The 130,178-nt window shown below is 42.6% G+C and overlaps 5 protein-coding genes and 1 non-coding gene across 17 annotated transcripts; 3 read left to right on the top strand and 3 right to left on the bottom strand.

The window, feature by feature from the left end:
* Positions 1-10,951: 10,951 nt before the first annotated feature.
* On the bottom strand, positions 10,952-11,879 carry LOC124089661 (actin-related protein 2/3 complex subunit 5). Its single transcript, XM_046439858.2, has one exon. The coding sequence runs from the start codon at positions 11,777-11,779 to the stop codon at positions 11,351-11,353; it is 429 nt and encodes a 142-aa protein (XP_046295814.1). The 5' UTR covers positions 11,780-11,879; the 3' UTR covers positions 10,952-11,350.
* A 7,366-nt stretch (positions 11,880-19,245) lies between these two features.
* Positions 19,246-24,288, bottom strand: Retreg2 (reticulophagy regulator family member 2). Its single transcript, XM_046439637.2, has 9 exons — positions 23,832-24,288; positions 23,436-23,542; positions 22,799-22,829; positions 22,290-22,425; positions 21,957-22,041; positions 21,504-21,647; positions 21,257-21,351; positions 20,971-21,106; positions 19,246-20,733 (listed from the first exon to the last, which is right to left on the bottom strand). The coding sequence occupies exons 1-9, from the start codon at positions 24,098-24,100 to the stop codon at positions 20,102-20,104; spliced, it is 1,635 nt and encodes a 544-aa protein (XP_046295593.1). The 5' UTR covers positions 24,101-24,288; the 3' UTR covers positions 19,246-20,101.
* A 54-nt stretch (positions 24,289-24,342) lies between these two features.
* Cnppd1 (cyclin Pas1/PHO80 domain containing 1) lies at positions 24,343-29,966 on the top strand. Of its 3 annotated transcripts, none has more exons than XM_046439641.2 (9): positions 24,343-24,470; positions 25,493-25,579; positions 26,018-26,126; positions 26,836-26,917; positions 27,075-27,195; positions 27,280-27,408; positions 27,967-28,028; positions 28,404-28,521; positions 28,742-29,966. In XM_046439641.2, exons 2-9 carry the CDS (start codon positions 25,511-25,513, stop codon positions 29,285-29,287), a joined length of 1,236 nt encoding a protein of 411 aa, XP_046295597.1. In that variant the 5' UTR covers positions 24,343-24,470; positions 25,493-25,510; the 3' UTR covers positions 29,288-29,966. The 3 variants fall into 3 exon arrangements, with proteins under 3 accessions (XP_046295597.1, XP_046295596.1, XP_046295595.1); XM_046439640.2 differs by lacking the exon at positions 24,343-24,470 and adding an exon at positions 24,569-24,703; XM_046439639.2 differs by lacking the exon at positions 24,343-24,470 and adding an exon at positions 25,131-25,262.
* A 136-nt stretch (positions 29,967-30,102) lies between these two features.
* Positions 30,103-38,128, top strand: Slc23a3 (solute carrier family 23 member 3). Of its 7 annotated transcripts, none has more exons than XM_058577504.1 (12): positions 30,103-31,867; positions 31,993-32,150; positions 32,264-32,361; positions 32,571-32,644; positions 32,842-33,023; positions 33,372-33,420; positions 33,620-33,734; positions 35,107-35,360; positions 35,837-35,957; positions 36,204-36,371; positions 37,388-37,483; positions 37,585-38,128. In XM_058577504.1, the coding sequence occupies exons 1-12, from the start codon at positions 31,700-31,702 to the stop codon at positions 37,875-37,877; spliced, it is 1,776 nt and encodes a 591-aa protein (XP_058433487.1). In that variant the 5' UTR covers positions 30,103-31,699; the 3' UTR covers positions 37,878-38,128. The 7 variants fall into 7 exon arrangements, with proteins under 7 accessions (XP_058433487.1, XP_046295586.1, XP_058433486.1 ...); XM_046439630.2 differs by having other exon boundaries at positions 33,372-33,495; positions 35,852-35,957; XM_058577503.1 differs by having other exon boundaries at positions 33,372-33,495.
* Positions 38,129-39,141: 1,013 nt separating this feature from the next.
* On the top strand, positions 39,142-126,473 carry Nhej1 (non-homologous end joining factor 1). 4 transcript variants are annotated; one of them, XM_058577508.1, is made up of 9 exons: positions 39,143-39,285; positions 42,087-42,263; positions 42,991-43,203; positions 51,258-51,396; positions 52,003-52,061; positions 85,277-85,351; positions 117,820-117,937; positions 118,639-118,763; positions 119,218-126,473. In XM_058577508.1, exons 2-9 carry the CDS (start codon positions 42,087-42,089, stop codon positions 119,290-119,292), a joined length of 981 nt encoding a protein of 326 aa, XP_058433491.1. In that variant the 5' UTR covers positions 39,143-39,285; the 3' UTR covers positions 119,293-126,473. The 4 variants fall into 4 exon arrangements, with proteins under 4 accessions (XP_058433493.1, XP_058433491.1, XP_046295614.1 ...); XM_058577509.1 differs by lacking the exon at positions 39,143-39,285 and adding an exon at positions 39,691-40,376; XM_058577510.1 differs by lacking the exon at positions 42,991-43,203 and having other exon boundaries at positions 39,142-39,285.
* LOC124089779 (U6 spliceosomal RNA) lies at positions 64,853-64,956 on the bottom strand. The gene has a single exon (XR_006850865.1). It is a non-coding gene; the product is annotated as a U6 spliceosomal RNA (small nuclear RNA).
* Positions 126,474-130,178: the final 3,705 nt, after the last annotated feature.

Below are 130,178 nucleotides of genomic sequence, written 5' to 3'. Positions count from 1 at the left end.
TCTGTCACTGACCTACATCCCCAGCCCTCAGTTGTCCTTTAAAGAAGTGCCTCTGCTTAAGTATAAAGGAGGAAACCAGGGTTTGAGGTAAGTCTACTATGAAAGAGATCAAAGTCAAGAAATAGGGGCTGGAGTTGTGGTTCATAGGTAGAGTTCTTGCCTGGCATGTGTGAGGCCTGGGTTTGAGTCTCAGTACCACATATAAATAAAGAAAACAAAAAAATCCATTTCAACTAAAAAATATATTTTAAAAAAGTCAACAAACAAATGGGGGAGGGGACCAGCAAAATGCAGGAAATGCTAAAATATAACTATTATAATAATGATGATAAATATAACATTAATAATTAACATAATATCTTCAGAGAGCAGATTTTTCACCTAACACCCAGGATCAAGAAACTATAAAAAGGGATACTCAGAAGATAAGGAAAGCTCTTATCAATGAAAAATTCAGAAGAATGGTTGCAATGTAAATTTTATGTTAAATAATTTTTTAGTTGTAGAGGGACACAATACCTTTATTTTATTTATTTATTTTTATATGGTGCTGAGGATCAAACCCAGTGCTTCACAGGTGCTAGACAAGTGCTCTACCACTGAGCCACAACCCCGGTCCCTGCAATGTAAATCTGAGAAAATATTTTAGAAAACAGAACAAAAATACAAAGAAATGGGAAAATATATATCAGAAAACTAGATTATTGGTCCAGGGATTTCAAAATTTTGTCAATAGTAATGGCAGAAAGAAAATGGATGAGAGGGCTGGGGATATGGCTCAAGCGGTAGCGCGCTCGCCTGGCATGCGTGCGGCCCGGGGTTCGATCCTCAGCACCACATACAAACAAAAAAGATGTTGTGTCTGCCGAGAACTAAAAAATAAATATTAAAAATAAATTCTCTCTCTCTCTCCTTAAAAAAAAAATTAAAAAAAAAAATGGATGAGAGAGAAATTAAAAAAAAAAAAAAACAAGAGTCTAGAAAACCATAAGGAGAGCTACTAACAGAAGAGAGAAGTCCTGCAGTGAGGGACATCCAGACATTTTTTTCTTTAATTTTTCCTCCCAGTACTGGGTATTGGATCCAAGGGTACTCTACCTCTGAGCTATATTTCCAACCTTTTAAAAATATTTTATTATATTTATTTTTATTTGGTTTTTTTAGATATACATAACAATAGCATTATGTTGAATGTTATATTATAAATGCATGGAATATAACTTATTCTAATTAGAATTTACTTTATTTTATTTTGAAACAGGGTCTTGCTCAATTGCCCAGGCTGGTCTTGAATTTGAGATTCTCCTTTTCAGCTTCCCGGAACAATGGGATTACGGAGGTGTGCCACCACTGCACCTGGCTTGGATTTTTTATGTTCTGTGACATGAAACTTTAATATCTGAGTATTCCCACCTGTATGGTCCTTGCTTAGCATCTAGATTGCCATCTTAAGTGACAGCCACCATTTTAAGAAAAATTTCGCTTTCCTACCCAAGGGCATTCTGAGAAAGGCTCACTACTCCCTCATGCTTACCCAACCCTTCACCTCCCGCATTGGGACCCGCCCAGCTCTAATCTCTGAGCCTGCCCCCTGAAAGTCCTGAATCCCAAGCCTGTTTGGTCTCTTTCTGTCTATGGAGAGATGTGCCTTTATTTGTCTGACAAATAATATCTTGTGTGTATCTCTGCCTGATTTCCGTCTTTCATTTGTTGCTCGCCCATCTCCCGGTTCTTTGCTTTCTTTTCACAACCTTCTCCCTCCAAGAAGATGAGGCATTGTGTTTCTGGCAGCTTCAGGCCTTGTACTGATCAGAGCCCCAGTGGGTTGATCTGGGAATCTGAGAAAGCAGAGCTAGAATCATATAAATTGGAAAGGACTGATTTAAATATGAAAGTGAAGGACGGATTTGGAAGACTGGGATACAGCTTAGTGTAGAGCACTTTGCTTGCCCAGGATGCTTAAGACCATGAGTTCCATACCCCAGCAAAGCAACCAGGTGCAAGTGCGCGCGCATGCGCGCGCGCGCGCACACACACACTTTGGAAGATTGCAGAAGAAAGGGTTGACTTGGAGAAGGGAGACAAACAGATGAAATTTGGAGACTTTCTGGGAGACAAAAAATGGAGGAATGGTATTGTGTTGCTTGAGGCAGTGGGAGAAAAATGGGGGGAAAGAATGGGGAGAAATTCAGTGTTTCAGGCTTTTTGCATGATTTTGTTAAAGTGTGTCAGTGCTTTTCAGTGTTCCAGGACTATTAGATTGTAAGACTATGTTGAACCTGGCTTCCAGGAAGCTTGTTTGCAACTTCAAGTAGGTTGCAGGAAATGGGGGCATGGCTTGTCCTGGATGGTTCCCTTGTTTTCACTGGATGAATAGGCCAGGGTGCAGTCTTTCACTCAAACCCCACACTGTCTGAAAGGTCTCCTATTAAGAGAAGCAAAGCTACCTGGACCCTCTTTCCAATACACTCCCTATCGTTCATTGGGAATCTGTCTTCAAGGAGTTCAAGTCTTCCTTGCATTCTACCCAGGTCCCCAAACCTTGTTTTCACATGTCAAATGCATGCTCCACTTCCCAGTCTTACCTCCTGAAAGGCTTATTGGTTGCTTCTGTTTTCCCTTATCCAGGATTAGCCTCATCCTTAATTAAGCTGAGGTGGTCCCTGGACATGCAATCCATCTGGACTCCTTCCCCTGCCTTGGGGCTAGACACCTGTACTTTCCAGGGGCCTGCTATTAGCTTCCCTGACCTTGGTCTTGAAGAGTGAGTCAAGAGTTGGCCAGGTGGTGGGGCTGGGGATGTGGCTCAAGCGGTAGCGCGCTCACCTGGCATGCATGCGGGCCGGGTTCGATCCTCAGCACCACATACAAACAAAGATGTTGTGTCCGCCGAAAAAAACTAAAAAGAGTTGGCCAGGTGGAAAGTAAAGTGCAAATGCCAAAGAGGAAGAATAAGAATTACTATAGTTGCTCTGTGGTTCAAATATATAATTAGGGGAGGAAATGGGGAAAGACATTAATAGATATGGAAAATGAAGAATCCCCAAAATAATGTGGCTGAGAAAAGGGGAGTAAAAAAGAAAGCCATGCACTGACAGCTTTCATCTCCCAAGACAAATGTTTCCCTGGTGCTAATTGCAGGCAGGAAGGAGATGTTAATTGCAGGCAGGAAGGAGAAGTCTCATCACACTAAGGTGATAGCCTCTGAGGGGCATTGACCTTTCTTGGAGTAAATTCTCTCCAGATGTAAAGCATAGACCCCTGACCCAAGAACTCAAATTACTAAGCACTCAAACTGACCCCTTCACTAATTGATAGAACAAGCCCAAATTCCTGAGTGCCCAAGAAAACTGATATGCTCACTAGACTACTTCTCAGGATAACCTATATAAGCCCAGTCCCTTCCTTTGTTCAATGGCTCATTTTCCACCATTCCCATAGGTGTCATCCCATTCCTGAATAAAGGCTGAAATGATCTGTGAAGTTTGCGTCCAGCCTGGTCTCATTGTGCCTGGTCTCATTGTTCTAACAAGCTGATCATCTAGGTAATTTTCATATTATTTTGAAATGTATGTTTATAAACATCTGTTTACAGGTGGCACAACAAGGCTTCAGATGCACCTCTTGATTCCAAGTTTAGTGGTCTTTCTATATAGTTTGATTTAGATCAGTAGTTCTTAACCAAGGGCAATTTTGCCTCCAGTGAACATTTGGCTGTCACAATAAGAGCACCGGCTAGAGGGTGCTACCAGCTTCTACTGGGTGGCAATCTGTCAAAGATGTGGATAAGTATTCTATAATGAAAAGGAAAGCTGCCACCACTACCACCAAAGAATTATCTGTCTCAAAACATAATAGAATTGATGCATTAAAGCCCTGATTTAGATGAAGTTTAAATCTAGAACTATTCTAGCTGGTATTCTATAGGTGGTAACACCTGTAGTTCCACCTACTCGGGAGGCTGAGCAGGTAGGATCCCTTGGGCTCCCAAGTAGGACACCAGCCTGGGCCACATAGCTGAGACCTCTAAAACAAAACAAAACAAAAACTATAGCTAATCTGAGTTCAAATCCCAGTGCCAATAATTCCTAGCTGCCTGAGATTAAAACTCAGAACACAATGACTTTACTGGCATCTCAGTATTTATTTTACATAAAACAGCTACTTATTTATTTTGAAAAATTTTTTTGGTATCAGGAATCCAAGGTTTATTGCATGCTAAGCAAGTACTCTACTACTGAGCTACATCCCCAGCCCAGTAATTTCATTTTAAAGCAAAATATTCTGCACTTTGAAAAGTAAAATTGGTATAACTCTGCTTTGTGTACAACCAGAGACATGAAAAAAATGTACTCTATATGTGTACTATTCTTCTGTATAATATTATAGAATAAATAAGTAAATAAAAATAAATAAGGTAAATAATAGTAATACCTTTGAAAACAAACCTAAAAATGTAGATTTAAAAATATAAACATTAAATATACATTATTTTAGTTGGGTACAGTGGCACACGCCTGTTAATCCCAACGACTTGGGAGATTGAGGCAAGAGAATCCCAAATTGAAGGCCAGCTTCAGAAATTTATTGAGGCCCTAAGCAACTTAAGGAGACCCTGTCTCAAAATAAAAAAATAAAAAACTGCTGGGAATGTGGCTCAGTGGTAGAGAGCTCCTGGGTTTACTCTCCAATATCAAAAACCTCATGTTATTTTTAAATGAATTATTAGCATATAAAAGTAATATTATTTTATTATGATATTAACACACATAATTTACTGCACAGAATAATGGAATTCACTGTGATATTTCCATCCATGCATATATTGTGCATTGATCCTGTGCATTCACTCCTCTTCTGCCCTTTTTCCTTCAGTACTCTTCCCAGTACCTAGTAAACTCTCTCCTACTTTCAGGGCATTGCCGGGTTTCTATTCTCAGGGGTCACTCCAGTTGAACTGGGCTGACTGGGCTGCACGAAATAACCACACAAGAGACACAAATACCTTTTTCTTTGGGGTCGCTGTGACAGCTCCTCTGACCTTAAGGGTGGGCAGGAAGAGAGAGAGCGTGAGAGCACTAGCTGACCCCTTTTATTGAGGAGAAGCTATTCAAATGAGGCAAGGGGTCAGGTTTCAGGGGGCTGAGTCTATCTTCATGATGTCCACTGTCAGCAGGTTGACTGACATCTGGATAGGCCACACCCAAGGGCACAGTAAGAGAAGGGGACACACACAAGGCACTTTCATGGAAGATTCTATCCTAAACAGGGCAAGGGGTTATATTACAAAGGAACAGGTGAGCATAGCTCCACCCATGGGGCTGTAGCAAGACACACCCATGCATGAGACACCGACCCTGGAACCGAAGAAGGGTGGGGAAAGCTCTGCCACATTTCTGTGACTGAGTGCCTCAGCACCCAGCCGGGGAGTGTTACTCAGTCACGTGCAATGTTGGTCTCCCACAGAGCATCTTTCATTTTTTCGTTTCTACAAATGAGAGAGAACATGCAATAACTGTCTTTCTGTGTCTGGCTTATTTTGCTTAACATGATGTCCACAAGTTCCATCCATTTTGCTGCAAATGACAGTATTTCTTTTTCTTTTTTTAAACCAAGAATTGAACCCAGGGGTGCTTAACCCCTGAGCCACATCCCAAGCCCCTGTCCCCTCTTATTTTTTAAGACAGGGTCTTGCTAAGTTACTTAGGGCCTCACTAAGTTGCTAAGGATGGCTTTGAACTTGCAATCCTTCTGCCTCAGCCTCCCAAGCCACTGGAATTACAGGCATATGGCATCATGCCTAGCCAGGATTTCATTCTTTATGGCTGAATAAATGTGTGTGTGTGTGTGTGTGTATCTCATATTTTATCTCTTCATCTGTTGATGAGTAATTAGGCTGATTCCCATATCTTAGCTATTATGAAGAGTGACACGATAAATGTGAGCATGCAGATATCTCTTTTGTATACTGACTTTATTTTCTTGGAAGTATACCCAGGCATGGGATAGCTGGATCTTATAGTAGTTTTGTTTTAATTTTGTTTTGTTTTTGCAGTACTGAGGATTGAATGCAGGGCTTGTGCAAACTAGGCAAATGCTGTACCACTGAGCTATGTCCCCAGCGCTACTTTTTTGTGAGGAAACTCCATACTATTTTCCACAGTGGCTGTTAATTAATTTACATTCCCACCAATAGTATATAAGGGTTCCTGTTTCTCTACATTCTCTCCAGCTTTTGTTATTTCTTGGTTTTGATAACAGACATTTTAAGTGGTTTAAGATGGTATCTCATTGCAGTTTTGATTTGCATTTCCATGATGGCTAATGATATTGAACATTTTCCACCTTAGGACTAGGAATTGAACCCAGGGGTGTTATACCACTGAGCTACATCCCCTGCTCTTTTTGTTTTTGATTTTGAGACAGGGTCTCACTAAATTGCCCAGGCTGGCCTTGAACTTGCAGAGGCTGGTTGGGATTATAGGCATGCACTGGGATTACAGGTGTGCACCACTAATTTGAGCATTTTTTCCATATGTTTTATTGACAGATTTTTGTTTTTAATTTAATTTATTTATTTGGCACCAGGAATTGAAACCAGGGATGCCTAAATACTAAGCCACATCCCCAACCCTTTTTTGTATTTTATTTAGAGACAAGGTCTCACTGAGTTGCTGAGCCTGGCTTTGAATTCAAGATCCTCCTATCTCGGCCTCCCCCACTGCTGGGATTATAGGTGCACACCAGTGCACCGGCCTTATATTTCTTTTTTTTTTAATATTTATTTTTTAGTTTTCAGCGGACACAACATTTTTGTTTGTATGTGGTGCTGAGGATCGAACCTGGGCCGCACCCATGCCAGGCAAGCACGCTACCGCTTGAGCCACATCCCCAGCCCCTTATATTTCTTTTTTGAGAGAAGTGTTTATTCAGATCATTTGCCCATTTTTTAAGTGGATACTTGGTTCTTGTTGTTAAGTTTTTGGAGTTCTTTATATATTGTAGACCTTAACCCTTTGTCAAATGAATCACTGACAAATATTTCCTCCCATTCTGTAGATTGTCTCTTCACTCTGTTGTTTCCTTTGCTGTACAAAAGCTTTTTAATTTGATATAATCCCATTTGTCATTATTTTGCCTTTGTTTTCTTTTGGATCCTATCCAGAAAACCATCACCTATACCAATATATTGAGGTGTTTCCCCAATGTTTTCGTTTAGTAGTTTTATAGTTTTAGATCTTACATTTAGTCTTTAATCCATTTTGAGTTGTATAGGGTGAGAGATAGGGGTTAAGTTTTAATTTTCTACATGTAGATATCCAGTTTTCCCAGCAACATTTGTTAAAGAAGCTGTCCTTTCTCTATGTTTTTGGCACCTTTATGTAGAATCAGTGGGCTGTAGATATCTGAATTTGTTTCTGGGTTCTCTATTCTGTACCATTGGTCTGTGTGTCCGTTTTCATGCCAGTGCCATGTTGTTCTTGTTACTATGGCTCTTCAGTATGTCTTGAAATCAGGGATTGTGATGCCCTCAGTTTTGCTCTTTTTGCTCTAGATTGCTTTGGCTATTCTGGGTCTTTTGTGCTACCAAATTAATTTTAGGAGTTTTTCTAATTCTGTGAAGAATAATATTGTTATTTTGATGAGGATTGCACTGAATCTGTAGATCACTTTGGATAGTGTGACAGTCCATTTTCCATCACTGTAACAAAAATATATGATTAGAACAACTTAGAGAAGAAAAAGTTTATTTTGGCTCATGGTTTCAGAGATCATTCCATGGTCCTCAGACCCCATTGCTCTGGGCTCCAGGTTAGGTTGAGCATTGTGGCAGAAGGGCTGTGGAAAGGAAAATCCTCATATCATGGTAGCCGGGAAGGAGAGAGAGAGAGAGAGAGAGAGAGAGAGAGAGAGAGAGAGAGAGAGAGAGAGAGAGAGGAGAGAACAAGAACAAGAGCCAAGGACAAAATACATAATCCTCAAACCACATCCCCAGTGACCCACTTCCTTCAGCCATGCCCCATCTGCCTACAGTTCTCACTCAATAATACATTCAAATTATTACTCCATCAAATGAATTAATCCATGGATTAGTTTATGGCTCTCATAACCTAATCATTTTGCACCCTATGTTAACACAGGAGTTTTTTGGGACCTCATATCCAAACCATAACATGTAGTATGGACATTTTAACAATATTAATTCTTTCAATCCGTGAACATGGGAAGTCAAATTCTTTCTTCAGCATTTTGTAATTTTCATCATAGAATTCTTTCACTTCCTCCTTTAAGTTTATTCTGGGTATTTTATTTATTTATGATTATGCTATAGGGATTGTTTTCATGATTTATAAGCCAATTAATTTTACTGTATAGAAAGTTTCTGATTTTTGTATGTTGGTTTTGTGTCTTGTTACTTTACCATAGATATTTATCAGTTCTAACAGTATTTTCACTGGATTCTTTGGTTTTTTTTGTGTGTAGAATCATATCATCTGCAAACAGGGAACATTAAACATTTTCCTTTCCTATTTGTATGCCTCTTATTTTTCTCTCTCTTATCTAATTGTTCTGGCTAAAATCCCTAGTACTATATTGAATCAGCTGTGAAAGTGGAGGGGCTTGTCTTGTTCCTGATCTTAGAGGAAATGCTTTCAGTTTTCCCCCATCCAACATGATGTTGACTATGGGTTTGTCATATGTTGAGGTATGATCCTTTATGCCTAATTTGTTCAGGTATTTTATCATGAAAGGAATGGTGAATTTTATCAAATGCTTTTCTGTATCTGTTGCAGTGATTATATAATTTTTCCTTGATCCTCTTTATGTGCTGTGTTATGTTTATTGATTTGTATATGTTGAGCAATTCTTTCATCCCTGAAATGAAACCAACTTGATCATGGTAGCATGATCTTTTGCTGTTCTGTTGAATTTGATTTGTAAGTATTTCATTTAGAATTTTTCCATTGATCTTAATAAAATAGATTGGTCTATTTTCTTTTTTCATTGTGTCCTTCTCGGGTTTTGATAACAGGGTAATGCTTACCTCACAAAATGAGTTTGGAAGCGTTCCCTCCCTTTCAGCCCTGTGGAGAAGCATTGTTGTTAGTTTTTCATTAAGACTTAGATAAAATTCAAGTTTGGTGCAGTGCCTCATGCCTGTAATCCCAAGTGACAAAGGAGGCTGAGGCAGGAGGATCACAGATTTGAGGCTAGCGTGGGAAATTTCATTGGGTGCTGTCTCAAAAAATTAAAAGGCTTGGAGATGTAGCTCATTGGTAGAACACCCCTGGGCTCAATCCTTAGTACCACCCTCAAAATAAGAAGTTTGGTAAAATTCAGCAGTAAAGCCATCTGTTCTTTGGCTTTTCTTTGGTGGGAGACACTTATTACTGATTGATTCTTATTGTTATTGGTCTATTCCATTTTTTAATATCTTCTTGGTTCAATTTTTGAAGGTCAAATGTTTCCAGAATTTGTCTGTTTCTTCTAGATCATCTAATTTTTTATCATGTAGTTTTTCAAAATATTCCCTAATGATTCTTTGACTTTCTGTAGTAATGTTTGTAACCTCTGCTTCTTAAAAAATATTTTTATACAATTGTATAAAATATATATTTTAAAGTGTGTACACACACACATATACATATACATATACATATACATATGTATATATATATATATATTTGGTACTGTGGATTTAACTCAGGGGCACTAGACCACTGAGCCACATCCCCAGCCATCTGCTTTTTATCTCTCTCATTAGTCTAACTAAAGGTTTGTCAACTTTGTGTATTTTTTCAAAGAACAAGCTCTTTGTTTCATCGATCCTTTGTATTGTTCTTTTAAGCTCTTCTACTTATTTCTGCTCTGACCTTTTTTCTTTACTAATTTTGGTTATGGTTTGTTTTCCAAGACATTGAAATGCATCATTAGGTTATTTTATTTTTTTATTCAACACTGACATTTTATTTTCTGAAGTTTTATCATTTTTACAAAACAAAACAAAAAGCAGGTATCAAAAACAGCAGAGTTTATAGAATTTCTGCACCAGTTTTCATATAAGTCAGTGATTATGAAACTGGTAGCCAATGTAAATACTAAACACAGGCTAATTTCCCTCTTGGTCATATGCTTTCAGGTGGTTTTTTTGGAGCTACTCTGAAATAATAGCTTTTTATAAGCACCGGCCACTTTTTGAGAACCGATTTGGTTTGTCCAACAAAGTAAACAATTTTTTGCTGTGTGACTTTTTTTTAAGAAATACTGAGCTGAACACAGAATATGTTATTTGTTTGGATCTGAACCAAATCTTTTGAGATCCCAATTACCCTGAAGAACACTGAGGACATTTATAGGGCATACTAAATGGTATAATAAATATTCATACATGTCATCATAATGTCTAAGGCAGCTACTATTTTTCTAAAGAAACAGTATTTCATTCAGAGACTGCCCAGAATTTGAACTACATCATAGTTTCTTCATCCTTTCTGATTTGGAGTAGTTTCCCCAAAGGGAGCCACATTATTGACACACCAAAGCTTTAATATCAAGCCAAACAGGCTCTGATATTTTATAGATACACCTGTATAGAACAAGACTCCTTGTTCAGGACCCTGGGTGACCACAAAGAAATCAAGAGGCCATGATAACTGAATGTTGAAAGGAAGTAGCGTTCTTAAAACTCACAGCATAATCTGGAGACAAGGAGAAATAAAATTGGAAATTAGTAATGGTTTTCACCCACCACTTGTTCCAGAAACACATTTTGCTTAAATAAGGGAAGTATGGTTCAGTTTTGCAATGTTAATAGCTGCCAGTTTCTAAAAAAAAAAAAAAAAATATATATATATATATATATATATATATATATATATATATATATATATTTAATAAAGATCACTTCCTGACTAGCAATGAGTTAGGAAACTGGCCTCAAATTCTGATCAGATCCCTCGTATTAGTCGGGGTGGTGGTGGGGGGAAACAAACCAACAACACAGTAACCAGCTGATAGGGGTTTAAGATTGCACAATTAAATTTGAATGTACATGGTACTCTGCACAGACTGGTATAAACATCATTGAAATGGTTACCAGAGGATGAAACAATCCTGCTGAAACCAAATTTCCTCCACATTATCCCAATTTTCATGAAAGGAAAACTGGCATGTAATTTTCTTCTTTATAGATATGAAAAAGGAAGCAAGAAGGCAAAGCTGAGAAAAACAGATGCCACCCACAGGGCAGCCGTGGCATTTGGTTGTTTTGGTCTTTGTACCAGCAACTCCCACTCCTGCTGTAGATCCAGTTCCTGCTGGACTACACCGTTTTCCTTGCAGTCAGGACTCAAACAATGGACCCTACTCCTCCAGCAGCGAGTGCCTTTTCATGCCACTGTAGTAACATAGCACTGCTATTGTCAGATGGGCTCTCAAAGCCCTTATAAATATACTTCATTAGGAGATCCACAGCATTCTTGTCCAGAGATTGAACAGCCTTTTCGATATCATTAGCTTTAAAAGAGACGAGCACCTTCAAGACAATGCTGCCTGCCCGATCCTTCACCGCCTGACTCTTGGTGTTGATAGGGGGATTTTTCAGAGCTGCCTGGAGAGCAGCTGTCATGTTTCCTTGCCGCAGGCAGGAGTCCACCTCGCCCTCGTCGGGCCCGGCCTGCCCGTCGCCCCCGTCTTCCTCGTCCACGAACTTGTTCTCGTCGCACTCGTCCACGTCCACCTTCCGGAAGCGGGCCGACGACACCGTGTTCTTCGACATCCCGGATCCAGACCCGTGGCCAAGGCCTCCTTTCGCTGCTGCCTCTAGATCAGCAAGCCCAGCCTGGCAGAAATCCACTCCATTAGGTTATTTTAAATCTTTCAATTTTTAAAAATTGTAGGCACTCATCACTAAATAGTAGGCACTCATCACTAAAAACTTCCCTCTCAGTTGTTGCTATTGCTGTATCTCACAGGTTTTGATATGTTGTTTCCATTTTCACATGCTTTAAGGGATTTTTAAATTTCCTTCTGATTTCATCAATAACCTAATGTTGGGGGCTGGGGATGTGGCTCAGGCGGTAGCGCGCTCGCCTGGCATGCGTGCGGCCCGGGTTCGATCCTCAGCACCACATACAAACAAAGATGTTGTGTCCGCCAAATACTAAAAAATAAATATTAAAAAATTCTCTCTCTCTCTACCTCTATCTCTCTCACTCTCTCTTTAAAAAAAAAAAAATAACCTAATGTTCATTCAAAAGTATGTTGTTCAGTCTCCACTTATTTGTATAATTTCTAAAGTTTCTCTTGCAGTGGTTTCTAATTTCATTCCACTGTGATTAGAAAAGATACAAGATATGATTTCAATATTTTTTAATTTGTTGACTTGTTTCATGGCCTAATATATGGTCTATATCAGAGAAAGTTCCATTTGCTGATGAATTTGTATTCTGGAGCTGTTGGATGGAGTGCTCTGGAGATGTTTATTAAGACTGAACTATAGCTGGGGATGTGGCTCAAGTGGTAACGCGATCGCCTGGCATGCGCGGGGCACAGGGTTCAATCCTCAGCACCACAAGAAAAAAAAAAAAAGACTGAACTATAGTGTACTTTGAGTTTGTTGATTTTTCTTTTTGGGTCTGTATGATCCATTGGTGATAGTGGGGCACTGAATCCCCACTATTACTGTATTGGAGCCTATCTTTTCCTCTTAGGTCTAAATGATGTTTGTTTTATAAAATTGGGTGCTCTGTTATTAAGTGCATATAGATTTATAATCATTATATTTTCTTGATGAATTGATCCCTTGATTTTTTTTTTTAAGAGAGAGTGGGGGAGAGAGAGAGAATTTTAGTATTTATTTATTTATTTTTAGTTTTCGGTGGACACAACATCTTTGTACGTGGTGCTGAGGATTGAACCTGGGCGGCTCGCATGCGAGGCGAGCGCGCTACCTCTTGAGCCACATCCCCAGCCCCAAAATTAGGTTTTTTTTTTTTTTTTTTGTGGTGCTGGGGATTGAACCCAGGGCTCTGTGCATGAAAGGCAAGCACTCTACCAACTGAGCTATATCCCCAGCCCTGATTTTTTTTTTTTTTAGTTGTTGATGGACCTTTATTTATTTGTATGTGGTGTTGAGAATCAAACCTGGTACGTCATGCATGCTAGGCAAGCATGCTACCACTGAGCCACAACCCCAGCCTGGATCCCTTGACTCTTATATAGTGACCATCTTTTTCTCTTCATACTGCTTTTGTCTTACCTATAAATATAGCTATTCCTGATTGTTTTTAAGATTCCATTTGCTTAGACCCCATCCTTTCACTTATCTTTATTGGTGAGATGAGTTTCATGTAGGCAGCATATTTTTGAGTCTTGTTTTTAATTCAGCCACTTTAAGTCTTAAAAACATTTATTTTTAGACAAGTTCTAAATTGTCCAGGTTGTCTTTGAATTTGTGATCCTCCTGCCTCAGCATCCTGAGTAACTGGGATTAGAGACATGTGCCTCCATGTCTGGCCAGTCTGTGTCTTTTAAATGAATAATTAAGGCCATTTATATTCAGAGTTATTAACGAAAGGTGTGGACTTGTGCCTATCATTTTGTTGATTTGCTTCTAGTTGAATAGTCTTTGTTCAGTTCTTCCACTCTTATTCATCTTTATGATTTGATGGGTTTTCTGTGTTGATAATGATTGATCCTTTTCTATTTCTCATTTATGTGTCTGCTCTTCTAGTGGTAAAGCACTTGCCCAGCATTTGCAAGGCCCTAGATTGGATACCCAGCACAAAAAAAGAAAAAGAAAAAAAAAAAAAAAGATTACTGAATTCCAGAAGACCCCTTCACTCATTTCCCTCCACATCCAACGGTGGCCACTAACTTGCCTTCTACCAGTATAACTTCATTTTATATAAATGGAATCATATATATCATTTTGTATTTATTCTTTTGCTTAATATTTTGTTTATAAAATTCACCTATTTTGTGTCTACTTCTAGTTTGTTCATTCTATTTAGTTATCTAAATATATCACATGTATTTATCCAATGAATAGGAAACTTCTAGTTATATTTATCTATGTATTCCTTCACAATCAGTAGTTATATTTGCTTTATCATTTTCTATCTTTCTACACATATACACATGTACACACACACCCCATATATTATTAATTTAAACTATTTGATAAAATTTACAGAGAACTGTACATATAAATTCTTCAGTATCCTAAACATAAGGATATCCACTCATATAACTATACCACAATTATTAAATTAATGAAATTTGACCTGGATACAATCTGTGTGTGCAAGTATTGTGGTGATTGATTCCAGGGCTTCATATATGCTAGGCAAGGGCTTTAGCAATGAGCTATAAAGCTCAACATACTCTTTTGTATGATATACATATTCAGATTTTACCAACTGTCTCAGTAGTGTCCTTTGTAGCAGCTCTTTTCCCTCCACCTAGCATCCAATTCAAGATCACATTTAGTATTTGTCAGTCTCTTTGGTTTTGTTTGTTTGCTTGTTTTTGGTACTGGAGATTGAACCCAGGGATACTTTATCACTGAGCTACAATTCCAGACCTTTTTATTTTGAGGTAGGATCTTGCTAAGTAATTTAGGGCTTTGTTTAGTTGCTGAGCCTGGCCTTGAACTTAAAATCCTCCTACCTCAGCCTCCTGAGTTGCTGGATGTGTGCCACTGCACCCAGCTTTTATATATATTTTTTAGTTGTAGATGGACACAATACCTTTATTTTATTTATTTATTTTTTATATGGTGCTGAAGATTAAACCCAGTACCTCACATGAACTAGGAAAGCACTGTACCACTGAGCATTGCAAACAACAAAACAATCAACTTCTTTAATCTTATTTCTACTGAGTAGCAGCTCAATTTTTTAATATTTAGTTTTTAATTTTAGGTGGACACAATATCTTTATTTTATTTCTGTGTGGTGCTGAAGATTGAACCCAGTACCTCAGGCATGCTAGGCAAGCACTCTACCAATAAGCCACAATCCTAACCTGCAGCTCAATTTTTTAAAGTAAGTCCTACTACATATGATTATTGTTATTTTTTTTGTGGTGGGGAGTGAACCAAGGGACATTTAACCACTGAGCCATATCCCCAGTCCTTTTTTGAATTTTATTTAGAGACAGGGTCTCACTGAGTTGCTTAGGGTCTCATTTAAGTTGCTAAGGCTAGATGTGAACTTGTGATCTTCCTGCTTCAGCCTCCCAAGTTGCTGGGATTACAGACTTGCACCACAATGCCCAGACATGACTAGATTGAATGATTAAAATATCTGAGTCTAAATATTTTAGCCAAAATTATTTTCCAAATAATATAATATTTTGATGCAGTCATAATGGTTCAAGCTAATTGGGCAATCTTACTTTAAACTCAGAAAATCTTTAGCTCCAAAACCAGCAAATATAATTCTCCAGATCTAGATAATTTTCATTGCCTTTAACCTAATGCAGAAACAAAGAACTCACAAGTCTATCTGTGGATTATTTTAATTTAGCTATTATCAACTCTGGAACAATAACAAAATATTTACCTTCAACAGATAAACCCACCACCAAACTCTATTTATATTGTCTGCTTCAAAAGTTGGAACTAGTTATTACAGTGCACTTTAGTCCAATATACATTTATTGAGCATTTATTATGTGTCAGGCACTGTGGTAGATTTTGGGAATATTCAGGTGAATTGACAGTCTCTGCCTTCAAGAATGAACATTTAAAGTTATGGATACATATACATACAGAGAACATATGAAAATTCTATGTAATAGGTGGAAAGAAGTATGCCTAAGATACCATAGGAACACTAGAAGAGCAGGACTGATATGGGAATGGGTATGATATGGAATATCAGGGCAGGTTTGTTGATATAGTGTGACCTGAAGATATCTTAAATGTAAAGGGCCAGGTTGGGGACATAGTTTAGTTGGTACAGTGCTTGCCTCGCATGCATAAGGCCCTGGGTTCAATTCTCAGCATCTCTCACACACACAGACACACATACACCAAAAAAAAAAAAAAAAAAAAAAAGTAAAGGGGCCAGGTGCAGTGTTACATGCCTATCATCTCAGCAACTCAGGATACTGAGGCAGGAGGATCACAGGTTTGAGGCCAACCTCAGCAACTTAGTGAAATTCTCAGCAAATTATCAAGACCCTGTCTTAAAGTACAGAAAGGGCTGGGGATGTAACTCAGTGGTAGAGTGCCCCTGGGTTCAATCCCAAGTATAAAAAAAAAAAAAGTGAGAGGCTGGGGATGTAGCTCAGTGGCAGAGTACTTGCCTAGCATGCATGAGGACCTCGGTTTGATCCTCAGCACTGGAGGGGTAGGGTGGGGGATGCCATAGCTGAGATGCTGCACTGTGCAGGCATGAAAATAAGTATATGCATGTGGAGCAAGTGAGCAGCACAGCTGAGCAGTGGGGAAGGGGCGCTTTACCACTGAGCTATGTCCCCAGTCCTTTTTTTCATTTTGAGATAGGGTCTAATTTGCTGAGGGTTTTTGCTAAATCACTGAGGCAATCGTGCGTTTGTGATCATCCTGCCTCAGCCTCTGGACCTGCTTGGAATAGAGGCAAGAGCCACTGTACCCAGCTTCAGACTTCCTAACCCTTTCAAGGAGCTTGAATTTATAACCTTGTAGATAAGCCTTTGGTTAATAAATATTAAATACAGAAAGCTCATCAAATCTATTATTTGTAAATACTCTATTGACTGGGAATGTAGCTCAGTAGTAGAGTACAGGCTTACTATGCTTGAGGCTCTAGGTTGAGTCCCTGACACCAAAAATTAATAATAATTCAGGCATTTTATTAAGTAAGGGTTTGTGGTCAGGGACAAGACTGTGGGCAGGAAAACTGTCCAGAGACGAGGAGAATGTGCAACAGAACTGTGATGGAGGTAGCCTTCAAAAAGTGATTAGAAAACCAAATTGGCAGCAACTGGAGATACACTGGGTGTGGGATGAGGGAGAAGTAGGCTATCATACTTAATGGTGCCAACAAACAAGATGAAAAGTTCAGAAGAATGTTGTGTTTGAGGGAGGTGGGGAGTAGAGTGCAGAATGGAAAGAAAATTAGTTGGTTTTGATCTGTTGAGCAGAAGGCACCTGTGGCACATTCAAGTGGAGATGTCTAGTTGGAAATTCTGGGAAAGGAGCTAAGGTTTAGATATTATTAGCAAATAAGTAGGAACCAATAGGTAAATATGTGAAATTGCCTAGGATGAATGAGCAGAGTGCAATGCCAACTATTGACACCCAACAATATACCAACATTTAAGGAAACAGGTGGAGGGAGAGAAGTTTGAGCAGACTTTAGATAGATACTAAAAGAAAAACGACATGGTGATGTAGTGTTCTTCCACAAGATTATTGTTAGAATCTCTGTCCTTGACCATTGTGTTTTAAAGATCATTTGTTGGCTGGGGTACTTGTAGCTCAGTGTACAGTGCTTCCATGGGTTCAATCCCCAGATCCACAAAAAGAAAAAAATAAATCTGTTTTGTAGTATCCCTTGTCTAGAAAACTAAACTCTATTATCAATCTACTCAAAAGACTTTAATTTCTGCCTTCTGAAACCCTACAAATCATCACAATCTGAAGGCAGCTAACATGACCAACTCAAGTCTCTTCTTAAAACATTTCCCAATTCTTTCAACTGGGCACACTGCATAGCAAACCCTCCTCTGGCAGTATTTTCACTTGTGTGCTGTACAGAAGTTACTACTTTCCTTGTTCTGAAGACTAAAATTGTATTAAGGCAGACTAAAGCTAAATTAATTTATGAGCAGCCAAGTTACACCATTAGCTGTTTGGATACATAGTTAGGAATACTGCTTCCTACCCCAACATAAACACGAAGCCAACCCTTCTTCTCCAAGCCTGTACTTCCATGGTTGATTTTTGTTTAGCCTAATGATAGGTTTCACACTTTCATTCATAGGAAAAGTTGTCTTCTTGTGCTTTTCATCATGGTACACAAAATGGCCAGGACACCTGATAATGGAAAAAATAGACAATATGTAGCAACCATCAGGCCAGGGTGAACATCAATAATGGACCCTTAAGGAACTCCAGACCTAGAGATGTTTTGATCTAGTTACAGGCTTCTGGTTCCAGTCTCGAACTCCAAGATTAATAAGGAAAAAGGTTAAGGTGGAGCATTAGGTAATGACTTTGGTTAATTCTAATCTGGAATTGCCTGTTGATTAGAACTGATTTCCATTTTCTTCTGAAATCTATAGATAACGATGAGTTTATTTCTTCAGTGACATAGGACAAGGTCTCAAGTCAACCCTGAAAGATGGTAAATACCAAACAAATGGAAAATTCTCACAGAAGAGATGAGGCATAGAAGTCAACCTCAAAAAAACAGCATTGCCATATGGTGCCTGCAGCTGAAGGCTAAGGACATGAACTCATATAGAGACCAGCTGCTCAGTTTGTTTCCCAAAGGAGGGGGGATTGTCACGAGTCTAACCTTTGTAAAGCCAAGGTATCAGATTTACGCTATAGTTCCCTCATCTTTGAGCATCTTCCTATTTGTATCTTGTTGATAGAGAGGGGCTGACTATTCAACTGTATCTGCTGGAGCCAAAATATGTGGGTTTGGATCTCGGTTCCACCATTTGTTGGGCCTTGTTACTTTCAGCAAAGTTAACCTATCCATAAAATGGGAGTAATAACAGGATATATCTCAAGAGTTGTGAGGAAAAAAACACGTCAACATATATAAATCATTAAAAATTGTAAGATATTATTTCTTTAGTATTCCTTGGCCTTCAGTCAGTTGCTATGGTATGTATAAGTCCACTATTGTTTGGCCTGCCCAGTATACATATATCAGGACTGAGCAAGCTGTTAGCATGTAGATGACTTCTTAAGAGGATAGTGTTAAGGATGTAAGCAACATGGAAAAAAACAAGTTTTATGGCTCCAAATTTCTACTAATTGGGAAGACAAGGCAATTTCCTCCTGCATACACTTTATTCACGCATGCTAAGTCTCACTAAACATATCACACGGTGGTCAGGAAAATGGCTGACGGGCAGTTAGGGTGTCAGGGTAATCCTCATTTCTGGCCTTGTTTTGCACCGAGATGAATGAACAGCCAGAAGCAAGACTAGAGTAAAGGGTGTAAGGGTGAGGAGGGGAAAACACGCAGTGTGGGAGGCAGCTCACAGTGAGGCAGGCAGGCAAGCAGGCAGCAGTTCTAGCCAATCAACACTTTATTTTTCCAAATGACACCTGCACAGATGTTACTATCTACCTCCTGACCCCAATGGGGTCCCATCCATGGCCCAGAGGAGCAGGTTTCCTTCTTCCTCCCTAGGACAGCAAGGAAGCCTCTTATCTCAATAAGACAAGAGCACATGCTTACCACCCAGCACTGACACCCGTGCTGTGGGACCCTGCTCTCCTGCATCATGAAAAGGCTGAACTAGGGCAAGGGTACAGTGGAGCTTTTAGAGACTGCAGCAACCTAAATGCAGAACTACTGGCCTTTCCCATCACTCCACGATTACTCTTTACCTCCCAGACCAGGAGCCACACTAAAGCTTGGCCAGTACCTGTGGGAAGGAGATGTCAAAGGGTTGCACTGCTAAGGACAGGACACAGCAAGGAAACAAGGCTGAGGGGAATGCAGGACAGGAGAGAAAAATCATAAAGTGCCTGAACTAAACAACCAAGTGGGACATGAGGGCACAGCAGCACAGGTCCCTGAGGATAGGAGGAAAAAAGGGCTAGACCACCAGGGCTTGGGACATAGTGGAATGAAAATAGAAATGAGGCAGGGAGGCAAGTGCAGGCTGTGGGAAGGACTTCCCTAGCCCTGTTCACATCCACTAACCCAAATGAAAAATTATTTACAGACTTAAAATCCGTCCCAGGCACAGGTGCTGCACCAAGCCTAGGACAGCAGGCAGGCAGGCAGAAGGTAGGCTGGCTACCAACTGATAGCCAGCTTCCCCGCACACTGCCCCACCCTAGAGTGGTAGGGAAAGGAGAAAAGAGGAACACCTCAAGCCAGGAAGCCCACTGTGCCTGCAGCTCTTTCCCCATGGCTCATGGCTCTACCATGGCCTGTGCCTCTTGGTCTGACTGTACCAAAGAATGGGTATCTGGCCCCAAAGAAGGAGGGGGTGGAGCATCAGGGGGCTCTGGGTGTATCTCTGGCCCCAAGCCCAGCTCTGCATTCAGTTGCTCCAACTCCCCCTGATCCAGCAATTCAAAGTCCTCAGTGGCAAGTGCCTCCTCTTCCTCAGGGGCAGACAGGGGTTGGGGTGAGTCCTGGGGAAGAGGAGGGAGCATGGAGGGGGAAGGGAAGGGGATTGGGTCACTTTCAACAAGGCAAAGTGGGGGTGACAGGGTGCTGGGTGGAGCCATGAGGTCACCACTCACTGCCTCTGGGCTCAGCGTCTCCACTGGTCCTCCAGGGGAGCACTTCACTTCATCCTGGGGGGACCCTGCCCCATTGAAGTGCGTGTTCACAAAGTGAAGAGGGGATGACAGCCGAAGCAAGGTTTCCTTGGCTGCTACATCTTCCTCCCCTTCCTCCAAGTCCAGGGCTTGCCTTAAGGGAGCTGGTGGGGTACCTAGCAGATCTTCAGGAGGGGCCAGCTCTGCCTCCTCTCCTTCCCCCAGCTCCCGGCTCAGGGCCTCCTCTGGCTCACTCGGCAGGCTCTGCTGGTCCAAGTCTGAGCAGAGAAAAAGTTAGAAATGGGGCTGATACTCTGACCACAATAGTCAAAAGTTCAAGGACACAAACTTAAAAAATGGATGCTAGGCCAGGGATTATGTTAAGATCTTTCGGGACCTTAAATCAGAGGGTCCGTTCCCCAGAGGAAATATGATTTGTGGGAAGCCAGAGAGCACAACCAGCACCCCATGGAATGAAAAAAGGAAGATTGAGAGAGGCAAAAGGCTTCCCATACCTTCAGAGACATCTGTCAACTGTGGAGTTGTGGCCCGTGATACAGAGAAGCCACCACTCTCCAAGATAGAGGCCTCCTCATCTGACAGCTCTGAATCTGTAATGGCCAAGGCCAGTGCTGTTTTCTTCACATCCACCTGCAGGAGAACCAGGATGAACACAACAATGGGATAAGAGCACCGTGCTCCCAAACTGTAGGGTTCCCACCTCCTTGAGAGGTGGCAGTTCTAAAGCATACAGATTTCCCCAGCCTTCTATTTGACATCCCCATCTCCCCTGGACCTCACCACTGGGGAGAAGCCAGCCAGCTCTGCCTCGCTTTCACTCTCTGTTTCTGCCAGTGGCTCATCACCTCCTGGGGGTGCGTTCTTCCCTTGCCGCTCTAGAGAAGAGCAATAAGGCAGTGTCCAAGCAAGGACAATAGTGGGGGACAAACATGGCCAAGGAACTGGAGATGATCTAAATTCCAGGGCATTTCAAGCCATAATCCAGGTCCTCCCCCCTTCACCCTCCTGGATTGAGAGAGTCCCTTACTCCTCTTGTCATGTTTGTGATGCAGGGCATCAGCTTCCGCCTTCATGCTGTAGTCCAGCTGCATGAGCAAGGGCTCCAGGCGAGTGTACATCCTCTGGATCAGCTCATGATAAACCACCAGGGGCCACAGCAGGATACTCAGCACTATGGGTTAGAAAGTTCACTCAGAGTTCTCTAGGCCAACTTCCTAGACAGCCTTCATTCAGCTGGTCTCTAAGTAAGAAGAGCTGAAGAAATCCTGGTCCTTTCCCAAGTAGTGCTACCCTTTTTGCCCGAAATCTACTGTCTTCCTCCTTAAACGACTCTTCTACTATAAACAGGAATGCTCTATAGCATCCCTGGAAACCTCCACAGATGGGGAACTGAACAAAGAAAACATAGTCCTCCCCCTAGGTTGGTCTGTGGAAAGAAAAGAGGAGGGCTATGGGAAGGGCAGGGCTGGCCCTTACTCACAGACAATGTAGGAAATCATAATCCCTGGGACATAGTGTCCCAGTACAGCCAGCACAGCACAGCCAGAGCAGACTCGCGCACAGAACTGCAGAGAAGAATACAAGGTCTGTGAAGATGAGTTTGCTGAGCTTTGTGCCCAACTCATGTAGGTTAACAAACTACTGCTCAGCTGTGACAGAATGGGTATTTCCACTAGAAGTTCAGTGATCCAGTCTAGTCAACAGGATGCCCATGACAATCAATTCAGGAGGTTTGCAACAGATAGCTCACAACACTTCTGCTCTACCCTACCCTCACCTTCAAAAAACCATTACAGGGTGTGGGGAAAGTTACCTGAGCTGGATTCTGCCTCTTATACTGCAGCAGCTCTTGCAGGTGAATCTGGAAGGTGAGCCAGCTCTCAGCCAGGTATCTGCATAACTCGGGCACACTCAGCAGGTGCGGCCGGGCGCCTGACCCCGCACCCTCACTGGAGAGACATGACATGACCCCTAGAGGCCTCAGACACCAGTTTCCTAGGCATTCAATTCCCTCTAAGACTGCTGATGAGATCTTCAGTCTAACGAAGTTAAAAAAAAAACCCAAAAAACCAAAACCCACCTCCGGAAGGGGGACTGTCCCAGTCCTGGGTATAAGCAAAACCCAGGGTACCCAACCCTCTGCGTCAAAAGCAGCAGTTGTACAAACACCAACACAGGAGCCTAGGACCAAGAAAACTCCGGCCTATTGTCAGTCCCTTCACTTGGCTGGGGCTGTGCCTGTAGAAGCTGCAGCACTGTTCTTCTTTGTGGTGACATCAGCACCAAGAAGCAGACTGTCTTCAGGAGATGGTCTGTACTCACCTGTCAGAGTGTGGTTCCTCAGGGGATGATGCTATGGAGAAAGAAAGGTAACAAATTATTAAGTGGTAGAGGCACTGGCAGACACTCCCCAGGCAGAAATAGTTATCCTCCTCTGCAATCCCAGAAAACTTTCTTCAAATACTAACTGCAGTAGGTATTACACATTGCTCTATATCCTTTTTTAAACTTTACCCTGTAAACACAGACACCACATCTTATTGTTCATATCCCACACAATTCACACAGCCTGACACCTCTTGCTCCAAAATGCACATTAAATATAAAAAAAACAACCCAACAAACTAGTACAAATACTGTAAGTTAAACACTACCATAATCATGCATCATGTGTTGACTCATTTAATCCTTATCTTGTTACGATGTTAAATTCTATCATCCCTACTTCAGAGATAAGAAAACTGAGACAGAAATTGAGACTATTTATAAGGTTATACACACGTAAGTGCTACTGAGTTGGGCATGAAACCCAGGCAAGCTGGCTGCAAAATCCACTCTTAACCACTACATCCACAGACACATCAATTTTGGGAAATGCCTGCTATATGTTACCTTCATCCCCATCCAGGAGATCAAGCACAAAAATAAACAGGTGCTTGCCCAATGAAGAACCACTCACCTGAAACATCAGGGAGGAAGCGAGGTTGCCAGAGATCCAGCAGAAAGTAGGCCAAAAGTGAGATGCTGAGTAGGAAGAAAGGCCGGAGGGACGATGAGGACAGCAACCTTTGAGAGAGAGAACCACCCCACGGGGAGTGGGTGAGAGTGGCTCCTGCGTTCATCGCTAAAGGCGGAAAAGCGCCCACAGATTCGGGTACAGCACTTGCAGGCCTAACTCGCCACCCAGAGACAGAGGAATGCAGCAACCCAGGCGGACGTCAGCCTTCAAAACCTGGGGGATGGATCATTTCCCCAGGCCAAGTGACAACCCAGAAAGGAGAAAGGTGCTCCTGGTCCCTTCCGCCCCCGCTCTCCCGCGCAGCCCGGCCCCGCCCCCCTCCTCCGCGGCCGTTACCAGAAGAGGCCGTTGAGCGCGGCCGCCGTGACCAGGCTGTGCAGCGGCTTTTCCCACACCAGCAGCCGCTGCGCCGCCGCCAGCACTGCCTCCCAGCCGCGGAGACGCAGCCACAGTGTCGTGGCCAGGCGTCCCACCGCCTCGGCCGTGGCCGCCTCCTCCTCCGCCTCGCAGGTGGCCTCACCCATGCCGAGGCTCAGACCTAGGCCCAGGCCCAGCCCCGGGCCCCCACCTGCGCCGGTGTTACCACCGCCTCCGCCGCTCGCCATAACCCAGCCGCAGCCGCCGCCCGAGCCCACTAGGAGCCAGGGCTGCGCGGCCGCCGCCAGGGGCGCGTCAGGCGGAAGGGGGCGCAAGCCGAGGAGAGCAAAGGCTGCGGACGGGCGTCACGTGACGCGGCTCAACCGCCCGGATGGGCGACCCGCGCGTGCGCGCAGGCGGCTGCGTTGACCCGGCACCTACGCAGGTGCGTAGTTCTTCCTGTGGTATTCGTGACCGTAGGTCGGGGTCCGTTCCGCACAGTTCGCGTTCTTGTCTCAGTGTCCGCAGGGAGACTGAGGCGCCTAGAGCTGATCTTATCACAGGTGTGACCCCGATTGGAGGTGCAGAAAGTGGGCTTCCGGGCGCCCAGTATCCCGGGTAGGACCTGTTGCTGCTGCTGCTCGGGAAGGGCGGCGGCCGTCTCAGTACTCAACTCCCTACGTACTAGTGGCCCTCCCAGGTCCCTCCCCTCAGCGGGTAAACAAACACTAGCGCGTGACTCGACAGACTCGAAAACAAGTTGCTTTTTCCCCTTTCCGTAAACTTCTTTCTTGACTCCACGTTTTGGCGCTCCTTGCTCCCCCATCGCCTTGCGTGACTGAGGGCGGTAGGTGAGTTTAAAAATAAAACCAGAGATGCAGCTGTTGGTGGGGAGACATACAAACATCACTGTTTGCAGTAACCCAGCAAAACTACTTATTCATTTAGGCTTAAAATGTCAAGCTATACTGGAAGGTATACAGTGAAAAGCTAAAGTGTCCCTTTCACCTGCCCGTAGTGCTCCCACAGGAAGTTTCTGTGTGCTTTCGCAGCCGCCTTTTGTGTGCATTATTGACTGAGTTCATCTCTTCTAAACAAGTGGGGCAGCTCGGTGCTGCCTGCTTTATTCACATTAACACAGGGACACGGAAAGGTCCGCCTGGCTGGTTCGCCCTCGGCGGCGTGGTCTCCTAAGAACTGTCCCCATTTCTGAGACGAAGGTCCTCGTGGCTCAGCTCTGCCCCTTGGCCCGGCTCCGTGAGCTCTGCGGGGCTCGTCTCCCCGGCAGGCGGGGCGGCATTTCCTGCCGGCCTCTGACTCGCCGGCGTCGCGCGCGCGGCTTCTAGACGCGGGGCGGACGCGGCACGGCGGAGTAGGCGTTGGGCTGCGGGGTCGTCTCTTAACTGCGAGGTGAGCGCCGCGCCAGGCACCCGGCCGTGGAGCTCCGCCGCGCCGCGCTCGAGGCGGAACAGGAAGAAGCGCGGGTCTGCCCGGGCTCCGCCTGCCGCTGCCGCCGCGAGGGGAGGGGGCTGGCGGGCGAGGGCTGCGGCCCGCTCGGGGAGACAGGCGGGCAGGTGAATCGGCGGCGAGGACGGCTCTGCGGGCCCTTTACAACTCCTTTCTTTCTCCACCTTGGCAAGGCGGCGGCTGGCGGTGCGATGGACCTGGCCGGGCTCCTGCTGGACGAAGAAGGCACCTTCTCTCTCTCCGGCTTTCAAGATTTCACGGTGAGCGCGCAGGCCGCCCTCTTCTCCAGCCCCCTTCTCCAGCAACGCCTTTTATGCTGGGCATTCCCCTCAGGCCTCCAGTGGACCGAAAGCTCACCGTCTTTCGGTGCCCGGGACTGGGCGGCAGCCGCTGGAGTAGTGTTTACTCGAGGCCCGGCCTCTTGGGCCCTGAGGCAGAGCCGCGGGGCAAGAAGGGGGGGGGTGGCTGGACTAGGGGCCCATTTTGGAGACTGTCACCGGGGAGCTCTCAATAGGGCTTTGTGTTTTCCTCCCCTGTGGCACAGACTGCCATTTGCAGACAGTCCAAAGAACTAGGAACTGAGTGGGGCATAAGGCCCCTAGCAGCAAAGCGGACCCTTACCACCTAAGGAGAGCCAGGATCTTCATTATACTCTTCTCTACAGTTCACTCTCCACCCCCTCCTGCCCTGTTTTTTAGTTCCTCCCAGGACACCAGAAGCTGAATGCTCGGATCCGAAGGAGACTGTACTATGGCTGGGACTGGGAGACTGACTGCAACCTGGAGGAGCTCTCTAGCCCTGTAGCAGGTTAGGCAATGACTGGGCAAATGATGAGGGTAAGAGAGGGGCTGTCAGCAGTCACCCAGATACCTCCAGTTTACTCCCAGAGCTGTATACTGTCTCATCAAAGCTAGCTCATTGGTACTTGGTTCAAGAATGCAGGTTATAGCTCATGTTCTTCTAGCCCCTGAGAATAAACAACATTTCACAGCCAGTGTTTTGTTTTTGTTTTTGAGATGGGGCCCTTTTTTTTTTGTTCTTCAGGCTGGTCTCCAGTTTATGAGCCCAAGTCATCCTCCTGCCTCAGCCTCCCAAGTATCTGGGACTTGTAATAGGCACCCAGGCCTGCTCTTTTTGTGTGTGTAGTATTGGGGATTGAATCCAGAGCCTTACACATGCTAGGCACATATTCTACCACTGAGCTACACCACCCTGGTATTTCTTTGCATTCATATATCAGAAACTTAGTTTTCTAGGGATTTCCCTTGGGTATGTCTATTTCTTAGACAAACATCAGCAAAAGACAGATATGATCCATTTGAATTGACAGGGAATTAGCCTTCCTGCTGGAAAGATCTGAAATTCAAACTTAGGGCTTTTTGTCTCATCTTGAGACCATTTGCTCTCTATTTTGTACCCAAGGCCTCAGATAACATAGACCTGGGTTTTTACTGATAGCAGTGGGGCCTGGTGTGGGAGTCATTTGTTCACTTTGTCTTCCTTCTTCCCTTTACAGACATTGCAGTAGAACTGCTCCAGAAAGCAGCCCCCAGTCCTATTCGCCGACTCCAGAAGAAATATGTAGCTCATGTGTCACGGTGAGCCAGGAACTGAGGATCAACTAGGATGAGAGTTTTTGGGCCCTATAAAGGGGAGAATATTGTCTCTAAAGAGAAGATGTAGAGATGGGTGTTGTAAGAATTGTGAGAGCCGAATGACCCTTGGCTTTAGTTACTGATTCTTTCCACCTCCTAGGGAGGCGTGCATTTCCCCGTGTGCCATGATGCTAGCTCTGGTATACATTGAGCGGCTCCGGCACCGAAACCCGGACTACCTGCAGCATGTGTCATCCTCGGACTTGTTCTTGATCTCCATGGTGAGGTGCCCCTCTCCTTCATCTCTCTGGTGAGCCAGGAACCTGGCACAAGCTCTATTGATGCCACTTCTGGTTCCTATGCAGATGGTGGCCAGTAAGTACCTCTATGATGAAGGGGAGGAAGAGGAGGTTTTCAGTGATGAATGGGGAGCTGCTGGAGGTGTGGCTGTGCCCACTCTCAACGCCTTGGAGAGGAGCTTCCTACGTGCCATGGCAAGTAGCTATTCTGTCTCTCACTTTTTTCCCCTGGTCCGTCTGTTCCTTCCTTTCGTTCTTTGTTCTCTCTCAGTTTTCTGCTGTTTTTTTCATTTCTCTTTTTGCCTGTCCTCTTTGTGCCTTTTTGTTAATTGTTTTACCTTCTTATCCTTTCAGGATTAACCTTTAGGAAGTTCCTGGAGTGGTGAGGCCAGAAGTAGAGTACTTCCTTCCCTCCTTTATTCTTCTAGGACCCCACAGGGCACACTGAGTCAGACCTGTCATGTTGGGCTCTGACTGTTTGCTTCCAAACTTATTCTGCCTCTACACTCTAAGCTCTGTGGACATGGACCATTCTCTGGGTTATTTTCTGTCTTTGCCCTTAATATAGGGTATAATGTGAAAGTAGGTATTTTGTGTATTATATCAGCTTATGTAAAAGCTCTTGAGACAGTAATGTAAATACAGAGTAAATGTCAGCTATGTAGAGTTTGTAGTTTCTGCCATGGCTCATGTTCTCAGATGACTGTGGCTCACATCCAAGTCAGGTTTGATGCTCTTCCCTCTTGCCCACAGGACTGGAGTCTGTACACTGACCCGAGGGAGATCTTTGAGGTGCTGAGCTGGCTGGAGAGTTGGTATGTTCTATGAATCAAAAAGAAAGGCTTGAGGGATTGAGAAGCTAAGGCCTAAGCCATAGAATCTAGAAATGAGGGTCTGTGTGACTTGGGGTAGGAAGGAAACAAATAAGAGAGTTGCCCAAGGTGGTGATTCCTAAACCTGCCTGCTCTCTTTTAGGAGGCTGAGAGTAGATTATTGGAAATATGTACCTTTCCAGCACTGCAAAAATAAAAATAAAATACAGATTTTGGTCTTTTTCTTTGCTTCTGGAATCTGAGCACTTAAATTTGAGTTCTGCAGTGCTTTCTGGTGGGTCCTGAGGGGTAAGAAGGTGTCCCTAGTATAGCTGCAGCAGAGTTGAAGACTCTGTTTCTCTTCTTCTCTCCCACCAGTGTGGCTGAGCAGCAAGGTCGACGGCGGGGCTGGTATACCTACACAGATTTGTGTGTGCTGCTGGAGCAACCAACCTGGCAGCTGGCTCTGGGCTCCCTCTGCCAGAGGCTGGTTAAGGTGAGGAGGGGTTAGAAAGGAGAGGGATCTTGAATGGGCTGATGTGTAGGTGTTGTAAAGCAAAACACTGAAAGGCTTAGGAAATGGGGTTTGGGAGTAGATGAGTGAGGGGAAGTTAGAGGAGCTTTGGAGAGCTCTGATTTGAAAAAATATTTTTATAGAAGATGGGTGTGTGTGTTAAAATAAGCAAACTGGTGCTTTCTTGCCTTCTCTCCTGCAGTTCTCCTGTCTGTTAGCCATGGCATACGTGAGCAGTGTGGCCTTGGCTGTGGCATCAGTGGCTGTAATACACCAGTCCTTGGGGCTGTCTTGCAGTCCCCCACCTGGCCCTCCTGACCTTGGACTGACCTCCAAGGGCCTCTTGGAGCCCTGTTTACCAACTTCTGTGCCACAGTGCCTGCCGTCTTCTGTTAACATCTCCACCTGCATGGAAGGCGACATAGGGCTACGTTCACTCTGGGGCAGTCTTTTGGCCTCACTGACCCCCCCAACACTACCTCCTCCAGATCCCCCTGCCCCACCCACACTTCTCCATAACTGCCGCCTTTGCCAGAATGTCCAGAGAGATCCTCCAACGTGCCGTGCCTGCCACCACCCCAATCGCACGGTGTCTGCTGGGCCTCCCAGCCCCTGGTACCACACCCATGGCCTGGCTCCACCTTGGCCCTGGAGCCCAATGGCTTCTCCGCTCACCCATCCCCAGCAGTGTTCCCTTTTCAGTGTCATGGAGCTGGCTCGTCTCAAGTCTTTCATTTTCCCAGGCTAGGTAGAGCTCTGAGGAGTGCATTAAGAGGATTTGGGAGTCCCTGAGAACCTGGGAGAGGGAAGTTTGACTTAAATCCTCGCTACCTCTCTGGGTCTTTGGCTGATCCCCTGTCCTCCTGGGTAAAAGCTTAGGGGATTGAGGGGCAGAAAGGCTATAAAAGGTCATTCACTCTCCCAGACCTTAATGGCTGGCTGCTTGGCCCAGGGCAGTGATGGTGTCAGGGAAAACTTCAGCTTGGTGACCACGGGCATGTCACAAATGGCAGAGGAGAAGCCCCCATTTTGGGTCCCTGGGGCTCTTCTAGGCTTTTGCTTTTGAGTTTCCTTGGGTGAAAAAGAAAAGGTCGGGAGATGGGGGAACTAGGGCGAGGGGAGAAAGGAAATGTCCACATGGGCTTGTGTGATGTCCCAGAGACAGAAGAGCCAGGGACTGATGGGACCAAGGTGAAATCTGCTTAGGGAAAGATGGGTGAGTCAGGAAAGCCTTTCTACACCCATAGACTGCTGGGACCTTCAACTTTGACCTTCTGTCTCCAACCTCTTAGTACCCTGCTCCGTAACTCCCTCTCTTCCAGTTTCTCTCCAGGTGTTCTCTTCACAGGCCTTTCCGGCTATTGCTTTGTATCTGGGTTTTTCATGCTTTTATAGAACTGAGATTTCAATAAACAGTTTCAGTTGCATGGCCTGGACTTTTCCTTCTGCGGCAGCCTTGAAGATCTTTCCTCCTGTGTTTGCCTTCCAAGCCTCCCTATTTTCTGATTCCATCATCTTGCAGCTGTTTTCCTTGAACCCCACCCAGTTTACTTAATGTATCATTTGCGAGTCATAGGTTCCCATTTCAAACTTCTCTTTGACCCTGCTTCCAGCACCCTAGGGCCCTAGCCCTGCTTTACTTGGGGTGCCGTGGGACACAAATGATGGCTGTCCCATGTCCAGGGTTGGCCTTGTCTGTGGCATGTGAGCACTACCCTTGTGAGACCAAGTATCTAGCAGTCCCCTAAGCTTCATGAGGGCAACTCCAAGGATACCTTTCTGTGCTGGTGCTGACGGCCTCTTCACTTGGCTGACATGGTGAAAGGTGTTGCTAAAAGAATGCTGAAGCTAGGTTGTCATTGGAAGAACAGATTGGGTGGTGGCCCAGCAGGTTAGGCTGCTGAAGATCATGAACAACATGGTGGCACTGCCCTCTATGGGCCATTTTGGCAATATCAGTTATTTTTTGGTTGTCAAGAATTTAAGGGGGGATGTATGGGGCATTTAGTCGGTCTGGGCAGGATGCTAGACATTCTCAGATACTCAAGACATCTCTTGCTAGGAAGAATTCCCAAGACAAATTTTGGATGACTTAGATGGTTATTGTGCATGTTGAAGTCCTTATTGAGCCTGGAACTATCTTTTTATGTATAAACATGAATTTGTACATTTTGAAGAAGACTTGATTTGTCAGGTATGAACTTCTATGAAAATTAAAACAGATTTGTCATGTTCATTGCTTTACCAAGAGTTTGTCGGCCATTTTGCGACATCAAGTCACCACTTGATCAAGTACTGAAGGTAGCATCTGAGTTACTCAGTTGCCAGTTAAGTCCCATTATTAGCTGCCACAGTAGCTGTCACATCCTCAAAGATTCTACATATGGGTGTGGGACTTGGAATGCTCCGTTGTCTTCTGGTTTATCCATGTCCAAGCTTTTAGGCATTAAAATACATGTTGTTATAAATGTATTTCTTACAGAGAATATATAACATGGAGTTTGGGTCATAGTTGTGTGTGATTTGGGGCATATTATCCATGAGGTTTTTGCCATTCCCCGCCCCCCCAGTACTGGGGATTGGACCCTGAGGCCTTTTAACCCTGAGCTACATCCCCAGTTTTTTTTTGAGACAGGGTCTCCCTAACTTGCCCCCAGGCTGGCCTCTAACTTGTGATCCTCCTTCCTCAGCCTCTGAAGTTGTTGGAATTACAGCTGTGCTCCACTGCATCCAGCTCATATGAGTTTCATTTTGAGATGATCCAGGGACCTGTCCTGATATGGTTGAAAAGTGTGGATCTAATAGGGATGGTTATAAATGGTTGTGGGAGGAAATAGTCTGCAAAACCTTTCCAGGCTATTTTGATAGTTGTCCATGTTCTCCTACCTTCCAGAGCCTGGTCTAGGAGCAGGGAATGAAGATTCTTGGGGGAGGGGTCCAGAACTCAGCTCCCCAGTTAATGGCTGATGGAATTTGCACAAGAACTGGGCAAAGGTGAAAGGGCCGCGTCCAGCCCCAAAACCCTCATCCCTTTGCTCCGCTTCATTGAAACCCCCACCCCCTCCCCACTTCTGGCAACTAACCTCACCCAAACTCCTACCTCTTACTCTGTACTTAACTCTGGCTCAGGGCAGCCAAGATACCACAAAGGCAGGGCAGCATGAGCCGATCACACCTTCATCCCATTCCACTCCACTCTGTGGGCTCCCAGGATGCCCCAGTTTCCCTACCACGGCCACTGGCTGTTCCCCAGAATTCCTCTTCCCACACTTGGGCCTCTCCATGTGGGCCTCCCACCTGGGGCCTCAGCTGTCTTCTGGCTCTGCAGGTAGGAAGTAGAGGTACAGAAGTTGGTGCTAGCTGAAGGGGGTGCTTGGGGAGAATCATGTGGCATGAAAGCCCTCTAGAAATAGGAATTTCGAAGACTGTCCCTCCCCATTCCTCCACCTGCAGCATTTCCTGGTCCTGGCTTCTCTGCTCTGTGCCTCCCACCTGCTCCTGCTTCGTAGTCTTCCCCCAGGAGGACTCTCTTACCCGCCTGCTCAGCTCCTGGCCTCCAGTTTCTTTTCATGTGGTGTGTCTACAGTCCTACAAACTGGGATGGGCAGCAGGTGAGGGAACCCCTTGGAGACAGGGTGATGGCTCCAGTGGGAGGAGAGGCATAGGGGGGAGTACTATTGGCTGCCACATGTTTCCAGAGCTGCTAGGGCTGCTGTTCCTACAGGCTGCCTCTTGTCCAGGCTCCATCCTTAGAGTTCCTTATCCCTGCTCTGGTGCTGACCAGCCAGAAGCTACCTCTGGCCATCCAGACACCTGGAAATAGTGAGTACAGAGCAAGGGTGATGGTGCAGGGGAGTTGAGAGCTCATCTGAGCATACATGGAGAGTTGGGCCCAGGATTGAGGTTGGGCAGTAGTGGGACTTCTGGGCGCTTAGGGTCTTGGAGTTGTGCCAGGCACCAGTGAGGACTGGAGAGCCATGGGTTTCCATCCCATTTACTTTTCTCCTTTTCATGCCATAAACTATTCCCAGGCTCCGTTGTGTTGCACCTGTGTAGGAGGCCTGGCTGCCACAGCCGGGAGCTCTGGAACACTTCTCTTCGAGAGGTGAGTGCCTAGGGATGGGAAGCAGGAGGGTTAAGGTGGCCCAGGCCTGGGAGGTTCTCATTTCCATTATGCAGATACTCTGAGATACTCTGGGGAAAGAAGTTGGGGCAGGGTCCCGTCCCTGAGGTTAGCAAATCCAGGCTGAGGTTAACTTTACTGAGCAGAAAGTTTTTTCTTCATCTTCTCTTTTCTACCAGGTTTCAGGGGCAGTGGTGGTATCTGGGCTGCTGCAAGGCATGCTGGGGCTGCTAGGGGCCCCTGGACGCCTGTTCCTACACTGTGGGCCCCTGGTGCTGGCCCCCAGCCTGGTTGTGGCAGGGCTCTCTGCCCACAGGGAGGTGGCCCAATTCTGCTCTGCTCACTGGGGCCTGGCCTTGCTGTACGTGAGTCCTGAGGCACAGGATAGTGCCTAGTGGGGTGTGCGGGACTGGGGGAGGACAGAGCTGCTGGCCCTATCAGAATCAGCAACAGTCTGGGCAGGGAAACCACCTTTTAGACTTCAAATCCAAGGTTTTTTCTTGATTCATCCAGTCTCCTTGAGAGTCTTACTGTCTCTTCATGTCCCCCATGTACCTCTCTACCCCTTTCATGGAATTTTCTTTGCTAGGACCCCCTTTATTTTTGTGGTGCTAGGACCCTTTTTATGATATTCTTCTCACTCCCACCTTCATTGCCATCCCTCAGGATTCTGCTGCCTCTTGTCCCTAAAGCTGCTTCTCTCTTCTAGGCTTATCCTGCTCATGGTGGTCTGTTCTCAGCACCTGGGCTCCTTCCAGGTACCCCCATGTCCCTGGAGGCCAACTTCAACCTTTTCAACTCATATTCATGTCCCTGCCTTTCGGTTCCTCTCGGTATGTGGGGGCTGGGTAGTCGAGGCTAGAAGGGCTGGCACAGAATGCTCCCTGGCCCCCGAGTTTTGGGCTTCTGTCTACCCAATCAAAGCTGGTTCACAAGGTTCTCAGTCTTGCCCCTCAGGTGCTGATCCCTGTGGCCTGTGTGTGGCTCATTTCTGCCCTCCTGGGTCTCAGCATCATCCCCCTGCAGCTGTCTGCCCCCACCCAGGCACCATGGTTTTGGCTGCCTCACCCAGGTAGGTTCTTTCCTAGGCCCTTGTCCTCTTACTCAAATCAAGGTATCTATTTCTTTGAACTTAGATTTGGTGGATTTCACTTCTTGTGTTTCTTAAAACACACAGGAAAGAGAAATTGCCAGCCTGAGGGGCAATCCAGCCCCTCCCTGCAGCATTTTATTGGGGTTGGTGTTGAGACAGACATATATAGCTCCACCGCTCACTCCTTACCCAACTTACACATTTACATTACTGAGCTCCAAGGGCTTTTCAGCTGGTGATCTATGTAGAAAGATTATTTTTGAGGCATAGTATGCAAAATGTCCTCATTCATCTATTTACCTATTGTACTGTTAGGGATCAAACCCGGCCCATCAATTAATAAGGCTCTTTTGAGTGCTGATTGTGTGCTAGGCATGTGGCAGGGGACATAGTGATGAATATGACATAGTATCTGCCTTCATGAGACTGGCAGTCAATTGGGGAATATAGATACTAATTAAATAGGGACCTGAGTAAATGTGGAATTGCAATTGTGGTAAGTATACTCAAGAGGAATTACACTAGCCAGGCATGGTGGTACATGCCTATAATCCTAGTGACCCAGGAGGCTGCAGTAGGAGGATCACAAGTTAGAGGCCAGCCTGAGCTGCTCAGGGAGGCCCTGTCTCAAAATAAAAAATTAAAAAGAGGGGCTAGCGACTGGGGTTGTGGCTCAATGGGGGAGTGCTTGCCACATATGTGTCAGGCACTGGGTTTGATCCTTAGTACCACATAAAATAAATAAAGTAAAGGTATTGTGTCCATCTACAACTAAAAAAAAGAAATATTTTTAAAAAGGGGGTGAGGGGATGTGTAGCTCAGTAGTAGAGATTCCATCTCTACTATTGGATTCCATCCCAGTATTGAGAGGGAAAAAAAGGAGCTACATTGCATGGTGAGAGCTAATAATGGGAGATTTGACATCATCAGGAAAGTCTGGAAAGGTGTTCTTCCAGTGGTCATTGAGCAGAGATCTGAGAAATGAGTAGGAGCTAACTGTCAAGAGGCAGGAGAGAATATTGTGGATGAAGAGAATAGCATGTACAAAGACACTGTGGTGGCAGGGAGCACTGCAAGTCCAGGGCCTAAAGCAAAGGTAGTGTGTCTAGGGTGAGGAAACTGAGGTGAAGTTTGGCAGATGAGGCTAGAGAGAGAGTGCTAAGGGTCAAACCAAAGAAAGTCTTGTAGACCACAGTAAAGAGATGGGTCTTTCTCCTTAGAGTTCAGGGGTTTTGTCCCAAGATATCTTCAAAGACAATGGCTTCTAGCATTCTTATGGCACAGGCTGTTGTAGGTAGAGGGGTGTTCCAGAATTGAGTCTGGCCTTAAGGTGGCTCCTTTCCCTCCTCAGGAGAATGGGACTGGCCCTTGTTGACACCCAGGGCTCTAACTGCAGGCATCTCTATGGCCCTGGCAGCCTCCACCAGTTCCCTGGGCTGCTATGCTCTGTGTGGCCAGCTGCTGCACTTGCCTCCTCCACCTCCACATGCTTGCAATCGAGGGCTGAGCCTGGAGGGGCTGGGCAGTGTGCTGGCTGGGCTGCTGGGGAGCCCCATGGGCACAGCATCCAGCTTCCCTAATGTGGGCACAGTGAGTCTTTTCCAGGTATGGGAACCTGGGACAGGGGTGGGGAACTGGAGGTTCAGTAGAAAGTAGAGAACACATTGACTGTTTGCCAGCTGTGCCCAGCACTTAGGCAGTTCACATTAATGACTTCACTTAGGGCTGTACCTAGAAGTGGTAAGAGGCTAGCAATGAGGCCAAGACAACAAATTACCACATCAGAGACAGCTGGCACTCTACCAAGGCTGGGGTTCCAGTGAAGAACAAGTCAGATAAAGTCATACTCTCTTGGGGACTTCCTCAGGAGAAGAAAATAAAGTAAATAAGGTAATTTCAGAGAGTGATAGTGCTATTAAGAAAACAAAGTTGTGGAATAGTGGCTGAGCAGAGAAGTCATCTTTAGACAGAGAGTGGTTACAATGCTACTTGGATGGTAACATTAAAGTTGAGATCTAAATGATGAGAAGGAGTCAGCCAGGCAAGGATCTGGGACAGTCCAAGGAAGTGGCTGTTTCTAGTATCTCTTCCTGCAGGCTGGATCTCAGAGAGTGACCCACATAGTGGGGCTGCTCTGCATGGGGCTTGGGCTCTCCCCTAGGCTGGCTCAGTTCCTCACTACAATCCCGCTGCCTGTGCTTGGTGAGTGGATGTATTGTCAGGCATCCTTTCTCTCTAAATAGCCTTCCTGGATGGGTGGATATGAACATGTGTCAGCTGCCCTCATTGTTTTGACCCAACATCTTGGTTTCTTGAATGGACTTTTGGGACTCCTGAAAAATCTGAAAAAGGCCTTTTGGTAGTCCCCCCATTATAATCCGCCTGCCCACGATACACTGTGTCTTCTCCCTCTCTCAACCCTCTTGATTTTTTTTCTATATGAGACAGGTGGGGTACTAGGGGTGACCCAGGCTGTGGTTCTGTCTGCTGGATTCTCCAGTTTCCACCTAGCTGACATTGACTCTGGACGGAATGTCTTCATTGTGGGCTTTTCCATCTTTATGGCCCTGTTGCTGCCAAGATGGCTTCGGGAAGCCCCAGTCCCATTTAACACAGGTAGGTGGAGAGGGAAAGAGGAGTTCGTTCAGTAGTGGAAAAGTACTGTTTGGACTCCTGGCCCCACAATCTTCTCTGGGCTTTGGAATAAATAATTTATCCATTTGTTGAACACCACGCTAGCAACTTGGGATACAAAGGAATTCTAGATGTTATAGTCTAGTAAAAGACATGAGGTATGCAGGAAAATAACAAGAAAGATTTAGATAAAGAGCTGTGGCTCAATGGTGATCCAGTAACATTAAGCTGGTCTTGAAGGATGGTAAACATATTTGGTAAAAAGATCATTTTTGATGATAAACAAAGACTTAGAAGTAGGAGAGCAGCCAATAGCTTAGCTTATCTAGAGCAATGGTTTTCAACTGGGGGTGATTTTTCCCCTATGGGGAACATTTAGCAATGTTGGGGAAAACACTTTTGACTACTGCAAATGAGGGAAGGGAGTATTGTTACTAGCAATTAGTACAGGGAGAGATGTTGCTATATTTCCTGGGCAACTTGTGAGACCCTGTCTCAAAATGAAAAAAGAGGGTCCTGGGAATGTAGTTCAGTGGTAGAGCACCTGAGTTCAATCCCCAGTACCCGCCCCCCCCCAAAAAAAAAAAAAAAGAATCCTTCAATGCATAGGACAGTCCCTCATCTGGCTCAAAAAGCCAATAGTACAGAGGTTGGGAGACTTAAGATAAAATATAGCAGGTATAAGGAATAGGAGATAAGGTTGGGGATTTTAATATCAAAATCCCAGAGAAATGAAGCCTGGAACAATCAAAGCATATCTAAGCATATGTGAAGGTTGTATGGATGCTCAGGAGATAGGGTGTTGAGCAAGGAACCTTGAGAAAGGGCCTCAGTGAGGAAAATGGAGAGTAGAGGGCTAAAAGATAAGGGAGGTATAATGACAATTTAGAAAGGTCTGTCTTTAGTCCAAGACTTAGGTTTAAGTCTGGAAGGATAAGACTCCTTGGCTCTGAATAAGTATTAGAGTTCCCTTCCTGACTGGTCCTAACCCTTTGTAGGCTGGAGCCCCTTGGATGTGTTACTGTGCTCTCTGCTGGCAGAGCCCATCTTTCTGGCTGGACTCTTGGGCTTTCTTCTGGAGAACACTATTTCTGGTAAGTTGACATCAGGCCCTAGCTGCCTGGGGCATGGCCAGGAAGTTATCACTCCCTGGTTTGAGCACAACCTGACAAACTTTTTTTTTTCCCCCCCACAGGTACAAGGCTTGAGCGGGGCCTCAGTCAGGGGCTGCTATCTTCTTTTGTTGCCCAAGAGACTCAAATGTCTCAGAAGTCCAGGGAGAAGGCTGCTCAAGAATATGGGCTTCCTTTCCCCATTCAAGACATGTGTCCCTGCATTCCCCAGCCCCTTCATTTCCTCTGTCCAATGCCTGAAGACCTTGGGGATGAGGAAGGAGGGCCATCTGAGCCAGGAGAGACCGCAGACTTGTTGCCTGGCTGTGGGGAGTCATGCCCTGCATCTAGCAGAGAAGGATTTAGGTCAAAGTAATTATCAAGACTCCTCTTTCTGCTTTCATTGAGAATCAGCTCCCAGGCTCAGAGGGACTGTGTATGTGTCATGGGCCCACCTAGAGGTCTCATTTCCCAGTAGGATGGGTTGCCTTTTCTTCTCTTAATTAGGCCTATTATAGAGCAGGGGCCATGGTTTAGTGGATCATGATGAATGAATGAGATTTTTCCTATAAACTATTAATGTCATCTGAACCCTAGCATTCACTTAATAAATATTAATGCTTCTCATGTGCTAGGTTCTGAAACTAAAATATGAATATGATGGGGTCCTTGTCCTCTCCGGGTATTTAAGGTTTAAAAAGATATATGTAATTTCTTATTAAAATGCAAAGCAGAAGGCAATCTGTAATAAAAATAATACCATGGGAGCAGAGGAAGAAGTAGTTCATTCTGGGAATAAGGCTTTATGAAAGCAGCAGTGCTGAGGGTGACCTTGACAAGCAAGGATTCCGGTTTTGGAAAACAGATGAGAAATTTTCAGGCTCAGGAATCCAGCGTGAACAAAGGCATGAGTTGTACAAAGTACTGATGAGGGGTTTCAAGTCTTCAGTGGTTGCAGCAGTCTGGCTGCAGCAAAATAACCGGGGGGTGACGAACAACTTGTGTAGATTGATACAGCAGGAGTAGGAGCCTTTTATTGCAGGACAGGAGCAGTATTTATACATTCCACACAGCTTATCTAATTACATCAGTCAACCAATCAGGAATCTCCACACTTAATGGCTCGCTTTTGTTACTTCTCAAACCTCTCCCTCTGGCATTTTGCCAGGCACCATCCAGACTTGTTTATGAACTCTAACATTCCCCTGGCAAAATGCCAGGTGTTATTTTGACTTGTTTATAGACTCTAACAAGTGGTGATAGGTTATGAGTATGGGGGTGCATAAAGGGTGAGATGATGCAGAGGAGGTAAAGGATGAAATCAGAATTTATGCCTAGGAGCCTCCTCTCTTCGACTGCTCTATTAGCGGCCAAGACTCCAGAGATGATATGGTGAAATCCAATTCTTTCATTTTATTAAAAAAGGAAAAGTCTGGACAGTATGGGTGGGAACAGAAGTAATCTGGGTTTGACAAATTCAAACCCACATCCTACTCGCCTACATTTCTTCTGGTATTCTTTCTCCGCTGCTGATCTGACTCCTAGAAGGACCACTACCCCTCAACCTCCCTAGTAAGGGCTGCCGTGACCCTCCAGTCCTTCCGCGCTCCTACAAGTTGCTCAGTGAACCCGAAGCCCCGCCCCCGCCAGGCCTGGACACCGCCTCCGCCTCCGCGTGGAAGACCCGCCTCCGTGGGGGGTATCGGTCTCTACCCTACGCCTTTCAGTTTCCGCGGGCAGACGGGCCTGCCGTGAGGAGGGTGTGAGTTCTAGAGGAGCTGACGGTAGGTGGTATCGAGCTCAAGTCAGGCCAGGGTCTGGACCGGTTCGGGCGCCGTGGAGCTGCGCGGATTCTGCGGGTTGGGCCCCGCACGGACGCTTTTTCCCAGAATGGACAGCGAGCAGCCGGGGATTTGGGCAGGCCTCCAAGAGTAGGCGGGGCTGTGCGTGCGCAGCGCGCTCCGACCGCACTTCGGCGTTTTGGGGGCGTGAGTGAGGCTTTTCCTAGGCCTGCTACTTGGTGTAGCCGGGCTACGAACCGGAGGTGTTCACTGTGTTACCCGCTGAGGTGTTCTGACTATGCCTTGGTGCAGCCGGTGCTATAGAAATGGAAAGGCGGACCGCGGAGTCTCTTCTGGGGGGGGGGGGGAGATGGAAACTGGACGCTAGGCGGGGTTCCTGGGGTGGGCTGTGGTTTGGGACTCAAGGTTCGCCCTCTCCCAGGGGACGAGGAGTGGCCCGGCTTGAATCTCTTTAGGGCTTACTGCCCCCTGCAGGGTAGTGGAGGAACTGCCCTGAGAGGGGTCTGCTGGCCGAGGGGCGGAACCCTCGCACCCCCCTTCTTCAGACAAGAGTACTAAACGGATGAATACAGTTAACATGAATGTTAAAGGCGGCCTTGAAGAAAACAGAGGAATGAAATTTAGAGGCCTCAGTCTCGAATGGGCCTGGCTAGTGAGAGAAGCCAACGTGGGTCTGTTGCAGAAATATTCCGACGTTTTTACAGGGCCTGTTGACCCTAGCCACATTTTAAACTACACACTTTCATCAAACAAAAACCATCATTTTGAGGGTTCTGAGGTTCTTGGCTTTCAGAAGGACGGACTAGAATGATTAGCCGCATTTTGGTGACTCTTTAAAAAAAAGTGAACACTGGGGAATTTCTATAAGGGAAATTGAAGGGTTTGGCAACTTAATTTGCATTTGTGATCTTTGGCGGTAGGTGGTATGGAGCTCATTGGAACTCTGTCCAATGAGGACTAGCTTAATCATTCCAAGGTCATTTTTGCCCTGTAGGAACAGCAGTGAGTGATGTGACTGGACACATCATCTCCCAACAACGCCTTGGCTGCTGCAGATAAGTCACCATATAGTAGTAAGTCATGCAGTCATGGGTCATTAAGATTGATACATTTTGAGATACAGTATTAGGTGATTTCATCGTGGTGCAAACACCATAGAGTGTATGAAAATGCAAACTAAAGTGCCTGCAATGTTACTAGCAGTATACTGTTATGGAACTACTGTCATATACATATGGTCTGTCATTGACTGAAATGTTATTATGTGGCATGACTCTTTAGTTACAGTGCAAATTAAATAATGTCACAAGGTCACTCTTTGAAAACTAGGTTATGGTTGAAAGAATGATGATTTAGACTAAGTTGGAAATGACTATGTTAATGAAATGTAACAGGAATTTTATTATTTTCTTTATATTCTAAGTTTTCACCTCCTGGTACTTCTCTTCATTTTGTATTTATAGACTGGAATAATGGAGGAAACTATATTATTCCCCCCACACACAGGAAAAATAAGCTCTGTTAAGCAGTCATTTTTACTGAATATCTACTAGGTTAAGGCTACATAGAAAAGTTGATTTCCAAACTTTTCCAAGAGTTCCAAGCTGTGCAAAGAGTATGATGTCATTGGTGGCTGTGCCTTGGAGTCGGGATATGAGTTAAGTGGAAGTTAATTATCTCTTCTTCTGTGGTGTGCTGTGGTTTATATTCATGACCTCCTGGTCATTTGTAAAAGTGGATTTGGGTCTTTTCTGTTGCTCCTGGTCACAGAGCTTATTAGCTCCTTTCTATGTTTGTGCTGTTAATCTCTAAGAATTCGACCACAGCTAGGCACAGTGGCATATGCTTGTTGTCCCAGCGACTCATGAGGCTGAGGCAGGAGGATCAAAAGTTCAAGGCCAGCTTCAGCAACTTAATAAGACATATCTCAAAATAAAAGTGCAGGAGGGTGATGGATCACACTATGCATTATTGTGCATACAGAACTGAGCTACGTGTGAATGTTCCTTGGTTTAATCAAAAATTTGAATTTGACTATAGAGATGGACTGCTTCTGTATGCACATATATGCATAACTTTTTCATATAATTCTAGAAGATTTGGGTGTATAAGCTCTACATTAGGAAGCTCTGTTTTAGAGATTAAAAAAAATTCCTGAGAGCTTCTAGAGTTTTGTTTTTAGATGATGATGAAATAATTTGTATATCCTGCCCCTGACAAGACTTGATGATGTTTTACAATACAAGAACTATCTTTCTCTTCTAAAAGTTCTGGGAAATGATAGCATTGACATTTATTAGGATTTCTAATGTGGTAAAGGTGCAACAAGAATGGTTTGGGTTTCACATTAAATTATGAGAGAGTAGAAACATACCAATTGGCTGAGGCTTAAATATTATGGAAGAAAGTACTATTCTCTACCTTCTAGGAACTTTATGTGGAAAAAGATTCTAACTAGATTTTTAAAAAACAGATACAACACTTTTTTTATACATTTATTCTATTTATTTATTTTTATGTGGTGCTGAGGATTGAACCCAGTGCCTCGCACATGCTAGGCAAGCGCTCTGCCATTGAGCCACAACCACAGCCCCTCTAACTAGATTTTAAGTGGTAGTAAGGTTGGTGCTCAGCTGGTTCAATAATAATAAGAAGAATGTAAATCCATGTTTCCTATTTTGTCAGGATTTTCACAGGATTGTAGTTGATGCATAGTTGTCTGAGCACCCTCCTAGGCCTACATTACTCTGGAGATACTTTGCTAAATTGGGCCTTTTCTGCAGATGGAGGAATTGGAGCAAGGCCTGTTGATGCAGCCATGGGCTTGGCTACAGCTTGCTGAGAACTCCCTCCTGGCCAAGGCTTATATCACCAAACAGGGCTATACCTTGCTTGTTTCGGATCTTCACCAGGTGTGGCATGAACAGGTGGATACTAGTGTGGTCAGCCAGCGAGCCAAGGTAAGTGTAAAGAGAAGTTCCATTGTGGGGATGTGTTCTTTCCTAGTGAAGGTCAGGGGATGTTAACGTCAACCAGCTTGACCACTTGTATGTTGGCAAGGAAGATTGAAATGAGTTGATACAATTCCAGTTTCAGGTTGAGCATCCCTCATCTAAAAATCCAAAATTCAAAATAATCTAAAATATGAAACTTTCTGAGCATAGGGCACTTATAAAGTTTCACATTTCAGAGCATTTTAGATTTTGAAATTTGGGTTGCTCAACCGGTAAACTCTTATACATACATTCCAAAATCCAAAACTCTGAAATATGGAACACTTCTTCTTCCAAGGAATGTTCAACCAGTTATGTCCTACACTTCTATCTGTAGCTGTGGGATCTTTCTGGGATGAGGGGAGAAGGGAGGAAGGGGAGAGAGAAGGAAGGTATAGTATATGTGTTTCTGTAGCATGATAATGCATAATGTGACCTATGTTGTCTAATCCATACAGGTCTTCTGTAAATTGATCTTGCCTAACACAGAACTTTGAAGTAGGCCAGTTGATTTCTGTGACTCTTGTTACTCTTGTTTTTGTTTTCTTCTTTCCTGTTGTGATGTTTTTCTCTTCCTTTCCCTTCCTCTCATGCCCATTGTCTTCACATTAACCAGGACTTTCCTTTGCTACTGCTCAAGAGGGAGTTAATTTCCTTTTAGCACCCTCAGTGTGTAAAACTACTGTTTCTTCAGGAGCTGAACAAGCGTCTGACTGCTCCCCCTGCGGCTTTTCTCTGTCACTTGGATAATCTGCTTCGCCCATTGTTGAAGGACATTGCTCACCCTAGTGAAGCGACCTTCTCTTGTGATCGTGTGGCAGAGGCATTGATTCTACGGGTGCGGAGTGAGCTTTCTGGTCTCCCGTTCTATTGGAACTTCCACTGCATTCTAGCTAGTCCTTCCCTGGTAAGTTCAAGTCAGATTTGGGGTGGACGTCAGGATGCCAGCTGCTTGAGATGCAGCTTTAGGAGTCTTTATATTTTTGTAAACCCTGTTTGAAATTCTTCTCCAATCAGAAAACTTTCCTTGACCAGACAGTGGCAAATAAGAAAGATTTTTTGACTGGTATAAGCAGGGGTCAGACCTACATACTTTATTCAGGGACTTTATTCATTAGTTTATTTATTGAACTACCTATGTGCTGCTAATTACTGAGTATCCCAAAACGTGTGTGTGTGTGTGTGTGTGTGTATACATATGTATATGGCTTCCTCCTGGAGTTTATACTAATGAGGAGACAGAAAGGAAATTATGATAAAGTGTGTTAAGTTCTGTCACTGAGACAGGCCCCAAATGGCTTGAGGATTAGAGAAAACCTCTTTGGAAAGTGAATTTCTGAGTTGTTTTGATGATGATTTGGGATAAAATAAAGAGAAAAATCATTCTCAGCAAACAGGTATGGAGATGTGTAAGTGTGGACCGAGTTCAGGAACTTTATAACCGTAGTATAGATAGGAAGGCATGAGAAATGGGGTGGATTTAAAATAGGGGTTTTTACATGGTTCTACTTGTGTTTTATCAGGACTGCTCATAACGGTGGACTAAGTGCTGATGTTAGTTATTTTCTGAACATTGTCTGATCTTTTAATCCTAATGACGGTCCAGCAAAATATGTATTACTGTCCTCATTTTCCAGAGCAGGAAACTGAGATTGAAGGTAACTTGTCCAAAGTCATCCAGGTTATAAATGAGTGAGTTAGAAATTGAACTCCAGATCAGTCAAGTCTGAAGGCCCACTTTAGGGACTAGGAGAGTCATTATCTTCTGCTCACTTGTAGCTTTCGTGCTCTAAGAGCTTTTATTAGAAATTAAGCATTGAACATTGAGAACTAGTTTTCATGAATAACAAACAGGGCTTATTTTAGTAGCACTAGAGGTCAGGGTGTTCTCTGTGGGAGGACTAGGGGACAAGTTTCTCAACAGAGGGATCTGCAGAAAGTAAGCATCATTTCCCAGCCTATGTGTTTAGTCTCCCACAGGTGGAATGATGCTCTAGCATCCCTATATGACTATGAATGGAACAAAAGACATTTTTATAAACTGTTCACTGATGTTTATTCATGAACTGGAACCCAGTAAAACTTGACTTGAGTGCTAAGAGAACTACTTCTCACTCATTTCTGTATTTCTAAGGCCAATATATTGCCTAGCATGTAGTCAGTCAAATTTGTGGATTTTAATTGAACTTCTTGTGAAATTTTCCATCCTGTTTTAGATATAGAATTTACCTGTATCATTTAAATCCCTCATGACTTTTTCTAAGTGACACCAGGTGGCACTGTTCCCTCAAGAATGAACCCAAATATTTCCACAGCCTTTGGGAATCTTAAGTGATATTTAATTTCACTTTGCTTTATATGGTTCTACACACAGGATAGTGTGACTTTGGAGGCAGCTCTTCTTGGAGGCTGATGGACTCCAACAGTTTCTTCTTTCCAAAGAATATAGTGGGCTTGGGATATAACTCAATGGTAAAGCATTTGCTTAGCATGTTCCAGGCCCTGGGTTTGATCCTCTGCACCACAAAAATAAATAAATAATTTTTAAAAGGATACAATAAAAGAGCACTTGTTTAATATTATTATAAGTAAAGAAATATGTGGAGAAAAACTAGTACACTATTCTAATTGAGGAGCTATAGTAAGAGAAGAAACCAAAAAAAAAAAAAAATGTGTTAGGTGGGTGAGCCTTGATTGGCTATGGGCAGAAATTTGCTTTGAACAATTGATTAACAATTGTATTTTAAGTGAAAATAAAATACTCATCATTAAAAAAAGAGGAATGTCATTCCAGGGAAACCCCCGAGCCTGGGGAACTATAGGGAAGAGTCATAGCCGCAGGCGCTGGCAAGGGTGTAGGCAGATGCTATTTCAGGCTTCTGTGTGTGTGTCTGTGAGGTCATGCGGTTATAATTTTTGTTTATTACTCATTCTTGTGATAGTTTTCACTTTTTTTTTTTGAATGGGTAATTCATCCAAAGTCAAACATTTCAAACAGCATTTAAAGGTTTACAGTGAGAAAACAGTCTCCTTTCTGCCCCTCTTCAGTCCCTCATTTTCCTTCCTTTTTTTGTTGGGGGGTTACTAGGGATTGAACTCAGGGGCATTCAACCACTGAGCCACATCCCCAGCCCTATTTTGTATTTTATTTATTTATTCTAATTTGTTATTCATGACAGCAGAATGCATTTCAATTTATAGTACGCATATAGAGCGCAATTTTTCATGTCGTGTTATCTATAAAGTAGAGTCACACCATTCGTGTCTTCATTCGTGTACTTAGGGTAATGGTGTTCATCTCATTCCACCATCTTTCCTACCTCCATGCCCCCTTCCTTCCCCTCCCTCCCCTTTGCCCTATCTAAAGTTCCTCCATTCCTCCCATGCTCGCCCCCATCCCCATTATGGATCAGCATCCACATATCAGAGAAAACATTTGGCCTTTGTTTTTTGGGATTAGCTTACTTCACTTAGCATAATATTCTCCAGCTCCATCCATTTACCTGCAAATGCCATGATCTTATTTTATTTAGAGACAGGGTCTCACTGAGTTGCTTAGCATCTGGGTTCTCCTGCCTCAGCATCCTCAACCGCTGGGATTACAGGCGTGATTGCACCACTGCACCCAGCTTCATTTACCTTCTTTAAAGCAACTGCTGATATTCCTTTATTAGCTTCTTGTAAATTCTTTAAAAAAGCTCTATGTAGTGTGTGTGTTTTATGTACATACACAGTCAAATACATATTTACAAATACATGTATAGTTTTACAAATGGCATCATGCTGTACACTGCTCAATGTGTTGACTTTTTCACTTAATTATATAGAGATCATTCATGTCAATATGTTTAGAAAACCTGTATAATATTTTTAAATGGCAACTTAGTATTTTATAGTTTTATCAATATGTATTTAATTGATCTGCTATTAGTAGACATTTTTTATTTCTAGTGTTTTGTTATATACTGTGAATATCCTTACATTTATTTATTCATTCATTTTTTTGTGGTGGTGGGGATTGAATCCAGGGCCTTTTGCATGCAAGGCAAGCACTTGTATCACTAACCCTATATTTACTTTTTCTGTGTATAAATGCATAAGTAAATTTCTGAATGTGGAACAGCCAGGGCAAGGAGTATTTTTATCTTTAATTTTGCTAAACCAATGCCAGAGTATTCTCCAGAGACCTTCAGTCCTACCAGCCATAGAAAGAGTAGGAGAATACCTAATTACCTACAGCCTCTACCACATAATGTGTGCATAATAACAACTCAATGGTTCTTAAGTTGCTGCAGGATATTGTGGAACATATGAGGTTTGGGGTCTCTGCTTTATAACTTTGAGCTGGTCTCTACTTGTGATGAACTTCTCATCTCTTTTCCTCCTTCCTACTGTATGCTCTTTGTAGTATGTAATATAATTCTTAATATTCTATATTTTTCCTTTCAAATTTGTCACCCCTTTGACCATTTTATGATCCCAGGAGTCATTTCTCAAGGTTTTTAGTGGTAGAAAGCATAGGCTTTGGAACCAGCTGACTTGATTTTGTAATTAATCCCAGCACTTTCATATTTCACCATTTATGTTTTTTTTCTTTAGCTATAAAATGGAGATACCAATTACAATCTTTTTACAGACTTGTAAGGATTAAATGAAAATATGTGTAACATTGCTCGACTTTAAGTATTATATTGTATCTGTGAGAGCAAACAGTTAACTCCATAATTTTTCTTTTTGAAAAAGACAAGGACCATGAAAGTAGTTGAAGTCAAGACATTTTCATATTGAAGTTATGTGAGAGTCAGGACTGGAATCTAGGTCTCCTGCTCTCTAGTCTGTTACCCATTTCACTGTGTCACCTGATATGATTCATCTGGAGTTGAAAACTGCTATTCTGTCTCCTGCCTTGTGAGCATTTCTGTGGGAAATCAGAAGACGTTGGGGGAAATTCTAAATGGTTGAAGATTGGCAACTTCTGCTCTGTATCTACCGCACTTCCTAACCTCTCTAACTGTTGGGCGTTCTTGGAGAGCAGAGGTCCCAGAGCACATGTTAGGTTCCTGGTAAGTATTGGTTGAATTGATTTGTGACCTGCATCTCTTTATCCTTTGCTGTCTGTAAGTGAAGGGGAGTATCCTGACCTCCTAAAGCACATCAGGATTTTTCCTTGTAATGTCTGTGCATTTGCTTTGATCTGTTTACACATTTGCGCCATTCTTCCTTTTTTTTTCTTTTACTTTTTAGTTTTAGATGGACACAATATCTTTATTTTACATTTATGTGGTGCTGAGGATCGAACCCAGTGCCTCATGCATGCCAGGTGAGCACTCTACCACTGAGCCACAACTCCAGCCTCTGCACCATTCTTTCTTATGACCATTGATACATATTTTCAAGATTTCTATCCAGAACAGAGCAAAGCTATCTGGTTTAAGGGAAATCATTTTAGTGTTCATTTAACTTTGAAAGTAATTATACCTCAGTAATTCAGAAGGTATAACACAATCCTATGAAATTATTACTATTTATTTATTTCCTGAGGGTTGAACCTTGGTTCTTGCACATGCTAGGAAAGCACTCTACCACTGAGTTACATCCCCAACCATTTTTAAATTTTTTATTTTGAGACAGGATGTCACTAAGTTGCCTAGGCTGGCCTCAAACTCACAATCCTCCTGTCTCAGCCTCCTGAGTTGCTAGGATTATAGGTGTATACCCTATGAAATTATTCGAGCAGATGAAAAGATGAAATATGTACTGATTAAACTGTTGCTGTTGCTGCTATATAGACATTAGGGTCTGATAGATCTTTTGAGTAGCCTGGTATATTATTATCATATTTAATTAGACATAACATTGATTAAAACTTACCATATTTCATGATATATTCTGCACCACTCGGAGAGATTGCTATTAAGGTGTCCCTTTACTCCCTGAGAGAGGCTAATTATTAACTTTAGGAGTACCTGTTATTTGAGTGGTGCCACCAAATGCATGGTGTGGTTGCTTGAGCAGTGATAATTATTTTCAACCCAACTCACCAAACCTAGCCTGGCATTTAACAAATATTCAACTTTTTATCCCTCCCGATCTACTTTAACCAGGACCAAACTTAACAAAACTATTTCTAGGAAAGAGAATTGGGTCTAGAGCATAAAAATCTCCCCCAAACTGCACTTCCGCCACATTCTGAGCAGTACTTCTTGGAGACCTAAATGTCCTGAAGACCCGAGTTAGGAGGCAGTGCCAGGTTGGGGTGTGCTGTGTGATAGAAAGAAATAACGAACATCTAGAGTTTGACTTGGCTTCTGACCTTCCACCCTATGCCAGCACCACTCTCTCTCTGCCCACTTCCCCACATCCAGTCTTTCCTAATTGATTATTAGAGAAATGTGGAAAAAAAGTATTTTCCATATAATTTGAGTCACAACACAAGTAGAAGTTTTAGTGGTAACTTTTACCTAGAAAAATTAATGGAAAATGAAAACACAAGAGTCTGAAGAGCTCAGACTTCTGGTCCTGATTCAGATTAATCTGGCTTGCACATCCTATGAGAATCTCTGGTACCTTTTCTTCATTTCAAGCCTGTGTTGGGGTATCCTGTCTAAAGTCTTCCTTCCTGTTTATTTATTGTATTTTGTTTTCAGTGCTTAGGATTGAACCTGGAACCTCATGTATGCTAGGCAAGTGCTCTGCCACCAAGCTGCACCTCTAGTCTTAAATTGCTCCCTTTTAGGACTAAGACAGGGGTTGGTATACTGTGGCCAGCAGGCCAAATCTAGCTTATTGCCTCTTTTTGGAAAGTTATATTGGAACACAGCCATCTCCTTTGTTTACATATTGTCTGGGGTTGCTTTAGTGTGCCACAGCAGCAAAGTTGAGTAGTTGTGTCAGAGACTGTATGGTCTACAGAGTGGAAAATATTGACTATCTGGCTTTTTCCATAAAAAATCTTCTTGACCCCTTTCTGGAGTACCACTTCTTAGTTCCTTCTTTAATTTGTGTCCTTCAGGGGAAAAAGAAAGGAACTCTGGTAGCATCCCCAAGCCACAAATAGGTGATTGACTTAGTTATTTTCTTTATTTATTTTTTAATATTTATTTTTTTAGGTTTAGATGGACACAACAAATGCCTTCATTTTTATGTGGTGCTGAGGATCAAACCTGGGTCCCGCCCATGCTAGGCGAGCACTCTACTGCTGAGCCACAATCCCAGCCCCTAGTTATTTTCTTTGAGAGGCTAATGGACACCTTGCAGGGGTGAATTAAATGATTATTCTGTACAGCTCTACATTATCATATGAGAGCATCATTATAGCTGCACTATAGTATGGCTCTGCTAGCATCCTTCTTTTTTATTAATTTTATTTTATTTTTACACAAATGGAGCACAACTTTTCATTTCTCTGGTTGTACATGATGCAGAGTCACACCATTCATACAATCATACCCATACATAAGGGTGATAATGTTTGTCTCATTCCACCACCTCCCACCGCCATACCGTCCCCTTCCCTCTCCCCACTCTGCTCATTCCAAAGTTCCTCCATTCTTCCCTTGCCACCTGCTCCCCTCATTATGTTAGTATTCACTTATCAGAGAAAAGATTTGGCCTTTGTTTTTTTGGGATTGGCTTACTTGCTTAGCATGATATTCTCCAACTTCGTCTATTTACCCGTAAATGCCATAATTTCATTTTTCTTTATGGCTGAGTAATATTCCATTGTGTATTTATACCACAGTTTCTTTATCCATTCATCTATTGAAGGGTATATAATCTGTTTCTATAGTTTATGTATTGTGAATCAAGCTACCATAAACATTGAAGTAGCTGCATCACTGTAGCATGATGATTTTAAGTCCTTTGGGTATAGACTGAGGAGTGGGATAGGTGGTCAAATGGTGGTTCCATTCCAAGTTTTCTAAGGAATTTCCATACTGTGCTAGCATCCTTCTTACTTCTTGTTAAAAGCAAGGTATATTTGGGTGGGTATTTTATTTATTTCTTGGCTAGTCTTTTAGAAATTGACGTGCTTTTATTATAACAACAACCTGAGACTCTGCTGCATTTGTGGAAACAGATTGAAATTCTGGGCTATCATCAGCCCTGAAATGGCACTTGATAAATGATCTAACTTGAACTTCAGAGCTCTCAACTTTCTGTTGAATTTTTGTTTTCTGTTATACTCCAGCTGGTGTACTCTGTTTTAGCCACTAGCCATACCTTCTTTGTTTCTTTTTTTTGGTTCCAGGTGTTGAGCCCACAGGTGCTTAACCACTGAACCATATCCCAGGCCCTATTTGCTATTTTTAAATTTTGAAGTACAGTCTTACTAAGTTGCTTAGGACCTTGCTAAGTTACTGAAGCTGGCCTTGAACTTTCGATCCTCCTGCCTCAGCCTTCCAAGTTGTTGGGATTATAGGCATGTGCTACCATGTCTGTCTACCACACTTACTCTCTTGAGGGCTACTTGAATATTCTGCTTTTATTTCTTAACCTCTGCTGAGAGTTGAGCAAATACTTTCCCTTTCTCAACTGTATCACATCATTGTCTCTAAATCACAACTCTTAAGTTAATCTATCCATATTCTATCTGGGTCATAAAGGCAATCCTTGAGCCTCTTTAATAAATTTATTTAATTATTACGTTTGTATTTATGCTTATCTAAATGGATTGCTTGGGGCTGGAGATGTGGCTCAAGTGGTAGTGCGCTCGCCTGGCATGCGTGCGGCCCGGGTTCGATCCTCAGCACCACATACAAACAAAGATGTTGTGTCCGCCGAAAACTGAAAAATAAATGTTAAAAAATTCTCTCTCTAAAAAAAAAAAATAAATGGATTGTTTGCCTTTGAAACTATAAATTCTTGTGAAAATATTCTTTGGTGTTTTCTTCTAGTACCTAATGCAGAGAGTACTCTGGAAGCATCTGTTGGCTAACTGATATCTCTTTTCCATCAAAGGTCTCCCAACATTTGATTCGTCCTTTGATGGGCATGAGTCTGGCCTTGCAGGGCCACGTGAAGGAGTTGTCAACATTGCTTCGGATGAAAGATCTAGAGATCCAGGACTACCAGGAGAGTGGGGCTATGCTGAGCCGAGGTGAGAGGACATTCTTTGAGGAATTGGGTAAGGAGTGGGACAGGTAGTCCAAAGGTCTTAGAGAATGGAGAGGCTCATGTGCATTGGGAAATTGTTTCCCCTGGGGTGAGTGTTGGGTCCTGACTAGGAACTGGAGACTTGGTAGTAAGTAGATGACACTTTTTTCTACCTTGAGTACCTGGCTGGTGCCTAAGTGGCCAGTGGAAGCTATAAAGGACAGACATGTCCTAGGAAATGACAAGGGAAGGCTTTGGAAAGGAGCCAACAACTATACAAAATTGTACTAGGGCAAGGTGAACTTGGGGAGTTTAGGACGTTGCAAAGCACCAACTTCAAAGTAAAAATTCCATTTGACATGCCATTTTGTCAATGGAAATGGCAGGAGGATCTCATAGAGCAACTGCTGCCCCTGAACTGCCATTTATTGCCAGTTGCCCTCTCCTCCTTGTGTTTGCCCACATACTCTCAATCCTCCTTCTCTCACCTGGCTAGGGGGGATCTCTGGGAGGGCATCTTTCTGTTCTGGACTCTGTTCCTTTTCATCCAACAGGTAGGAAGCTCATCCTCAGGATCATGTTTCTTTTTCTTTGGCCCTTCTTATTACAGGTCGATTGAAGACAGAGCCATTTGAAGAAAATGCTTTCTTGGAACAGTTTATGGTAGAGGTAGGGTAGTTATTTCCTTTCTTCTTCAAATTTGAGCACTTAAAGTGCCTGGGTAGTGCTGGGCATGATGGTGCATGCCTGTAATCCTAGCAGCTCAGGAGGCTGAGGCAGGAGGATTGCAAGTTCAAAGCCAGCCTCAGCACCTTAGTGAGGCCATAAGCAACTTAGTGAGACCCTGTCTCATAATAAAACAAAAAGAGCTGGTGTTGTGGCTCAATCGTTAAGTGTCCCTGGTTTCAGTTCCTGCCACCCCTTTCCCCACAAAAAAAAACCTGGATGGTGACTTGCATTTTGGGTGGTAGGTGGCTTGTATGGTTGGAAAGCCCTTTGTCTGAAGGGCTATAGAAAATCTGATAAAGCTTGAGATGTACATAGGGAAGATGGGGGAAGGAAAGGGGATGAATACAAAAGGCAAAAGCAGACTAATTAACAATTATAAAATATCTCTGTTAAAGTACCTGGGAATTTCATTTGGAATTCTCTAACCTTGGGAAGCTTGAGTGGCCAGTTGTTAACTTGTGCTTATTGAGATCTGAATTGTGGAGTAGAAGTGTAGTCATCGTTACTTGTCCAGTCCCTTCAGCATCTAGCAGTAGAGGAAAGTTAAAAGCTTAGGGCTACCATCTGGGGACTGTCTTGTGGGTGCTGCAGGCCGTGGAAAATCACAGTGTTTATACAAGGGGATTGGCAAAGGAATGAATGGGGAGTAGATAATTGTGGCCTGTCAGAAGCTTCTGCCTAGTTTCCCTTCTAAGGATTAAGCTTGGCCAAAAGAAACATCTGTTGAAGGCCAAACAGTGGGAGTATTAATAATGGTGACCTTTGATAATACCAGTCAATATTGATCTTTTCCTTCTCTAATTCTTAGAGAAGGACTTGTTGGTTATACAGTTAGTATCTTAGTATTATTGCCCCATTTTCTAATTATACATATTACCCAAGTTACTATGTAAGTAAATAATGCTACTATAATATTGTTATATACAGATTATTCATATTTCTGTCTTGCCCTTTAGGCTAATTGTAAGCTTCTTATGGATAAGTTCTGTGTCTCAGATCTTTTGAACCTGAAATAAACACTTTTCACAGGGGCTAGACGTAAAGCAGGTGTTCTTGATCTGGAACCTTCTGTTCTTTCTGTTCATTGACTGAGATTTAATACTTGAAGTCTTAACACTAGGAGCAAAAAAAAAGTGGGGGGAGCTGAGTACTCAGCCCATGTACCGAAGTAGTTTTAACTCTGGAGAAGAAGGAAAGCTTGCATTGCTAAGTCCTGAAACATAATTAATGTCAAATTCTTGGGGAAAGAGAGACTGTTACACCTAAATATGTGACAGAGATTTCTTTTTAAAAAACTCAAGTTTGTTTTTTAAATATTTATTTTTTAGTTATAGATGGACACAATATATTTTATTTATTTATTTTATGTGGTGCTGAGGATCAAACCCAGGGCCTCACACATGCTAGGCAAGCGCTCTACCTCTGAGCCACAACCTCAGCCCGTGATAGAGATTTCTTAGGCCACTTTTCTCTCAGATGGCTTCTGTATGTGAATCTCTGGGCATTAAGGAGTGTTAACACAGCCTGGAGCTGGTGTACCATTTACCTGCCTCAGGCCCTGAATTAGAGTTCAGGGCTAACTCTTAGCCTTCTCTGCTGGTCTAGCGCCTATGTGCTTTCCAACTTGACTCCATAACATTTTACTATATGTGCTTTATGTTTCAGCCATAAGAAATGACTTTTGATTTTCCCAGATGCTGTTTTGTTTTCTCTTGCCTTTATGTCTTTATAACATTCTTTCCTTTATCTAGAATGACCAATGTGCTGGCCTTATCTACCTTGTAAACTGTTCATCTTTTAAGTGCCAGCTTCAGCTTCTTTGGAAGATCTTTCTGGACTCTCATTATAAAAATAATCCTTTCCTGCTATTAGAGTGCATTGGTTTATACTTTTTTTTTATGTCTCCAAAACTGTAGCTTTCTGCTGCTGATCTTTGATTTCTTTCCCCTTCCCACCACATACTGGGGATAGAACCCAGGGGCACTTTACCACTAAGCTAAGTCTCCAGCCCTGTTTATTTTGAGACAGAGTCTCACTAAATTGTTCCAAACTTGCAGTCCTCCTGCCTCAGCCTCCTGAGTTGCTGATCTTTGGTTTCTTTGAGGGCAGGGATGTTGAATGCATTTCTGTCTTCCCAGCATGGATTATAGTGCCTAGAATAAGTAGGTTCTCTATAAGTTTGTGTATGCATATTTTGATAAATCTATGCCAGGGGGAATTGTGTGAATTTTGTGGCAGTGTGGCCTGTAAATACATTGTTGCTTTTAAGGGCTGTATTTGGGGACTTCAGTTATTATCATGGTTTATTTTGCAGCTTTAGATAAATCACTTCTCTCAGAGCCACTGTTTTCTCATTTTTAAAATCGGAGGCTCATCTCTTTCATGCTGCTGGGGGAGGGCTCCATCCCTGTAGAATGGAATGAGAAAGCCATATAATCCAGGTGCTAACTCAGGGATGGTGTTGGTACTTGCAATTAATTACTTTACGAGTTCTGGTCCTCTAGGCACTGGGTGGATTGCAGCCAAGCCTCATAGACTTATAGAAGTTTTATATATGGGGTCATATAGAGATACATAGCTGAAGCTTTCCGTTTCATAGATGAAAAAAATTGAGTCTCAGAGGTTAAATGACTTACCTAAGATCTGTATGTTTAGGACTTCCCACATTTCTTGACTCAGAGTCTAAAATGTATCCCTATTCTGTTTCTCTACTTTAACTTGTTGTGCACACCAGCTGAGGAGACATAAGGATAGGGTAATTTGAATTCTTATGACTGTGGGTTCACTGCACTGTCCTCAGAATGTTCTGCATAGCTGCTAGACTGAAAGGACTCTAGAGCACTATTGAGACTATAGAGCTTCATATGGCTACTGCATCTTTTCAGTTACTGTGCTTGCCTGGGGTGCTGCAAACAGGACACAGAAGGGTCATGGGGTCACCCAAGACTGAAATGAAAGGATGTGCCATCAAAATAAGCAACATGGGATAGGAAGATAAACAAACCAGAGAGAGAGCTTGGGATGAAGGCGTGGAGAGGCCAGGCTGATGTCAGAGGGCCACTCGGTCAGTACTTGGGGTCACTCCTATTCTCATTGGAAATATTGCTAGGGAAGAGATTGTAGACAGAGTGCAGGGGCAGTGGGATAGGGAGGTTTCTTGGATATAAGATTAGAAAAAATATTGAAGGATTGAACAGGGATCACTTTCCCATATTTGATCCTTTTTGTTTTTCTTCTCCCCTCAAGAGCCTCTGATTTTTCATTTCTAGGGAACCTAAGGGAGCCAATTGATAGCAGCCTAACTAAAGCAGGAATACTGGCAATGTTGATTCAAATCAAGGCTGGGGGAGAGAGGACTGCTGGCATGATCCTCATGTAGGGCAAGATCCCCATATGGAGCATTTCCCAAGATTAGGCCTAAGAGGTATCTTTTGGAATGGAAGAAAAGTCAAGGAATCGGGCACTGTTATGACAGCAGTTGTAAATGAGTTTAAGATGAAGTTTAGGATGAGTGGCTGCTATAGCCTTCTCTCCATCTAGTCCACTGGAGGGAGTTTCTTCTCCTGGCCCCATCTGTGCCTCTTTCCCTCCATCTGGTTGCTATCAGGCTATGCGGCTGCTGGCGGGCTCTTTATTTATTTATCCCAGTGTAATGGGGTGAGGAGGGAGCTGGCCTAAGGCTAGCATTCCGAGGCCATGCCACTGAGCCACAGGCGGTTTGCATGGGTGTGTGAGTCACTGGGGCTGCATGCTGCTCAAACCAGATGCGGACAGGCTCAGGGACAGCAGGCAGCCTAAAATAGAGCCCCTCCTTCTGCAGCTGGCAACCTCTGGCCAAGAATCAACCCCTGACACCAAAACCTGGACAACTGTGTGCAGTTGGCTTCCTCTGGGTGGAGGCCCATTGTAGAGATAGATATTTTGCAATTTTCTCCTTCTCTGTCTTTATATGATGATATTCATAATAGCAGTCATTCCCATTGTTGTATTCTGATTGTCTTATAAGGCTTAAACAATCTGTTCAGTGTAATACATTAACCAAGAAATTTGGAGGCTACAGGTAACACTGATTTGACTCAGCATCCTAAATGTAGCCGTGGTCCTTGTATCCTGTCTAGTTTTAGTTAGTATCTTCATCCCTTTCTGGTTCCAGGCAGATTCTAGAACAGATACTTCATGCTGTGAACATATTCATTGCTGCCCTGGTGAATCTATAGTTCATATCAGAATCACCTGAGGGAGATTGGGAGATCTTTAACCTTGCAATTGCTATCCTGTTAAGTTTATTCACCAAAGATTCTACTTGGTTTCTTTGGCTGGCTTTCCAGCCTTTACCTGCCTCTTGAATGTTAGTTTTACCCAGGTTTTAGTCCTTGATCCTCTCACCCTTTGCTCTTCTCTCTGGGTTGTCTCTTCCAAACCCCAATGTCAACATCATCAGTATGCTACTGAGTACCAATATCATATCTCCTCTGTGTTTTAGGCCTGTATTTCTTTTTGCATCCTTGACATTTCCACTGGGGTGCTCCATAGACAGCACACCCTAACCATGTCCGAAATGAATTATGTAGTCCCCCAACTCTATTTCTCTTTTTACATTCCTTCTCTTGAGAAACTACCACTATCTATTCAGTTTTCTAAGCTGGTAACTTAGGAGTCACCACATGTCCTTACTTTGAAAGCCTAACTTAGCAACTTATTTTTTTTTTTCTTTCACTACTGGGGATTGAGCCAGGGATGCTATACCACTGAGCTACATCCCCAGCCCTTTTATTTTGTTTTGAGACAGGGTCTGAGCCTCAAACTTGTGATCCACTTACATCAGCCTACTCAGTAGCTGGATTACAGGTGTGTACCACCACATCCAGCTGATTATGCCACTCTCCTCCTTAAAGCCTTTTAGTGGTTCCCAGTGGCCTACAGGATAAAGTTCAGACTTGCATGCCACAAAGATCATTTGTGTTTAGTCCTGCTGACCCTTCAGCCTCATCGTCTGTCACTGCATTATAGCACCCTGAACTTCCCTCATCCTAAAGTCTTGGCAGCTTCCTGCTTGTCTTTCTGTTTCAATTCATTTGCCTGGTGTTCTCTTTCCTCTTACCTGTTTAACCTTTCCAACTCTATGTGGACATTGCCTCTCATGTGTGTATTCCATGACAATTTTCCTTTCCCTCAGTCTGCTCTCTTCTTCCAGGTATTGGTATCCTGTTATTCCTATAGCTTTCTGCACAAACCTCTGCCTGAGCATTTGTCATCAAGAAGACACAAGAACAGGAAGGCTAGGGATGGAGAGACAATTGAGTTTGCCAGTCTGACCATTTAGGCTTTTTCATTATAGCATTTATCAGTCCTTCTCATCATTATTCTTTCTTAGCGTGGCTTTCACAGCATACCCTCTTCTGTCTTTCTTCCTGCCTCAATGATTGTTCCTTCCTTTCCTTTACCTCTTACTATTGGAGTGCCCTAGGACTCAGTTCTTATTTTCCTCACTCCCTTATTGGTCTCAACTAGTCTTATGACTTTATTTTATTTTTTAAATTTATATACTTTTTTAATTTTGTCAGTCTTATGGCTTTAAATACCATCTTGTTGGTGATTTAATCTTTATTATAGACCTTATTTTAAAACTCCAGACTGCCTGTACAATATTTCCGTTTGGATGTCTACTAGACATCTTAAACTCAACATGTCCAAAACTGAACTCTGAATCTTATTCCCAAATTTGCTTTTTCAGCAGCCCAGCCCCTATCCATTTTTTCACTGGCCTAGGCCAAAAACTTGGGAGTCATCTTTGACTCTCATCCTTTTCTCACATTTTACATTCAGTCCATCAGGAAATTCTGTTAGTCCTACCTAAAAAAATATACCCATAATCTTACCTCTGCTGCTACCATTGGTCTGAGCCACCATCATCTCTTACCTGTGCTTCGGCTGTAGCCACCTCATTGGTATCCTTGCTGCTACTGCAGGAATGTAGGAGCTTAGCAGGGAGATTCTATTTCAGGGTTTCTTGTGAAATTGCAGTCATGAAGTTAACTGGGAATGCAGTCATTGTAAGGCCTGGGGAATTCACTTCCAAGCTCTCTCATGGGGCTTTTGGCAGGAAGTGCCATTTCTTTACCACATAGCCTCTCTATAGGGCTACTCAGATGACCTGATTCTGGCTTCCTCCAAAGGCAGTGAGTGATCCAAAAGAAAAACCAAGAAAGCAAGATTGAGACCAAGTGGAGCCACAGTCTTTTTATAACCTAATTTCAGAAGTAACATCTGATCATTGTCTAGCTGTATTCTCTTTATTAGAAGTGAGGTCACCAGGTCCAGATTACACTAGGAGAGGGTCATTAAGCTCTACCTTTTAAGTGGAGCTGTGTCAAAGAATTTGGGGACATACCTATGCGGATTACATTGCATGTGTGTTCACATTTCACATTCCCACTAGCGTTTTACCCTGCCTATTCTATTTAAAATTGTAAGCCACATCCCTGTTCCTCTGCTCCTGGCACTCCCATTTCACTTTACCATGTTCTACTTGTTCTTTTTTTTTTTAGTAGTTATCATCCAATATATTGCCAAAAATTTATTTATTTTATTATACTTATTGTTTTTGATTTGTTACCCCACTGCTAGAATGTAAGCTCAACAAAGATAGGGATTTGTTTTGTGTACTGGTCTATCTCAAGTGCCTAGAACAGTGCCTCCATGCAGAGTAGACATTTATTAAATATTTGGTGAGAGGATAAAGGAATCATGTCTTCCCATCTTATGAATAGGCCATCAAGTGATCACCTTTTGGGAGTCTTGAGCTTACCCCTATGTGTAAATAGGCAAGTAGCCCAGTTAGCTTGCCATTTTTTGCTGTGTGCCTTGTTTCCTTAATATTTTTGTTTTCTGGGAGGTGTTCTGAACTTTGGGATGAAGTATAAACATTGACTCTTTTGTTATTGAGAGATTACAGACATCTATTTTTAGAACCAGCTAAAAGATGACTACCTCCAAAAAACTAGAGGAATAAGAACCTCACAAAACCTTGGAAAGAAAATTACTCCTAGAACCACAAGGGCTCTACATCCACAGTTAGAGGAGCTTCCCCTTTACCATATACCTCCTGTTCAATATATGGAGGAAGGTAAGCATTCTTTTTTTTTTTTTTAATTTTTTATTGTTGGCTGTTCAAAACATTACATAGTTGTTTTTTTTTTTAATTTTTTAATGGAAGGTAAGCATTCTGAGTGTGTTTTTTCAGAATCTTCATGAGCATCATGAAGAGGATAAGTCTAAATGCATTAAAATATACTCTCTATTATTGTGTATGACCTGAGGAAACCTGCAGTTAATTTATTCTCTCCATGTTCAGTAGTATACACATGAATTATACAAGGTTTTATGATCATTAGGTATGATATTATTGTCATCAATAGGCTCACAGTGTTTAGTGAGTGATTATAAGGGCCACGATGGTAGAATGATTTTACAAAAGCTTCCTGTAAAAAGCAGCACTTGAACTCAATTTTAATGGTTAGTTTAGGTTTTTTTTTTTTTTTAATGTTTTTTAGTTGTTGATAGACTTTTATTTTATTTATATGTGGTGCTGGGAATCAAACCCAGTGCCTCACACATATGAGGCAAGTGCTATACTGCTGAGCTACAACTTCAGCCTCTAGTTAAGGTTTTGATAGGGAGCTATGTGGATGGCATTTTAGGTAGGAAGCACACCGGCAAAGATGCAAAAGTAAGAATAAAAATGGGTGAGGATTAGTAGAAAATGAAGTCAGTGAGATAATAATGAGGCTAAGTTGTGGGGGCCTTAAAAATGCTATGATGAAGAAGTGGTATTTTATTCTGAAGGTGTTCCTCAATGTTTTTCTTCCTGTAACATTTATTTGCCATTTTAGTCCTCATATTAACATCAGTTATGTGCAGCAATTCTCAAACTGGGGCACATCTAGGAAGGAGTTAGGGCATTTCCTCCTTGCAGTTGTTAATTACTGTGGTAGACAGTGGGAAGCCATTGAAATTTTCGACTGGAGAACTGACATATGAAGGTGATCTTTTAGGAGGGTCAGGCTGTCAGTGGTATGCCTGAGAGTTCTGAAGAATAGTGGTGCCATTGAGGGACTGGGAAAATCATGGGTGGGGCTCAATTAAATCTAATCTTGGGCATATAAAGGAATGGTTTTCTTTGCTTCAAACACAAATCCACCAGTATTTGCGCTCTGGAATGAAAATCATCTCTGGGGTGGGGGTGGGGATTGCATATGTTTCTCATCTATGTTTCTTCTGACTTTTGCCTTCTATTTGGGGTTTTCTTGCTGTGATTTCTATAGTAAAAGTAACCTAGTTACCAGGGGCCATCATCTTTTCTTTTTGGCCCCCAAAATGGATAAAAGTCCACTTTATTTTCCTTTTACAAGATTTTATAAGGGCCTATACTTTTTTTTTTTTTTTTAGTTGTAGATGGACAAATACCTTTATTTTGTTTATTTATTTTTATGTGGTGATGAGGATCAAACCCAGGGCCCTGCATGTGCTAGGCAAGCGCTACAACACTGAGCCACAACCTCAGCCCAGGGCCTGTACTTTTAACAGAAAATATATTACAATTTTGAGGGGAAATAAAAAGGAAATCAATATAAAAAATAAAAATGGGACAAAATTACTCACTTCCGAAGGATAAGTTTCTAATTTTAAGAATCCCAATAGTGAAGGGCAATCTCATATGCCAAACTTTTTATCCTAAGACACTCAAAACTAGATATTTAAAACTGAGATGGCTTCAGCAGCCAGGGATATATGACAATATGTATATTGGGTCAGATATAAAACAATAGGGAGTTGTAGGGGCCTGTAGGAAGTGAAATCTCAAGTACTTCTGTGTCTGATCCAGATAGGCTAGCACAATTTAATAGACACTCATGGGGGGATTGTGTGTCTTACTGCATTCAGAGGATGTTACCAACTCTCCTAAAATTAAAACTTTTTTTTTTTTTTCTGTTTACCTCCACCAAATACACTGTTAGTCTCTCATTTAATTTTAATCTCCTGTCTGAGATATCTGTTCAGGCCATCAAGATTGATGTCTTATTTTTGACAAATATCTGTAGAAACTCTCATCAGATGGCCTTGTTGATCTATAAGGTTTGTTTATAGGCCTATAAGTTTATAACCTATAAGCTTCTTCATGTACCCCCAGAGCATTTTTTTTAACAAAGTCAACCTTTTTTAAAATTTATTTTTTAATTATAGATGGACACAATACCTTTATATATTTTTACATGGTGCTGAGGATCGAACTCAGTGCCTCACACATGCAAGACCAGCACTCTACCACTGAGCCACAACCCCAACCAGAGCATTTTTTTTTTAAAGATTCACATAGTCCTCTATTTTACCCTAATGAAGAGTTTCCTAAAAGTCCATTCATTACAGTGTGACAGTTTAACAATGCCTTAGCCTATAACTAGGGGGAAAAAAAAACAATGACTTTTTTATAAAGATAATTAAAAAACAAAAGATTAAGAACTTTTCAGGGACTGGGGTTGTGGCTTAGCAGTAGAGCACTCACCTAGCACATTCGAAGAGCTGGGTTCGATCCTCAGCACCACATAAAAATAAATAAACAAAGTAAAGGTATTGTGCCCAACTACAACTGAAAAAAAATTTAAAAAATAAAAATAATAAAAAAGAACTTTTCATATTTATGCTGAATTTAAATTGTTTATAGGACATACAATTGAGAATGCTCAGGAAAGAGTAGAAAAAAATAAGGTTGAAGCCTAAGTTGAAAAAAGGCCCTATAGAGGGCTGGGGATGTGCTCAAGCGGTAGTGTGCTCGCCTGGCATGCACCGGGCGCTGGGTTCGATTCTCAGCATCACATAAAAATAAAATAAAGATATTGTGTCCACCTAAAACTAAAAATAAATATTAAAAGAAAAGAAAAAAGGCCCTATAGAAACAGATTTGGGAATCTTCTGGCCAAAGAGCAATATCTGAAACCATGAGAATAGATACATGTTTTTCTGGGAAGAGCATGGAGAAAGAAAAGGAAAAAACCAAAACAAAACAAAACAAAGACCCAGTAGTTGAGATTTGGGGAACCATTCTGATTGGAAGAAATAATAAGTAGGAGTCAGTGAGGGAAATGTGAGAACAATCAGGAATGTGTAGTGATTAGCCAAGAAAGGGAAACTAACCAACATTAAGTTCATACTCTGTGTGTGCTAGTCACCATGTTAGGTGTTGTATATAAGTTATACTTTTTAATCCTTACAATAACCCTAGGAGCAGGTAAGATTATCTTCATTTTAAAGATAAACAAGCTGGGCGCAGTGGTGCATGCCTGTAATCCCAGCAGTTTGGGAAGCTGAGGCAGGAAGATCACAAGTTCAAAACCAGCCTCAGCAAAAGCAAGGTGCTAAGCAACTCAGTGAGACCCTAAATAAAAAAAATAGGGCTGAGGATGTGGGTTAGTGGTCGAGTGCCTGAGTTCAATCCCTGGTACACCACTCCCCCCAACCAAAAAAAAAAAAAAAGAATTTAAAGATAAACAAGTAGAGACTCAGGGATGAAGTAATTGGCTTAGGGTCAGTCAGCTGATTTATTCATATTTGTCTTGATTCAAATCCTGTGCACTTCACATGATCAGGGATGGTGATCTGAAGTGCCACGTGCACAAGCAAGATCAAAGAGAATGGGCAGTTGATAGGAAAGATCACCAGGCAATTAGGGATCTTGAGCAGTCTCTGTGATTGCAGGCAGTTAAAGAAGGACAATGGATAAGGCCATGGAGACAATGAGTGGAGAACTCTCATCAGAGAAGTTGCATAACATAAAGGAAATGAGAGACAGCTGGAAAGCCAGTGGCTTAGGCAAAATAAAATGTGAAGGCACATATGGATTTGAAGGCCAAAGAGTAGCCAGTGGATAAGAAGGCGGGAAAAGGGCCAGTAGGAGAGCAAGGATCTATAGGGCTGAGCTAAAGGAAAGAATTTCATTCTTCCTCTGGGATTTATGGATGGTTTGAAAAGATGGGCAATAGTTTGAAGATGGATAACTGGATTTCTGCATACTTCCAGCCTTTCCCCGCACCCCCATCCCCCCGCCCAGGAATTGTAACATTTTTATCCAGTGATTTTAAAGTCCTTTCCAAGGGCATTCAATTTCCCTTACTTAAAGAGAGACATGCACAAGAGGTTCATGAGTTTTATCTCCAACCCGCCCCCCCCCCAAAAAAATGGGGAGGGAGCACAAATGATACATGATTTTTCTGTTATGACAGAAATCATGAAATGAACAGGAGTAAAAACACAAGCTATATTTCTTTCTTCTTCTGAACTCCTACAATGCTTTGTATCTTTCCTATGTCACTTTTGCCTTGTAAGAATTTCTAGACTTATTTTCCATTAGTTTTTATAGTTCTCAGGGAAGGATGGATTTGCTCATTTGTTTTCTTTTTCTTGCTTTTTTTCTTTTTTTTCCAGGGACTGGGAATTGAACTGAGGGAGACTCTATCACTGAGCTACTGCATCCCCAGTCCACCCTCCTTTTAAAATTTTATTTTAAGATATAGTCTTATTAAGTTGCCCAGGCTGTCCTTGAACTTGCAATCCTGCTGCTTCAACATCCTGAATAACTGGGATCACAGGTTTGCACCACTGCATCTGGTGGTTTTCTTTTCTGAACCCACTGCAGTGCCTTGTAGATAGAAGTACACAGTCAGTGGTAGTAACTTAAACTTAAAAATAACTTCACATTTTATTTTGCCTGGCATTCAGGGATTCTCTTACATTGGTGCATATTGTCTCTAATTATAGAAATGGAAAAAGGAAATGAAAGTATCAACGTACCTTTAAGTGTCACCTGGTCTGTTGGCTTTATAAGTTTACTTGTATACCTCAAGACCTAAAGTAGTCTCTCTCATATTCTACACACATGGATGATGTTTATTTTGACTAGTGTGCCACATTGAAAAGAATGTTCTATAGAGACTGAGTCCTTTAGGATGGCAGCTTAGCTGTCCAGGGTTTAGGGAATGAAACTGCAGGTTTCATGGGCATCCTCATCTCCTTTTAGGGAATTTTCAAGGGAGAAATTGCCAGAAGGTCCAGAAAGAGTATTTTTAATTCTTTGTGGAAGATCTATTTGCTTTTTTATTTAGAAGTTTAAACTCTATGTGTACTTATTAGACACCATTGAAAATATTATAAAAAATAGTTTCTATTTAGAAGTTTAAACTCTATGTGGACAGAACTTATTAGACACCATTGAAAAGTTTTTTTTTTTTTTTTTTTTTTTTAATATTTATTTTTTAGTTCTCGGCGGACACAACATCTTTGTTTGTATGTGGTGCTGAGGATCGAACCCTGGCCGCACGCATGCCAGGCGAGCGCACTACCACTTGAGCCACATCCCCAGCCCCACCATTGAAAAGTTAAAACATTTTTTTTTGCCCTTAAAAGATGGACTTTTGAGGGAGATTAGACCACTAGAATTTAAATATCTATAAGAATATTCTTGCCGGGCATGGTGGCACTCGCCATAATCCCGCAATGGGGGAGGCTAAGGCAGAAGGATGGCAGGTTCAAAGCCAGCCTCAGCAATTTAGCAAGGCCCTAAGCAACTTAGCGTGACACTGTCTCAAAATAAAGCATAAAAAGGGCTGGGGATGTAGCTCAGTGGTTAAGTACCCCTGGGTTCAATCCCTGATATCTAAAGAATATTCTTTTTTTTTTTTTTTAATATGGAACACTTCATGAATTTATGTGCCATCCTTGTGCAGGAGCCATCCTACTCTTCTTTGTATCATTCCAATTTTAGTATATGTCTGCCAACGCAAGCACAAGAAGAATATCCTAAATACTGTGTGTGTGTGAGTGTGTGTGTCTGTCTGTCTGTCTGTCTGTCCCTGGAGAGGAAGAAGAAACAGACTCATTGGATGGGATCTGGGATTCATACCAGGATTCTTAGGATAAGGTATTGCTGGAAGAGGTGAGTCTTGAGCTAAGAGTTTGGAGGATTTTGTGTGGTGAATGGCTGTCAATGGAAAAGTCACAACTAGGTATTTTATACAGTTACGCCTTGGGACTCTCCATAGGTGTAGTGGTTTGAGGGAATCCTTCAAAAGCTCTTTGGCTTCTGTTAGTCTTATGCTTAAAGCTTGAACAATTCTAATGAAAATTAAATCTGATCTAAAAAATAAAGCTTGAGCAATTCTGATGCTGTACATTGTCCTCTTAGACTATTTTATTCTGAGGAATCCCTTCATAGTGATGTGGGTAAAACTACGAAAGTGATGATACCTTGAGATGGTAGCATGATAATATAGCTTGGTTTGAAAAAGGAGCAGCTGGTGGAAGCTGCAGGATTTGGGGGGCAGAGCAAAGTGAAATTGCTGAATTTAGTGAGGTCATAAGGAAATGTCAGCCTTAAGCAGAGTATTCCTCCAATGTAGGCTAACCATTCATACTGAAGTAAGTGACAATAAATCTAAGATTGATGGAATTAGCTATGTACAGAAGTAACTCATTGAGTGGCACATTGTGTGTGTGTGTGTGTGTGTGTGAGTGTGTGTGTGTGTGTCTTACAAATCTCAAGGGTCTAGGCAAATACCTCAATGAGGGAAATTGTGACATCTAAAATATCTCATACAGAACTTTACAGTCATAGAATTTTATGAGCAGTATGAGACTTTTTTAGTTTAAAGATTTATCAAGCCAATTTGTTTTACTTATGAGGGAATGAAGGTCTACAAAGGTAAGAGAACTGTAGTGTAGACAAACAGTTTTAGAAGTTAACAGCAGGGCCCAGGGCTCTGAAGTTTGGATTCAGCATATTTCTGTCATGTCCTACTGCCTTGCCGAATGTTACATGGCTATGCTTGAACTTTATGTGGGAGGTAGGCAGGTCTGAGACCAAGGTGTATGCAGTGTTAAGGCCTAACATAATTAAAAGAGGAAGTGATCCAAAGCTAGAGAACCTGCCCCAAGTACTGCCTCCTCTCCTAATCCACATCCCTTTCTTGGACTTGTGTACCTCCCTGCACTTATAAGCAATTTAAGAAAATTATTGTGTATTAATTCATGATTTCTGAGGAATACATTAACAGAGGAACAATAACAAATTTTTAATGTGTCTAGAATATCCCAAAGTAATGATGTAGGAAAACAAGATACTTGTCCACCTTGTACAGTGTACACAAACTCTCCATACAAACATTTGTCTTTTTTTTCTTTCACCCTTTTTCTGTGTTTAACAAATAGTGCTAATGTGTTTATTTAACTTCCCTGGAAAAAGCAGCTAAAGATATTTCAGGCTGGATGTGGTGGCACACACCTGTAATCCCAGCTGCTGGGTAAACTGAGACAGGAGGATTACAAGTTTGAGGCCAGCCTGGGTGACTTAGTGAGACCCTGTCTCAAAGTAAGCTAAAAAGGGCTGGGGGTGTGGATCAATGGTAGAGTGTTTGCCTAGCATGTACAAGGCTCTGGGTTCCATCCTTATTACTGAAAAAAAAAAAAAAAGATTTCAGTCACTGGAAGGGCTTAACCCCCCACATTGTAAGGGAATTGAACCCAGAGATGCTCTACTACTGAGCTATATCCCCAGCCCTTTTATTTATTTTTAAATTTTGAGACAGAATCTCAATAAATTGCTCAGGCTGGCCTTAAACTTATGATCCTGCTGCCTCAGCCCTCCTGAGTTGCTGGGATTTTAGGCACCCTGCCTCTCATGGTTTTTAGTAGGTATCACTTCTCTAGAGTCTGATCATCCTTAAATAAACTAATGAAAACCAAGTTTGACACACTAGGCCTTAGGTGACCTCTATAGAGCATAGACTCCTCAAGAGAAGCTGCCTGAACAGCCAGGCAGAGTCTTTCAATTCGTGTCTCTTTCTCTTCTCCCAAATGTATTTTCCTTCAAAGAGATGGGATCTTACTCTGTTCTCTGGTCTGGCCTTTGAAATCCTGGGCTCAAAAAATCCCACTGCCCCATCCTCCTGAGTAGTTGGGAATACAGGTGTGTGCTGCCATGCATGGTTCTCCCTGTATTTCTTTCTTTCTTTTTTTTTTTTGAAGATTTTTTTTAGTTGTAGTTGGACACAATATCTTTATTTTATTTTTATGTGGTGCTGAGGATTGAACCCAAGGCCTTGCACATGCTAGACGAGCGTGTGAGCCACAACCACAGCCCCTCTCCCTATATTTCTTATTGAAGGCACTATGTGCTAGACCTCCCCTAACACCATCTGAGAGTATTAATATGGGCTTAAAAGCATCACAGAAAGTGTTTGGAGTTTGCTTACTGGATGCTGTGCCCTTTGTTCAGTGCACTAAGCAGATTCGACTCCAGACCTCCTTTCATCGAACTTAACACATATAGTAGGAAATCCTGCCTTCAGTGTGGGGGCTTTGCCTGCCTGGAGAAGCCCTTTGGGTTGTATGTAGGAGGTGTAGAAGTTCCAACTTGGAGGTGATCTCTGAGCACTCTCTTAACTCACAGTTTCTTTTCTTTAATTTTATTGGCCAGAGAAAGAGAGAACTCTCCATGCCGTTTTGGGAAATTTAGAATAGAGGATTCCCCAGAGTTTGTTTGCCTCATCTAGAAAGCCCTAGTACCTCAGAGTCTGAGGATCTTCCTGCATTGACCTGTTCAGAATCACCTGTATGGACCAGCAATGACAAACAGATTCAGAGCCCATCTTTCCTGAACTACTTCTAGGGCCTAGAAGCTTCAGTCAAATGACCATTGTACTAGCCTTGTATTGGGGCTCAGAATGCCGGGTTTTAGCTTGTCCTTATATATAAATATAGGTTTTTCTAGATATAAAAAGTGAGAGAGTCTGTAAGTTGCTTTTTTTTTTCTATACCCCCTTTCATGGGGCAAGCTAATGAGATGCATATCATTAAAGGCCTCATGTTTTGTGGGATGGAGCCTTTTAAACTGGATGTGCCTGGCTTAGTTATGGCAAATATTTACCAAAAAAAAAAAAAAAAAGGGACATACCATATAAAATTAGAGTTCTGAAAATAGTACTGAGAGAGGGAGAAAGAAAAAAAAAGGGACAGAAAATACAGGCCAGTCTGTTTGGGGAAAAGGGAAAAAGAGATAAAATGAGAGAAACCTCGGCAGTAAAAACAGCATCTTGGTAAACAGACTATAAAAAAAATTGTGACCTGCTTTCTGGCAGCCCTGGTGGCTGTCAAGCGGGTGAAGGTGGCGGAGCTGGCGTCTGTGTGGACACACCGTGCCCTGGGCGCACAGCTCCCCTGGCCGCACAGGGCGTTAAATTTAGCCACATAATGATGGGCCTGAGGAGCAGCCTCTTGTTGACCACACCATAATTACTGCTTCGCTTTATGAATTTTATTTTGCTTATTCTGTTTCCTCCTTCTTTGGCACGAAGGAGGCCCAGAGTGGGGGGGGAGTCCCGCCCCCGCCCCTTACTGGACAAATGAGTCTTCATAGAAACTTGGGTTCCTGGGCCCTCAGGGTAAAAAGTAAGCTTCCTTGATAAATCAGAGAAGGAGGAAGGTTTGCTGGTCTCCAAGGCTCTTGATGTGCTAGCCCTGCTTCTCAGAGCTTTTGGAGAAAATGTTCTACAATCATTGGTCTAGGTTGAGACTCTTACTGTGTACCCTCAGGAGTAAGTGTTCTGGTGTCATTGTATTTTTTTTTTTTTTTTTTTTATCTTTTGTCCAAAGCTCCCTAGATAACTCTTTGGAAGTTCTGTTTTGACATTCTACATCATGAAGAGGTTAATTGTTTTATATATTTTAGTTGTGGTGATAACTAGATTTTGGAAGATAAGGATTTAATGTAATCAAGTGACTCTTTGGGTAACAGAAAAATGTAAGTTTAGAATATTCTGGTGAAACCTCAAATATTGTCCTTCTTGGGTGTTGGAATAGATGCTAATCTTGGGTTTAGTTTGCTAGAGTATACCATGGTCTTTGTCAGAGTGGTACTCTAAGGCTTAGCCTTACATACAACTTCAGAGAAGGATCCAGAAGTCCTTGGCCTCAGACCAAAAGTTCATATTGGGGAGAGAATATAGGCTCTGAGAGCAGTAGAAGAGTTATATGGATAGTACTAGGTCACTGGGGGTGAAGTTTTTGAATGTGACCTAGGCTGGCAGCTACCTATGGCCCCACAGTGGCCCTCCAACTGAGGAAGTGGTGGAAAAGGAAAAGCAAACAGGGGCTGTGGTCAGGGTACTGGTTTGTCTGTCATTGGCTGAGACTGTCCTGTTTGTGTGTCAGGGGTGGTTGGGCTCCTCCCGAGGCCAGGCAAGAACGTGTCAAGGAGAAGCTTCTTGCAGCTCTTGTTTTCCCAAAACAAAGGAAGCTCCTTGCATTGCTGGAAGTTGCGTGCTTGGATGCTGAGTTTGTTACTGCCTGATAACCTGGCTGCTAACTCCTGCCCTCCTCTTCACCCCATATAGCCAGTGGCGTAGCGGGAACAGCTTCCTGTTCCTCATCCTTAGGCAGCACATTCACTCTTCATTGAACCCAGAGTGGGAAAAGAGAAGAGCTAGCCTACCCCAGGACCCACTGGTTTCTTTTCACATGGAAATCTTCTGAAACAGTATTTTTCAAAGTATCTGACACACGATCTTACTATGTATAACCAATGTGCAGCATTTACCATGGTGATTTACTGTATACATTTAGCAATAAAACGGTTTTGTACCTTGTTCATTGGGGTGAGTCCTCCGAACTTTGGGTGTCCTGACAATATGAGGTTACTAAGTTTTCAAATGCTCACACTCAGTTTCTATAATTGTATCATCATGGGCTCATTGCAAAGAGTTCATGGACCAGCACCAGTTCTTTGAGCATACTTTGCCTGTGGGCTTTTTTGTTTTTGTTTTTTGAGATGGGGCCTTGCTATTTTTGCCCAAACCAACTTCGAACTTACTATCCTCGTGCCTCAGTCTCCTGAGCAGATGGTGTTACAGGCATGTGTCACAGTGCCTGGTTTCTGATGACACTTTGAAAAGAATTGTTCTAGAACTTTTAAAACTAACTAGTTGAGCTAGTCCCTAGTAGATCTAGTGGTTTTACCCTAAATCTCTTCAGTGGGGGTGAATAGAAAAAGGAATTCTTAAGGGGATTTCAGGCAGCAAGAAACATTGATTCTCATACTAAAGAGCACTGACAGTGAGGTGGAAAGTTGGACTAAAGTTTCTTCCCCTAGCATGATGTGGTGGCATATGCCTGTTATTGTAGCAACTTGGGAAGCTGAGGCAAGAGGATTGCAAGTTCAAGGTCAGTCTTGGCAAAAATAAAAACAGCTGGGCATGGTGGCTCATGCCTGTAATCTCGGCAGCTCAGAAGGCTGAGGAAGGAGAATGGCGAGTTCAAAGCCAGCCTCAGCAAAAGCAAGGTGCTAAGCAACTCAGTGAGACCCTATGTCTAAATAAAATACAAAATAGGGCTGGGGATGTGGCTCAGTGGTCGAGTGCCCCTGAGTTCAATCCTGGTATCAAAAATCAACAAATAGAAACCAAAAAAAGGGACTGGGAATATAGCTTAGTGGTAGAGCATCCCTTGGTTCTGTCCCCGGTTCCAGAAAAATAAAATAAATATGATTTCTTTCCCAGTGCCAAGGTTGTGTGATTAGAAGGTATGGTGTGAGGTCAAGAGGTAAAGTTAATGACTATGCTGATTTTCCTGTGGGGTATTGATTCTAGACCTTAAACTACACTCTAGAAGACTTAGTGAGGCATGGAAAAAAGAAAAGGAGTGGATGCTTTCATATAGTTCACTTTCTTGTTTGTATTATCATCTAGATATGAGGTCTTCCTTTTTTTCATTTTCTCCCCGTGCTAAGGCTTGAACCCAGGGCCACTTGCATGCTGAACAAGCAGCTCTACCACTGATCTACATCTTCAGGCCTCTGGGGTCTTTCTTATGCAGATTGATTATGTTTGGTCAGCTTTATCTTAACCTTCTGTTAGGAGGCCACCAAATTGTTTCTAGAGGTTGAGAGATCTAGGATGGTGGAGAAAAGTAAATAGTGGCAGAGTTGTGGAATTCAAGAGGGAGATAAGAAATGAACCTTGGATTAGAAATGTGGATTATTGGCAGGGTTACTTGACAGCCCTATTTGGAGGGTGGTGATAATGGGGAAATAGTCAAGAAAGGCTAAAAGCCTAGGTCAATAGGACAACTGGTTGGAAAGATGAGCCATACAATCAAAGGTTTTCTGTTGTGTGTGCTTGTGACAGAGAGAGAGGGGGGTGGGGGTAGACAGAGAGAGAGAGCGTGGGGTGGGGGACAGAAAGAGAGAGAGAAGTAAGCCAAAATGTTAAAGAATAGGAAGAAAATAACTAGGCCCAGCCTGAACCTCTGCTTCTTTTCTAATGCTCCACTAACCCTAGAGATCTGCAGTCAGGAAAGGAAACCAGATGGAAACTACTGATCAAAGTAAATTTGGTCATATGTCCTTGCTTAAAACTGTTGGGTGGCTTCCTATTGCCCTTAGGATAAAGTCTAAACTCCCTAATCAAACCATCAAGGCCCTTTATGATCCGACCTCTACTCAGGTCTCCAACTTTATTTCCCATGCTTGTACTTGGCCACCCCTCCCACACACACACACTCTGAGTTCAGTTTAGTTGTCCTTCTCATGTGTTACTAAGCTCAGTTGTAGGCTATCTCAATGCTGTACTATAATTACTGACTTTTCTGTATCCCCCCTTAGATGGCAAGTTCCCCAAGAGCAGGAACATTGTATGTTGTTCAACTTTTCTCCTGCATGGGAAGCACTTAGTATAGTTTTGTGCTGCTATGTGTTCTGCAGAGGACTTTAGCCTTTATGATTTGATTGGACCTGGCGAGGTAGGCAGGCTTCATTGAGCAAAAGGCAACACAATTATATTGACCATCTACCCAGAAAAAAATACTAAAAATACACAGGCATGGTGGCCATACCTGTAATCCCAGCAGCTCAGGAGGCTGAGGCAGGAGAGTCATGAATTCAAAGCCAGCCTCAGTAACTTAGTTATGCCCTAAGCAACTTAGTGAGACTCTCTAAATAAAATATAAGAAGGGCTGGGGATATGACTCAGTGGTATAAAGTGCCCCTGGGTTCAATCCCTTGTACCTAACAACAACAACAACAATAACAATGATTAAAAAATAAAGAACAAAGTTATAGTTATTGTTGTTTTTTTTTTTTTAAGCCCCTTAGGGCCACTTAAGACTGAGGAGATGTGATAGATTGGCTCAAAGAAATTGACTGATCCCGAATTCCAAAAGTAATTGTAGTGGAAACCAGAACCTCGTCTTTGACTTTCTAGTACAGAGCTTTCCCCACTCTCCCACACTGTGTTTGAGGCTCTGTTCTAATAAAATGTGTTTGAGAATGAAGAAAATGTAGGGAGTAAGAAAACAGTCCTGTAACTCATCTTAAATCTGCCATTAAAATGCAGGTTCTAAAATTAGAGAAAAATGGCCAAACACCAAGGTGGATTATCCCCACATAGAAGGTCAAAGAAAACTGTTAGAACCACGCAACATGGAAATGAGCTGAGACAGAGTTGGAGGGAATCCTCCGTCCTGGAGAAAGATCTGAGAGGGACTGACATTTTCAGCAGCCTGATGTTTTCCTTGGGGCTGCCCTGAGAACAGACTAGCCAAGAGGGATGAGGACAGAACCGGGGGTGGGGGGTGGGAGTCTCTTGCTGACCCTCTTCTACCTCTCACAATTCATCAGCCATCCAACAAGCAAGGTAGAGGAGCTAGAACATGTAGGGCTACCTCTTGGTCCTTTTTGTCCCTCAGCTCTTGGGAGCCATGGTGAATGGGTATCGCCCAATTTAGAAGCCTAGTCTGTAGGCAGGGCTGGCCACAGAGCCAGGTTCAAAATTATTCCTGTGCCCTTTCTTTGGGCTGAGGAGAGAGAGCATGGCCCTGGTTCTCTCACCAGCAAGGATCAGTAAATTCTAGCCATACGGGACCCAGACACTCTTGTCCAGTTCTGTTTTCCCTGTGTCTCTTGGGGAGTGATTCAGGGCCAAGGTGACAGTGGGTTTGGAGCCCAGATGAAAGGATTGCGGGGACCACAAGACAAGATCCCTTGTGTGGTGGCTGCTGGAAAGAGGAGGGAGTGAGCATGTGTAGAGGTCAGTGACGCAATGGCCCTGGCTCGCAGGCGTGGAGGAGGAGAAGGCTCGCGGTGTGTCTCCCTATAAAGAGGGCCTCACCACATGAAGCAGGGGGTGAAGGTGATCCCACTGTGAGTCACCCAGGAAGGGACGCCGTGTGCCCAGAGCCCAGAAGAGAGAGAGGACTTGTGGATTTCCCATTCTTTCCTTCTATGATTTTATGCGTAACAAGGGTTGCTTTAGTCACTCAAACTGCATTACTTCCCTTTCTGTCTTCTAATCCGTTCTTTCCCCTTTCTCTACACTGTCCCCGATGTAGACAGGTTTTAAATCTATCAATGTGTTCTTGATTTATCTAGACTTTTTTTCTCTTCTGTATGAAATTTGGAAGCCTTTGATTTTAAGAAACCCAAGGCACATTAATTGTTTGCCTTTGAGAAGATGGCCTGGTGCTCTTTGCCAAGCAGGTCATTCTTAGATTGTGTTTGCTTTCTTCCTTATCTTCAACTAAGGCAGGTATCACATCCTGGACTGGAATCTGAAGGGATTCTAGGGTGCCCTGGATCCAGTTGCCCCTCAGTTGAACACAGTCATAGTCTTGCCTTTATTGAGGTCTGGGACTGCAGAGAGTTCTGGGGAGTGTCCCTGTAATCAGACAGCCACCAACCCCACACTGCCTTGTAATAAAGCAGCTCTATATTTGTTCTGTTTATAGTCTCCTCTGTAATAATGCCACAGCCCTCACTTCTCTCTTTCTCTTTGGGGAGATTTTTTGGGTACTAGAAAAATTTGAAATGTTAAAGAGGGTTGTAGATGCAGAAAATGTTTTTATCTCAGATGTCTACTGTTGGGATGATGCCCAGGAAAGGCGGGCGTCCCATGCTCTTTGGAAGGAGTGTGTTGTGGCGAGTGTGCTGTGTGTGTGCATTGTGGCTGGGACTGTGTGTGGGGAGGGGCCATGGGCGTGTGCTGTGTGATTGGAGTAGGTGTGGGGTGGTGAGTGGAGAGTGTGAGAGGTGTGTGGAAGGGGCTGTGTAACGATGGAAAACCCTGGCAGATTTAGAAATGGTCAGCTGTGCTGGATGGTGTGAGCTAGAAGTTTAACTCCAGAATGGAACCTTTGAAAGCAGACATTCTGCTCATTCAGTGGATGCCCCTTTACTCTGCTCCCTAGCCTTTGGAGGCTCAGGCCCACTGTTTTGCTGGCATTCCTAGTTTCTCCTGCCTATTCCTCCAAATTTCTCATCTCACTCTTGCTTAGCCAGGAAGAAATTAGAGACATACTATTGTAGAGGAGTGAACTTAAACCACCTTGGACCAGGTTAATAAGAGTAGCAGGCTGTCCCAGGCTGAAAGCTCTGCAGTCTACCTGTCAATACAGGAGTTGTTGCCAGGCTATTGCTAACAATTCTGATTCTTCCTATTTCCCTCCCCCATTCTACGCCCACCCCCTCAGATTCTATAAATACTTTATTATATGGCACTAGTAAAACTTCAAGTATTTCTTTTTATTAGAGCCACATAATATGGTAATTGTGTGACAGAACACAGCTCCCGTGAGTAGCCCCCACCCTCTTCCTAGGTGTGGCCTCTTACCACCTCAGCTTGGGCGAGGTCCACAGGCGTCTCTGTTCCTCCTGAGTGTGCATGAAGGGGGCTGGGTCAGCTTTTCAGGCCGAGCTAAAAGGTCAAGGCCTTGAAGTAGGATCGGGTTAGAGGAATGAAGAGGCACTTTTCTAATTTTAAGAGTAGTTTGTCCTGGTGTGTGAGTATAGCAGTAATCTCGTTATTAGCATTAATTCTGACCACTGCATGGGAACCTTACCCTGCCTTTCCTTTTATCAGCACTGTCATATGGCACAGAAGTAGGTTTTAAACTTATACTCAAGGCTAGTGGTATATGGATTTCTTTGGTTGATTCTGATTCACAGTACTACTTTTTTGTTTTTTTAAATAATAGTGATCATTGTTTCTGATGTCTCTTGGGTTTAAAGTCTGTAGATGTTAAAAGATATATCTGTATATATATTATTTATATATTATACCTTCTATCTATCTGTCTGTCTATCTATCTATCTGTCTATCTATCTATTTTGATGCTCAGGATCAAACCCAAAGCCTCATGCCTCCCACATGCCAGGCAAGAGCTCTATCACGGAACTACACCTACAGCTATAGGTACAAATAGAAATTGGTACTTTCTATCTCTTACTGCTTTAACCCTAGAACATCTTTCTTTTTAAACCTGTCATTACTCCCTGTGTCTGCTAGTCTCATGAAAGGTATAGGGCTGGAAACTACACCGTTTATAGATCTTTCACTATTATTAACATGTGACCTTCAAAATGTATATGTGTGTGTGTGTGTGTATATATATATATATATATTTTTTTTTTTTTTTTTTGCCTGATTCAGTGTTATGATTTGGTTCTGGTTGGACTTCTTGCTCCTCTGATGTAGCAATTGAACTAGGTCAGTAGAGCCCTACCGGTGTTTTTTGGAATTGCACATGAATTTGTTTGTACATCCCAACTTTTGCAAGGCTTGAGAATTGAGGATTCCTGCCCTGGTAGCATCCAACAGAGAGCCCCCAGTGCCAGGGACATGGGGCACAATGTTTAGTCTTTGCTTAACTGCCCACGTGCCCATGTTTGCATAGGGGCCAAAAAATAGCAGATCCTTACACTGGCCTCTGCTGTCCACTCGTTACTCCCCATGGGGATGTATGGGCATATGCTCTTCCTACCTTTTGGGCCCAGCCAAGGTTAATATTAGACCTTCTAGCTGGGCTGCTATTCCCGAAAGCCACAGGGTGCTGTTAATATTCATGTGACCACAGGGACTCATCAATATTCATGAGGTATCTTCAGTCTTCCTTCAGTCCCTCAGCCTGGAGAAAACAGGGAAGATTGGAGTTTCTTGAACTTTAAAACTAACCCTATTTCCTGGAGTCTCTTGAGGAGGAGGGAAACCTTAAGAGTAAACGTCTGGGCCAAGAGAAAGTTTTCTTGCCAATATCCCAAACTGGTCTGACAGCTTAGTGCAGTCATGCTGGATGTCTGCTGTTATGTGTCGTCCTTATTGGGTTAGGTTCTTGCACAGGTAGTAGGGGATAGGAAGCTAGCATTTTTAAGTACTTGTTGAGTGCTGGAGATACAAAGATGCCTGACATGACCCCTGCCCTCCATGTGGCTCAGAAAGGAAGCCAGACAGGTGTCTATCCAAAGAAGAATGCTGCATAAAGAAAACACACAGGGCCTAATAGGGGCAAATGAGGAACTCATTCTCTGTGGGGAAATTAGTGAAAGAGTCCCAGGCAGTTCTTTTGAGGTCGGGGAATCTAAGGAAAGGAAGTAAAAGTTTCTGTGACTTCTTTTGTGATCCTCAGCAAGTCATTGAGCCCATATCTCGGGCTCCCTGCTTATCAGCTGTGGTTGCTCTACCTTTGTCAGATACTTTAGCTATTCTCAGACCTTGTTTAATAGAACTTCTTTCCTATAAAGTACACTTCTATTCCTTAGGTGGGAAATATTGTCTGCCTGCCTTTCTTCCTTCCTTTCTGCTCCCCCCCCACCTCTCCCTCCCTCCCTCCCTCCTTCCTCTCTCTCTCTCTCTCTCTCTCTCTCTCTCTCTCTCTCTCTCTCTTTCCTGAAAGATTTCACTAGTAAGGGCACCCAACTGTGATAGTCTTTGGTATAGTCTGGATACTATATAATTAAAGAAATAGCATATGGATCCCAGACCAATTGTATTTAGCATTAGTTGGGCTTTTAGAATTTTGGTATTCTGTTTGAAAGATGCATGGGGGACTTAGTGCCCAAAGGAAAATAAGAACAATAATAAAAAGAATGGACATACAGTAAGAAGAGAAAAACCCCAAAGCAAGAAAATTATTTCATTCAGACAGTAGATTGGATGGTAGCTCATGAAAAATTAGCACATGTAATATGGTCAATAGTTTTTTGGCATTTCATTCAAAATAGCTCAAGAAGGGATAAATTTGAATTGTAACAATAAGAATGGGGTTGAAGTAAAGGGAAGGATTTTTTTTAACCTGCCTAAAAAAAAAAAGTTTCTGTTATCAGAGAAACTTTGGAACCTTCTTTTTTATAATTCTTTAAGATTTTGTGGTAACCAATGTAGCATGGTCCCACTTGGGAACAGTTGGAGAGTAAGATCAGGAGAGGGCATGGCTACCTTAAGATTCGAAGGCTGACTTTGTTTTCCTGGCTCATAGTACAGCCTGTGGAAATTTATTTCTTCTACAAGATGGAAATACATTTGATAGAGTCCCATCTGTTTTCTTTGGTGACATTCGAGAAAATATTTGCAAATAATTGAAGCATTTGGTCCCAGGTATTGAACAAATGCCACTTCTCCATGTTTTCTACTAAAGACCTGTAACTCTGGAGAGCTGAGGAGAGCTGGCCTTGGAAACTGGCATGCAGGTCCTAGATTTAGGTCCAGGAATGGGCTTTAGGGGAAAAACTTAGTTGAAGGAATAATTCTTATATACTACACTCATTCATTGCCCCCATTCTACATTTCTTCTTATATTTCTTCATTTTGTCTCTTTATGAAATTTGTTTATATTTTTGTCTTCATCTTTGCTTCATCAGGGGCTCTTAAGATGAGTGAGGAATTGCTGCATTACCTAAATGAGTCAGGTGAAGGATGCTAGAATGTAACCTCCATGAGAGCAAATGTTGTTTGTCTTATTCACCACTTCAGTATGTGCCTGGTCCATGGAAGGTGCTACAGAAATACTTAGTAAATGAATGAACTAAGCATTTGTATCTGTGAGGTGATTTATCAAAAAAAAACTTATCACATATTTGTTACAATGTTTACCCAGAGTGAGGGCCATCAGAATTATAGAACAGTATAAAATATCTGAGTCATCAGTTGTTGGGTGACACTGCTTCCATTACAATGTTGTGATGACAAACACTAGATCATTGTCATCTAGGTACAAATTAGAATTTCTACCTAAAACCAAGAAAACCAAACAGTGTGCTTTAGAAATAAGTTAACTTGTTTGGACTCTATTAACTAGAGAAATTCTTGTTAGGTATTCACTGTTCTCAAATCCACAAGGAGAAGGAATCTCTCAAACTAATGGTTTTAATACTAGAAATAACCCAGTGAGAAAGTTCTAGCTAATTGGTTTCTAAGACATCAGAGCTGGGAAACAGGAGAAGAATAAAACACTGGTTTTCCCCAGAGCACTCCCTAGGAAAGTTCCCTTTGGTAGAAATTGTGGTTTCTTTTCTCTTGGGTTCCATTCCCTTAGAGCTTATGCTGAATTAAGGAAGGTAAACTTGAGGTCCATCCAATTCAAGGATCTGGCCTCCTCAATGGTCAGGAAAGGACAGCAGGTGGCGCCAAAACATTGACACACTTGTGCTGGCTGGGGAAAAGAACTGGGACTGAGAAAAAGATTCTGTTTTGCATTGGGGATGGGAGGAATGGCTACCCTGGCTGTTGCTCAGGTAAGAAATTGTGGTGCATTTAGGGTCTTCTAGCCCCAACACCAAGCTGTGGACTTCAGTATGCTAATTTGGCAAGAAGATTGGTGGAGAGGGGGATCCTAGCAAATCAGAGCGGAAGATGAGCTCAGTCACTTTCTGTCCTGGTAGGACTGTCTCCTTCAGGGCCTGGTTCAACCAGATGCCATGGTTTCTGAGGTTCTGGCTCATTCTGTGAGCTGCATTTTCCTTTCTGTGAGTTTGTATCTGTCTTTTGAGAGGTTTTCATATGGGGAATTCCCTTATTTAGGGACACCTCCTCACCTGCCCCCAACTCATTGCTCTGGCAAGCTGGGAATGAGTTAAGGGAGTGAGGAGTGGTGTAACCAGCCCCTGGACTAATTTAAAGTGGAGGTGCTGGTTGGGAGGATGAGGAAGATAGGGAAATAAGTTTTATCAGAGGCTGTTTGGTTCTGAGAAGGAAGCAGAGCCCTGTCAAGACCATGGGATCCCAGGCAGGCTGTCAGTCACCTCAGGACAGCTAAAGCTCCCCAGCATTCTGGAGCTGGAGCAGCACCTCCACCCCAAACCTGACCCTGATTGATTCCCACAGTCTAGTCATTAGCTCTCTTCCAGCATTGTCCCTGACGCCCCTAACTTCCCCACTCCCTTCCAAACCCGCCGGGCTGTCTCCAACCTTCATTCCTGGAGCTTGTTCCTTGGGCCTCCCCCTTCCCGGGGCGGGTTTAAGGGCTGGGCGGAGCTGTCCGCCTGAATTCCCTGTGGCCCCCTTGGTTCCTGGTTCTATATATATCCCTGTCCTTCTCTGCACAGGGTTTGATATGGCTTTATGGGCATTTCCATCCGCTTTACAGACATAGCCACCACAGAGGCCTATTTCACCCGAGAAACCTCAGCGGAGCCCGGCCTGTAGCGGACTCAGTCTGTCCCTGAATCAAGGCTCTCTTCTCTCCCTGCCCTCCCCGCCCTCCCCGCCCTCCGCCTCCATCTCCCGCTGCTTACTCCCAAGTGAGTAGCAGAGCTCCGGGGAACACTCAGCCTCGCTGGCAGAGCACTCTGAGAGTCCCTTAGGAATTCCCTCATGTCCCTTCTCCACCGAGCTAATTGGGGGAATGTCTGCCCTTGGGACTTGGGCACTATTGTGATAGGACATTTGGGGAGACCGGAGCCCAGTGGGTGCCAGCAGGTTTTTGGAGGCACAGGAAGGGAAAGAATAGACTTTTTACACTGAAGTTGGAGGAGCTATTGAGGCCCTAGTGAGGAAGGTCAGGAGCAGAACTAGATTTAAGAGTTCAGAGTGATGAAGGGACCAGATTACTCAAGAGTAAGAAAGAATACTTCCCTAAGGAACTCCCTTTGGCTCATTCTCTGGCCAGATCAAATAGTGGAATCTGGTTTGGAAAAGGAAAGTTTGCATAGAGTAAAGGAAAAACCTGTGAAAGAGGCTGAATTTGCGTAAGGAAGGAATAGGACCTGCCACTCCACCTCTATTTTCAGATGGTTAACCCCCAGCTTATCAAAATAGCTACTATTTTGTGTACCTTTTGAGTGCTAGGCACTCTAGCTGTAAATCTTATTGTTAATCTTTACTACCTTTTTATGAATTGATATCTTCACATTGTACAAAGACAAAAGAGATTCAGAAAATATAAGATGCCCAAGGTCACATAGCTAATAAATAAATGATGAAGCCAGCTTTCAGACCCAGTTAGCCAAACCTGAAGCCCATGTTCTTTCTGCTAAACCATGCCGCCTCCCTATGGAGACCATAAGAAGAGCTGCTTCTTAGTCTGTGGTCTGAATAATATTTAGTCTCTTTCCATTATTTAACATTTTATATTTCCATGTGGTTCTCTAAACTCAATATCCATGTTTATCTGTGATTTTCCCTGACATGCTGGTTGATTCTTGAGCCTGGGAATTTCCTGGGCACAAAGGATGCTTGGCTGTGCCCCATAAAGGACTGACACATCTCTGTGTGCATCTCTTTGTTATTGTCCATCTGAGCTCAGGCAAGAAGGTAGCTTGCTATTGTTGCCTAGAAGCCTTCATCCCTGGCTTAGACACATCAGTCTATTTGTGAATTTGCTGTCCAGAGTGACCTGCCTAGATATTTTCTTTCTCCTGTGATGTTTACTGTTCTTTCGTGGGATTTCAGATTTCCATGATGGCGAAAGGCTTGTAAAATGAAGGGGTGGGGAAGGGTTACTGTGGCAGGAGCCTGGGCCAGGCCAGGTCGAGCTAGCAGCACAGACAGCTTTTATAATGGTGTGCAGGGCTGGGAGGCTTGTAAAGGCGATGCAGGCAGATAGGGGGATAAATCATGTAAGTAGTGGGTAGGGTGGTGAAGCCGAGGTTAGAAATTAACTTTGTGTTGGATGGAGCCCAGGTTGTGGGATGGGAAGAGAGGCCTCTCCTCTTTTCCTTTCCCCTTAGCTCTGTTCTTTGCCTCTTCTTTCTGTTGGCCCTATTCACTACAGGCTGTGACATGTTTGCCCTAGCCCTTCCTGTCCCTCCTCCAAGTTGCCTGAACTAAATCAACAAGGGAGAAGGTACCCCAGAGCAAAGGGAAGAAAGCATTCCATTCCTCTACCAATCAAACTGCTTTGTTGATTGCAAGTACTGTATGGAACCAGCTGATTCCTTCTTATAGTCCTATATTAGGGTGCCCATCCCCACCTCCTTTCTGCTTATTCTCTGTTATTATGGCGTTTAACATAGAAAATGGACCCAAATCCTTTGGGATCATAAAGGGAGAAGAAAATGTCCTTCTAGCCATTTTGAGGTTCCTCTCGATGTAGTGTCTCAGCCTGCCTGAGGGCATAGGCCTGACTTGGCTTCTTTTGAGGGCTGGGGCAATCCAGATCACTTCATTCAGGAATTATATTTGATGATAGCATCTTTTTCTTGTGAGGCATCTGTGTGTCATGTGTGGAAATTAGTAGAGAACTTGGAAAAATGCAGAGAGGCCATGTGAGTTGTCAGAGTGGACTTTGTATATAGAAAGAAGTTGAGGTTAAATTTTCTCCGAAGACTTGTGTATATGTATACAATGGCTGATTGTAACGTGGTGCATCTTATTGCAGGGATAGTGTTTATAAGCCTGTCTGGGTCAGGGTGATATCTGTTGTGATCTTTATTTCTCCTCGCAGCCCTCTCCATAATGCTTTGCAAATGGTGGCTGATCAATACATGCTTTTGACCATCTTGTTTGGCCCTTGGCTTGCATAATCAGCCAGCCCCAGGCTCTCTTCTTCTAATCCTCCCTTCTCCTCCGCCATCTCTCACCATAAATTATCCCTCTAATCATTACAGCTTTCAAGTGGATGGCTCAGCCCCAACGAAAGTCGTTGACTGCATTTCTTCCCCCACAGATCTGTCATAGCAGTGCCACTTTTCTTTCTAATTAGACCCTAATTGAAAACTGGTTGCATTTGGACTTCTTTTTTGCTTTTTAGTTCCAGTGGTGGAAAAACATTAAGCTGAGGTTTGAGTTCCCCCTACCCTACTCCCTTTTTCTTCTCTCTCTCTCTCTCTCTCTCTCTTTTTAATATGGTGGGATTCTTTTGGACATGCTGTCCCCAGCTCTTGGAGCCCCACTCACAAACTCCAGCCTTCTCCTAGAAGACCGGGTCTTTTTAAGTGGTTTGTGTTGAACAGATCGGAGGCCCCCAATGCCTGTGACAGTTTCTGTTAATTATAGAGGCTCTTTTCCCCTCTCGCATTAGTCAAAGGAGTTTTGTATGTTTTAACAGCGTTTTCCCTTGGCTTGAATAAGACTCTGTTGAGTCTCTGTTTCCTAGAGCTGGTGAGTCGGTAGTGCTCACTAGTACCCAGTAGCAGTGTTTCCTTATTTGCTTCTTTAGGGGCTTCAAAGATTACAGTGGAGGGGTGCTTCCTAATATGCTGGAAATTTAGTTGTTTCTGGATTACAGACAGTTCTTACACAATTAGAAACTTATGCAACATCTGGGCCTCAGATATTAAATAGATGGGTGCTTGTGTGTAGACATGTCCTCCAGGTCTGTGGGCCTCTTTTTGTGCCTTCACTCTTCTGGCCCTATCCAGTTTCTGTGGATTTTTATCCTTATTGTTGAGTCACATCCAAACATTTTTCTAAGACTCTGGTTTCCATTTTATACTTCTCAAGCCTGTATAAGCACAGTCCTTTGTAGGCCTATGTTATAGTCATCTTCAATGTTAAAGTGTTTGAAGCCCCAGGAATGACATTTTGCTTGGTTAGACCAAGAAATTCTAAGTAAGAATCAGCCCTGGCACATGATCTGCTTAGGGACTTTTCTGACACACCCATCTACCAGCTTGGCCAGGAGAGAAGAGGAGATCATTAAAACAACAGTGCTTTAAACTAGAAATCCTATGGCGGTGGTAGTTTGCTGAATTATATTGAACTCAGGCAGCCCATATTCAGTCTGGAAGAGGATCAGCAAGCTCTTACAGATGGAGCTGCAGAGACAAGAGACCTCTTACAGGGCTGGGTTGTGGCTCAGCAGTAGAGTGCTTGCCTAGCACATGTGAGGCCCTGGGCTCGATCCTTAGCACCACATAAAAATAAACAAAAAAAAGAGACCTCTTACAGGCAAAGCATCCTTGGATATATGACATCTATTTGTCTGATGATGATCACTTGTCTTATTGTGGGCTTTTTCATTCTTTTCTCCATATTTACTTAGCTTAATCAAAGGCCTGAGCTTTTTTTTAAAAAAAAAAAAAAAAAAAGAGAGAGAGAGAGAGAAAGAAAGAATTTTAATTTTTTTTTTGTTTTTGTTTTCGGCGGACACAACATCTTTGTTTGTATGTGGTCCTGAGGATAGAACCCAGGCCGCACGCATGCCTGGCGAGCGTGCTACCACTTGAGCCACATCCCCAGCCAGCCCTGAGATTTTCATTAAGAATATTTTGCTCTTGAAGATGCTTTTTTCAGACCCTACCCCATTCTTCTAGCCTAGAACCACTTGCCCTAGCCATTGACTTTATTGGGATGAGAATGCTGTGGGAGGAGGACCCTGGAGAGTGGTCTACTGAGCTCTCTTAAGGGCTGCTCCTAGCTATGGTGCTGAGAATAAAGGGGTGAACTTTATTTTGGAGTGTTAAATTGGTGACAGTCTTACTTATGGTGAGTTTTATTACTTTTTCTGGAAGTTTGGAATATCTTGAAATGCCAATTCTCGCTATACAGCCTGATAGATTTGGCAAGGAATCTTAGGCTCATAGAGAAGATCAGCTAAGTTGATTTCTTCATAGTTTATAGAAAAGAGAAGGAAGACCTGTGGAGAGGGAGCCAGTTGCTCATGAGAAGGGTGGAAGTGGGGTGAGGAAGGGCTCTTTTCCATAACAGAGGCTCCAGAGTCTCTGAGTGGCTGAACCTGGAGGCTTATCACTTATCTGGGGCCTAGGAAGAAGGACAAAGCCATAGAAAAAAAGGTGATAGAGACTATAATGATTACATTTTAAGATAAGTTTCTGGATCAGGATCTAAACTGCTCCTCCACCTGAGTATAATTTCCCTTCTCCTCCCCCTTGTCTGTCCCTTTCCTTCCCTCCTTGATTTGTTTTGCGTCTCTGCTTTAGCAGGTATTTGGTGCAGCAAATGCAAAACATCTTCCTGCCCTGTGACCACAGAGACTGCAACGTTGGAAATTCTTCCTGAATTGCTGACATGGTTCTGCTGTACATTGTTTATATTTTGTGACACACGTTCAACAATATAAACTGTAATATATTAAGTAAAACATTGAACAAGTGAAACAGAGTCAAAAGAGACTAGCAGCATGTGTTTGTTTAACACTGAGGAGATAAAGGACTTTAACTTAGTCACCACCTTTTACATATACATAAATGACAGTTGCTTGTCTACCATGGTTTTAAGATGTATAGTATAAACAATAAACCACCTACAAGCACAGGAGCATTCTGTAACACTGGGCAACTAATTTTAACAAAGTCTCTTCATGTACTTTTATTTGAAATGTTATCATAGTTGTGATTCTCTGTGGCACAGTGGGGATAGGGGTGTGTGTCATACTCTACTATATTCTTATCATTATTAATCATGAAAGTCATGAGCATGAAGGAGGGCATAAAAGAGGGTGAAGGCAGCAGAGGTTTGGAACAAAACTATTTCCCAGATGGTGTTTGTTCCAGGAAAACCTTAGCTTGCCAGAGTTCATCTTGAAGGGAAATGGTATCTGAGTCCCTTCTTCGCTTTCATATCTGGTCCTTTGGCAGCCTTGAGTCTAGCTCTGGGGGCCAATTTCAGTAGGCTGGCCTCCCCCTTTTCTACAGCAAGTGGAAGCTTGAGGTGTGCTCTTTAACAAGTTCAGGGCAAGCTCACGCTCTCCCCACTAGTCCCTGACTTTGCCTATAAGGAGATTACAATTTGGAGCATAAAGATGCACAACTATCTGGGATAGAATTAATAATAATTCATATATGTGTGGTCTTTATTGTTGGCAAAGTGCTTTCACTTACATTGTTTTCTTTTTGGTTCTGATCTTTATGAATTAGGTCAATATTTTTGTATTATATCCCTATTTTACAGATGAGGAAACTGGAAGTCCTTGAGTTTCCCCTAGGTTACATAGCAAGTAAGAAGCAGAGCCAAGACTCAAACCAGGTCAGTTAGATTGTTCCATTAGGTTGCTTAAATTGGTCACCTGGTCTTCTACCTTATGACTCTTGGTTTGACCAAGGGCCAGGGTTCAAAAGGATAAGCTTCCCAGTGTTCTTTTGTTTCTATCTCGGTTATGCTTCTCATTCTTCGTAGAAATTTTTAAAAATTTTGGACACTTCCTTTTTCCTCCTTTTTCCTATTTCTCTGGCCCCCCACTTTCAGAGACTACCTTATTTGCTTTCCTAGAAATTCCACTTTTAAGGCTTTTGGGAACTTTGACCTACCAGTAGTAAGTACATTTTAGAGAGTGTTTAAAATGTCTCCTGCACCTCTCATTCATCTCCCACCCCCAAAGTGTGGCCTCACCCCATCCTGCCATAATGCTGGCCAAGCGCGTGGGGCAGCTGTGGTCAGTCCCATTTATAAAGCTGGTAAATATGGGACCAGTTTCGGTCCCCTCCAAAGGTCAATATTTGTGCAGAGTTTAATTTTAACTTAACAAGCAGTTGTTTTCTGCAGCTGCCCTGATGTGTTGTGTTGTGTGTGCTTTCCTTTTCCCTTCCTTCCCACCGACTGTATGTGTGTGTGTGTGTGTGTGTGTCTATATTCATGCTACAGACTTAGTTCTGGTCTTTACAACATGCAGTCCGCTGGCTCCGGCAGTCTCTTGTGTACCAAAGGACGTTTGGTGCTAAAGGGGAGCTAGATAAAGGGCAGCAGGCCTAGCACAGGGGGATAACTAGACTTTCTAGCAGTCAGGGGACAGAGGACTCTGCTTAATCTTTTGTGATCCTGATGTCATCACCATATCTTCTCCTTCCAGGAGAGTTTCTAGAATTCAGGATTTGATAAAATTAGACCCCTCTTTCAAAAGCTGTACCATCCTCCTGCTTTGCTTTCTAAGGAGAGTTAACCCCTTATCCAGGAAGCCTGAATTCTAATTTTGGGAGTTGCTCTTCAGTAAGATGAAAGGAATGAATAAGATAATCTGTAGATTTTGTTCTATGATTTTATGAATAATAGATCACTGAACTGGGAATTAAGAACAAATCCTGTTCCAGCTCTAGTTTTAAAATCATTTTTAAAATGATCCTCCTGCCTTACTGGTCTAATAGTTAAGGGATATGACTTACCCTTGCTGTACAAGGATTTTGTAAGAATGGATGAGATTCTATTTAACAAAACTTTGAACTACTTAAGTAAAGTGAAATACTTTAATACTGAGTTCACCTTATCTACCAATATCCCCATCCACCAGCTGTTTAAGTTCTTTCTACTTGTTAGTATGAACCTGTCCTGGACATTTAGTTCAACAGGCAGTCAGCCCAAACTGCTAGAGCTGTAGGATCTGAGGTGGAGAAGGAGCTCTGTGATAACCAATGGCATATGGGTTCCAGCACAGCTCCTTACACTGCTGTGTTCAGTGGTATTAAACGTGTGCCCCACCTTTGGACCTTCGCACTTACTGTTCCCTCCCTCTGTTGAGAATGTTCTTTCCCCACATATCTGGATTGCTCATTCTTTCTCTTCTTTTAGGTTTTTTTTTTTTTTTTTTTTAAACACTACCTTCTAATTGAGGATTTCCTGGCTACCCTATCTAAAATTTCAGCTCCATTTCCCACCCCACAAGTGCTTTCTATCCCCTTCCCTGATGTTTTTCTCTTTAGCATTTATCACAATCCATATTCCAAAGGTCTTGCTTTTTCATTCTGTTGTTTTTCTCCCTTGTGAGGTCTGGATTCTCATTGAGGACAGGGATTTTTGTCTGTGTATTCATTGCTGTCTCCCCAGTACCCCCAGAACAATGTCTGGCACATATAAGCTCTCCAAAGGTATTTGTTGAATACATGGAAGGAAGGAAGGGAGGGAGGGAGAAGTAGGCTCTCTAAACTCTTGGTTCTTCCTAGGGGGTAATACCCCTCAGGGGAGATGGTCAGAATGATTTGGAGACCTTTCCAAACTATTCACACCTTTACCAAAAAAATTCTGATTTGTGTTTCCTCCACATCAGGCTAGTTCGGAGCCTCCGCATAATGAACATAGTTACTGATGGGAATCTGTGGCATTCTTGTGTGTGTTGTGCAGGAAAAAATTGAGAACCACTATCCTAGGGAGTCTGAGAGGGCCTGTTCCCTCCTGGCCTGTGAATTGAAGGCAGCCGTCCCGCTAGGAGATTTGTTTTCTTCCTTTCCCACCTTTCCTTACCTCATATATACCCCAACCCATGCCTTCTTGCCCCTCCCCTTTCCTTTCTTCTCAGCCAGACACACAGGGGCGGCCTACATTGTGAATGATTGTAATTGGGATACAGAGACCCGTTGATGGCTGCAAGTGCTTCTTGTGACATCAGCTCTGTGGCTTTAGGGGGAAGGCTGTGGCTCCAGGTCCCCAAGGGAGGGGGCTGTTTTTCTCTTCTTGATCATTCACATTGGTGCCCGTCTGACTTATAAACTTTAATGGCCAGTTTTAAAGGTTACTGCCATGGGGCACCTTTGTTGCCAGTTTTAGTTTTTTAATTTGGAAACTTTTTTCCCCTTGTGGTCTTGGGAGGAAAGATTTGGGACCATTTGGGACTGAGAATTGGTATTTGTGGGTGATGATGAGATAGCACAGAAACATTCTAGTTTTGGCTCCAATAACTAGAATCCCTGCCATATCATCCAGTGGTCCAAATGAACCCCTAAATGAGAAGGAGCAGACTAATGTTGGGATGTGTAGTCTTAAGCAGCACGGGTAGTCTTAAGGCTACAGTGGGTTGAGAGCTTCTTGCACTGTCTGAGAAGAATGGTAACCATAATTTAGGTGTTGAGACCCTGGGAAAGGAAGGGGATATCTCACTCTTATTCTAACTCTCTTGTCCCAGTCCTTTGTTCTGAATATGAACATCATTGACAATGGTCAGGTTTAATTGAGATGGGACCGAGGGTTCAGATATAGAATTCACAGAGGAGAATGTGGCCTGGTAGTAGCTACCCATATGTAACATGGACACAGAACTAGAGAAAAAGCCTCAGAGAATCTTTGTGCCAGGGATTTTTGCCATTTACTCCTATGCCTTATTTAAAAAAAACAAACAAACAAAAAAAAAAAAACTTTTTTTTTTTTCATTCGGGATAACTTCATAAAGCCTCAAGTGCCAAAAAATGGTCATTGCCCATTTTAGTAATCTGTATCTCTAGGAGTAAAGTAGTATTATAGAATACAACTCAAATAATAACATCTTGGAATTGGGGGTACTTATTTTCAGCATCTCATAAAACTCGATATTCAATACCTCTATCTGAAACTCAGAAGGTTTAGAGTTTAAAATATATTCTGTGGATGCTAGGAAAACTTTTTGAGACATTTAATTCTGAGCATGCCTTTTTCCTGAGTACTTTTCTTTTTGTAGATAACTGGAATAGGGGTATAAAAAATGAATAGATAATCTAATAGATAGATCCTAAGAGGAGGCAAACAAATAAATCCATGGATACTTAGACACTAAAGGAATAAGCTCTTTAGGGAACTGTTGACTGGTACCCTTGCTAACCAATACCTGCACATCTCCTCACTAATATTTTCCTGGTGAGACTGAACTCAAGAGTTTAACTTTGAATGCACTTAAAGAATTCAAGACAGGAGCCTGCTATAGAAGGAGGACACAGCTCCGCACTTCAAGATATCCAGTGCAGGCAGTCCCTTCTGGACAGTCTTAATACATTCTGTGAGGCTATAACACAGGGTCTTGGATTCAGATCTCACTTCTGGCTGTTCTTCCTGAGCTGAACAAAACTAGATTTGCTTCTTGTTCCCTTTTGCAGGGCAGGGGAGGAGGTGTGGTGATTGGCGCAGGGCTGGGCCACAATTAGTGACCTGGAAGCTGGGCTGGGCACCCAGAGGCTATAAATAGCAGTCATGAAGCAGTCTCTGAGCAGACTGGAAGCCCAGCCAGACTAGCCGCGTTTCAAGTGGTCTGGGTGGGATTTTTTTTTTTCTCCTGTTAACCATTTGTACATCTGGTTTCCTCAGGGTTGGTGGGGGTAAAGGAGGAGGGTGGGGCTGTGAGCCGAATCAGAAGTTCATATGTGGAGTATCTTCTTCTGTTAGTTTTGCCATATGTGAATCTTGGTGCTTCCAGGGCCTTTAGGACCTGCCAGGCATCTGGTTAGAAGGAGAGTAGGTCCCAGAGCAGAGTATTTGGGGTGGCAAAATAGAAATCCTGCAGGGCCCCTAATTTAAAGTATGGTGGGTGTTTCTGAAGAGAGGGAACCACTAAGATTTGGGAGTAGACTGGGTGGCTGATTTCTCATTCTTCTGTGAATTAGTCCCTCTCTCTCAGCCAAGCCCCTCTGCTTACCTTCTCTCACAGGGCTATTTCTATTGTCTCAGCATTTGTTCCCACCATCTATCTGTCCAGATTTGAAGTTGGAATACTTTGATTTGAATTCTACTTCTCCCAATTATTTCATATTAAGTTGTCTGGTTTCTGTTTAATTCATCTTTCAAAGAAGCATTTTTGAGAGAAGACACCCTACACTTCCTTCTACCTTTTGTAAACTATAAATTGATTTCAGTCAATCAGTTTCTATTTTTCCTCCTGAGGAAGGAAACTCCTCCCTGCCAGGAAGCCCTCCCTCAATCAGCAGTGGTCTTCTCTCCCCTGTCCTTCACGGAGGTTATGTATAGTTTATCCTATTTTTCTCTTGCATGTATCATTTGTTTTTTGGCAGTTGTTTTCTTACTGTTTGTAACTGTTCATATACCTATTTATAGAATACTGAATACCATTCTCTGAAGCAGGACACCATGTCTTCCATGTCCCTATCACACATAGCACTCACTGTCAGTGTTGGCAGCACCACTGAAGCCTACTAGAACCTACTGCATGCAAGGCAGGAAGTGAAATGGGAAGAATTGAGTATGTTTCCAGAAAACCCCATTTTGAGAGATGTCTTTGTTTGAGTAAAATGGGAAATAGCGAATGAGGACACCTGAGAGATTTCCCCAGTTGTCCAGCACATGGTTCCAGTTCCACTGTTTTGCTGGTCTTTAATTCTCCTTTTTCTTTCCTCATCTCCACTTGAAGATGCTTTTTCTAATGAATGTACTCAGACCCAGTGGGTTTTTTAACCCTGCTTCAATGACTCTGGGGATGGGGCTACATTGTAAATAATGGGAAAGGACTGTACCAGCACAGACACTTTGCATTAGGTTTCAATTATTCTAGTTTTAATAGTTTGTGTGCTTGCAGGTCTCCTTTATGCCTGACTAGGAGGATAATGACACTTGTTGATATCTGTGAAAATGTTTGTGGCCTTGTTTTCTCAGAGTCCAAGGAGGGCAGTGTGTCTCTTAGTTGGCTCTCCTGTCACAGTACTTTGATGTTCCTCCTTGGTTTCATCCCTCCTCCAGCTTTGAGCTTGTGGACCAGGCTAAACAATTCCTCCCTTCTTGAGTGTTTACTCTCTGGATGTAAGCAGAAGGTTGTCATGTCTAGTCGCAGAGGTCACTTAGGCCATCTGCCTCAGAGGAGCCCCTAATCGCTTTTCTTTCATTCTTTCCTCCCTCACTCCAAGTCAGTTATGCTGCTCTTTCTGGAACTCCTTCAAACTTATCTGTATAGTTTTGATGCCAGAGTACCCGACAGTGGGGACAGGAACCAGGCAAGGTCTCCTCAGAGCCAAGAGAAAGAGACAGTTCTCTATCTTCAAGGCATCATGCCTCCCTGCCCGGGATTCAAGACAACTTGGTTGTGTTGGTATTTTCTTTCTTGCAGCTCATTCACATAACAAACATTTACTTAGTATATGCTGACATTTTATTAGACACCAAGGATATAATTCTATTTTATTAAACCTAGGAGACTTTTAAGTATTCACTATTATGTTAGAAGATGTGGGTAACCGGGGACTAACCGAAATGAGAACCTTGTCCTCAAGAAGCTCATAGGCCAACCCTGGAAGAGTTGGACATGTAAATACCAAAGTATAGTTCAACACAGAATGAGGTGAGAGGCCCAAGCAATATGCTGTGGGAGAAAAGAACAAAGGTTTAATTCTGGCCTTTTGAAGGAGGCAGAGTTGTGGGCAGCAGGAAGGGATGAGAGACGACTGAGGAAGAGAAGGAATTTGAGCTGGAGCCTGAAAGATGAGAGGTTCCCAATTAGAGAATGAGAAAAAATATTAGAGTGAACAGCATTTATTCTTTATTTTAAGAAATAGTTTTCAAAGAATGGGGAAAGGACACATTAAATAGAATAGCACTTACTTCTTCAAGGAACTATTTTGGAGTGCCTACTGTATGCTGCTCACTGTTCTGAAGGCAGCGATAGATCAACAACCAAAAAAGTCTTGCTGTTAGAAATCTTGCAGTGTGGAAAGTTGAAAAAATCAGTGTGGCATCTGCCCCATCTCATTGCTGTTATCATGTATCATTGCTTTGTACTATACTAAATCCTTTGAACAATAAGTCTCTTTCCTATCTGGGCACTGTTACCTCCTTTCTTGGTGCCATCTGTATTTCTAGATATTTCTTCTTAGCCAGTAACTGAGACCAGATTCTGCACAAACCTTAGATAGTCATGACAATTGATACTTTTAAATGAACACCCTATGTTTTTGAAAGATTATGGGAGGTTTTGTATTTTAGTGTTATTTTTATTTCATAACAAACTTTCTAATTCTTTGAGAGTTGGTAATCTGTATGAGAAACAAATGGTAAATATTAAATAGAACTATGATTAACCAGAATATCTCCCTCTCATTCAAGCTGTGATCAGTACTCAGCCGTGATCATATTTACCTTGGTTGAATCACCTCTGTTTCTTTCAGTCACTGTGCTGATTCTCAGAGCCTATCTTGTGCTCTTATTGATGTGTGTTTCTGTTTTACGCATGGTCTTTTTGTGGCTTTAGGCCATTTTAATTTGGTCAAGTTAAGCCTTTCTTCCCAAGTCTGCAATTGACTTTGCCTCAATTCTAAGAGAGGCTGACAGTAGGAATGAATCCAAAATTCCATTCATTTTATATTCACCACATCTGGGTTTCTTTTAGCATCATTTTCTCCCTTGAGAACATATTCAAGGTTTTCCTAATTTTCTAGTGTTTTCCCCCCCTTGGGGGAATGAATTTTGGAAGGTTACTGAGAAGTTTCCAGGACTGATTATCTAGTCTTCAGTCTATTTCTGTATATCCCCCTTCCCTACCATCTTCTCTCATGTAGTGATAATCATTTTGTTGTTGTTGTTGTTCTCTTTTCATTTACTGTGCAGGCATCTTATTCTTGAGACCTGAGTTGTGAGTATAGTTATCCTCTGTTCCCATTTGTTTCCCAGGAAACCATTGATTCTCAAAGAGTAGTATTGATATATATTTTAATTTCTTGTAAGGGACCAACCTGGGTAATGAAAACAGTAGTGAAGGTTTTCTTGTCTCCCCAACTCACTTTAACAGCTATTGGGGTTCTGAAAGTTTTGATCTCTGTCAATACTATTTTCACCACTAGGGGGACACTCTTAACTTTCAGTCTAGTTGTGGGCAGAAACCTCCCTTTTAGGCAGTTTGCATCTGTCTTGGGATTACCCATGTGAGATGTGCAGGTTGTGAACTGCACAACTTTAGGGGATCCATTCACATACCCCAGGTGCTGAGGGAGTGGTGCAGTGCAGTGGCCCTGACTTTAGTTCAACCAAGGCAATGTCAATATTTAAAAAAAAAAAAAACAAAACCCTAGGCAAAACAGAACCCAAAATATCAAAACCAGAACCAAAAAAATGTTGGGAAGTAATAAGTTCTTCCAAATATTATCATTACATTATTAATATAGATAACATAAATTCTGTAAAATAAACAAACACCTCACATGGGTGTGCTTTAGAGTTAGGCACCTGTGGGTTTGAATCCTGACTGTACCATTTACTGTTACTCTATTAAGCAGGTTAATTAACTTGTTTAATTGCAGGCTCCAGAGTCAGATGACTTAGGTTCACAACTTGGCTCTACTTGTGTTAACTTTGAGAAAGTTATTTAATTTGTCTTGTTTCTTTTTGTGTAAAATAGGAATAATGCTTTCTGTAGGGCTGTGTGAGCTCAACAAGTATTATACTTGGTTTCTGGTGTATTAAAAGCATCCAGAAATAATAGTTGTGCATAATGTTGTTTATTCTCAGGTTTCTTTCCATTTAGCAATCATTCTATTTAATGAAAATGGTACCTTCCTGGTTAAATGTTTATGCATATAAATGAATTTGAAAACTGTTTTCATTGTTCTTAAACTGATGCATTCTCCACTTAAATAAAATAAACAAATGAAAGTTCCAAGAACTGGGGCTGTGGATGTGGCTCAGTGATAGAGCTCTTGCTAGCATGTGGGAGGCACTGGGTTCGATCCTTGGCACCAAATAAAAATGAATAAATAAAATAAAGGTATAAAAAGTTTGTATCCATTTAAAATTTTTTTTAAAGTTCCAAGAACAATATCCTCTTCTATCAGTTGGCAAACACCAAGATTGTTATAGCATTAGCAAGAGGATGGGGAATTGAGTATTCTAGATCATTTTTGGTGGGAAAGTAAATTGGTACATTTTTCAGAGGGCATTTGTTTAAGGATATCAGATATATCCTTTTACTGAGCAGGTAGAAAGGTAATCTGTAGAACTATTCATGTGTGAAGACATCTGCACAAGCATGTTCAAAGCTTTATTGTTTAGAGTAGGGAAAATTAGAAACAGAAATGTCCATTGTCATGGAAAAATGAATAAATTATGGTTTATCCATATAACATAATACAATGAAGCCATTAGAAAAATGAAATAAACCGTATATACCTTGAAAAGATGGCTGTGATATGCTGTTGTGCCAAAAAAGCAAGATGCATAAGAGTAGATGTAATGTGCTGGGCACAGTGAGCACATCTGCAATCTCAACTATTTCGGAGGCTGAGGCAAGAGATTCATGAGTTTGAGGCCAGCCTGAGCATCTTAGCAAGACCCTGACTCAAAATAAAAAATAAAAAGGGCTGGGAATGTAGTTCAGTGGTAGAGTACCCCTGGGTTCAGTCTTCAGTCCTGGGGGGAGGAGAATATGTGTAATATGATTCCATTTGAGGGGAAAACCACTTGTGCATGTGTGTGTTTGTGCAAGAATAATGATGGGATATACATAGAGTTGTTCAAAGGGGTTTCTCTGAGGATTTGGTTGGAGGTTAAAAAAAAAGAGGTCTTTTAGTTTTGTTTACATTATTTCCATTGTGTTTACATTTGAATTGGTAATTTTTTTGTAGTTTTCTAAAATGCCCATAAAGGAAGAAATATAAATGACTGATTTTACCCTGCACCAATTCCTTATCTTGGCAGAGTCCATTTCCATTTCTTAACTCAATTGGCTTACCTTACCCAGGCCCCTTTCCTCACACTTATCTGGCTTGGTGGGATTCTTGGTCCCTCTGGGAATCTGCAGAGTGATTCCAAGGTAAACACTAGCTCAGTTCTCTGGAGTCTTGGTCATATTTCATTCTTCGTTGGAGCCACTCTGCCTCTTGTAGAATAGTCTAATTTCTGATCCTCTCTGAATAAGGCACTTTCCTACGTGGCCCCAAGAAGTATACCTAGGGCTTTATGCCTACTGTACTAACCTCACATAATCGTTACTTTCTTGAAGGTTTCCATGCCTCCTGGATATTGAAAACCTGTTCTCACCTCTGCATAGATTTACATCTTTTTGATTGACTTCCTAATAGTAAAGCTGGTGAAGCTTAGAAAATGACCAACTTATTCCAAACGAGTTGTAGTCTAGGGTTGGTAATTATGGTGTCATTCCTAGTGGCATGATCACATCCCCAGCAGATTCTTACCTTATGTTCATCTTCTTGCCAAAATAACAGAAAGCTTCAGTCTCTTATTTTAAAGACCTACCTCAACCATACCACTCCTTCCTCAGGGGACCTCCCACTGTATCCCACCTTTCAGTTTGAGAAATACATCTGACTGTTTCCCCTTCTGTCTCTTTTCCTGCCCTTCCCCAATTCCTGAGCCCTTCCATCTGTCTTCTGGAATTAATAGTTCATTATCATCAAACTCTTTTTCTATCTTCAGTCTCTTCTCTGAGTATTAGTTTCTCCTTCCTAGTCAGAAACTCATCTTTCCCCTGATGTGGCCCTCACACATGGTGGCTGTTCATTCTCATTGTCCTCTTACCACTGAATATTAGGGCTGTTTCTGTTTGCTGCTTTCTGTACCCACTTCCCCTAGCTTTGGATCTCCTGTTTTCAGGTCGTATTACCCAGCCCTCTTCATTGCTGCTGTCCTGCACTGACTGAGTCATTCATATTTGTTGTGAGGACTTTAGCTCCTGACTCACCACCACTTTCTCTGGTACTTATCATATTGTCTTGACTCTTGCTCTGTTTCATCCCCTCTCTTCCCTGGATGTATTCATAGCAGTAGTTCGCAACAAGGGAAGATTTGCCCCCAGAGCATCTTTGGTAATATCTGGAGACATTTTTGGTTGTCATTGTTTGAGAGGTACTCTGTGGGTACAGTCCAGGGACACCACTCACCACCCTGGAGTACAAAGAATTGTCCAGCCCCACATGTCAGCAGTGCCTCTGTTGAGCAATCCAGCTCCAGAGTCTGCTCTAGACCTTGTCATCACCAGTGATTGCAGTTCTTCTACAATCTCTGTGTACCCTCCTCTGAGCACTCCTCCTCCTGTCCTTTCCCTCTCTTATTCTGCCTTGACCGACATTTGTTTAATCACAGAGAACTCCATTCCATAATGTTAGCGTCCTTTTCATTGTCCTAACTCCTTTGATGTTCTAACTCCCTCTCTTACCCAGCTTCCATGGTCAATCATGATAATCCCTTCCTTGTTTAGATTCCTGGTTCTATTGCCCATCTCTTGTGCTGTGTAGAGTTAAACTCTACTTTTCCACCTCCTCCATACCTGCTTATGCAGCCAAGTGTAACCAGAACAAATCAAACAAAATTTACAACTTTGCTGACTAGTTTTGATTTAAATTCTTGACCTGGCCTCTCAAATGCATCCTTAATACTATAAGACAATCAAACTATATTTTCCTAATCTAGTTACTCTGCTGTCATTTTAGATCACAATTTCAAACCCATGCCTCTTTCCTACACATCACCCTGACTCACATCACCGTGACTTTGCTTCCTATTTTTCCTGGTGGTGGTGGGAGGTGGGGGGAGAATCCGTCAGAAATGAACTTTTGAAGATTTAAACCACTACTTCTCTTTCCTTCTTTCCTTCCTTCCTTCCTTCCTTCGTACCAAGGATTGAACTTGGGGCACTCAGCCACTGAGCCACATCCCCAACCCTATTTTGTATTTTATCTAGAGACAGGTCTCACTAAGTTTCTTAAGGCCTTGCCCAGTTCCTGGCTTTGAACTTGAGATCCTCCTGCCTCAGCCTCCCGAGCGGCTGGAATTATAGGCATGCACCACCGTGCCTGGCACTACTTCTATTTCTTGCAAACATGGGTACCCCAGACATTGCCCTTCCTCCTATTTGCATAGTAAGTTAGCTCTGCCTAACTAAAAGCTGGCCTTCTATTTGTGCATTATATTCCGTCTCATCTATCAAGGAATTGCTCCAGTAATTAATTCTCCTCTAACTTTTTGTTCTCTGTAGATTTATCAGTTATATAAATGTGCCATGAGTTTCTATTTTTAAAGTCTTCCTTGTGATACCCCACTTTGCCCACTAGTTTTCACCCCACTTCTTCACACCCCTGCCCATTGCTATAAAACTTCTGATAAGAGCTCTCTCTTTTCATTGTGTTATCTTCTAGTTTTAAAACCATTTCAGCAGGGTTTTGGCACCTATTACTCCATTGAAATTGTTCTTGAAAAGGCTATACCGACTTTGTCATTGCAAAATGGAATAAATAATTCACTTTCTCATCTTATTTGGTCTACTGGCAGCATTTTTTTGGGCGAGGGGTGCTGGGAATTGAACCCAGAGGCACTTAACTACTGAGCCACATCCCTATCCCTTTTTTGTATTTGAGACAGGGTCTTGTTGAGTTGCTTAGGGCCTCACTAAGTTGCTGAGTCTGACTTTGAACTTGCAGTCCTCCTGCCTCAGCCTCCCGAGTCACTGGGATTACAGGTATGTACCACTGCACCCAACTACTAGCAGCATTTGATACAGCTGGTTACCAATTCCTTGGCATGATCTTTTTATTTGGCTGCCTGAGCTGTATACTTTCCTGACCTTATTTTCTATTCTATCAGTTGCTTTCTCACACCCTTCTTTGCTGATTTCTTTTCTTCTGTGCCCCTTCCAAAGGGTCAGCCCTTGGACTTTCTATTCTCTGCCTGCATTTGACCTATTAGTGATCACGTTCATTCTCAGAACTTTAAAGACCATATGCCTTCATTACTAGCCCACTTGTTTCTCCCAGATCCCAGAATTGTGTATCGACTGCTTAAGTAGCATTTCCACTTGGCAATCCAAAAGATGTGTCAAACTCAGTGTACTCAAATTGAGCTCCTGATCCCCCACACTTATACCAAGCCTGCTCTTCTCATCACCTTCTCGTCAGTTGATGGCAACTCCATCCTTCCATTTGCTCAGGTGGAAAATCTTGGAGTCATGTTTGTCTTTTCTTCCTCTCATACCCCACATCCAATCTATGAAGAGATTCTTGTTTGCTTTTCCTTCTAAATACAAACTCTGGCTGTGTGTGGTGATACATGCCTGTAATCTCAGTGGCTCAGGAGGCTGAGGCAAGAGGACCACAAGTTTAAGGCCAGCCTGGGCAACTAAGCAAGGCTCTAAGCAACTTAGCGAGACCCTGTCTCAAAATTAAAAATTAAAAAGGGCTGGATATGTGGCTCAGTAGTTAAGTGCCCCTGGGTTCAATTCCTGGTACCAAAAACAGAAACAAACAAACTTTGCTTTTGCTTCCAGCACCTTGATTTGAGCCACTAGTGTTTCTTGTTTAGACAACTGCAGTGTTCTCACTGGAGACTGGGCCTGCCCTTGCTTGCCCTGTAGTGGCCTCCTCACTGGTCTCTGAGCTTCTGCTCTTGCTCTCCTGTAAGTCTTTTCTCAGCATGGAAGCTATAGTGATCCTTTAAAGCTCTAAGTCAGTTCACTTATTTGCTCAGAATCCTATGGTGGATTCCATTTTATTCCAAATAAAAACAGTCCTTACAATGGTTTACAAGGTCCAGTTCTTCAGACTATCATAACCTCTCTTTCTTCTTCTCCTTCAATTTTTCTCTCCCTTACTTCACATTGGCCATTTTAGTCTTTGAACACAATGGGCACACTCCTGCCTCAGGTCTTTGTACTAACTAGCTAGATCCTCTGCTTCCAACGCTTACCCACCACATGTCCATGGGCTAATTCCCCACCTCCTTCAAATCTTTGCTCAAATGTCATTTCATCAAGAAGCCTGCCCTGGCTACCCAGTTGAAAGGTACCACCCTTCCCTTCCATCTATGCATTCCCAATTCCTTACCTTACTCTACTTTTTCTTTTTATAACATTTAACATTCTCTGATATACAATTTAATATTGATGGTCTTTCACCACTAAAATGTAAGTTCCACATTTTAAGATATTTAAGTATGTTTTGTTCACTTTGTGTTTCAGCAGCCAAGAACAGTATCTGGAACATAGTAGGCCCTCAATAAGTTTGTGTTGATTTACTACTCACCTAGTTTTAGGCATGGTTACGGAGCATGGATGAAAACTTGAGTCCATAGAGTGGTCATTTCGTAAATCTCCATAGCACCTTATACCTGTGGGATCTTTCCCCAGTCATTACAAACTCTTTTTCACCTGGTTACTTAGGTATTCTGCTTCTGATTAATCTTATAAAATTCTACTAGAATTTTCTATATAGCTTAATGTGTGTGTGTGTGTGTGTGTGTGTGTGTGTGTAGCCGTGGCTTTTAATCCCCATTACCACATTGAAAATGTTCTTATTTCCTGTCTACCTTGAAACCTGCCCATTAGTTCTCTGATTGCATTTATCATACAGCCCATATTCCTTCTCTCTGAATCAGATTCCAGATCATTAAGAATTTGGTCAAGGAACTAACTGATCCCTGCTGTAGACAGTGCCATCCCCATGGGGCGTTAGATCTCATCCCTGTAGTAAGGGTGTTCTTGAACCAGATCAGGCCTGGGCACAAGGAGTTGGCAAGAGTTTAAGGGGTTTAATTATTTAAGGTTTAGATTGTAGGGGACACAAGGTGGGGAAGGAACAGCTGTTAAGTGACCATTAGTAGTAAAATACTGCACTTATATCGTCCAGAAACACATGTCAAGAACTGGTGTTGAGATCTGTCAACAGTCAGGACTACTGGTGAGCAAATAACCAATCACCAGTAAAAGATATACACCTCAACACAAGAACTGGCATCTTGGCTCTGCACACTCTGCATCAGTCTCTTTATCAAGATGGGCTTTTATTTTCATTCTCTTCCCTGCCTTATTCTCCCATAGATCATACAAAAGATACCTCAGTAGATAAGCTCAATGGAAGTGGGAAGATGGCTGATTTGGCAGCGGTTCCTTTGCCTTTCTCCCATGTCTGCTGCTCATCCTGCCTTTCTGAAAGGGTGTGTGGCACAGTTGCTCACACCTCATGGGCAGCCTTTTCTTGCATGCTTCCTTAGGTGCTCTTCTACTCTGGCTAGTGGCCTTTGGGGTAGAGTGGGTCTGGAGTCCCTGGGGTAGAAATCAGAGGGCATAACTTTTCCCTCCCACCCTCTCCCTCTGTTTTGGTGGGTGGGAGGGCCAAAGCCTTGACAGATAGTGTTTTATTATCAGCAGGTGTTCTAGATGCCCTGTAACTGGAGCCTAGACTTGGTCCTTCCTTCAGCCCCTCACCTGGGGATGAACCCTCGGGGAGCAGCTCTGTTGCCTAGGGTCAGCCTGGTGTCAGAGCTGCCTGTTCTTGCCTCTGAAGTGACCCTGAGGATAGGGGTTTAGCAAACTCAGTGGGAATCCTACACCCACAGGCCTATGGCTTCCTGAAAGGAAGTGGAGAGCTTATCAGGAAATGCTAAATTAAGTAACCAGGGCATTCTCTCCTCCTCAGTGAAACCTGGATCCAGAAGAGTGTGAGATGTACTGTCCAGAGCAGAGGTGATCTAGGCATTCGAGAATACCTGGACTGTAGCCAGATGTGTGGACAGGGATGCAAAAATTCTGAACCAGAGAACTAGAAGTCCCAGGAAATCGCTCTTAGCCTTAAGCCTGATCACATCTCTTTCAGAGAATTTCCTCCTCATCAGGTTTGTCTTGACTCCTCTGCAGATTCATATTCTTTCTTCAGCCTCCTTCTCCCAGCACCCACCCACAATTCTCCCATAGTACCACCACACTACTGTCCTGAACTGAGGTCTGAACTGAAGTATAGTCAAGCTCTGCATAACATTTCAGTCAGCATTGGTCCACATAAACAATGGTCCCATAAAATCATATCACCTAGTGACATTGCAGCCATCTTAGTTTGTGAGTATACTCTATGATGTTCACAGAAGATGAACTCACCTAATGATACATTTCTCAGAATGTGTCCTTATGGTTAAGCAACACATGTCTATATGTTTTAACCTCCACTTTATTTCTCCCTATACTCTTTTTCTGGGATCTCTTTAATGCTTAGTTAGACCTGTTTAATTTTCTCTAGGCACTGGAGTTAGGGTCATCATTGATCAATTTTAGGTTGTGTCTTCCTAACCCAGCCATAGGTTAGGCACGTGCCCTGCTGAGAATGAGCATTTTGAGTTAAACTGGTGGCAGATAACTCAGACCTTCTGTCACTTCAGCTTCCTACCTCATAACCTGCCAGTCTTCTGGATCTTCAGGAAAGTGACTTTGTATCCAAATATTTTTTCCTAGAACCTCAGACTCCTCAGAAACCTTGCCTGTCTTTAAACTTGGAGTCCAGTGGTCCCAGGCAGTGGTATGAATCTGGAGACTATGTTCCTCACCAGACTTTTTAATACCTAGACTTTCGGAGTCATTGCTGATGTATTAAACAGTTTCATTTTTTTATTTGGATGTTTGAATTGATTTGGTTTTTACTGTCTTTTAAAATATTTTTAACCTACATTTTTTTTTCCTCTTTCACTTTTTAAAGACAGGGTCTTGCTATCTTGCTCAGGCTTGTCTTAAATGACTGGGCTCAAGAGCTCCATCTGCTTCAACCTTTTGACAAGTTGGGACTATAGGCACATACACTGCACCTGGCTTTAAAGTATTTAATACATACAAAAGACAAGACATAGCATATATAAGGTATAAGAATAATAAACACTATATGCCCACCACTCAGTGCATCTTTAAATATTCAGTCCCTTTCCTGTTTGCCCCTAGGGGGATTAAACATAGTAGAGAGAGCAGCTGGAGAATCCTGAGAGTTATTCTGTTCCCTTCTCCTCGGAATTGGCTCCAGATTGATATCTATCCAGTGAGAATTTAGGCATCAACCATCCTGAGTTATTTTTGTGACAAGAAAGTATTCAGTCACAGTTTATCCTCCATAGTTTTTCCATCATTAATGAAATTTTAAAAATCTACTTAATATGAATTTTTTAAGTGGAAAATTTCTGACAGCTTTGGTTTCTTCATCTGGCCCTTGCTATTCTTACCCTCTTGTCCTTGCTTTCCCTAAACCTAAAGATCTATAGTGATTTAGATATTACCGTGGCTTCATGATTGATTGTTCATCCTGTACCATTTGTCTGGCTTCTATGAGATTAATTTATCTCCCTATAAACTACTCTGCCTGTCATGTGTTGCCATATAGGCAGAGGTAGGACAGCTTTTCTTCCTCCCCTGAGGTATTTGACATTCTTAGTATCTTCTACAGCAGGTTTATGGAAATCACAGCAAAGGCTTTACAGATTAAGAGGATAAATACTCTGAAATAAAGAATTTATAATCTGGTAGAACATTAATGTAGGTTGAACTTCTCTAATGTGAAAATTCAAAATTCTCCAAAATCCCGAAACTTTTTGAACACTGACACAATATACATCTAGAAAATTCCACACTTGACCTCATATGACATGTTCTAGCCAACACAGAGAGGCACACTAAAAATAGTGCCTGAAGTTGTCTTCAGGCAGTGCACATCAGGTATATATGAAACATAAATGAACTTTGTGCTTAGACTTGGGTCCCATCCCAAGATATCTATTATGTATATTCAAATATTCTGAAATCTGGAAAAAAATCTGAAACCCAAATCACTTCTGGTAGACTGAAGCATGTTTAATACCTGTTCAAAGAGAAGCAAGGGAGATTAATGCTGAGGACATGCATTCTTCTAACCTGGAGATGAGTTAGGAATTCAAGTGAAGAGATTGCCAGAGAATGTCATTTTCCTGGGGCAAGTTCATACCTATAAAACATTACTTCCCACATGATGCTGTGTCTCCTCACCAGCTTTCTTAGTCGCTTTATTAATTCTAGTAGGTCATTGGCAGTAGTGGTATGGACAGGGATATTGATTGACTGGTTCCTGTGGATTTCCCTCCCATCTTAACTCAGTATGCTCTGATTTTTACTCAAGTCTTTAACTCATCTCACTCTGCAGAACTACTTGATGGCATTGCTTCTGTTCCCCTTTGGTGCAAGTTAAAAGTAGGGAGTCAAAGGCTAGAAAATTTCTGATATGAATGAAGAATTCTGTCTGCTTTCTATTCTTCTCTTAAAGCAGGCTACATATAGACCTGTATCATAGAACTGAACATAGTTTGCTGAACTCATAATCATTCACGTATTTCTTTGTGCCTAGAACAATTTGGCTTAGAGAAGGTGCCAAGTCAATGCTTCTTGAATGAATAAATGTGTTTCTGTGGCTTGAGACTTTGTCTCTGGTTCTGCTTTCAGGACATTATTTCCTGCAAGCAAGGATTTATTCACTAATTTTACACACACACATTCATACATACATACAAACACCCTTGTTCACTTAATAAAGAATTTGAAACAGCCTTTTTCAATAACTCTTGGAATTTTATTATCTCCCAGCCCTGGAAAAGTGTTCCCTTAGCCTATCTCCAGAGAGTTGGTAGCAGAATATATTTACTAGATTCTAATTCACCATCCCTAGACTTCAGGTTGGCTTAGCAGGAAGCAGCCTTGGGATGAGGTCAGACTTGAAGATGGAGAAGCTCAAACTATGGGAAATGACCATCTGGGAATCTCAGGGCATTGAAGTTAAAAGGCGCTGAGGGGTCAGCCCTTCCAGGTTCATATATTTCATCTCTACAGAACTAAAGGGGCTCTTTCTTGATACCCCACTTTCATCCGTAGCCCGTATGTTCCTTGCCTGATACCCACCATACGTGTCCTTAGAATGCTGATATGAATGGATTTATAAGGCAAGAACTTGAAGAAATGGCTGTGAGGTTGCATTGTCTGCCCTAGCTTAAAACCCACTGAGCTGAGAATATGGGCATCCAGGGCAACAGGAAGAGGAACTGAGAAGTCCCCAGAGTTCCAACTTCTTGCTTTTTTTTTTTTTTTTGGACTTGGGAAGAGATGGGCAGCCAAGGGCTCATATCTGTCTGGTTGATCAGAATAGGGTCCTCAGCCAGGATCTGGATAAATGTCCTTCCCAAAGCTGTCCCATGAATATTGGCTATAAGCTTTGTGAGGGCTGTGACCATGTCTCTCCATTCTGAATTCCAGCACCTACTTCAAGGCCTACCACATGATAGATACTCAGCACATATTTGCTGGATCAATGGTTCCTGGGCTCCAGGAACATTCAGCCTAGTGGGGAGATAGGAAGTGAGTAAAAAAATAATTAATTGAAAATGTTATAATTGTTTTGAGAGGAAAGAGTAGAACACCATAAGAGCAAATACTACAGATCATATGGTCTGGGCTAGAGGAAGTAACATTTATTTAATTAATTAATTTATTTATTTTTTAATATTTATTTTTTAGTTTTTGGCGGACACAACATCTTTGTTTGTATGTGGTGCTGAGGATCGAACCCGGGCCGTACACATGCCAGGCGAGCGCGCTACCGCTTGAGCCACATCCCCAGCCCAGGAAGTAACATTTAAATGGAGACCTGAAAGAAGGGAGGAAGCCCACCACTTGGAGAGTAGAGAGAGAAAGATAAAAGAGATGCCCTTGAATTCCTGGACCGTTAGTAGTAATGCCAAGGAGGAAGTCTGAATGCCTTTTCATCTAGACTTTTGTAGGAGATTTGTGGAAAAAGAAGGGCTACTGTCAAATCAGAGTTAGTCTTTTCTCTGCCACCCCCACCCTACTCTGTTGTTTACATATCCAGCTTCGTCTCATAATACCTCAGACCTGGTGCTGTTGACTGGGAATCAAAGACGGTAGTGTGTGGCTGGCCATGAAGAACAATTGATTGTTTATGTGTCTGACTCGCTAGCCAGACTATGAGCTCCTCGAGGGCAGTGAACACTGTTTTATCCTTAGGACACAACATGTTATCTGACATACTTGACAATTTTGTTTAATGATTGAATGAATAATAATAGTTAATATTTATTGAGTACTTCCTATATGCCAGGCATGATAGTGTGTGCATTATTTCATTAATCCTGATAATAACTCCATTATGCAGGTAGTACTATTATTCCCATTATACAGTTGGGGAAACTAAGGCTTATAGATGTGAAGTAATAGACCTGGGGATTTGAGAATTAGCCATTTAACTGCAGAGCTCAGTTGCCTTTAAATACTTGAGATTGCTTGGGATTCTCAAGGGAGTAGAATGAATATGTTACTTATATTATCTCATTTAATCCCTTGTGACAGCCTTAATGCATAGAAATTATTTCACTAGTTTTATAGTGAGAAAATTGAGGCCCAAAGAAATTAAGTTACTTGCCCAAGATCATAAAATAAATATGTTAGGTGGTGGATTTATTTTCAAAATTAGGTCTGTCTGATTCTAGGTGCTGTGGTCTTTCACCACTCCATGCTAACTCCAGCTGTTCAGTCACTGGGCAGGCTCCACTGAATGGACAAGATAAACAGTCCTTTTATTTTTATTTTTTGACACTGGGGATTGAACCCAAGGGTCCTTTACCACTGAGGTATATAACTAGCCCTTTTTGTTTATGTATTTATTTATTTGTTTACTTGATTTTTGATTTTTTTATTTAATTTTGAGACAGGGTCTCACTAAGTTTCAGAGACTGGCCTTGAACTTGTGATTCTCTTGCCTCAGGCTCCCAAGTAGCTGAGATTAAGGTGAGCACAAAACAGTGCTTTTTTTTAAAAAAAAAATATTTATTTTTTAGTTATAGGTAGACACAACATCTTCATTTTTTATTGTTATGCGGTGCTGAGGATCCTTTAAAAGCTTTTCAGGCCTTTTGAGAGCCTGAGGGTCTATTCCTAAGAGCAAACAGCAAGGAGAATAGGCAAAGGAAAATGGGAGAGTAGAGACTTTTTAAACATCCTTTTAAAATTTGAGCTATAATCCACATGCCATAAAGTACAATTAAAACTATACATCAAGAGTATACAATTCTGGGGTTTTAATATATTTATGAGGCTGTGCAACAATAACCACTTATCTAATTCCAGAACATTTGAACACCCTAACAGGAAGCCCTGTGCCCATTTGCAGTCATTCTGCATTCACACCTTTCCCTAGCCTGTGGAAATCACTAATCTATCTTCTGTTGCTGTAGATTTGCCTTTTTTGTGTATTTCATACAAATGGAATCCTACATTATTACATAGTCTTCTATGTCTGGCTTCTTTTACATAGCACTATGCTTTCCAGCTATTAAAGCAAATATCAGTACTTCATTCCTTTTCATGGCAGAACAATATACCATTTTGATATTCAGCATTTTTGTTTATTCATTTATCTGTTGATGGACATTTGGGTTCTCTCCACTTTTTTGGCTTTTATGAATAATGCTGCTATGAACATTTGCATACACTTTTTTTTCCTGTATTGGGGATTAAACTCAGGGCCTAACATATGCTAGGCAAGTGCTCTACCACTGAGCTGCACCCTCAGCCCATGTGTACACATTTTTGTGTGAATACATGATTTTACTTCTCTTGGGTATATACTTAAGAGTAGGATTTCTGAGTCATGTAGTAACTTTTGAGTTTAACTTTTTGAGTAACTGCCTGCTTATAGTGATTTATTTTTTGAGACAGAGGCCAGCTTCAAACTTGCGATTCTCCTACCTCAACCTCCTGAGTCTCTGGGATTACAGGAGTGTGCCATCATACCCTGCTATCTTTTGTTAATATTTTTTTTCTTTTTAGGCAGTGCTGGAGAATTGAACGCAGGGCCATGTCCATACTAGACAAGTGCTCTACCCCTAAGCCACATCCTCAGTCCTTTTATTAATAGACTTATAAAATCAAAATACAAGACACTATAGGAAAATACTCATATTATAAGTGTCCTGTTTGAAGAACTATAGTTTTGTAACTATCCAAACCAAGAACTAAAAAATTTCCAGTGCTCAGAAGCAAACTATTCCCTCCCAGTACCTACTACATCCCAAGGGTAAACACTATCCTAACTTCTAGTAAGATCATTAGTTTTGCTTATTTTTGAATTTTATATAAATGGAATCATATGATATACATTCTTTTGTGTGTGACTTCTTGCACTCAACAAAATGTTTATGAAATTTATCCATGTCACTGTGTGTAACAGTATTTATTAATTTTCATTTCTGTATACTATCTCATGGTTTGTCCATTTGTGTAGGAATGGGCATAATGAATGGAATGACAGGGTCACAGATATGTGATCTTTAGATTTAGTTGAGACTGTCAGACCACTTTCCAGAGTGACATGTCAATTTATACTCACACAAGCAATATAGAAGTGTTTGGGTTGTAACACATCTTTTCCAACATTTGATATTATTTGCTTTTTCTGTTTAGTTATTATGGTGACTGTATAGTGATATTCTATTGTGGTTTTAATTTTCTTAATGACTCATTTTCAAGTAATCGATGTAATATAGATACAACTAAGCCTTTTGCCAGTGTTTTATTAGGTTACTTACGTTCTTTGTCTTTTTTTCAGAAATGGGTATTGAACTCTGGGGTGCTTTAGCACCCCAGCCCTTCCTTCCTTCCTTCCTTCCTTCCTTCCTTCCTTCCTTCCTTTCTCTTTTCTTTTCTTTTCTTTTTTTTTTTTTTTGTTGTTTTTGAGCCAGGGTCTCATTAAGTTGTTGAGGCTGGCCTCAGTCCCTGGAGTAACTGGGATTACAGGTATATGCCACAATGTCTGACTTTTTCTTCTTGATTTTTAGAGTTTTTTAAAATATATTTTGGAAGTGAGTCCTTTCATTGGTTATTTGTATTTTCCTACACTGTAGGTTACCTTTTGCTCTCTTAATTGTGTGATTTTGATGAATAGAGTTTCCTAATTCTAACATAGTCCAATTTATCAGTTTTTTCCTTTATGGTTTGTGTCCTTTTCAGAATTCTTTATTGACCCACAGTCATAAAGATCAGGTCCTTATTGTGCATGCATGCATGCATATATTTGTCTGTGTTTGGGGAAGTGATGTGTCACCCTATGGAGCAAGATTTCTCAGGGCCTAGAGGATACTGTGTTACCCTACAGAAAGCAGGCAGCAAGCCATGGGGGAAGGGAGCCCTTGAACCCTGCCATTGGCTGTGTTCCCAGCTGTCAAGCGTGTAATCTGGAGTGAAAGAGAATCTCCTTGGTGTGGAGGTCCTCTAAATCACCTCTGTGCCTATAGGCCCAGCTGACTGTCCTCTCTTCTCCATTAAACCAGGAAAAAATTGAAATCTGCACAGAGCTGATAGCACAGGGAGGAACCACGAGAGCCTTCAGAACCACAATGCCTGCCTCATAGCTGCAGTTTTCTTTTTGTCATTAAACCTGATGCATGGCCAGGTGCAGCGGCACACACCTATAATCCAAGCGACTCTGAAGGCTGAGGCAAGAGGATCATAAGTTCAAAGCTAGCTTCAGCAACTTAGCAAGGCCCTGAGCAACTTAGTGAGACCCATCTCAAAATTAAAAAAAAAAAAAAAGGGATATAGTTTACTTGTTAAGTGCCCCTGGATTCAATCCCCAGCACCAAAAAGCAAAACAATATAACAACAAAAAAAAACCCTGATGCTTTTTTTCTTTTTGAGTCTACCACATTGTTTCGTTTCCATCTGGGGAAAGGCTGTTAAGGTGGCAGGATTTGAGAGAGGTGCTAAACTAATGTTCAGACTGGCTATCCCCTTGCTAGGTTGGCCAGAGTTCACTCCCTGAGCCACAGGGACAGGAGCTGCTTGTTCTGAGGGAAGGAGTGGGAGCAAAGAAAAGAAGAAATGAGACTTGCTACTACTCATTCTGAGGGGTTCTGAAGACTCATCCCCCCCAGGAAACCACTTTCGTCCCGCGAGCCCCTTGCCGCTCATTAGCTGCTCTCCAGACTAGAAAGCCATGGTTTGTGCTGGGGCTGGGTGGGGCTCTGGGGACAGTTTGGGCTCTGGCCCTCCAAAGGGGAGGGGGGTGGTTATGGAGCGAGCAGAGGGTCACAGCTCAGTCTGTACCATTTGCTTGTCACCTTGAGAAGTTCCACCTTGTCTAGCAAAACCTCCTTTCAGAGGCAGCCACCACAAAGGGCTCTTATGAGAGCAGCTGCCCCTGCCCCCACCTCCACTTCCACTCCCTTCACCATTATTTTTCTTTGGGGGCAGAGCTGAGGGGCCTTCCTGCAATGACTCTGAGGGGCTGTGCTTCTTTTAAAAGGAGATTCAGAGTCTAGAGCTTCCCTGTACCAGAGATTCATTTTGGATTTTCTGGTACCCTTGGAGGCTACACAGGAGTTAAGAAAGTCTTCCCTTCTCCAGAAGCAGTTTTGTCTTTTCCCTCTCTCAGCTTCTTAGGCCATTCGGAGATGTACAAAAGGAGGTGAGAGCTATTTTGGAGTACTATTAGACCTCACAACAGGGACTGACCTCTTTATGAGCCTAGTGGCAGGATGGAGAAATGGACATGTCATGGGGTGGTTCTGAGAGGCAGTCTAGTCAGTGGTTCAAGTGGAGGTTCTGGAATTCATCTTCCTGGGTCTTCAACTTTTCCATTCTGCTGTGACCTTGGTGGAGTTACTTAATTCTTTGAGTTTTGTCTTCTCAGGTTTAAATGAGGATGATTTTAGTGCCTAGGGGGTAGAATAACTATGGAGATTAATAATAATGATAATGAACTAAAATGCTTAGCCTAGTACCCAGCACATAGAAAGCATTAAAAAAAATGAGTTAATCATGGGACTGGGGGTGAATTTAGTGGTAGAGATCCTGCTTAACATGTGTGAGGCCCTGGATTAAATCCCTAGCACCACATTTTTTAAAAATTGTAATTTTTTTAGTATTATTTAAGCCTTCTGTTTGGGTCCACTCCTTTTATAGTATCTTCCCTTTTCCCCGCTCTTCTGGCTGTACATCTTGGGAGCTAGCTAGGCCTCAAACTGAACCAGAAAAATCTGAATAACCTGGGCTGCATTCAGACCATTTTGAACTCTTTGCCTGAGTTAACCTTCTATTTCCAGCCTTATGAGAGAGAGACAGGACAGCAAAATTATCTCACTCTGAAGGGAGGCCACAAAGAAAGTGATTTGTTGACTTTCTTAGATTTGTTGACACACCCACTTACATGGCAATTCAGCTTTCCTCCATTCTCCTACTTTATTCTAGATTGGGGGGAGCAAGGTGGGCCATCATTTAATTAATTTGTAAGGTCCCTAAATTGTCATTAATTTGCAAGTTCTCTAAACACAGATTACATTCAGGCTTCTCTTTGTTCTTTTTTGTTCTATCTCAGCTCTGAGTGAATGCTCAGGAACTCTGGCTAATTATGGAGGTCAGTGGTGGCAGGCCAGAGTGGTCAGGAAGGCCTTATTGCAGGCACAGACCCAAACAAAGCTAAGTCAGACCCAACACACAGCAGTGTCAACTGTCTCAAGGGTTTCATGCAGACCTTCAAGGGCATATGGCTTGTGTGCTTAGGATGCTGTGTTCTCGTCCAGATCACCAAGGTTTCTATCAGTGAGCTGATAGTGGGGTACTCTGAGAGGGACAAAACAGAGGGACCCCTCATAGTTGGACCTTGCCTGAGACTCAGAAATTGCTCATCCAATGAGCTGCTATGGAAACCGGAGTAAGGAGAAAGGAGAGTAAGCGTGTTATCCTAAAAATCTAGATGTCACCGCCATATCACTGTCCTTTGTCCTATTTATGTTTTTCTCTCAGACTCCGAGGACACTGTGAGATTAATTCTATCAAACACCATTTGACTGTTAACTCTTTGTAGAATATATCTGCTGGTTATGTTTTTTCTATTTTTCAAAGAGCCCAGGGCTGAGGATGTAGCTCAGTGGAAGAGTGCTTGCCTAGCATGTGGAAGGCCATGGGTTTTACACCCAGTACCACACATAAAAACAACCCCCTACACACACCAAAAACAAACAAACAAACACTCCAAATATCTCTTACAGAGTGCATATGATTTACAAGTGGGACTAACACAGCAGAGCCATTCCACAGGCTACAGCAGGAAGCTGGAAATGGTGGTAAGAAAGGACCCTGGTTGAGCACTGTTGGATAAGTTGGGCTACATAGAATACTTCTGCTGAAAATTTGTGGAAAGCAAGCTGTCTGTGCTTTGTGTGCTCTGGAAAGAGTTGTAGCTTTACTCTTTACTATTGACCCTCTCCCCATAGGAAGGTGAAGAGAATGAAGGAGAAACCTCAACCTCTTGGGCAGGTCCTAAGAAGTGGGAGAATAAGCTGAGCGCAGTGGCACACACCTGCTATCCCAGCAATTCAGGAGGCTGAGGCAGGAGGATTGTGAGTTCAAAGAAAGTCTCAGCAACTTAACAAGGCCCTAAGCAACTTAGCGAGACCTTGTCTCAAAATAAAATACAAAAAAGGATCTGGAAATGTTACTCAGTGTTTAAGCACCCCTGAGTTCAATCCCTGGTCAAAAAAAAAGGAAGTGGGAGAACAAGGAGATCTTGGAGAAGCAACAGGAACTGATGTGGGGAGGTAAGGAGACATAACATACGCTGAACAGCACCCTTAACAAATGTCTCATGAAACCTTCAGTGTCATGAAAGTAGGTATTGGTCCTTTCATTTTTCTGATGATATAACAGGGCCTAAAAAATGTTAGTAACAGCTGGGGATATAGCTTTGTTGGTAGAATGCATGCACAAGGCTCTGGGTTCAATCCCCAGCACCACCAACACACATACAAATTCTAGAAAAGGTTAGTAACACAGCTGGTAACTGACAAAACCAGGACTTAAACCCAGGCCTTCTTATACAGCAGCCTTGCTGCTCTCTGCTGGAGATGGAGGGTAAGCTTGAGTGGTGATAGTTACTAGGTAGGTTTTTCCTGACTGCCAATCTGATCCGGGCCTGGATTAGTCCATGAATTGTTCCAAGATCATATTCTTTGGGATGCCAGTGGAGAAAAGTTGACACTGGGACCTCCCGCTGGTTTCTCTATGTATGTAGTCATTAGGGCATTTCTTGATCCAACTTGGTGCAGGACTAGGGCCCAGCAAGAAAAGTATCGGCATGCCTTGCAAAGGGAAGGAAGATCTCTTTCCTGAATACATAGCCCACTCTCTCATTTAATCTTTTCACAGACTCTTTGGGATGTACCTCTTATTAGTCTCAGTCTTCTCCTTCCTCCTTCCCCACTCCCTCTTTTCTCTCCTCTCCTCTCTCAAAAAATAAGACATTATGTATATAACTTGCCCAAAGTGTCATAGCTAGCAGATAGAAGGCCTTAGTTATAAATCCACATTTTTTTGAGACTCTAAAGCCAGAACTTAAAGCTTGTTTGGTTCTTTTTTTGGTGTGTGGGGGGTAACTAGATATTGAACTCAAGGGCGCTTGACCACTGAGCCAGTCCCAAGCCCTATTTTGTACTGTATTTAGAGACAGGGTCTCATTGAGTTGCTTAGTGTCTCGCCTTTGCTGAGGCTGGCTTTGAACTTGCTATCCTCCTGCCTCAGCCTCCCAAGCCACTGGGATTACAGGCATGCACCACTGTACCTGGCTGTTTGGTTCTTTGCAAAGAATTTCTCTCCCAGTTCCTGGATATTGCTTCTCCTTTCTCTTTGCTCTCTCCCAGTATTGGTTCGGTTTCCTTCTGACTCTCACCCTTTCACTAGGAAGCTGGGTCTGTGTTGTGGAACAGGGCCATGAGACTATCTTTGATTTAAGGATTTTGTTTAGGTTTCTAGATTATCCCTTTTTACTATCTACCTGTGCCTGACTCCTCTCCTGTCCTATACTCAGTCCATCAGCTTGAAGGTATGTTGTCAATCCCTTAGGATCCATTCAGAATCTCACCATCCTCACTGCCTCCTCTGCTACCACTGTGGTCCCAGCTGCCTTTTTGTTGTAGCCAGGTTCCTCCTGCCAGGTTCGCCTGCTGCCTTTCTTGCCCTTTTACACTGAGCCATCCTTTTGAAATGTAAATCAGATCATTTCACCCTTCTGCTCATCAGCACTAATGGCCTCCTGTCTTATAGAGTAAAAGGTAATATGCTACATTACCTCACAATGTTAAATAAACACACAGATGCACTTTCATATGCCTGCCATGCTCTTCCTCTGACAGGATAACCACCTAATTTATTGTTCAGATTGAGGAACTTCTAAGAGATTTAAAAAAAGCTTTATTGATAATTAAATTGGGGGACAATAAGCATAAACAGGAACTTTCTCAAGCACGCTAGAAATCTGGTCACTTGACAGTCTCATGGCTCATTCTCTCATTTTCATTTAGGTCTTTATGAAATGCCACTCTCTTGGTGAGGGCTTGACCTCCATTAAAAATTGCATTACAGGGTGTGGGGAGTGTGACTCAGTGGTAGAGCAGTTGCCTTGCATGCACAAAGTCCTAGGTTCAGTTCCCAGTACTGCAGAATGAATGAATGATTGAATGAATGAGTCACATTCCTGTCCCTAATCTACAATGCCCTCACTGATTTATTTTTTCCTCATGGCACTATCAGTCTGACAGAGATTGAGTTTTGATCAGCTGTATGTTTTTGTTGACCTCCCCTCTAGAATGCAAACCTCAATTCCCTGCAGGGATTTTTATCTTTGGTTCTCTATATGATACCTCCGGTCTCCACATAGTCTTGAACACCATAATAAATGATCAGTGCATGTATGTTGAATTTGAATAGGTTGTCAGAGGGGAGGACATGTTTCTTGAACAGTCTTTTCCTAAATTGTTTTTCTTATTCCTTTCTATTTATTTTGGCAAATCCTTTGGCAATTGAGACCATAGAAGAGTTTTCTATCCTAAGAGAAGCAATAATGAATATTACCATGATACCCTAATATGTGGACTCTCTAAGGAGGGATGTTTGAATCCAGACCAGCATATTTGCAAGAGGGAAGAGAGGACTTCTTACCTTTAGGGAAGCGATGTGTCTGGGGCCCTGTCCTGGAAGTCATGATACTGTGACTGTCAGTGCCAGGGCCTTGATCTGTGCCAGAACCAATTACCTACTCAGTGGGCACTTGCTTTCCCTTGCCCTTGGTCTCTTAAATCTGTTCCCAGATTGAGACCCATATTCATAAGGTGAGCAGTATATCATGTTGAACTTTTCCTTAGCCAGGATTCTAAAGGTTTCTTTTCTGAAACATTCTCAGAGGAAAGAAGAGATAAGACATGGGGTGAGAGACAGAACCCCCCCCCCCCAAGATTAGTTGAAAGTGGTCATTGGGACTCCTCTGGACTGACTTGTTGAAGATGGATTGCAGTAGGGACAAGAAGAGGAAATAGTGCCCTGCAGGATTTCTATAACTCTGGTTTTCCTAAAAGTTTCTGATATGCCTGAACAGCAGTGAGCTGGAGACAGGAGAGTAAAATAGGTCATAGAGATGTGCACAGAATATAGCCCTTATGGCTTTTGAGAAGTCATGATACCACAAGTCAGTATTGAAGAAGTACTGAGTTTAAGCAAATGTAGCCAAGAGTCTAAAAAGGGAAACCTTGAGGAAGCTCCTGATTCCTCATTATAGTTTCACTTATTTTGGAGCCAAAAATCTTAAGCAAAACAGTTGTGTGGTAGAGAAAGTCACTTTGCAAAATAAAAGGAAATTCCCTGGTGTAACCTTAATTTAGAAAACAAAGTCCTTTGCAATCTCAGCCTTCTAGTCGCATTTCCAGGAGACTAATCCATGTCCTATCTTTTCACACCTCTATCATCACTCAGAGTCTAACTTTGCAAGGCTTACCTTGACGTGACCACCTCTGAAGCTTTTCGCAGGCCTCTCAGTCAGAAATTATCACTTTCTTCCCTGGGTTTCTCTTGCCCTTTGTTTGTTACAGCAAATTATTTGAAAAACCAGACCAAGCAGCATGTATCTGCCTATCTCCTGAGTGCGAACATGAGCTCTTAGAGCCCGGACTCTTATTTATCCTTGTATTGACCCAAACCTTTCTGAGCAACGACCAGCTGATGCATTCATTCCCTCTCCCCCTGCTCCTGTAGTGCCTCACACATAGAATCCAGTGACTTTTTTTTTTTTTTTTTTGCTGGCTAAAATTGACTCTGGTTTAATCAAATGAATGGGTTACACAGTAGACTAACCTGACTCTTCTTCCCCTCCCACTCTGGGCAGTGACCCGCTTGTGGCTGGTACACCGTGCTCCTGGCTCAGTCATACTTACCACAGGGGACACTGTTTGCTTGGCTTAGTCTTGACTTCAGCATTGTCCCTTTGATCTCTGCCGCCTGCCCCACCTTGCCCCCACCATTGTCCTGCCCTGGGAACTAATGTTTCTCATTCCCAAGCTCAGACCTCCCCACATCTTTTCCATGACACATTCTAAGATGACATCAAGAAATTAGTTAGGCTGGGGAGTAGCTGCAGTGGGTTTCAGGGTATGGCCTGTCAGTCCCCAAGAGTTCTAGTTTGGACCAGCTCTCTCCTTTTTATCTGCTCACTTTTTTTCTTGTCAACTTAGGGATGGTATAAACTGTGATGTGAAGGGTTTCCAGTTGTGATCCTGGGAGAACTTGGATTGCCATTTTGACGAAAATCCTTCTGTTAAGAGAAGTAAATAGGGGAGTGATTGTATATGTGCCCTGAAGCCAGTCTGCCTGGATTCTAATCCTGCTCTACCACTTACTAGTTGTAATCACAACTCAGCCAAATGGGGTCATACTAGTGACCCCATTCATTCATAAATAGTTATTGACACCCCCCACTCCAAGGTTGCTCTGGATGCTAGGAAAATAGTAGTGAAAAGATGAAAATGAGTTAATACATTTAAATTACTTAGAACAGTCCCTAACATGTTGTAAGTACTCGGCAGATACAGTAATATTCTGTTCCTAGTACTTAGAACAGATGCTTGGTTGGGATAACCTTTGGGAGCAACTGAAGGACCAGATCTCTCTGAGAAGAGGAGAGATACAGGAAGGGCTAAGTTAGGTTCTAGATTTGAACTTAGGTCCAGGGCAGCACTGGCTTGAATGGCCATTTTTTATTTCTTCTGGCATTTCATTTTAAGGTTAAATACATGAACTGGGTAAAGATATTCCTGGAAATTTTATGAGTCTGATTAGTTCTATAGAAAGGGCAGGAGGAAATGGCCCTGGACTCCTAGATTCTGCCTAGTCCATTTGTATGGACACCATATGCCCACCCAATGGTGTATGAACAGCCCTGAGAGAGGCTAGGCTTCTTGAACAATGTGATGGAGAGCCTAGAGACTGGAGGCAGGAGAGCAGCTGTTTGCCTCTCCACTCCCAGGACTCTCTGCCTATAGAATAGAGGACCTTGTTTTGGAGGAGGAAGTGACTTGGGGGTTAGAGAGCTGAACCTGAGAAGGAGAGTGAGGTGGGACAGAGGTGGCAAGCTCTGATAGTTTTCCTCCCATTTCAGGTCATTATTCCTCAAGGAATGCTGCTGAAGATGTCTAGTGTGACAACTCATAGTGTGATTATTGCTAGAGGCAAAGTTTAGACCCAAGGATACTGATTCATTGTCTGTGGTTTCCAGTGAAAGTCCAAGCCTTACTGAAACCTGATGTTACATTGCAATAAAAAGAAAGAAAGAAAGTCCAAGTCTGAGATAGTCTTTATGGAGGTAGGGTTGGAATGGAAATGAGCGTACTATTTCTTTAGCTACACCCCACTCTGGGAAAGATCACTACAGTCCTGACCATGGGTCAGCACCTGTTCACTGCTTCTCATACTTCCCTTCTTCCATTCTTTTCCCACAGGGGATTTTCAGAAATGAATGCCTTTATAGCACAGAAAAGGTGTCTTGACATGAGATATGGGCCAATCTCATGGGCCAAGGAGTCTTGGGTTGGTTCCCATGTGAGTCGCTGGCATGGCTGCTCTTAGGGACCTGCTCCCTTGGCTGGGAACCATGACAATTGGCATACACAGGGACAGATGAAGTAGTTCTGGGCCCATTCCAAGATTCTGAAGTGCAGCCAGGTTTGGAACCACTGGATACCATTCTCTTTCATCTCATTTATATTATACTTTGTTCAGTCTTTAGGCATTACTTCAACTCAGTTCACCTTAGTATATGAAACTAGAACTAGGCAAAGCATTTTGCCGTGGATGTACATCCCTAGTTCATTACATAGAGAAGTAAAGATAATATATTTATATCAGTGTTTCTCCACTTTTTTTCCCTCTTTATCACCTCCCTTTTAAGACATTTTTTCCCTAATAACCCCCTCTCAGGAAATTATAATGTCAGTTATACCAAAACTCTGTAATTCTACCGTATATATACCTTTGTAAGATCCCTTAAAAGAGTAACTTTTTTTCATCCCTCAAAAACAATTTTTTCGTCTTCAGGCTGAAGATGTACTTCAGTGATAAAGTGTTCGCCTGGCATGTATGAGGCCCTGGATTCAATTCAGACCATGAAAATAATATTTCCCCCCACTGAGGGTGTATAGATTATATAAAACAGCAAGCAGCCCTCCAAAGCTGTGCCGGCTTCGTTTCCCATCTCCTCTAACTGGCATCATGGCTCCATAATTTTTTCTTATTTCTCAGTTCGTCAATCCATTTTGCTCCCTCTCCCTTCTCCTGGATTTAATCCTTTTTCTCTTTCTAGCGTAGAAAGTGTGGTTGTAAATTTAGGTAAGATAGTGATTTGTAGAATTCAGAGACAACTTAAGGAAGGTGATTTCCTAAAACAGCTGAGAGGTCATTCCTTTGGAAGAAAGATTCTAAAGATCTTTGGAATATTCATGGAAAAAACATAATAAACCTAATGAATGGAGGAAATAAATGCCTAGAGTTGCCTTTCAGAGGAGAAGGTCTCCCAAGAATTCTTATCAGTAGGCTTGATATGGATGTGCTGTATTGGATCTAACAATTTTATATAAATTCATTCAGGGAGGGTTGATGTGAGTTCTGTCATCTGGATGTCAGATTCCTTTTCTCTGGCCATACAGTGACAGTGTCTCCTCTCCTCTTGTAGAAGCTACCAGAGGCATGCAGAGTTGGTAATGGCAGGCCCTTTGTCATGCATCTGCAGAGTCTGTATGTGGCAGTCACCAAACAGGAGGTCCAAATGGGACAGAAGCATCAAGACACTGGTGAGTAGCCTCAGACATACCTGGTCTGCCTAGGGTTAGAGCTGGGGTGAAAGTTTGTGTTGCCCAGTATGATAGCTCTAGTTACATGTGGCTTTTAAAATTTTATTTAATAAAAATAGGGGCTGAGGTTGTGGTTCAGTGGCAGAGCACTTGCCTCCCACATGTAAGTAACTGGGTTTGATCCTCAGCACCACATACGAATAAATAAACAAAATAAAGATAGTGTGCCCATGTATGATTAAAAAATTAAAAATAAAATAAATTAAGTTTCATTTCCTCCTATGCTCTAGCTACATTTCAAGTGCTCAGTAGCCACATGTGGCTACCAAGTTGGATAGTGCAGATACAGAACACTTCCCTCACTGCAGAAAGTTCTCTTAGGTGGCACTGGCGTAGATGCTTAGGAGTGAGCAAGAGAATCAGTGGAAAGGTTAGTTTCCCTAGTAAGAGACATCAGGTAACATAGAGAGAAACAGTTGGCTCTTTCGTGTTAGGAGTACTCTTATCCTGCCTGCTGAGAGTGGGCCTGAGAAATCTTTGTAGAAACAGAACAGAATCTTCTGAAAGTCAGCTGAAAATTGGATTGTGGCTTCTCTGTTAATTGATAGTACCAAACTCTGGCCTTTATCTGAATGTTTGGTAAATGCTAATGTCCTTCTAGTAAGACGGCATTTCTCACTATCCTTTCTTGATCCTTCTAGTTTCAGGAGATGCTCATACCTCAAGCAGCACCTTCCTTCAAGCTACTGATAACCAGCTTCCAAGTCAGCCAGAACAGCCAGTCTCTTCAGCACCAGCCCTCTCAGTGCTTGAAAAAGAGCCCCTGGTGAGTGGCAAGTAGCTTCTTGGATGGCATTCCATGCACTGAAGGAATTGGCCCCTGTAGCCCTCGAACCAGTGGTCCTTACAATTGCTGCCTCATTGATGCTGTTTCTATATTATTAAGGGATATTTGTGAGCAGACTTCCAAATAATGGAGAGTTCTTGTCTTTCACATCTTCCCTTGCTGTCTCCTCTCTGCCATTCTTGTGCTGAGTGATGAACCTTGACTCCTTTTCACCTTAACCCACTTTAGGTAATGGTCTGTGAGGTTGTTCCTGGAGGAGAAAGAACATGTCTTATATCACATTTAGTGCCTGACACAGATTTCAAAATACCCATGTCAGACATTTCAAGGAGGCCTCATCCTAACCAGGAGCCGGGAGAGGAAGAAAGTCCCTTTTCCAATGTCAGTGGGTCTGTCTCAAAGCCTCTATTAACTTGGGTTCCTTTTTATCTAGGATACTTCAGGCCCTGTGCAGAGAACTCAGCTGTCAAAGGTCAAGAGGAAGAAGCCGCGGGGCCTCTTTAGTTAACCAGTCATGAGCTCAGCTGCTGAGGATGCACCAGAAGAACAACTCCCAAACATCACATGGAAAGGAGCTCACATGACAGTTTCTCTCAAACAGAGTTACAATCAAAGGTCCACTCTCAGAGCAAGAGAACTAAGCTCATGGCGACATGTTTCCTGAATGGGTTACTGTTAAACAAGAAAAGCTTGGTGCCATCCCATGGAGCATTGGCCTTCCCTGGTACAGTGGAAGCCAGTCTCTGGAATCCAGTCTCTTTTGGTGGAGGTTCTTTAGACTTTAGGATATAGAGCAAGTCTTCAAAAAGGAACTGTGTGTCCAGGAAGCCTGTGTATTCCTCTTCTGAGTCCCTAGCCAGTCCCAGATGCTCCCCAGAGACCCACTTCTCTCTTTAGCATAGAATTAAAAGCACAGTCCCTTGTGTTTGAGATATGTATCTGTGGAACTCAACCCACCTCACCTCACCTCACCTCACCTGTTGTCCTCTCTGGGTGAAGTCTGTGTCCTCAGTCCAATCCTTCAAATTTATCTTAAGCTTCTCTGTTGTAGTCTGAGCTAAGACTCCATTTCAGAGGTTTTGATCTCCAGAATTCTTTCCATAAGCACAAGATAAGATACACTGCTGGGCTGGGGAAATAGCTCAGTTGGTAGAGTGCTTGCCTAGCATGCACAAAGCCCTGGGTTCAATCCCTAGCACCACCACCCCCCCCAAAAAAAAAATACGCTGCTGCTCTCCTTTGCCAATTGGATGTGTTTTCTGCCTGCTTACAAGATCTAAACAACAGGTTAAACCACAGTGCCATGTTGAAATTACAAAGAACTTTGAACACTAGGGCCAAGGTAGGTTCTCATGGGTGGGAGAAAAATGAATTTGACTTCTTCATTCTTCATTCCACTTTAGATAACATACTAAGTAGAGAACTAGGATAACAGAGAATAGGAAGTGACCCAAGAGTTCCCAAGGACAACAGAATTGGCCTGTAGAACTTTCCTACCAGGAAAGAGTGTGAAGGCATAGGAAACAGGCAAAGTCTGAGACAGTCACCTCTTGAACACCCCAGGACTGGCACAGTCCCTTGACCTTCTCTGCCAGGTCTTTCTCAATTGTAACATTATCTTAAACTTCACCTTGAAGGCAGAGGAATGAAAGTCAGCCTTAGACTGGGAATCCCAGCTTCTTGAGAGACTGAAGCAAGAGAATCATAAGTTCAAGGACCATCAGTTCATGGCCTGCCTGGGCAACTGAGTGAGACCCTGTCTCAAAATAAGAAGTAAAAAGGATTGAAGATGTAGCTCAGGAGAGAGCACTTGCCTAGCAAGCACAAGGCCCTGGGTTCAATCTCCAGTGCCTCCCCCAGTGAAACACACACACACATACACATAGTAGAACTCAGATGTTCACTGGGAACCCTGCAGTAGCAGGTGGGAGAATGCAGAGGCCTTTTCTGGTGTGTTTACTTTTGCTGGCCTCCTTGTCTGTGTTTCCTCTCTAGCTGGGTTAATGTTTCTGCATTGATGTAGCCCACAGAAGGAGGACCATTCAAAGAATAATAAAGTACTAGTTATTATAATAAGAACATCAGCTACCATTTATTAAGCCATTAAAGTGTATCAAGTAGTCTGTCTAATAAGTGCCTGACATTGAAGCCTCACAACATCTGAGGAAGATACTGTTCACTCAGTAGGAAATTGAGTCTTTAAGTGATTGAGTGACTTAGCGAAGGTCATGCAGCTAATAAGTGACAGCAAGAATTTGAACTAGGGGCTGGGGACGTGGCTCAAGCGGTAGCGCACTCGCCTGGCATGCGTGCAGCCCGGGTTCGATCCTCAGCACCACATACAAACAAAGATGTTGTGTCTGTCGAAAACTAAAAAATAAATATTAAAATTCTCTCTCTTTAAAAAAAAAAGAATTTGAACTAGGACTACTGAATTCTTAACAGCATTATTACAGATACACTGAAGACACTTGTCTTTTTTTTTTTTTTTTTGCAGTACTAGAATTGAGCCCAAGGAGGCTCTACCACTGAGCTAGATTCCCAGTCCTTTTTGAGACAATCTTAAGTTGCCAAGGCTATCCTTGAACTTCTGATCCTCCTACTTCAGTCTCCCAAGTTGCTGGGATCACAGGTGTAGTTGCTGGGATCACAGATGTAGTTGCTGGGATCACACCCAGCTCTGGAAACACTTTTTCCAGGAGTGCTGTTGGGTCTTCTTCCAATATTGTATAGCACCCACCTTTATCCTACGACCCTGCCTCCTTCCAAGGGATGCTCCCCTCCATGTGGGTTCTTCAAGGCAGGAAGCTTTGAGCGCACTCCAGAACTCATGCCCTTGTCTTTTCCTGCCAACAGCTTTTGAGAGGGCCACCAAGCATCCCAGTTGCTAGTGATAACTTCTCTTTACCTCCAGACCATAGCACCCCAGTGCGTGCCCACTAGTAATGACTATCATCAAAGCAATTTGGAACCTATGTGAAAACAGCGTATCAGCTGGGTCACCTTGTTCTGTACTTTCCTTTTAGCATAAATCAGGTAGCCAGATTTTGGAGTTTTCATGATATAAGACCACATAAAAAAGGGAGGCTTTCCCAGCAAGCTTGGGGAAAAAATAGGAGTTCTTTCACTCTGGATAAATCCCTCTGCCTAAGAGCAAAGTCTCAAGCAGGCATTTTTAATCAGGGGGACAAGGGGCCTATGACTTTCCTAAAATTGTAAGAAAAATCCTTAGAGTATAACTTTCTTCATTTCTTATAAGATGACATGACTTTAAAAGTTAAGTAAGTTTATGCCTGAGAACCTTCCTGTCCACTACCCCTGCATTCTCAAAGGTTGCTCCCTCCTTAAGGGCATTTCTTAAATGCATCCTCAGGGAAACATCCCTGCTAGAGGCCTTGCCTTGGGTATCCTTGAGCCCTTACCCAAGCTGGGGGTAGTGGTTGAGAATTATTCTTCCAAGGAAATCACTGCTTTGACAAATTGGCCCAGCCAGGCTGTATTCCAGCCCTGCCCCCTGGCTTGGGCCCCTCCCTGAGGCCCCCAGCCTGGCCCAACCCCCACTCCAAATGCACATAAAAGGGTCGAATTCTCGTGGCTGCTCCATAAATTTTATTCCGTAAATATTAGTTTTCCCTGTGTTTAATAAAGCAGTGGCCCACCTCCCCGCCTACCCGCCCGCTCCCCGGGGCCGGGGCTGGGGCCAGGGCTGGCTGGTGGGAGAAGGGACTCTTTCAATTGCTTTGGAGTATTTTTAGAAAAAAAAATAATATAAGGTGGTTTACATGAGCAAGCCAGCAAACCAGGAGCAGGACTTGGGACCTCGAGGAAGTTCCTGCAACAACTTGATCTAAAAAGTAGAGAAATAGCGCCACCTAGGTTGTAGGGTCTACTTGGCCTTGCTGGCTGGTCCCAGGGCAGTCAGCTAAGACTCGCATTCTCCTTTCTGGGAGAGAAATCCTCATCTCTATGCCCCAGCTGGGTAGCTCCACCTTATTTCATACCTCATGAGGCTTCTTTCTCATCAACCCTTAAAAGCACAGTCCAGATTGGGTTCTGTATAATCCTGCCAGCGCTTTTCTCCCAGATCAGGGTTCCAGGGTATGGTAAAGTTACTGAGATGGAGGAAGGAAGCTTCTAGTCACCATCTTCCCCTGAGACCTGAGGAACTAGCCCCAGAATTGCTAGGGCATAAGGTAACAGGGAGTAAAATCTGTGCTCCTGTGCTCTGGATGGCAGAGTCTATCCCAGTCAGACCAGAATCCTTCCATCAGCCTGCTATGGGGCACCTACCATGATTGGCTGCAGGACACTGGGGGAAGGAAAGATGCCACCTCTTCTGATACTCAACCCTACTGCTTCTTGCTTTTATCCTGTGGTACATTTGGACTCCTTTGCTTTCCTTCCTGTTCATTTAAACCTTCCTTTCCTAAGTCCTTCCCTTCTCCCTAGTCCAGCTCTGTTGGGAGATATTCAGGAGCCCTTGTGTACTCTGTGCAAAGATGGTAGCAGGAGTAGGGCAACACTTTCTCATTCCTGACAGTGTCACCAGGGATAGTTTCTTCTCCTATTTTGTCCCTCACTTTCTCTTACTTTTTTAACTGGGAAGATTTGCTCCAAAGAGTTTAGGGAAGCCTAAATCCTCATAGTAACCCCCATGTGGTGAGCTCACTCTGATCTGTCTTGCTATTAATGTAATCTGTATTAGCAGGCACATTTGTGATTTTTTTTTGTTTTTCTTCTTTCATTAGCTTATACTCCATGAGAAGAGAGTAAGTTTTTAACCTAACTCAGAAAATATACTGTGATGGTATTCCAGTATAGTACAACGAAGTGTTAGCTGAGTTTTCAAACACTTTGACTCACCTAGGAAGATTGTGCCAGATATGTTTTTCTACACTTTGCCCTGGAGTAGTTTCTGTCTTCTAATTGTCCCAAAGAAGAAAGTGTTCAAAAGGAGTAAATAACATACTGCAAGGAAGCCACCAAACTCAGTGCTCAAAAACCATGGTCACTAATTCCTGTTACCAACATTCATATATGTATGAGCTGACAAAATTGTACTGGATGATACTGGGCCCTTACATACAGAGAAAAATGTGGGAAAAGGAGAAAGCTCACACTTTAAAGGGGTGTTTCCCTATTGCTGTAACCCTTAGGAAGCTTCTAGAGGATATTCCTGTCCAGGGTTCCCTATTGCTTTAGGTCCCTTTCTTGTCTCCTCTGTGATCCTTATCTGTGGCCAGGGTCACAGATGATCCCACCCTATGGGAGTGTACCAGCAAGGAAGGTACCAGGTAGCCTGTCTGTGTGTTAGGGACAGGGACCCTGAGGATTCGTTCTGTATTTGAGGAGCTGGAAAGTAATACATCTCTCAGTCTTTTATCCCAGAACCCTTTTATGTATACTTTCCATCTCCTGAGAATTTCTCTATGGTCATCCTTTATGCATCCCCTCAGTTTTAGGGGTCTCCTTTCCGTACTCTGGTACCTGGGATGTCATTAGATAGCACCAAAGTATTCTAGCAAATGCTCACTCTTCTGAGCTGGTAATTCCCACCCCCACTGAGTTTTCTTATCTGGAACTCAACAGATCTTTTGCCACTATTTACACCCTTGGACCCCTTTGAATAAGTGCTGGTCCCTAAGCACCCAACTCTCATGGATTCCTAAGAATCTGGACCAGCCTACCAGGGGAACCCGGAAGAGGCATTGAAAGAACTCCAGGGTGTGGGGAGCACACAGCCTTTGACTCACCTGGGAAGATTGTGCCAGGATTACTTGTCCTGCTGGGCCAAGGGCCAGCAGTTAAAGGAACATGCAATGCCACACTCTCCTCTTCACTTTGGGGTCCAAAATAGTAGCAAGGTTAGAATAGGGAAGTAGGGCATGGGGGCTGCTGGGAGTCCCTTCTGAAATCTGGGTGTTGTATTTACTTTTTCATATTGGCAGCTGGAAGGGGAAGCCCATCCCAGCTTGGCATTGTTGTCTAACGTGGTTAATCAGATCCTATAATCCTGCTGTGGAAATATTGGGCCTCACTCAAAACAATAGAGACCAAGAATATTGTAGTTAAATTTCAACCAACTGCCTCCCTGGCCTGTTTGCCTAACCCCTACCCCCCTCTCTAGGGCCAGAGTCCTCCCAGCTTTATGGACCCCTGATAGGATCGACAGCTGGTCAGAAATCGGGACAGGAGACAGGAATGGAGTAGGGGAAGAGCGATCCCCTTGACTGGCACTCCATCCTGCCTTCTCCCTCTCTTCCAAGGCCTTGAAGGGTGGATAGAGGATGATAAAATGGGTTCAAGCTGGTAGGGAAGCCCTACAGGTGTGAGTCTTAGCTCAGGGGTCAAGAATAGTACTGCTGGGAATCATTGGTGACAAAGAGATCTTTTATTCAAGACAGAAAAAGACCTCTGCCAAGTGAGAAGGAGAGATTGTCAGTTTCATTTATTACTGGTGTCTGATGCTTCCAAGGCACAAAGCAATACTAGTTGGTCCTGTGTCACCCATGGGAGGAATGGGAAGGCACTGGTTGGGTGAGATGGAATTTTTTGTGTCATCAGTAATCCAATAACAGCAATATTACTACTGATACTCTGATGATATATAAAGGTGATACTGATAAGACAACCTGAATGCTTTTCTGATGGTGGTGATGTCCATTGTGTTTAATAAGTACAAATTAAATATGGCAAAATAATTTTTAAAATGGAATAGCAGGACAAAAGGGATAGGTTGTTTGAGAAGATAGGTTAATTTTGAATCAAAAATGGAAAAGATGCAGTGTCTGGATTTTGCGAATGGGGAGATTGAACACAATGACGTGTTAAGCAAGAGGCTGGGAGAGTTCCTCCTGCAGATGCTTCACCCGACTATGAAGTGGCCAACTTGAGTTTGAACTTGGCTGTTCAAACCCAAGACACAGGGACATGGCTTGCAGCCACGCTGTTTTGGAGGCGTCACTAGTCAAGAAGGTGAAGTACAGTGAGGCCCCAGCTCCAGCACTCTGGACTATTGAACGGTCAAAGTGTATGTGCGTTTTTAGGATTTGAAGAATGAAAATCGCAGAACAGTGCCAAATGAAACTGCATTAATCTGTCTCCAGAGGGTGGGGGTGGCACTACAGCAGAAAACCCTGGCAGATGTTCTCACTAGGGTGCTCTGTGATGATCCAGGGACTGGTGTGGTCATTCATCAAAGCCAGGGTGAAGCAGGGACTGAACTTTCCACCTGCAGTACATCTGGGAAGCTGTTCTGAGAAATGAGAATCTAAGACATATGCATGATTCTGGACCGGAATCCCAGAAGTAACTTCATGGTGGTTGCTGACCGGGACTGAAGCAGGTAGAGAACCTGATACCAAATGATCTAAAAATGATGGAAAATACTTCAAAATGTAAGCAATTGGGTAATGAGTGGGAAGAATTCAATGAGAAGAAAGATTCCCACAGAAGCCCCAGAGGATGGGCTGTATTTCTGAAGGAGAAGAAGAATATAAGAAGCCAAGTTGGTTGGTTAAACCTCATGCTGTTCATACACTTGAATTGCAAATGGGAAAATCTAAACTGAAAACATCACTACAATGAATTTCCAAAGAATGGCACCAGTTTGTAGGCATTGTTGTAATAGATTTTTAAAAACCTATATTCAACAAGAAACAGGAATAATTAAACATGCGTTAATTTTAATCCTGTTGATTGAGTGCTTATTCCCTGGCATTCTCACCAACAGGGGTGCTCTGCTGCTTTCTAAATGGCCACAGGGACATACTCCCCGCGTTCCACAAGCCTACACAATACAAAATTGATATTTAAAGAATAGAATTTTTGCCCCAAATTTTAAGTTTATGAAATAGAAAGTGAGAGCCATGATAATACATCTTTTTTTTTAAGTTTAAAAGAATCCTATATGTAAGTACTCTTTTGTTACCTACTCTTACTGAACTATGCTGTTTGTCCATATTTACACATCAGTACATACATTTCATTTTTTTAAAAAAAAGAGAGGGAGAGAGAATTTTAATATTTATTTTTTAGTTTTCGGCAGACACAACATCTTTGTTTGTATGTGGTGCTGAGGATCGAACCCGGGCCGCACGCATACCAGGCAAGCACGCCACCACTTGAGCCACATCCCCAGCCCAACATACATTTCTTTAAAGAGTATATTATTTTGCGAGGTTGGAATCATACACCTGTAATCCTAGCAACTCGGGAGGCTGAGGCAGGAGGATCTTAAGTTCTAGGCCAGTCTCAGGAACTTGGCAAGACCCTGTCTCAAGATGAAAAATAAAAGAACTGGGGATGTAGCTCAGTGGTAAAGCACCCCTGGGTTTAATCCTCCATAGCCCCCCAAAAAGGAGAGGACTAAATTTTCTTTAACTGGAGTTTTATAAAAGCTTGGAAATGGGGCTGGGGCTGGGGCTCAGCGGTAGCACACTTGCCTGGCATGAATGAGGCAATGGGTTCCATTCTCAGCACCACATGTAAATAAATAAAATAAAGGTCTATCAACAACTAAAAAAAAAAAAAGTTTGGAAAACACCCTTGTGATCAGGAAGTAGAAAGTCAAGGTCACTTGCTCCAGTTTTTCTCTTAACTTTATCTTCTTCCATCGAAATGATCTCTTTGTCTTTCTGTAACATGCCAAGCATGTCAGGGTCTCTTTGATCTACGCAGTTGTCTGCCTAAAAGTTTCTTTCCCTAGATACCTGCTTAGGCAAAACCTTCACCTCTTTCAGGTCTTTGTTGAAACTATACCCTTTCAAAGAGTTCTACATTGACTACTCCATGGAGCAAGCTGCCTGCTGACCTCCTTGCTCCCCACAAGCTGGCTGACCCCCTCCATCCTGTTATCTTGTTTCATGTGTTTTTCTCATGGTCCCCCCTTATTGCCTTTTAATGCATTCTATGTTTTATTTATTGTATTTTTGTTTTTAATTGTTAATCTCCCCAACTCCTCCCCACCAGAGTAAAGCTTCATGAAGTCAGAGATCTTTGTTCTTTTGTTATTAATTTTTTTTTGTTGGTTGGTTTTTTTGTCTTCTTACATCCCAAGCATCTGGAATGATGTGTGGCATTTAGTAGGCGCTCAAAATTTTTGTTTTTGTGGAGTAAAAATATGAAGAAATGTTAATATGCAATCACACACACACACCTTCTCATACCACAGTATCTTGGGGTAGTTTTAAAAATTTGTGGTTATAAGCCAAAGTAGTGTTTTAGGAAGGGGAGAACCTGTCATAGGGTGGGAATAGGATTTAAATACCATTTTGTTATCAATAATTATAATGGAATGGATTTGTTATTTGTGGAAACTAAGAATACAAGTTGTTAAAAAGCAGGTGTCTCTATACTTTTTTGCTTTCTTTGGCTTCAGATCCCAGAATCTTTAGGGTGTTGTGTTTACCAAAAGGGACTGGTGAGAGTCTCAGTGGATTAGAACAAATTCAGTCAAAGAATGTTGTCAGGCATTTGGCTATTAAAAGAATAGTAGCCTCTTGCCTTATTGAAAATTCACTAAACTAATAGTTTCCAAGATTTTCTGCTAAGCAAATACTTTCTTTTCAAATAGAGGTACTAGGGAAGAAATGAAGCTCATTATTTAGTAAACATGTTATAATGCATAAAAATACAATTCTGTACATGTCTTTCCGTATGCAACTATCCGCCTACAAGGTAAGAGTTTCCCACCATCTTTGGTCTCTTACAGGAGGGGCAAATGCTCTTTTTGTAACTAATTTTGTTGCCTTTTCCTACCTTTTCAAAGTCATCAAAGCAAGGTCTTTAATGCCTGAGCCTCTCTGAAGTGCCTTGTAATGAGCTTATTGTTTGGACAAAGGTAACTCAACATTCCCATTTCTGATCAATAGCTAGCTTTCAAAGCATTGTTACTTTTGAGTAGCTCTAATTGGACCTCTAAATGTATTCTGGACAGATCTGAGACTTGAAAGATAAGCATGCTTCTATATGGGCCAAATTTGGTGGAATTACCAACCTCTTCCAAAAGTCAACAGTAGTTCAGTGATCCCAACCAGGTGGAGAAGTGGTCAGTCAGAGCATGAAGGCTTAAAAGCCTAAGAAGGTAACAACTCTTGAAGACAAAAACAATTTCCTAGATTTTGAAGAGAAAATGATTGACTCAAACACAGGTCAGCAACCCAGCATTCTTGCGCTAGGAGTCATTCACCGAGAAACTGTGCCATTGTACGGTCACACTGGCCTGGATTCCAGCTCCTCCTCCCTCATGTGCAAGCTCTGAGCCTCCATTTCTTCATTTGTAAAACTGAGATAATGGCATCAACTTTGGAAGGCTTTTGTGAAGGTTTGTGGGACGGTATTAGAGCCCCTCATCCCCATTGCCTCCTCATCTTGGCTTGTCCCACACCCTCTCCCTGAGTTTCCTTTTCATTTTTTGCAGCCATTTTTCCCCCTCCTTCAAAACTGATATCATCCAAGAAGTTTCTAACTCTGGGCTAATTGTTTCTTAATTCCATATTCTCCCAGAATAAATTCACCTAATCTGTTAACCTATCTAATTTCTAACACACTCTGTACTCATTTAGAGTGGCATTTGTGGCTTTGTAATTGCCTTTATTTTAATGATATATTTGTTAGGTTAAATAATAAATTCTTTGAGGACAACAACAAAATCTTCTATTTTGCTGTTGGCATTCTCTTTTTCTGTGTGCCCATTATGCTACTGTAGCAAGGTAGAGACTCCTTACAGAAAGATGTAGAACCTCCTGATCTCCAGTGCTGCCTGAGGGCACACACATACCTGAGCACCCTATACCCTCCAGACAGGTATAGGAATCAGAGGACTGCCACCACCCCTAATGAATCCAACAGAGGATAAAAGAAATTTATATACAACATTTGGACTTGACAGCTTGTATTTTTAAACACTGTCAACATCCCTATGAGATAAATGTTTTCATAGATGAGAAAACTGAGACTCAGAAGGTTTGTATACCTTGCCTAAGGTCACACAGATAAAAGGTAGCAAAGATAGTGTTCAGGCATGAATCTGCTACCTCCAGCTCTAGTGTTCTTTCTATTGCATCAAGGCTGCCATACACTGTGTCACTCGGGGACATTTGACTAACTGCATTCCTGAAACTTGTCCAGTTATGGTGCAGCACCCTTTGGTTTAGGCTGGATTGATCTGGTCAAGAGGCAGGATTAGGAGAAAAAGACTAGTTGGCTATGGAAGTATAGATCTATGTAGCACATGTGTGTTTGTGTGTGTGTGTGTGTGTGTGTGTGTGAATATTATGTATTATATATATTTTATACACACTTAAATGTATCTGAGTATATCACTTATATAGTACAAGTACTCTAAGTTTGTACTGTAATGTTAAATTTGTACTGACTAAAAATAATAACATG

Source organism: Marmota monax, unplaced genomic scaffold (genome assembly GCF_021218885.2).
Source record: "Marmota monax isolate L192 unplaced genomic scaffold, Marmota_monax_Labrador192_F-V1.1 WCK01_AAM20220418_F8-fsc00041, whole genome shotgun sequence".
Classification (NCBI taxonomy): domain Eukaryota; kingdom Metazoa; phylum Chordata; class Mammalia; order Rodentia; family Sciuridae; genus Marmota; species Marmota monax.
The sequence above is the reverse complement of the archived record's forward strand: the minus strand, read 5'-3'. Positions and strand labels throughout refer to the sequence as shown.

Excerpts from the sequence above, each read along its gene's own strand:
- Retreg2 (XM_046439637.2), bottom strand. The coding sequence starts at position 24,100 with ATGGCGAGCGGCGGAGGCGGTGGTAACACCGGCGCAGGTGGGGGCCCG. Across the intron at positions 22,042-22,289 it reads AGAGGCAGAATCCAGCTCAG|TTCTGTGCGCGAGTCTGCTC; the intron begins GTAACTTTCCCC and ends TCTTCTCTGCAG. Across the intron at positions 21,107-21,256 it reads TGGCTGGCTTCTCCCCAGTG|GTGGATGTGAAGAAAACAGC; the intron begins GTGAGGTCCAGG and ends GTTCTCCTGCAG.
- Slc23a3 (XM_058577503.1), top strand. The coding sequence starts at position 31,700 with ATGAGCCGATCACACCTTCATCCCATTCCACTCCACTCTGTGGGCTCC. Across the intron at positions 32,151-32,263 it reads CAAACTGGGATGGGCAGCAG|GCTGCCTCTTGTCCAGGCTC; the intron begins GTGAGGGAACCC and ends CTGTTCCTACAG. Across the intron at positions 35,958-36,203 it reads AATCCCGCTGCCTGTGCTTG|GTGGGGTACTAGGGGTGACC; the intron begins GTGAGTGGATGT and ends TATATGAGACAG.
- Nhej1 (XM_058577508.1), top strand. The coding sequence starts at position 42,087 with ATGGAGGAATTGGAGCAAGGCCTGTTGATGCAGCCATGGGCTTGGCTA. Across the intron at positions 51,397-52,002 it reads TGGGGCTATGCTGAGCCGAG|GTCGATTGAAGACAGAGCCA; the intron begins GTGAGAGGACAT and ends TTCTTATTACAG. Across the intron at positions 52,062-85,276 it reads TGGAACAGTTTATGGTAGAG|ATGAGGAAACTGGAAGTCCT; the intron begins GTAGGGTAGTTA and ends CCTATTTTACAG.
- Cnppd1 (XM_046439641.2), top strand. The coding sequence starts at position 25,511 with ATGGACCTGGCCGGGCTCCTGCTGGACGAAGAAGGCACCTTCTCTCTC. Across the intron at positions 27,196-27,279 it reads ACTTGTTCTTGATCTCCATG|ATGGTGGCCAGTAAGTACCT; the intron begins GTGAGGTGCCCC and ends GTTCCTATGCAG. Across the intron at positions 27,409-27,966 it reads GGAGCTTCCTACGTGCCATG|GACTGGAGTCTGTACACTGA; the intron begins GCAAGTAGCTAT and ends TCTTGCCCACAG.
- LOC124089661 (XM_046439858.2), bottom strand. The coding sequence starts at position 11,779 with ATGTCGAAGAACACGGTGTCGTCGGCCCGCTTCCGGAAGGTGGACGTG.